Genomic DNA, 144179 nt, shown 5'->3' with positions numbered 1-144179 from the left:
AAGATGGATAGAGGAGAAGATAGGTGGAGAGGAGATAGACAAGTTAAAGGGGTGGGATGGAGCCAGTAGAGGTGAGTGTAGGTGGGGAGGTAGCGAGAGGATAGATCAGTCCAGGGAGGATGGACACGTCAAGGGGGCAGGATGAGGTTAGTAGGTACGAAATGGAGGTGCGGCTTGAGGTGGGAGGACGGGATAGGCAAGGGGAAGAACAGGTTAGGGAGGCGGGGCGAGCTGTGCTGGTTTTGGGATGCAGTGGGGAGAGGGGAGATTTTGAAGCTTGTGAAATCCACATCGATACCATTGGGCTGCAGCGTTCCCAAGCGGAATATGAGTTGCTGTTCCTGCAACCTTCGGGTGGCATCGTTGTGGCACAGCAGGAGGCCCAGGATGAATATATCGAGTAAGGAATGGGAGGGGGAGTTGAAATGGTTCACGACTGGGAGGTGCAGTTGTTCACTGTGAACCGTGCATAGATGTTCTGTAAAGTGGTCTCCAAGCCTCCACTTGGTTTCCCCGTTGTAGAGGAAGCCACAATGGGTACAGTGGATGCAGTACCCCACATTGGCAGATGTGTAGGTGAAATCTGCTTGATGTGGAAAGTCTTCTTGGGGCCTGGGTTAGGGGTGAGGGAGGAGGTGTGGGGGCAGGTGTAGCACTTCCTGCAGTTGCAGGGGAAAGTGCCGGGTGTGGTGCAGCTGGAAGGGAGTGTGGAGCAGATAAGGGAGTCACGGCAAGAGTGGTCCCTCCGGAAAGCAGACAAGGGTGGGGAGGGGAAAATGTCTTTGGTGGTGGGGTTGGATTGCAGATGGCGGAAGTGTTGCAGGATGATGTTGCAGGATCTGGAGGTTGGTGGGGTGGTATGTGAGGACAAGGGGGATTCTCTTTTGGCGGTTATTGCGGGGACGGGGTGTGAGGGATGAGTTGCGAGAAACGCGGGAGACATGGTCAAGGGCGTTCTCGACCACTATGGGGGTGGGAGTGGGAGAAAGTTGCTGTCCTTGAAAAACGAGAACATCTGAGATGTACGGGAGTGGAATGCCTCATCCTGGGAGCAGATGTGAAAGGTCTCGGCCTGAAATGTCAGCTTTCCTGCTCCTCTAATGCTGCTTGGCCTGCTGTATTCATGCAGCTCTACACCTTGTAATCTTAAATAGATCAATTTTTGTTTAGCAAAGGGAGTAAAAGTTTATCAGAGGTAGTGAGGTGCTGATTTGAGATTATGACCAAATTAGCCATGATTTTATTGAATGATGGAGTAGACTAAATGATCCACTCATGTTTCTTGTTCAAATGTTCATATCATTGTAACATTTTTCAAAAAAACTGGGAACCAAGTTCTTTGTACCATGGCAGTACTTTTAACCAGTCCAACTTGACATTTGCTCAATTCCATGAATTCTAACCAACTTAATAAGTGATAATGGGAACTGCAGATGCTGGAGAATCCAAGATAATAAAGTGTGAGGCTGGATGAACACAGCAGGTCAAGCAGCATCTCAGGAGCACAAAAGCTGGCGTTTTGGGCTTGGACCCTTCATCAGAGAGGTTTCTAATTCTAACCAACTGCTCCCCATAGGGTCAGTGGGCCTGACTCCATCCACTCTTGTAAACTCCTGCCCCCACACCTCCAGGGCAGAAACACCATGTATCATTACAATTACTACTACGGTGGGTCCAATTTCCCTGCTGTAATAGCCAACATTCAATTCCAAGTCGGAGGGATGAAAACATTTTCTGACAAGGGTCGTATAAGATTGGAGTAATTTTACAGGCCTCAAGTCCTCATGACATCATCACAGTGGGTGGTGATTATGACATTCAGTCAAGTCTAAACTATTGCAGACCCTCCAAAATCCACAAAATCCCCCCATAAACTTTTATTATTGTTGCTATTATACATTTGTTTGCTTTTCCAATCATTCATGGGACATGAATGTTGCTCGTTGGGCCAGATTTTATTGCCCATTTCTAAATGCCCTGGAAAAGCTGATGGTGAACTGTCTTCTTGAACTGCTGCTGTGCTTGGAGTGCAGAGACACCCAGAGTGCTGTTAGGAAAGGAAGTTTCAGGATTTTGACTCAGTGATAGTAAAGGAATAGTGACACAGTTACAAATGAGGATAATATGTGACTTGGAGTGGAAGATGCAAAGTACCATCGAATCATAGAATTCCTACACTTGGAACGAGTCCATGCAGCTCATAATTTCACACCAACCGTGTGAAGAGCAATCCGTCCAAACCCACCCTTCTATGCTTTCCCTGTAATCCTACATTTCCAATGGCTAATCCACACAGCCTACATATTTCTAGCCACTATGGGCAATTTAGTATGGCCAATCCACCTAGCCTACACATCTTTAGAATATCGGAGGAAATTGGAGTATCCAGAGGAAACCCACAAAGACACAAGGAGAATGTGCAATGTCCAGACAGACAGCTGTCCAAGGGTGGAATTGAACTTGAGTCCTTTACGCTGTGAGTGGCAGTGTTCCCAACATCTTCTTCCTTCTTTTGCCCTTCCAGGTGGTAAAAGTTTCAGCTTTGAAAGAACTTGTTGAAGGAGCCTTGGTGAGTTACTGCAGTACATCTTCTAAATGGTATGCACTGTGGCCACTATACATTAGTGTTTGAGGAAATTAGTATGAAAGTGGTTAATGTAGTGACAGTCAAGTGGGCTACTTTGACCTGGATAGTGTCAAGATTCTTCAGTGCTGTTGGACCAGTACTCATCTGAGCAAGAGGTTACAGTTGGTGGCTGTTCTCCTGTTGCTGATGGCCCACAGTACCTCATGAGTGTTCAATTTGAAATTGGTAGATCTGATCAAAGTTTAACAGCAATGTTACATAACACAATATAGACTCAGGACTTTGTAGATCTTATGGTTTTGTGGAATCCTTCACCACCTTTCACAGACCCAGTCTAGCAGTTCTGCACTTTCGGACTTGGTCAGGTTGGTAGTAGTGTTGCTACTTAGGTTCCCTTAATGATAGGCATTTACAAGCCACCGCTACCCTTTCCCACCACCAATCCATTCTCTACCCTTGCCATCCTCAGTGACATTCAACATGGTAGTGCACTCACGTATCGGCTCAGGGGTATGGTGGGTGAATATCAACAAGAGATTTCCTTGGCCACGTTTAACCTGTTGCCATGAGGCTCCCCGAGGCTGAGAATTAATGTTGAGGGCTCCTAGCACAACTCCCTCCTGACAGTTTACCACTGGATGCTACCTCCGCAGGGTTAGTCCTGACAGAGAAACAAGGCACATAGAGGGAAGGTGGTGGTGATGTTTGTGTCCATGAATTAGGATTCCATAATAATGACATTGCCAGGCTGTTGCTTGACTAATGAATAATAGCAATTACTATTGCTCCATCTCTTAGCAGACTTTGACTTTAAAAGTTTAGAGATGTTGGAGATTTTTCTATACTTCTTGAGCTAGGCTTCTTTAGACTTCGAGAAGTTGCAGTCTGTTGAGTAGATGGTAGTTGTCTTGTACTTTTGATGGTCTGAGCTCCAAGATTCTACGGTATTGCTAGGTTCGCCTTTAAGTTTATCCCAATCGATAATCCAAGGACAGTTCAACCATAATGGGGTGAGCATTCTGTGATTCCTTCTTACGGCCTTACTGGAAGTGCGAGTGAGGTACAATTGCCATTTGTTTGCATCTCTGTCAAGGATTGTTCTACTTAAATCCCTGATGGATACTGTATCTCCATTCATAGCTCATAGCAAGCCAAGTCGGTACAGTGGTAAAGAAGGCATGTGGGATACTTTCCTTCATTGGGTGAGGTTGCAAATACAGGATCAGGAATATAATACTGGAAATATATATGATACTGCCTCTAATGCACAGAGGTGTGCTCTTCTGGTCACAACATTACAGGAAGAACATAGATTTCTAGAGAGAGGATAGAGGATATTTGCATGTGTGTTGCTAGAGAGCTTGAGGTGAGCGGGGGGTTGGATAGTCTTTGGTGACTTAGAACAGAGGATGTTGAGGGATGGAGTACAAGTGATGTGCTAAATAAATAGGCAGTCAGACAAAGTGTACAGGTTTCCCCTGACACAGAGATCAGTAACAGGGGGCACAGAATTAAAGGGATTGTTTGAAGAATTGGAGGGGATTGAGGAAGTATGTTTTCACCCAGAGGTGGGTTTAAGGTTGATAGGGAAAACAACAAATCAGTTAAAAGGAACTTGGATCTGCAACTGAAGTGCTCTCACCTCTCACCTGTGGTAGTGGAGTCTGATGCATTAGGGACATTTAAGCAACTCTTGGATATGCACATGGATGATAGTAAAATGTACGGTATGCAGGGTAGTTTGATCTTAGGGTAGTATAATAGATTGGCAAAATATCGTGTGCCAAAGGGCTTGTGCTCTGCTGTACTGTTCTATGTTCTATGTTCTACGTTCTATGCAAGGCTATGTACCAGATGCTGAAAAGTGAAATTAGAATGAACAACTAATTTATATAGCTAGCAGGACTGATGGGCTGAATGGCCATTTTCTGTACTGTAACTTTTCTGTTGCTCTATGGGTCTAAATCTTGCGCTTTGAAGAATTTTCTTAGAATCACAGAATTACAGTACCAGAGGCAGCTATTCAGCCCATCATGCAATGCCCAGCTTCTATTACCTAGTGTCAAATCTCTTTTCTTTTTTTCTATTATTCATTTTAAAATATTATTAATTCTGAGGTTGAAATAATTGTCTACAACTTTTAGCACCTCTTAGAATAGGTCTGTTAACTTCTTTACCTGTTGGCAAGCAATAAAGCCATACTCCAAATTATGTGAGTGATAATGGGAACTGCAGATGCTGGAGAATCCAAGATAACAAACTGTGAGGCTGGATGAACACAGCAGGCCAAGCAGCATCTCAGGAGCATAAAAGCTGAAGTTTCGGGCCGAGACCCTTCATGGACAGGGGGTTGGGGAGAGGGAACTGGAATAAATAGGGAGAGAGGGGGAGTTGGACCAAAGATGGAGAGAAAAGAAGATAGGTGGAGAGGAGAGTATGGGTGGGGAGCTAGGGAGGGGATAGGTCAGTCCAGGGAAGACGGACAGGACAAGGAGGCGGGATGAGGTGGTAGGTAGGAAATGGAGGTGCAGCTTGAGGTGGGAGGAAGGGATGGGTGAGAGGAAGAACCGGTCAGGGAAGCGGAGACAGGCTGGGCTGGTTTTGTGATGCAGTGGGGGGAGGGGTCGAGCTGGGCTGGTTTTGTGATGTAGTACTTCCGCCATCTACAATCCGACCCCACCCCCCCCCAAGCGGTTTTTCCATCCCCACCCTTGTCTGCCTTCCGGAGAGACCACTCTCTCCGCGACTCCCTTGTCTGCTCCACACTCCCCTCCAACCCCACCAAACCCGGCACCTTCCCCTGCAACCGCAGGAAGTGCTACACTTTCCCCCACACCACATCCCTCACCCCTATCCCAGGCCCAAAGATGACCTTCCATATCAAGCAGATGTTCACCCGTACACCTGCCAATGTGGTATATTGTATCCATTGTACCCGATGTGGCTTCCCATATTTCCAGTACTTTATTCCTGATCCTGTATTTGCAACCTCACCCAATGAAGGAAAATATCCCACACGCCTTCTTTACACTGTACCGACTTGACTTGCTATGAGCTATGAATGGAGATACAGTATCCATCAGGGATTTAAATGGAACATGGCTCTACATTGTGGAAACCAAGCGGAGGCTTGGGGACCACTTTGCAGAACACCTCCGCTCAGTTCGCAACAAATAACTGCACCTCCCAGTCGCGAACCATTTTAACTCCCCCTCCCATTCCTCAGACGACATGTCCATCATAGGCCTTCTGCAGTGCCACAATGATGCCACCCGAAGGTTGCAGGAACAGCAACTCATATTCTGCTTGGGAGCCCTGCAGCCCAATGGTATCAATGTGGACTTCACAAGCTTCAAAATCTCCCCTTCCCCCACCGCATCCCAAAACCAGCCCAGTTCTTCCTCTCCCCCCACTGCATCACAAAGCCAGCCCAACCTGTCTCCGCTTCCCGAATCTGTTCTTCCTCTCACCCATCCCTTCTTCCCACCTCAAGCCACACCTCCATTTCCTACCTACCACCTCATCCCGCCTCCTTGACCTGTCCATCTTCCCTGGACTGACCTATCCCCTCCCTACCTCCTCACCTATACTCTCCTCTCCACCTATCTTCTTTTCTCTCCATCTTCGGTCCGCCTCCCCCTCTCTCCCTATTTATTCCAGTTCCCTCTCCCCAGCCCCCTCTCTGATGAAGGGTCTAGGCCCGAAACGTCAGCTTTTGTGCTCCTGAGATGCTGCTTTGTCTGCTGTGTTCATCCAGCTCCACACTTTGGTATCTTGGATACTCCAAATTATGTACAGCTTTTAACTTAGTATCTAGTTTAGAAACTACTCTGTACCTCAAGAATAGTTTTTCCCAAGTGTTGCATTCTGTTGCATTCAACTCATAAATTAAATTTTCCTTGCAATGTTGTTTTTGATGCCATGACTGCTTAATATGATTAGTTATTTTATATTCTTGAAAAATCCTTATTATACAGAAATTATTGTATTCTCTTGCAGTGCTGCTGTTTAGCAGGGTTTTCCCTGTCTCTGCTGTTTTATTGACAGATGCATGCTCTTTTTATGACTTCAATGCTAGTGTTCCTGCCTATCAGAGTGTAAGGGAGGTTTTCTGCCTTTTGAGGGATAAAATGTTTCCACATTAAAAACACTTCATAGAATCCCCACAGGGTAGAAGCAGACCATTCAGTCCATCAAATCCACACTGATCCTCTGAAAGGCATCCCACCAAGTTCCACTGCTTCACTGTAGCCCTACATTACCCATGGTTAACCCACCTACCCTTCACATTCCTGGACACCTTGTGGCAATTTAGCATGACCAATCCACCTAACCTGAACATCTTTGGACTGTGGGAGGAAACTAGAGCACCTGGACGAAGCCCACACAGACACAGGGAGAATGTGTAAACTGCACACAGGCAGCTGCCTGAGGGTGGAATCAAACCCAGGCCCCTAGTGCTGTGAGGCAGCAGTGCTGACTGCTAACCACTCATCCTCTACGCCACTGTCCTTTAAATTGCCCATTGGATATCTGGTCTAAGTGGCTGGATTCTTGATATTTTCAGCTTTTTTTCCACATGGATTATATGGTTTTGTCCTGACCCTGTTATTTCTGTAAATCTTTTCAAATGTGCCTCTTGTTATTCACAGACCACAGCAGCAACACCCAAGCTAAGCCGCTACTTCTTTTTAAAGTCTTGTCTGTTCAGGCTGAATTACTGCACCTTTGTTTCTCCCTTATACCAGGGATTAGTTTCAATGCGCACATTCTGTCTTATTTGTTTGCTTGTTAGCTGAGCTCAGACTTGACACTGGTCCCACAGAGCACTCCTTCATGATGCAGCCTGTACTGCTGCCTCGAAGCTTCTGATTTCTGCTTATCCAGCTTTGTCTCTTATCAAGTCTGAAATTCTTACTGTTGTTCTTTGAGGTATTCTTCAGAGTTGAGTATTACCACAAGGTCTTTTTCTTGAGGTCTGCCATTCTCAGCAACCAGCAGTATCTGTTTTCCTTGAAATCCTCTGAGTTTCCAGCATAATTGCCTCCTTGAAGCCAGTGCTGCTACATTAAATATTTAGATTCCGCACTGATCAGTCATGATCATATTAAATTTTATCAAGGCTGCTCCTAAATGGCCTGTTTGCATATATAGCAACATGATTTGTGTGTGCTGGTTCTGTATTTTCTCAATGTATAGGTTTTGATGGTTTATCTATAATTGTCAAGTATGTGAGGATAGCCATCCTCTCATTTAATGAAAAGAGTTTTGTAGTATTGTTTATTGTATCTCTGCAAGTATTTGGAGGTTATAATAGGCTGAACATTCTGGCATACTGGAGGAACTAGCATTAGATCTGCCTCCCATGAGATCTTGCTTTACTCTCTGCTAAGTTGTCATGAAATCATCATTTATTAAACCTTTCAAACCTTTACAGCTCATTAACAACAATGTTTAACTGGGATTTGATTCCTATTGAAACCGGATGGCTAAGATGAACAGTGATAATGGGAACTGCAGATGCTGGAGAATCCAAGATAACAAAGTGCGGAGTTGGATGAACACAGCAGGCCAAGCAGCATCTTTGGGCACAAAAGCTGATGTTTCGGGCCCAGACCCTTCATCGTCAGCTTTTGTGCTCCTGAGATGCTGCTTGGCCTGCTGTGTTCATCCAGCTCCACACTTTGTTATCTTGGCTAAGATGAACATTTCTGTTCTCCTTCACAGCAGAGCTCACACACAAATTCATTTTAATTATGGCCTTACTCATCAATTTTTGTTAATCTTTTGTAGGATATGGGCATTGCTGCTGGCCAGCATTGATTGCTGACCCCCAGTTGCCCCTTGGGAAGGTGTTGGTGAGTTACTTCTTGACCTGCTGCGGTCCATGCGCTGTAGGTTAACCCACAACACTGTCAAGGAGGGAAATCCAGGATTTTTATGCAGTCACAGCGAAGAAACATCAATATATTTCTATGTCAGAACGCTGAGGGGCTTAGAGGGAAGCTTGCAGGTGGCGGTGTTCCCATATATCTGTTGCATTGGGCCTTCCAGTTGGATGTAATGATGTTTTTAAAGGGTGCTGTCTAAGGAACTTTGGCAAATATGTTCAGTTCATCTTGTGCATCGTACACATTGCTGCAACAGAGTATTGGTGGTGGAGGGAGTGGATGTTGTGCAAATCACGTGGGCTGCTCTGCCCTAGATAGTGTCAAGCTTCTTGAATGCTGTTGGAGCTGCACCCATCCAGGCACGTGGGGAGCGTTCCATCACACTCCTGACTTGTACATAGTAGATGATGGATGGGACTTGGGGAGTTGGAGGTGAGTCACTCATCACGGCATTTCCAGTCTCTGACCTGCTCTTGTAGCCACTAAGCTTATATGGTGTATCCAGTTGAGTTCCTGATCAACTATAACACCCAGGATATAGGTAGTGGGATATGGCAACACTATTAAATGCCAAGGAGAGGTGGTTAGATTGCCTCTTCTTGGAGATGGTCATTGAATGGCATTTGCATGGCACTAATATTCTTCGCCACTTGACAATCCGAGCCTAAATATCGTCCAGATGCTTTAGTTCAGATTGATTCAGATTGAAAGAAGTTAACAAAATAATTTGACAATCTCATTGTGCACATATTATGTAAATCTTCATTCTATTTTTAAAGAACGAACTGAGTTTTTTGTACTTCTGTCGCAGATAGACTCTATAAATAGAGTTTAACCAAAGAACGGCTCCAGGCAACTGCCAAGATATGATACATTAAGTGCAACATCGCAATATTTATTTTTTTTGTATTATCTCTAACAATTTCTACAGTGCTATCACCATGGTGACTGCTACTTTTCTGGAATGGTCTATATCTGTGCCCACAACTTCTGCAAGATTTCTCAAGTGGAAAGTTAATGAAGCCTTCAGAGAAATGATACAGATGGATTAAGACAATCCTTCTCCTAAGGATTCTGTTCAATCTCATTTGAGGTTACAGTGGGAGATCAGAAACAGAAAAAATCCTTCAGAGGCTAGTGTTTTTTTTAAGCTATTGTTTTAATTCATTAAACAAAAGCCGTTCCTAGCATTGATGAAGAATCCTAGATTTCTCTAAAGGATTTGTCAATGACCTGATGTTATAATGACAAATTGTTTCTGAACTTAACTGTATCATTCTAAATATCATGTTTTTCTATGAATTTTAACCATGCTCAGTACAAAAAAAACCTCTAGTTTTACTAATCTTCTCTGAATTTACCCTGGCTTTTCAATCCCAGTATTTCCTCACTGATTTCATCCTATTTATTCGATGTTCAAAACATGACAAGAAAAACAAAAACCTTTCACCTTCTCCTGAAGCTGATATTAGTTGAGGTAACTTACACAGTGATTGCATAAATTGTAGTGCAATAATCCCTCCATTGTCAACTTTGATCTGAATTGCTCATCTTCAAAGATGCTAATGATATATGGAATGGTTAATTCCTCAGCCAAAATATAAGCAGTGAGTCTTTGCAGAAAATATTTAGAAAGAGATATGCATAGTGGGGTCAGCAAATAGTTTGGAGCAAATAGCTGGAGAATCCGAGATAACAAAGTGTGGGGCTGGATAAACACAGCAGGCCACGCAGCATCTTAGGAGCATAAAAGCTGATGTTTCAGGCCGAGACCCTTCATCAGAGACTTTGAGGAGGACTGAAATCAAGTCTCACAACTTTCAAGATTCTACTCCCATATTCATATGGTATTGTCGCAGTGAGTGATGCTTATGGTATTCAGTGTTACTTTTGTAGACTCAGAGATAACAGACACATTAGGAGTGGAGACCTGTGCAGTCTGTTGGCACAAGGGAACATGCAATCATCGAAAGAGAAGACAAAAATGCAACATTTATGACTTGATGAGATGTGGCGTTGATTCAATCTTTGGAGAGCATGATCTGGATCCTAAGACTAGAAAGTTGCTTTTCAATTTCGAAGGTCTAGATCTTAACCAAAAGGTTTACACAGGAACATACAATGTCAGTGGATGTAAAATAATGGATCTGAAGCTGGGGAAAAAGTTGAAGAAAAAAAATTGGACAGCAACCTATGGAGAAGCTCCCAAAGGCACTTCCATGATGAGAATTGAAAGCAGTTGGGTGTAATACAATGGAGCTTTGGGCTGCCTCCAGTTTAACCCTCAGGCGCACAGGGAGAACCATTTTAGCGTGGGTGTTAACACAAGTCAACAAACCCATACTTTCACTTTATATGTCACCTGGGGAAGTTTGCTTGGCTTATGCTTTCACTGGTTTCTGTGGTTTGAAAGATGTCATTTGAGGGTATCACTCAGATCGCCATGAGATCACAGATTAAGTGGGGTCTGGGAAGAAAGCATGGAACTGGGGTTGGTCCACAGAATTATTGCAGGAGTAGGGTCTGTGAGGTGGAGTGATGGGAACAATGGAGCCCCTGCCTTCAGATATTTGGCTATCAATGGGATTATCCAAATAAGTGAGTTGGCTTGTAAATTTGATTTTGGTAGTTCAAACTCAGAATGGGAGATACAGGCCTGGGAGTCACTCCGTTAAAATGAATGAATTAATATGGTTTGTGAGACCATGCTAGTCTGTCAGTTACTACAAGAACTAGGTTAGTGTTGCTGATCTCCCTCCAATGTGTAAGCACCATGTTTCTCCAGAGTATCCACTATGTCCTCTTCCTCTTCCACTTCCCAACTTCTTGTGTGGAAGAGTAAAATATCATTCCCCTGTGTTCTCCCAGCTCCAGGCCTCTTTAAGTAGCCATGTGGCGTATGTTGCACAAGACAATAATATGGAACGCCCTGGTTATCTTATATTGGAGGTACCACTTCACAGTTGAGGCAAACTGAAGTTCGGCTTTCACATGCTGGAGTCCTGTTCATTGCAAGCTCAAGATGATCTAATCATAATGCCTTTCATTGTAGTGGCCTGTATCATTGGTTTCTAGTGGGAGCTGGACCTCAAAGAATCTTTATCTATTGAGGAATGTGGTATGTTCATCCACTGGTGCTCTGCTCCTCATGTGAGCACCATCGATAATCCCTATATCGTGTGAAATCTGTTAGTTGCAGCAAGGCCTTTTGTGCCTGTGCCTTTGTGTCAAAATAGGCATATTCTCCAGCCCTCTGAAATAGACCCTCATGATCTGTCTGATGCTCTGCCAGCTGTTTAATGTTACCCTTATCTGTGGTTGGGCGCTGAAACTACGCAGTTGCATGGAATTCATGTGGACACCTTCAGGCATGGGAATGCAATTGAGGCTTTGAGGTATCAGGTCACTGTGCACCATAACAGAGATACTTGGTAACAATCTCCTTCAGCATCGGCACTTGGTCATTTGCTAATTGCTTGGTCTTAGCACAATCAATATTACGAGCAGTGCCTTCTTTCTCTTGTAAAGACACAAAGATAGGTGGAGGGACAGATTGTGTTGTCGAAGCAAAGGTCTTGCGCAGGCTAGGAGAGTGAGCAAAGAAGGGGCAAATGGATATACTATGGGAAAGTGGAAGATCATGCACTTGGTAGGAAAAATAAAGGCCTGGATTCTATTCTAAATGGGAAAAGGCTTCAGGAATCTGAAGTACAAAGGGACTAAAGAGTTTTAGTTTAAGATTCTCCCAAGGTTAACGTGGAGTTTCACTAGGCAGCTAGGAAAGCAAATGTAATGTTCGCATTCATTTTAAAAGGGCCAGATTATAAGAGCAGAGATGGAACAATTGAATCCCTACAATGTGGAAACAGGCCCTTTAGCCCAACAAGTCCACACTGACCCTCAGAGCATCCCACTCAGACCCTCTATAACCTACTTCATCCCTGAACACTATGGGCAATCTAGCATGGCCAATCCACCTAGTCTGAACATCTTTTGACTGTGGGAGGAAACCAGAGCACCCGAGGGAAACCCACACAGACATGGGGAAAACACGCAAACCCCACACAGACAGCTGCCCGAGGGTGGAATCGAATCTGGGTTCCTGGTGCAGGCAGCAGTGCTAACCACTGAGCCACCATACTGCCTGTAATGCTGTGCCTATAGAAGGCTTGAGTCGGGCAGTGTTTGACATGTTGTGAGTCAGTTTTGGGCCTCCTGTCAAAGGAAGGATGTGCTGACGTTGGAAAAGTTCCAGAGGAGGTTCATTAGAACGGTCTCAGCTTTTCATATGTGGAGCAATGAGGAGTGCCATGGATAGGGTAAATGACCATGCCTTTTCCCCAGGGTCCGGACATCCAAAACTAGAGGGTATAGGTGAGAGGGGAAAGGTTTAAAAGGGACCTAAGGTGCAACATTTTCATGCAGTACATCTCTATGACTATGACTTTGCGTCTGTACTCTATCAGCTTTGAAAGGATGAGGGGGGAGTCTCATTGAAACTTACAAAATATAGACGCCTCGATAGAGTAGATGTGGAGAAGGTATTTCCACTAATAGGGGAGATTGGGACCTCAGGGCATAACCTCTGGAGAAGAGAAACAGGCAATAGCAAATCAAAGCAGCTGTTTAAACAGCAAAACATAATTGTCTAACATTTATAGGAGTTGGCTAATGACTCAATCAAACCTCATGACTCACTGTTGTGTAGTTTTGCCAGGTTCTTCCTGATGTCTTCCAGACACCATGTGCTTAGCAAGGGAAAAGCTCAAATTGGCCAAGTGAGGTTATCTCATTGGTTACACAAGTTACTTTACAGGCCTTTTAGTTGGTCACCCTGAAACATGGAGACATTGACACCATTGACTGGGTGGAGAAAGCTGCTGATTGAATAGCATGGCATCTCCTGATCTGTCAAGGTGGAAGCCTCTTCTTAGCTCAGTGTCTCAACGTACAAGCTGGAAGAGTGACAGCGGAAGAAGGAGATAAAAGCTAAAGTGTGGCAGTGAATTCCATTTCCCCCCAGATTGTAACATTCCCCACTTCAGGAAAATGTACGGATTCAAGATTCAAAAGTCATCCGAGAACTCATCAAGCCTGATAGCCTCAATTTTTATGGACCACTGACAGCAAACATCCCTTTCCTCCCGTTAAAAATGGCATCGCATTCCAGAAGGTTCTGTGCCTCTTTCAGAGAATGTGATTTTTTAAGGATTCTCCAACAATCATTTAAAAATCGCTGGCAAAGGAAAACTAGTTCCTTGATGTGTAAAATCACTGAAGCTAGTCACCTCAACAGTATTGGTATTTGTTCGCTGTGACATTACCTAGGATAGCTGCGTTGGCCATAATGTAAAATCAGCTATTTATCAAGTCACAAGGAAGACATAGTGACATTTCTCACCTCAAAATGTCCCTACTCGTTTTTGGTACACTCAGCACTCGTCATCGGATTTGATTTGATTTGACTTGCTATTGTTACATGTGCCAAAGTACATGGGCAGCATGGTGGCTCACAGCACCAGGCACCCGGGTTTGATTCCACCCTTGGGCAACTGTCTGTGTGGAGTTTGCACATTCTCCCCGTGTCTGCGTGGGTTTCTTCTGGAATGCTCCAGGTTTCTCCCACAGTCAAAAGATGTTCAATTTGGGTGCATTGACCGTGCTAAATTACCCATTGCATTCAGGAATGTGTAGGTTGGGTGCATTAACCATGGGAAATGGAGGGATAGGGCAGGGGTCTGGGTAGGATGCTCTTTGGAGGGTCAGTGTGGGCTCTTTGGGCTGATCGGCTTATTTCCACACTCCAAGGATTCTTTTCTGCAAACAACGAAAAATTATGTTTGGATGCAGTGCAGCAAATCATAAAATGCAAACTTACAAAGATCACAAGGTGATTAAACAGAGTGAGAAATACAGAACTAAGGCTGCAAAGATATTGTACAAAAAGTGAAATGCAAATTAGATTTGAAACTTGAGAGGTCCATTCAGAAGCTTAATAACTGCAGGGAATAAACTGTTCCTGAGCCTGTTGGTACATGTGTTTAAGCTTTAGCCTTTGTGTTATATTCAAGGGTCCACATGAGAAGTTGACTTCAGCGGCAACTTCAGAACAAGGAGGTATCACTACCTGGATTAAAACAACAAATTGTTTTCCTACTTGTTACAGAGTAAGCATAGATACACTGCTCATGAAAAATCTTTCAACATTCTCAACATTCATTAGGGATAGAATGAACCTCACAGGATCTTCGCCCCTGTTAAAAATCCGTTCAGCTGCTTCTGCTTCCAATGCCCAACTCACCACAATAAATTGGCACTCTGCCTTTATAATGGTGCAGAAGGGAAAAAAGAAATTACATCACATTTTTTTAATGATCCCAAATTCTGGCAGGCAATGCAAACTTTCACAATTAGACTTGCCAAGGCCAATAGCAGACAATTTGAACAGCAGAGCCTGATGAAACCCCTAACCTTGAAAACAATAATTAAAATTAGAAGTAAAAATAAAATCTCAAAATCACCTCAGCAACCCTTCCCCCTTTCAATGAATCACAGTACAATAAGTCCAGACGTACAGAAGTCAAAATAAACACAATTCCAGTTACTGTGTATCTTAAGATAATGTCTGTGCAAGAAGAGATTTCAATGCATAACTGTTATTTATTGTAGTGACGTATTTCTAAATTTGACTTCTCCATTGATTCTAGCACAGCCTCCCACATTCCAATCTCTGTAAACTTGAGGATGTCTCAAACTTTGCTGCCTACCTCTACTTATACCAAATTCCATTCACCATTACCCTTTTCTTGTTGACCTACATTAACTTCTTTCAACTATGCACCATTTTATTGTAATTACTCCACATGCTTGCATCACCACACCTCTGCCCTGTAACCTCTGTATTCATCTCTATTCCAAAACCACGCAAGATATTTGTGCTCATCTAATTCTGAATTCTTGAGTATCACCGATTTAGATTGACCCACGATTCGTGGCCATGCCTTCAGCTGCCTAGGCCCTCAGACCTGAAATTCCCCTCTTAAACTTAATTCCTCTTTTTAAAAGCTCCTTGAAACTTATCTTTATGACCAAGCTTCAGCTTTAATACCCCCTTAAGGGCTTCATCACCACTGTTGTTTCATAATGCTCCTGTGAAGTCATGGACTCACAGAGTTGGTCCAATCAGTCTGTGCTGACCATAATCCCAAGCTAAACTAGTCCCACTTGTCTGCACTTGGCCCATATCCCACCCAAACATTTCTTATTCATGCATTCATCCAAATATCTTTTAAACACCATCACTGTACCTGCATTCAAAAGGTAGCCCATCACGTCCTTTGTAAATCTTTTTCCTCTCATCTTAAAAATATGTCCCCCTAGTTTTGAAATCCCCCAATGTAGGGAAAGGACACCAGCTATTCACCTCACCTATACCTGTCATGATTTTATGAACCACTGTCATGTCACCTCTCAACCTCCTACACTACCCTGATATGACCTAGCAAGCCATTCATTACCAGCGTAATTAGGGATATACTATACTGCTTACATCCCATTAAAGAATAAAGTGAAAAACAAACTGTGGGAGCAATGATGAGTTGAGTTTAAAGATAGATGCTATCCATGCAGGTGTAGCATCCAATTACAATGCTAATTATGAATTTAGGACAGTTACTTTTTCTGTTATATTAGTGAACAGCAACACCCATTATGCAGACAGCCAAATGTAGAAATCACAGAATATAAAGCTTGTGGAATAGCTCCTCCAGCTGTTAGTTTCATTAACAGTTTTAACAAAAGCCACAATATTGAAACACCAGCAATGGGATAGATGAAAAAATAGCACTAACTTACAAGATACAGATATTTCTGAATATTATACAGTGCTTAGTTTATTTGCCAATTCACCATATGCATTTTTGCTTTAAAAATGTTTCGAACAATTTAATTGAAATCTGCATCAAACTGTGTTCAATATAGGAGAGCAAGCACCTACCTGCTGCCAGATCAATTCAATGGGCATACTGGAGGAAAATTGTGCCCAAGGCTTTACATTAATTACACAGTCCCTGCTGTCATTATCATGGAACATATGCCCAATTTCCTAAGTGATGTTGATGACAAATATGTTTTCAAATTCTGCATGTTTTAAGGCAACTATAAATCAACTTCATCCAGCTGTGAAATGGGAATGATGCATCCAGCTCCCCCAAAGCTATCGCATTGAATCTCTGGGCAATGCTTATGCTGGCACAAAGCAAAATTGTACATGACGTCCAGCTACATGCATCCCTCATTCATAGGCACTGGCTTCCGAAATTTGTCAACCTCTCGTGAACATCAAGGTCCCTCTCTGATTCCGATTCGCTTGCAAGCTGCGAAGGAAGCACAGACTTACATTTCAGGCTGCACTGTGTCTAACACTGAAAGGCTCGTCCAAGGACAATTTGAGCAGAGGTGCAGTCCCCTAGTTTGTGGATTGGTATAGATGGCATCTCAGGCCTTTCCTGCAGGTTTGCAACATCCCTGCATTACCTTGCCAATTCAAGCTGTTGTACAACCAGGCAGCTAGCTTTGCTGGTCAGCAGTCCATAGTCAAGGGGACAGACGCTTTGCTGTCTGGCAGTGTGCTGCATCAATCACACACTAGCACCAGTGGCATCCTCAGCAAACACATTACGTGAACAGCACACAGGCAGCTGTGTCTGAAAGGCTAAGGGAAGTGGTCCTCACTGAAGACCATGGGTGCACTCAACAGTCAGGGGTCCCGGCACAATACGTCAAGGAGACCTGCAGATGCCAGTCCAAAGGACTGGCCATAGTCAGGATGTGTTTGATCAGGGGGTCCATGCCGCTGCAGTTCATGAAATGAGTAACAGTCAGCCCTTTTGCTCCACTGCAGCCAGTCGAGAGACTGGGGCTGATATGGTCAGGGAGTTGTACAGAAGTCATTCAGGGATCTCGCCCAGAGCTGAACGTTTAGGTCACTGGAGTGGGTAGGCCACAGTGAGTCAACTGGGTCTATCCACAACAAATTATACCAAAGAAAGGTGGGGAGGTGAAGGAACATTGGGGCTGGTGAGGCAGGTGGAAGACCCGGCAACTAGGGATTTGCAGTGACAGGCTAGAAGGGAATGGGAAATGACAATTGGGAAAAGGGAAGGGGGAAGTTAGCATGGAGAGGTAAGGGCATGGGTTAATGGATGGGGACCAGTAGGTTTATATGTACTAATACTAAGTTGATGGGACTGCAAGGGACAATAAAGAATGGACAGAGGCATAGAATTTGTCCCAAGGGGTGTTGGTTCCCATCAGGAATGTGTGGGAAGGTAAAGGGATCTGAGGGCTTCACACTCTAATTCCTTTAATGTTTTTATTATAAGTGGGACAAAAGTCAGCCTTTGAAAGAGCCACCTTGACACCTGCCTTCCCTTATGGCTGTCCCCTCAGTTTTCCTGGGGTCAGCTGGTCTGATGGTGACACCAACCCCTCGCACAATAAAAAGCATGCCTCTGGAGCTGTCTTTTCCTCAGATTAACCTGAATGCAGTGAAGTTGGTTGTCTAATTGCCAGAGCTGGGTATGGTTTGAGGTTACACCTTGGTCAAGCAAGTTGGGTCCAGCAGGCAGCTGGAACAGTGTTCAAGCCTTGATCCTTATCCTTGGTAGCTGTTGGGTCACTCAGAGCTGAAAGCTCAACCATTTTTCAGGGTTAAAATTCCTTCCTTTATATTTGTTAACTCTTGATATAGAGGTAGAAATCATCGAGCATAATACTCCGTTAAGTTGAATCCATTCTTTATCTCTAAAGAATGTGGTGCACCTAGTCTACGTAAACCTGAAATAGTGGTTTGCTTGCATAGTAAAGTCTGAGTACCATCAGCTTCACTGCTACGGTGTTTATCACTGTATATAGTCAAATCTTTTGCATTTGGTCATCAGAGAAACAGCTAGCCCTCAATAATTTCACTGTGGGTTCTGAACCGCTTGTAAAACTCTGTGGAATGTAATCTTTATGCTTGCGCATGCATGAGATCATTCCAAGTGATGCTAAGTACTAGCTGAGACCCCAGTGACCACTTTGTTGGCTCTTCTAAAATCTCAAGTGTTAGAAACAGGAATCTTTCCATTTGTCTGTGAGCAGATTTGATGCACTTAGAGACAACACAGAGAATATACTCAGCACATAAATACATATTTCAGACACCAAGCTGTCATGCTACATAAAAGCATATAGTTGCAGACAGTGGTGTGAAGCCTAAATACTAGAGTTAACTCCTCTAAGGATATATCTGTCACTTGAGAGGAGGTAGATTAAAAGAGTGTATCATCAAAAGCACAGTCACAATTAGGAATCCTTTGATAAATTACAACTAACAAGGCAGCATGTGCAGCATTGCAAGAGGTTGAATCATGAAATCTTTATGAGTCTGTAATGGCAGTCAGATGGAATCATTTCCACTAGAAAAGAAGAGGTGTTTTATTCTATCATGCCCTGCTGAAATACTGAGTGATGACATGCTGTTCTGAGGAGAGGCATGAGATAACATTGTAAACGTGGGGCAGGGGAGGCCCTCGTTCCTATTAGTGCTTTAAAGTTGAAGCAAATATGTTATAAACCAAAGGGAAACCTCCACCTGAAGGAGCACAGAGCTAAGATTTCCTCCTTCTCCCTGGTTTTCACAGTACAAGAAACATTGAAAATCATTACTTTCCACATAATACAAAACCTGATCAATGAACTGAATGTTTGAGAAGAAGACATGTGAAACATTTTCATATGTTGACTAATTTCATACAAGTGAGAAGATGCTCAGTAATATAAACTTGTTTGCCTCATTCTCCCCTTGTTGTTACCTTTGTCAGTGCATTTTTGATTTTCTTCTAGTTTTGTAGCTTTACAGCAGCATTGAATGTAAGAATATGTCATTTGCCTGACATGTTTGTTTGCAGTTAGGTCAGCAGTGAATAATCAAAATGGAAACATATTGTTTTCCCTTTGAGATGCTGGCACATACTATTTCCTGTCTATTCTTCATCGCTATGAGAACAAAAAGAGCAAACTACATTTTCTGACTGGAATTATGTGCAGGAAAGAAAAGCAGTCCCTGTGAAGAAAATTAGTGACTCTGTTGTTTTATTTACAACAATTTGGCGCTGTCCATCTTTCATTTCGGTGCCAGGCAACAAATCAATGATTTTACAGCATTGTAAGGCAAGATTTTACTCTGTGACCTCCATGTGGCTGACATATCCCCCCATCATCAACTCTAGATTACCGTACAATAAAAAAGGACAGACACCAAATAACACAGCAGCAAGCTGCCAAAACTATCTCACTGAGACATTATTCATTTGCACCTCGTCTCCAAAAAGCAAGAATGTCTAAGCATTTTCCCCTCTGGTCTCCGCAGTGGTATAGACCCCAGGATTGAAGCTGACATTTTCACAAGAACATTTTCACCATTCACAAAATTTAAAGGTATTGCTCTTTCATAAAGCAGTAAATTCAATTATTTTTTGAAGATTTCATTGCATTAAATCTTCAGTCTTTATTTCAATCTCTTGCCTCCCAAGGCAGGCCAGTTCTGAACATTTGATTTGACTATTATTTCTATTGCAATGCTGTTCCATTAACAAGAAATGAAATGAGTTGAATTGAACAAGGCTGTCAGGCTACAATTTATTTTTTTCTGCTACTCTTTTGATGAATCTCGTAGCTCATCTTTTCAATCTATCCTTTGCTGCTGTTTATGCCTTCTATTTTTTTGCTACCTCTCATATCAGGAGCAATACTATTGCCATCTTTGACACACTGCTGTTGGATGTACCCATTAACCTCTGTATATGATCACAAGAAGAAAAGGAGAGGAGTCTTCATTGAATCCCTGTAGTGTGGAAGCAGGCCATTCAGCCTATTGAGTCCACACCAATCCACTGAAGAGCATCCCACCCGGACCTGTAAACTGCATTTCCTGTGGCTAACCCACCTAGCCACGGACACTATGGGCAATTTAGCATGGCCAATCCACCTAACCTGCACATCTTTGGACAGTGGGAGGAAACCAGAGCACCCGGAGGAAACTCACACAGACACTGGAAGATTGTGCAAACTCCACACAGTCACCTGTGGGTAGAATCAAACACGGGTCCCTGGTGCTGCATGGCAACAGTGTGCCATCCTTTCATGGATTCCTTAACTGGACATGGTGGTATTTTGAGTATTTTTTGTTAATCTAGTAATGCAACGTTATGCCAAGTTCAAATCTTACCATATCTAGAAGATATGCAGCTGATAAAATTTAATGCAGAGAAATGTCAAGTGATTCATTGAGATAGACAGCAAAAGGAAAGAAAATGTTAAACAAAAGGACAGTTTTAAAGTGGATGCAGGAGTTCAAAGCGTATACATATACAAATCATTAACAATGGCAACTCTTCAGAAAAGTGTTAATAAATCAGCTGATATTTATAAGTTGGGATACAAAGCACAAAAGCATGAAACATGTGAAGTGCATTTATAAAGTATTGGTTTAACCACAGCAGGAGAGTGTGCTCAGTTCTGGGGACCACACTTTGGAAAAGATCTGAAGGTATTACACACAATGCAGAAAACAGTCATAAAATATCTCTCTGGGTGAGGAACCTCAGTTACATTGTCGGGTTAAAAAATATGCAAATATTCCTCTTGGAATACAGAATGTAGAGAGGAGAATTGAGAGGAGTCTTCAAAGTCATCAGATGTCTCTATACTGTGGCTCGGGAGAAACTGTTGCAAAACACATAACATCAACTGAAGATGATTGGCAAGAAAAGCAATGATGACACAAACATAGAATTTCTACAGGGTGGAAGCAGTCCATACTGACCCTTGAAGGGCATTCCACTGAAACCCATCCTTTCCTACAGTTAATCCACCTAGCCCCTACATCCCAGGTAACTCAGCATGGCCAATCCACATAACCTGCACATCGTTGGACTGTGGGAGGAAACTGGAGCATGCAGAGGAAACTCACACTGATGTGTAGACTCAAAGCAGACAGTTGCCAAAGAGTGGAATTGAATCTAGGTGCACAGTACTGTGAAGTAAAGTGCTAACCACTGAGTCAGCCTTCCATCCCAGGCAATGCACTTTACACAACAAATGGTTAAGATCTCAAATTCACTGCCAGAAACTGCTGTTAACGCAGATTAAACTGTGAACTCAAAGTGAATTAGTTAATTATTTGAGGAGGCAATGCTCCAAAACAATCACTCTGCTTCTCTCTCCACAGATGCTTTCAGACTGAATATCTCCAGCATTCTCTGTGCTTGATTCGGATTTCTAGCATGTACAGAATTTTGCTATCATAACTCTTAGATATCTTGTTTCTCTCACAAAATGATTCCTGTAAAAACTTTCAGTGGAATCTTTAATATGTACAGAATATTTCCTCTACATTTCTATTTTGCAACTTGCAATGATTTTTTAAAAATTCTTTTTTATTCTTTATATCTCATGTTGATCTACAGTCCAATGCTCTCCACTTTTATGCAGGCCTTTTCTTTTAGGTTTACGCTGTCCCTGATTCATTTATTTAATAAAGTAATTTTGGCTGAGAAAGGGGCTTGCTCTTCAGAAGACTGTACAGATCACTGTACTGTCTGCTACACTGATTACGTCTTATTGTTCATCTGTAGTTTTATACATTAACTAATTCAATGCGATCAATTTCTATTTTCATCCAGTTTAAAACTTGGATTGAGACTCACTTTTCGCCTTCTCAAATCTAATAGTTAATTCTAACATATGAAAGTCACTTGTTACCTTGATACTTGATACTTCACTGAAACTAGCTCAGATGGGCCAGTGAGGAATTAAAAAAAAGTTTTCATCCAGTGGTGTTCCAGAACCCATTACCTGAGGGTGGTAGAGGCAGAAAGCATCATCACATTAACATCGTTGTTGTAACCTATTAATATATGGAACAAGAACTGGAAAGTAGAGTAAGACAGGATAGATTTTTTTTGGCTGGCCTGTACACAAAGCTTTCTAATTTTATCATAAATTATGACAAATCCATGACCCTCTTACGTTCTTGTCCATTTTTATTTAATGCTTCCTTTACTGCACGGCTGTATCCTGGATTTTAGGTCTCAAAAGCTGAGCCTTCATTCTCAGCATTTGCTCTACTATACTGTCCAGCTCTGCTGTCAAACGGGTTTGTTGATGAGGTCAACTCTGTCTTCCCTAAACTAGAAATACAACAATGCCTTCATACAAGCTCTTGCTGCTATCATGCAGTGGCCAGGGCTACCTTTTCTTGGGAAACCATTCCACTCTCTTAACATAGGGACAAACATTAACCAGTCATGCTCCAGTAACAATGAACACTTTTCTAGTCTACTTGACTGTTCAATATGTATTAGACTAGATTAGATTCCCTACAGTGTGGAAACAGGCCCTTCGGCCCAACAAGTCCATACCACTTGAGGAATCCCACCTAGACCCATCCCCCTATAACCCACTCACCCCTGAACACTATGGTCAATTTAGCATGGCCATGTGGGAGGAAACCGGAGCACCTGAAGGAAACCCACGCAGACACAGGGAGAATGTGCAAACTCCGCACAGACTGCCGCCCGAGGCTGGAATTGAACCCAGGTCCCTGGCACTGTGAGGCTGCAGTGCTAACCACTGAACCACCGTGCTGCCCCGAATGGTCAGTGAATATCAATAACCTCTGCAATACTTTATAGAGATAAAGCAATCTTCTTTGAACTTTTTCTGTATCATTTCTTCAGTTTTCAATGGTTTATGACTCAGTTTCTTGGTTTAAATATCAGGGCAATTTTATACAGCCACAAAATGCAATAGTGCAGGAGAAGGAAAATCATCCTATTGCTGGTGCCACTCCTCTCAAACAGGCTTCTTCATTTAGCTTCATTCTTGAGGTTTTCCCTTTGTGCTGTTAAATGTCATTTTACTAAACTCGGGTCAATTTCCTTTTACACAGTCACTGAATTGTTACGATATTGAGGGAGCCCATTGTATCTGTCCCATAGAATATTGTAACCTAGTGCCACCCTCTTGCTCTTCCCTGCACTCCTGTATATTGTTTCTGTTCAAATAATTACCAATACTGGATGCATCTACTGAGACAGCCCCCACTACACTTCCAGCCAGTGCATTCCAGCCTCTAACCATATATCTCCAACCCCACTCCATCTCAGGCGGCGACATTAGAAGATGAGCAAGGATACACCTGCCAGATGCTCGACTGGGAACTAGGCCCCCTCAGTTAATGTCCTGCATTGCAGGAGGTGGGGTGACCCGCGCAGTGTGAATGTCTCCAGCTCTGAGATGGCAGGCACAGAAGCTACAGTGCCAGTGACAATGGGAACGGGCAGATTGCCAGGACCCCAGGGATAATGTCAGAAGGCGGTAACTGCAGGAGCAGAGAGGGTGAAGTCTATGGAGAAAGAAAGGTGAACTTTTGAAGCTGTTTCATTTCAGTCATATCAATTTAGTAATAACATTAATTATTCTACCATTTCTACACTTAATTCAATAATGTTTTTGCAATCCAAGATGGCGCTGGAGCATGGTGACATTATCCACTTTTCACGATATTGAGGTATGAAATGACAATAAAATATATAAATAAACTTATTGAACTGTGCTTTTTTCTTCCCTCACATTGTATTTGTTTCCTTTGCCAATTGTTTTAAATCTATTCCCTTTCATCCTCAAACCTTGTACAAGGGGGAGCTGTTTGTCCCCATTTAATTTTTCTAGCCCTCATGATTTAAAAAAAATTCTATCAAGTCTCCTTCACTGTGCTCCAAGGAAAGCTGTCCCAAACTCTTCGATCAATCTTCACAACTAACATTTCTCATCCTGGGACAATCTTATCAATTTCTTCATCCCGAGGTATTCACATTCATACCTATCATGATTTCAGGTCACAGCTCCCAGGTACAGCAAATGTTTCATGTCAGGGCCTGACCACTATAGTTTGCACCTCTGTCACTCATGAAAAACAGTCAACAGCAATAATGTAAGACGATCCATCAAAGATAAATATGAGTGTGTCCACTCCTTCTCAATGATTAATGGTGAAAATTGTGAGGACCGGTACACCCCCACCCCTGCCACTGCTCAGGCCTTTGAATAGTGTAAGCTTTATTGTCAACTCTGAAGTCCTCAGTCTCCTTCTGAAATTCCTGGCAACCACACATGCCCTGGTTCTGTATTTGCCATCACAGGCCTTCCTGGTATATCTTGTCCAGAATACCGTGCCACAATGAAGCTGCATGGCTAATCTTTTATCAAACACCAGAAAGTTGTCTACGGTTATGAAATGCTCTCACCAGTTAAAAAAAAAGCCTCCAATGGCCCATAGGGCCTTTGGTCTGATCCACCTTAGAAGCAATACCAATGAATGGCAACACATTCTCAGTCCGTCTGTGCTCCTGCCATATTTGATAGAGTGTCCGGCCACGATATCACAGTGGTCTGGTAAATAATTCATTATTGTCAACAAATTTCACACCATTCATTGCAAGGCAGTTAACTCTGGTACTGGAGAGCACATCCGCTACTGTTTGCAGTTTGCCCTGCACATTTTTCATCTGTTAGGGAAATGCCGTCAGGCAGATTTAGAACCTTTTGCATCCATAGAGACAATATTGGAGACACTTCCTCATCTAATAGGCATCATTATAGTGTTTCCAGGCCAAGGAATGGGTTTTAAATTCATTTACATGACAAAAGAGTGAGAGAGCCTCACCTTTATAACTGCAATGTGTTTTTGTGTCCAACAATGATCTGGAGGACTAAAGAATTGGTTTCCGACACCTATTTGGCCTCTCCATAGAACACTGCATCAATGTCTTAAGCTGAAGCTGTGAAAGTGAGAAGGGATAAATTGTAGTAATTCGGTGGATATCTGCACATTCTTAATCATTTGGAAGGCACCCTGCTTATGTGAGCTCCAGCACCATCTTTTGTGTCTTCTTGAGGAGAAGCTTCAACAGTTCAGTTGTTGTTGCCCAGTGAGGAAAACACCTCACTAACTGGTTAGAAATCCGCAGGCCATGAACCATTTTCAGCGTGGAAAACTTCTAAGTAATTTTCATTATCTGTTGGTCTGGCACTAGTCCATCTTTACTGATAATGTGTCCCTATAAATAAATACATTCTTTGGAAGGTTTATAGTTGTCATTGAGGAAATTTGAGTTGAGATTTGAAAGTTGAAGCCTATTAGTGTTTTAAAGCTGCATGGATCCTCTTGTTGTATTCTTCCCCCCATATACCATCACCTCAACCCGAATCATCCATGTGACATATGACAACTTCCAGGGACAGGAGGGCCTGTTCAATCCACAGAATTTCAGTAAAGGGAACTTTCTTTTCCAACCAAGCCTTGCAGTCAGGAATGAGGTTCAAAGATTGGCCAGCTGGACCACATCTGCGATTGAAGACAATGGTAAGGTTTTCAAGAGGCTAATCAGCTGTGAACACGTAATCAAAGGTCTACTTAATCAGTAACTGTTGATACCTCAGAGCTTGCAACACAAGAATATTGACTGATAATCCCACTGAGAGCTGTGAGAAAGAAGTGTCAAAATTCTAAACTTTAGAAACTATTGGACGTAGTCCATTGAAATATCTCTGAAGTCCGCTGAATTGAAATCTTTCATGCTGGAGTTATGAATGTCATAAGCAGTCCTAATTGCTCGATTATGCTTAGTTGCCAGAACCTAACCGGAGCAATGAGTTAATTGAAAGTCGATGTTGGGATGATCTGGATGAATATTCATCTCCTCCGGTCCTCACTACCCCATTGTTGGCTTAACACATATTTTGATGGAGTCATAGGGTTTGGATACAATAAACAAGACTGAGCAATATTCTGGTGTGCCTTCAAGAAAATGATACCCATTCTGTTCTTCTAAACTAGTTTCTTTGAAACTTGCATCATTGGAGATTGTGGCATCTTCCAGAGTGTGGGAAAAAGTAATAGCTTAACATGCCTCTTAATCATGCTGTTTGTTTGGGATTGAAGGTCCCTAACTCTGTCAAACATTCAGGACAGGCCTTCTCAAAAGATTTTTTTTATTCCTGTGTTGTTCAATGTCTTCAATCTTTCAAAGAATATTTCAGGCAAAACGTGCATTAATTCTAACACCCATTATGTTGCATAGTTGGATTTTTTTAACTACCTTTAGTTGTGCCCCTGTGGACCACACAATATCATCTCTGTTGGCTGCAACTTCTGCTTCTTCAGTTCTGGTATTCAATCAGATAAAACCATAGCATTTACCCTTGCATCAAGCTTAAAATTAATGAGTTGACCATTAACATAAATAAGTTTTGTCAAACTTGAGACAGATAGATCACCAACTTTCCCAGTGATTTTTTTAGGTATATTTTCTGACACTGTGGCTTTATTGCATTGTCATCTTTGTATGAATGACCATTTGACTTTTTGCTGATCTGAAAATGCCTCTTGTTCTGAACATTTTCTATGCACAGCATACATAGGAACATAGGAACTAGAGAAAGACATTCAGCACCTTAAACATGTTCTGCCATTCAATGGGATCCAGATTAATCTGTGGCCGAACACCATATATTCCCTTTAGTTCACATCCCTTAATGTATTTGTTTAACAATATTTATCTATCTCTGACATAAAATTAACAACTGATCTCGCATTCTCGGGCATTTGTGGAAGAACATTCCAAACATCTACCTTCCTTTCCATGTAGAAGTGCTTCCTCACATCTCTCCTGAATGGTCTGGCTCAAATTCTCAGACTATACCTCCTCGTTCTAAAATCCCCAACCAGTGGAAATTGTTTATCTATCCTGCCTTTTCCTATTAATATCTTGAAGACTTAAAACAGACCACCCCTTAATCTTTTACATTGTAAGGAAAACAGACCTAATTTGTGTAATCTCTTCTCATAGCTGAACCCCTGAAATTCACGTATCATTCTTCTACATTGCATTTCATCTAAGGGTAACATAATCATTCCAAAGTGTTCTCCATGTCTTAGGATTTGTACGTGAGTCATATTAATTACAGCTTCCAGCACAATCTGAAGAACTTTCTATAAATTCAGACCATCTTTAGAATGTGATGTCCAGATAGGCGCACAGTAATCCAAGTGGGGTCTAATCAGAGTTTTGTGGACCTGTAGCAAGAACTTCTGCATCCTTTTACTCCTGTTCTCTAGATCTAAAGGCAAGCATGCCTTTAGCTCTCTTGACTATTTTCTGTACCTGATTTTGACATTATGAAAAGATCTATGCACCAGAACCCCAAGTCTCTTTGGACTGCCTTTGCATTTAACTTAATACAATCTAGAAAGTACTCTCATATATCCTTTAATCATAGCTTCAGTCAGAGCAGATCACTTGTTGTGCCTGAGAGACTTAGTTTCATTTTGCACCGACACTGACGCTTCGCATCTGCTATTTGAGCCATCTCTTTATTATGGCTTTCATGTGTGTCATTTGAATGTCGTTATCTCAGATTGTACATCAAATATAAATAAAAACATTAAAGGTGGATAAATTATGTTATTATCATACAACATATTATCTAGCAATTTCTGATTTTATATAAAATTATTTTCCATGTCTTCAGATTTGTACATGAGGCATATTAATTACAGCTTCCAGCACAATCTGAAGAGCTTTCTATAAATTCAGATCTTCTTTAGAATGTGATAAATCTGAGAAACCTGCATCTGAAGAAATGTTTTCTTCAGGATGTCCCCACCAGTGTTCTATTTTGTCAATAATAAATTTTGCTATTATTTCTACTGCTATATCTTCCTCATGTGATTATTTATTATTCTGATTTTAACAGCATTTAATGTTTTTAGGATTTCAATGCTGAATTTTCTTTCTTTTAAGAGTTTTCCCTCTGAAAATGGTGATGCTGTTTCTTTTTTGCTGTTGTTTTAAGGATTGTAATGCGTTCAAGATAACAACACTCATGTATTTTCCTTCCCATAAAGCTATTAATACTGTTAAATATTAATCTGACATAACTGAACTGTTTACTTGGGGTGAGGCGTTTTGCTGTCAATAAAAAGATTTTTCATCTTCTGCATTAAAATGGGTATTCCACCTACGTGTATGAACCTGAAATTATTTGCCACTTTTCAAACACGACCTTTCTTCCACTTTACAAATAAAGCCTCTGCTTGTGAGCTTAATATGCCGATTTAAATCATACTTTGTGCTGTCGTTTCCTGCTTTTATCACTGCCTCCATAAATTGCCAACTATCTTCTTCTGTTAGATTCTGCCTGCTGGCGATTGTTAAATTGTCCTGTTTGGCACCTTCATTTTGCTTCACAATATTTTGGGTAAGGTGGCGGCAGAGTACAATGTCCCATCCAGAGCTCCTCCGCTCGGCCTGTTCTTATTGTTTCTTTTTCTCCTCTATTTTTAGGGGTCCCAGTGCAGGGGTTCGGGGGGAGCCCCGAGCACCAATGCAATGGGAGGGCAGAGCCCCGAGTCCCAGGGCGGGGGGGGGGGGGGGGGGGTGGTGGGAGCCCCGAGTCCCAATGCAGGGGGAGGGCGGAGCCCCGAGCCCCAGTGCAGGGGGGAGGGGGGAGCTCTGCGTCCCAGTGCAGGGGGTGGGGGGGAGCCCCAAGTCCCAGTACAGGGTGAGGGGGGAACCCCGAGTCCCAGTGCAGGGGTAGGGCAGAGCCCCGAGTCCCAGTACAGGGGGAGGGGGGAACCCCGAGTCCCAGTGCAGGGGTAGGGCAGAGCCCCGAGTCCCAGTACAGCGGGGGGTGGGAGCCCCGAGTCCCAATGCAGGGGGAGGGCGGAGCCCCGAGCCCCAGTGCAGGGGGGAGGGGGGAGCTCTGCGTCCCAGTGCAGGGGGTGGGGGGGAGCCCCGAGTCCCAGTGCAGGGGGAGGGCGGAGCCCTGAGTCCCAGTACAGGGGGTGGGGGGAACCCCGAGTCCCAGTGCAGGGGCAGGGCAGAGCCCCGAGTCCCAGTGCAGGAGGAGGGAATGTGATCTCTGGAGCAGCACAACTTACCTTGGTCCAGCTGAGTGCCGGTACTGAGTGGACTGGAGGTTCGGAGTGGAGCAAGACATTTGTGGAACTGAGTTCTGGTGCAGGCAGTCAGATCATGTGCTGAGCTGCTCCTCTTTAAAATTATTTACCAGGCTGTATGGTCATCCTTTAACTATGGTATATCTATCTCATGTCTAACACAATTTTTAGACACTAACTAATGTTATCACTTTTTCTTTTATTTCTCTTTTGTATCAAAGATTTATACATTGGTATGTGTACCTTGGAAGGCACCATTAAAGGCAGCCATTGTAAAAACTTCTCACTGGGCTGGAGCGTATCTGGCAATAACATAACCCTATTCTATTCATTTGTAGTTCAAAAAGGATGTAAAGGATCTCTTAGGTCCTTCATTTTCTTACTGTTGCTATGCCTTCCGGTGACTTCTCATTACGATGATGGTCCTCATGAATTCATTCTGAGGCCCTGGACTTTGTAGACCTGGCCAGCAATTATTATCAACCCCATAATTGCTCTTGCAAAGGTTGTGGCAAGCTGTCTTCTTGAATTGTTGCAGTCCATTTGGCGCAGTCTACAGTATCATAATGGAAAGTTTTCAAGGATTTTGACACAGCAACATCGATGTTTGTGGATGTGGTGCCAATCAAGTGGACTACTTGTTCTGGGTGCTTATCAAGCTTCTTGAGTGTTGTTGGAGCTACACTCATCCAGGCAAGTAGGGAGCTTTCCATCTCACTCCTGACCTGTGTTTTTTAGATGGTGAATAGGTTTTAGGAGTGAGGAAGTGAGTTAATTGATGCAGAATTCCTAATCTAAGATCTGCTGATCTGGCTGTAGAATTTATATGGGTGGTTCAGTTCAGTTTTTCGTTAATTATAACTACCAGGATATTGACAGTGGGGTTTTTCAGTTTTAGTATTGAGAATCAACGGGTCATGGTTAGAATCCCTCTTGTTAGAAATCATCATTGCCTGGACCTCATACTTCTTGCCACTTGTCAGCATAAGATGAGGAAAATGTCTAGGCTTCTTGCGTGTGCACATGGACTGCTTCAGTACCGGAATAGTCCTGAAAGGTGGAGAGCATTGTACAGTTATCATTGAACATCCTCACTTTTGACATAATCAAGAAAATTTATTGATGAAGCATCTTAAGAAGGGATACAGCACTAAAGAACTCCTGCAGAGATGCCTTGGAGCTGAGCTCACTGACATTGAACAAACTCAATGATCTTCTGATATATTAGATGTAACTCGTGAAGGTGGATATTTTCCCCTGAATCACATTTGCTGCAATTTTGACTGGATTCCTTAATACCACATTTAGTGAAATGCAGTCCTGATGTCATGAACCATCACTCCCACCTCACCTCTGGAATTCACCTCTTTTGTCTGTGTTCAAACCAAAGCTGTAATGAGGCCAGGAGCTGAGTGGCCCTGATGGAGCCCAAATGAGGTGTCACTGAGCAGGTTATCGCTGACAGCACTATTGATGACACCCTCCAATACTTTACTGATAACCGAGCATAGACTGACGGTGTGGTTATTGGCTGAAATGGATGTGTCCTGCTATTTTGTGGTCAGGACATATTTGTGCAATTTACTCCATTTTTGGGCAGATGCCAGTGTTACAACTGTGCAGGAGCTGCTTTCTTAGGAATATGGCAAATTCTGGAGCACAGTCTTCAGTGCTATTGCTGGAATTTTGTCAGGGTCCACAGTCATTACACTGTCAACAATTTTCAGTCGTTTCTCGATATCCTGTAGAATTGGCTGAAGTCTGGTATCTGTGTTAGTGGGAACCACTGGAGGAGGCTGGAATAGATCATCCACTTGGCACTTCTGGCTAAAGGTTGTTGCAGTTACTTCAGCTTTAACTTATGCACTGATCTGCTGTGCTACCCTGCTATTATGGAGAATGACTATGGAGACTCCTCTTTCAGTGAGTTGTTTCATTGTTCAGCACCAATTCTTGTCTGCATGTAGCAGAACTGCAGAGCTAAGATCTAGTCTATTGGTTGTGGAATGGCTTAGCTCTGCCTATCACTCACTTCTTATTCTGCTTGTAACAGTAGTTGCCCTGTGTTGCAATATCTTTGGACTGATAACTTACTTCATAGGGACATCTGTGCTGTTCCTGGCATGCCCTCCTGCACTTTACATTGAACGAAGTTTGGCACCTGGATTGATTGTAATGGGGAGTCAGGGAATATGCTAGGCCAAAAAAACTGCAAGTTGCAACGGAATATGATTCTGTGGCTGCTGATGGACCCACAGCATGCCATGGATACTTAGCCTTGAGATATTAGATCTAGCCCATTCCATTTATGATGATAGTAGAACCACACAGCTTGATAGATGGTATTCTCAGCATGAAGGTGGGACTTTGTCTCTCCAAGGATTGTCCAGTGGTCATTCTTACTGACCAATGGTATGGGCAGCTGTGCCCCAGCTGGCAGGTTGACGAAGATGAGGTCGAGTATGTTTTTCACCCATGTTGGTTCTGTCACCATCTATTGCAGACCCAGTTTACCAGCAATTTCCCTCACTAGTTGACCAGCTCAATCAGTCACACTGCTGCCAAGCCACTGTTGGTCTTTGATGCCTCCCACCAGAATACATCGTGCCCCTTTGACATCCTCAGTGTTATCTCCAAGTCTCATTTAACATGGAGGCGTACTGATTCAACAGTTGAGTGGTGGGTGGTATGTGGCTATTAGCAGTTTTTTCCCAGAATAAGGCTTGATCTAATTCCAAAAGAACTCTTGGCGTCCTGAGGTAATGTTGAGGACTCAAGAGTGACTCCTTCCCACTGTATTCTATTGTGGCTTCAACTCCACTGGTTCTCTTTGGCCAGTGGGGCAGCACATTCCCAGGGATAGTAATTGTGCTGTGACGGATACAGTCTGTAAGTTACAATTCTTTACATATATCATGTCAGACTGTTGTCTGACTAGACTGTAAGGCAGATCTCCCACATTTGGCCCAGTCATTGATTTTAGTCGGGACCACTTGACAGGGTTGACAGAGCTGTGTTTGGTGTTATCATTTCTTTTGCCCGGGTTCGATGCCAGGCAGTCAACGAGGTTTCACTCCTCAGGGACTTTTTAATGGTTTGTTACAACTGAGTGGCTTGCAAAGCCATTTCAGTGGGCAGTTAGGAATCAACCTTATTGCTGTGTTTAGAGAACTCTAAGTACCCTTTTTTTTGATCTACCATTCTCAGCCTGTTTTCTCATGTCATTAACAAACCAGGTACATTTAAGAAAGATTTTGATTATGTTTTTAGGTATTAATGAGTTTCAGTAAGTTTCAGTCATTGATCAGTAAGCTTGGCATGGTCAGGAGCATGAAAGGGAAGTCTTAAATAGTCTACTCCAGGCTCCTTTCTTCAATATTTCTAACTTTACTGATGGAGCCACAATACATTACTTCGCAAACTATATCTCTAATTAGGAAAACTCTCCCAGGAGCATTTAAGGGGCTTTTAAATAAGCACATGAATATGCAAGGAATGGAGGGATATGGACCAAGGGCTGACAGAAGGGATTAGTTTTATTTGGTATCGTGTTCAGCACAACATTGTGGACCGAAGGGCCTGTTTCTGTGTTGTACAGCACTGTTCTATGTTCTGTATTAGATCTTTGCTCCTTGTTGCTTCATGTCTGGTAGGTCTAGTCTTTAAGTTCTTTCTACCCCACTTTGAAACTCCTTTATTCAAGGTTTTTGTCTGGAGTGCTTGTTCTCCTGACTTGATCTTTCAATGAGCTCTTCCCCATTTCTTGTTTGTTCATACACTTGTGGATGCTGACTGCCTATGCAAATGGTTCTTGCATTCTTAAGACCCTGAAGCTACAAACGCCCTTCTGTAAATTCTGTTTCTTGCATCAAACGTGGTCTTTTTACCATTCTATCTTGCAACAATAAGCAATAATGCCAACTGCTGACCACTATGTGGTATTTCCGAGTAGAAGGAATTTACTCCTAATCCTCTTTAACTGGGTCCAAGAGCTGAATTGATTTACAGTGGTAAAGGATCAACCACTACTGAGTCTTAATACTAAGAGGGTCTTGTTTGAACTAGTTGTAATTTAATACATCAAACCAATCAGGCACAAGATACATCCACTCATGAGGAGTTGTTAATAAGTTCATAAGGATACCTGTGGATATAAATCTTCACTCCATGACATCCTGAGATATTCTGTCTTACCCCCACTCAAACTGCATGATGCCATGACATTAGATGGATTCTAATACAGTTCCAACCTTAACACTTCCAGAACAATTTTCTTACTGAACAGAATTGAACTTCTCAGCTCAAAATAAGGAAAAATTTGATTGAAGTAATCAAAGTCAAGAGCAGTTGAATTAGTGTCAATTAGGCAAAATTGTTTCCACTGTTAAAAAGGTCAGTAGCTGCGGGGCACAGACTCAACAATATTGGGCAATAAACCAGAGGTATGACAAATAGAATTTACTTTCCCTTTATCTGTGACATTTATATATGACCTGAGGTGCAGTATTAAAATGGTGTGGAAGCAGATTCAATAATAGATTTCAAAAATAAATAATTCACAGGGCTGTGGTAGAATTTGTCAGTTTATGGTGAAAGGGCAGGAAATGGGATAGATTGGACGGTGTTTTTGTGTGTAAGTTGGAGTGACTGACTTTTTTCTGCAATGGATCATTGTGTGATTCGATGATAAAATTTCAGCCACGAGGAGAAAATGCAGAACTTAAAACTTCACATTTCTGCTATCTTAGTGAATTGCTTCAGCAGCCTTTAGATTGCTTAAATCCTTCCTGAGTTCAGAAGCACAAAATTGGACAATAGTCCCACTACAGCCTAGCCAGAGATATGTATAGACTGAGCAAATACAATTTGCATGTCATCTCTCTGCTCCAATTTATGAATTTTAGAATCTAAATATTTCATGTTTGATAAAGAACATTTTTATCAACTTTGAGTTCTTCACCTTAATTGCTGATGGCTATCCTACATTTCTCGCCAAAAACCTTTTTCTTAAAACTGGCTCGTGGGTTTTGAGTATTGCTTCAATCTTTTATAATAATTAGGTCAGCCACTCTCCAACTGTACAAGATATCAAAGACCTCTTAAGCAAACTGATTGCTAATATTGATCCATGTTATCTGTCTTCAATATAAGTAGTGTTCTATCAAACAAACAAAGAATTAAATGCAGGAGTTGACTCTTGAGTCTGCTTCTCCATTCAGTAAGACTATTGCTGAACTGATTATACGATATCCCCACTTTTATGTAAAAATGTTTCACTTTCTTTCTCATCAAAACCCATCTACTTCGCTTAAACATATTCCAAGTCTCTGTTTTGCACCCAATCTGCCTCTTAAACTCCATTAGTTGCAAGCCAGGGGCTGTTCCAGGTTTCTTTATAACACAACCCTCTCATTCCAGGTAATAGATTGATAAACTTTCTAGAGTATTTACATCTTTCCCTACTTAAGGAAATCAATATTATGCATAATTCTTTACACATGATTTCAACAGTGCACTTGATAATTCCCTGCTAAATCTTCTTACTTTTACATTTCATTCCCCTCATAATACATTAGGATATTCCCTTAACCTTCCTAATTACTTGCTGGATGTGAATTCTGACTTTTATGACTCATACAATAGGACATAGTTTCTTCTGTATCTCAGATTTCTGTGATATCTCCCCATTTAGATATTATGCTTTTTTTATTCTTTTAACCAGAATGGACAGTTTCAATTTTTCCCACACCGTACTCCATTTATCAAATCTTTGCCTGTTCACTTTAGCTATCAGTATTATTCCTTCAGAACTTACTTTCCAATATATACCTAGGTCATCAGCTAGATCAGTCATAACTTTGGATCCTTCATCCAACTCAGTTTCTTAAACAGGAAAGTGTTGAGGCATTGACCCGAAGCCACGTTCCTCTTTATATCTTGTTAATCCAAAAAAGACTGATTTATACCTGTTTATCTCGCATTCACAGCCAAACTTGTAACAATGTTAAGATGTTACCACGTGAGCTTTTATTTTCTGCAGTAACATTTAGTGTGGCACCTCATCAAATATCTTCTAATAATCTAAGTACAGTGCACCCACAAGTTCCCCTTTATGCTCAGCACAGGTTATTTCTCCAAAGACCTGCTGTAAATTGGTTAAACACAGCTTTTGTTTCACAAAACCATGTTGACTTTGCACGATTGTCTTGAATTTATCTAAGAGCCCTGCTATTAAACCTTTGGTAATACATTCTAACATTTTCTTTATGTCACATATTAAGATAATTGGCCTGTAGTTTTCTGCTTTCTGTCTCTCTTCCTTTTTTAATAAAGGAGTAACCTCAGCTGTTTTCCATTCCACTGTAATCTTAGTCAATCTTCACAATTTTCAAAAGTGACCAACTGTCCCCTTCTTTTTCAGAACCAAGAAAGAAGTCCACCAGAACCCAAGGATATGTCAGCTTAAGCCTTAGCCCTTTGCTCTGTACCACTCCCCTTGCGATTGTAATTTGTTTCAGTTTCTTTCACCCTTCTATTTTCTGATTTACAGCTGTTTCTAGGACATTACGTATCTCCTCTAAAGTGAAGATTGATGCAAAACACCCATTCAATCCATCTTCTTTTTGTTGTCTGTTATCAAATCCCCAGACTCACTTTCTCTCAGACCAAAGCTCACTTTGTTAGCTCTTTGCTTTTGAAAATATCTACAGAAACTTCTATAAATTTTGACATTGTTAGCTAATTTCCTCTCGTGCTGTAAAATATTTGCATCTCATTAAAATGTTAGCTTTTTTTTCCCATCTGATCTTCTGACCTGGCACAATTCGCTGTCTTTTCTTTAAGTTTAATACTGTCTTTAACTTTTCTCATTAACCACAGATGATGGGCCCTCCTCTTAGGACTTTTCTTTCCTTTTTCAAATGTGTACATTGTGTGTATTTTGTAACATCCCGTTAAATATCTGCCACTTTTGACCATTTATGTCTTAAGATAATTTTCGAGCTGACTTTGACAAGCTTCGTTTCCATGACCTTATGATGGCCTTTAGTTAAGGTTATGATGCTCATCTTGGGTGCTACTTTGAGGTACGTGCATTAAGAGGCCCTTAATTAATCCTCTGTTGTACAATATCAGGTCTAGAAAAGGGGGCAGCACAGTGGCTCATGGTGGCAGCACGGTGGCTCAGTGGTTATCACTGTTGTCTCACAGTGTCAGGGACCCAGGTTCAATTCCACCCTTGCATCACTGTCCATGTGAAGTTTACACACTCTCCCCATGCCTGTGTGGGTTTCCTCCCACAGGCCAAAGATGAGCTGGATGGGTGGATTGGCCATGCTAAATTGGTCCATGGTGTCCAGGGATATGTTGGCTCAGTGAATTAGCCATAACAAATGCAGGGTTACAGGGATTAGGTAAGGCATGTGTCTGGATGGTCTGCACTTCAGAAGATTGGTGCGGGCTCAATGGGCCAAATGGCCTGCTTCCACACCATAGGGATTGTTTGAATTTTGGTATAGTCTGTTCTCTGGTTGACTCCAGAATATGCCATTCTAAGAAGCTGTTTTGAAATGTTTTTGTGTGAGCTTCTTGCCTATAACTCTTTACCAATCTGATTTTTCCATTCTGTGTGTAAATTAAAATTCTCCTTGATTGTTGCCATAACTTTCTGACAAGCTTTGTGGGTTTTTACCATCCAATTAGGTGTTCACTGTTAGAGGCCTGTACACCAATTCGACAGGAATCTCTTTCCATTAACATGACTCTTCTCAACCCAAACAACTTCTCCACCTTGATTTCGTGAACACAGCTCATCATTCTTTGTGGTGCTCATACCATCATTTGTTAATAGAATAACCCCTCCACCTTTCCAGAGATTTCTGCCCTTCCTAAATGTCATGTTCTCCTCACTAATCAAGTATAAGTCAATCTCATTCTGCAGCTATGTGTCTAAAATGGCAACCTGTTTGTATATATTTATTCTTGTTTGCACTACCAGTTTGTCTGTTTTGTTTCAATTTCTATTTGCATTCAGAAATATAACTTTTAGTATGCCCTTTCCAAAATAATCTCACAGAGACTGGTATCCTGTCACCAAGTCACTCTTTATTTTCACGTGCAATGTCCTTGGCATTGATCCAGCTCCCTCAGAGGCAACACTCAGAGTGTCAGGATGTCTAACATCCCTGTTTTTAATCTGTCAGCCAGGGGTCCCTGACCAGACCAGATTAACAGCTCCAGTCAGGGAACTCATATTTCATGAGGTCCACCTGGCTGATCTAGTTACAATCACTACATGTTCATTATTTTTGACATCTTTATCTTTATTTACTGTGTCTTTCAGATTTGTCCATGCTGCTCCTTCCTGGCATGCTCTGCCCTTCAATTCTTACATTAACATCTTTCTCTCTAGACTTGTCTCTACTCTTTGGCTTACCCGAACTAGAGTTCACGTTCCATTCTAGTTTCTCTGGAAGTTACTGCAGCTGCGGGAATCTGTGCTGAAAACAAAAAAACATTCTGGAGATGACAGCAGGTCATGCAGCATTCATGGAAAGAGAACACGCTAACATTTCGAGTCTAGATGACTTTTCATCATCTAGACTCAAAACATTAGCTTGCTCTCTCTCCATGGACGATGCCTGGCCTGCTGTGATCTCCAGCATTTGTTTGTTTTCAACACTGAATTCTAGACACTTCTCCCTTCTTTACTCTGGATAAAAACTATCTGTAAGTTTTGTAGATGAACATGTGATGTGAACTATCCTGTAGCAAATTGTAGTGTCAGTACATTCTTAAAGAATTAAGAATGCAAGTGAATGAAGTAACTGTCTGCATCTGAGTCTAAAGTGACTCTTCAAATTCTAATCTATTACTGTCATGTCAGACAGGCATCACAATATATTGGTTTACTTTTAACTATCAGATAAAAGTTTTGATCAGAAATTAATTAGAATTAGATGATCTGACAGTAACAACCAGCTTTATCTCTGATTGAATGTGAAATGATTTCCATTGTCAGTTTTCAAATTGTACTGATGAGATGTATCACAGCTGCAGGTCTATTTAATCTGACATTAATGAATGGTTCCATTTGAAAACATCTCCAGTTTTGATTATTCCTCATCATTTGGAACAGCTTCACGACTCCAAAAACAACATTCAGGAATACGAGATAAGATGGCATTTACTGCAAGTTCCTGTAAATTATCAGCTGTACAATGAGCTACTAATCACGAACGACAATGCTGCTTTTTTTAATGGAAATGTAATCAATATTTCTGGCTGGGTCAATAAAGTACTGGATATCCTTGAGCAGCATTTGACCAATGGTGACATCATGAGCCCTAGTAAAATTGGAATGGGTAGAAATCAGGGGAAACTGACAACTGCTTAGTGTTATACTCATCCAAAATGAGAAAAGGTTATAATTATTGGAGCTCATTCATTCCAGTCACAGGATATCCCTTCAGGAGAGCCTGAAACTTCATAAGATAAGAAGCGTGGATGTTTGCTGATAATTGCACAATGTTTAGTACTGTCCCTGACCCCTCAGATACTGAACCAGTCTGTGCACAAATGCAGCACGACCTACACACTATTTAAGCCTGAATAGATACATTCACAACATTTATCACATCCAAATAGGAGGCAATGACTACCTCCAACAAGAGAGAATCTAACCATTGTCAATATCCGGGGGATCACCACTATCCCAAAGTTTCAGTTAACCAGCCAGATATGGACTGTGGCTCTACAGCAGGTCACCTGCTGGGTATTCTGCAGCAGATTACTCCCATCTTAGGCTCCCAGAGCTTCCCTCCCATATAGAAGAAATAAATCAGGGCTAAGGTGGAATGGTCTCCTGACTGAGCATAACTTCAATAACACGCAAAAATCTCAACACAATCTTCGTCATGGAAACCCATTTGATTGGCATCTCATCCACTGCCTTTAATGTGTATTCCTTCTCCACCAATGCACAGTATTAAGTAACTCTTCAAGACTCCTTCAACAGAATCCTACCCATTTCCAGCCTCTACCACCTAGAATGATAATGGTCACAAGTGTGTGGGAATACCATCATCTCTAAGTTATCCTCAAAACCACAAACAATCCTGGCCTGAAACTAAGATAGTTTCTCTCAGGATCAACATCTCAACATCTCAGGATGCTGCTTGGCCTGCTGTGTTCATCCAGCTTCACACTTTGTTATGTTGGATTCTCCAGCATCTGCAGTTCCCATTATCTCTGGCCTGAAACTATCTTGTTGTTATTTCATTGTTGCTAAATCCAAATTCCAGCATTCACTTCCTAAAAGCAAGGTGGCTATAACTACAACAGATAGAGCCATAGAATCATACAGTATGGAAACAGACCATTTGCTCCAAATCATGCATGCTGACCAAGTTTCCCAAACTTAACCGTTCCATTTGTCTGCATTTGGTCTATATCCCTGTAAACCCTTGCTATTTATGTAGCAATCCAACTTTTTAAAAATATTGCAACTGTACCTGGATCTACCACTTCCTCTGGCAGTTCATTTTACATATGAACCACCCTCTGTGTGAAAAAGTTGCCCCTCAGGTTCCTTTTAAGCCTTTCTCCTTTCACCTTAAACATATGCCGTCTAGTTTAGAAATCCTCTACGCTAGGGAAAAGGCCTTTGTTATTCACCTTATCTGTGCCCTTCATGATTTTATAAACCTCTACAAGGTCATCCCTCAACATCCTACGCTCCAGTGAAAAAAGGCCTCTCCCTAAAACTCAAATGTTCCAGGCCTGGTGACATCCTAGCAAATCTCTTCTGAACTCTGTCCAATTGTTGTAAAGCAGGGTGACCAGAACTGTACACGTCATTCCAAAATTGGCTTCACTGATGTCTTGTTCCAACCTCAACTGGCTTCTCAATTCCTTTGCTCAATGATCTGAGCAATGAACGCAAGTGTGCCAAATGCCTTCTTCACCACCTTGTCTACCTATGAAGCAAGTTTCAAAGAACTATGCACCTGAACCCCTAGGTCTGTCTGTTCAACACCACTCCCCTACCATTAACAAGTGTAAGTGTTGCTCTTGGTTGCATTACCAAATTTCAACACATCACACTCATCCAAATTAAACTCCAACTGCAACTCCTTGGCCCATTGGCCCAATTAATCAAGATCCCTTTGCAATCTTAGATAACGTGCTTCACTATCCGCTATCCAACCAATTTTGGCGTTATCTGCAAACATGCAAATGACGCTTCCTAAATTTTCATCCGAATTGTTTATATAAATGACAAACAACAGTGGACCCAGCACCGATCACTGAGGAACACTGTTGGTCACAGGTCTCCAGACTGAAAAACAACCCTCCACCACTAATCACTGTCTCCTTCTATCAAGCCAGCTTCTTAAGGGCAATAAATGATTGGCACCAAGTATTGTCCCTGTCAGCAATGTTCACATCCCCTGAAACAATAACTTTTTCGAAAATGTTAAATCTTTGTGGATGGTAGACTGATTTTATGTTACCCTGTGTCATGATGGACTTTCAGTATCTCACTACTCACACACACAAATTAAAGCTAGATTTATTTTTCAAGTAGTGGATAACACTAAAGCAGTTATTTCTTTTTTTTGAAGTTTAAGTATCAGTGCTAAGATCAGGTGTTATTATCCATCTGAGTCACTATTAACACGCATTGGCAGAACCGTCTCTTGAATGGCTACAGTACTTCTGTGTGAAGACTCAGTTCTGTTGGTTGGGACTTTCAGCATCTTGTCCCTATGACAATAAAGGAACAACAATATATCATGAAGTTGTGAATAGAAAGGGTCAGGCAGGCATATACTAAGTTTAACCAAAAAAAAATATTTTCTGCATACTTTACAGGAATGGTTGATCAAAATATAATCTCCTTCTCTCACTTTCTCTCCTTTTCTGACACTGAAACCCTGGTTAGACAGTCTCTTTCTGTGTCATAAATCAATCAAATACATATACTTTCCAGCAGAGGTAACTGGGTAGTGATCGGGATTCAGGGCCAATATATATTATGGCCTCCTTCCTAAGGGAGATTCAGACACTGCACATAAACTTTTGGATTTGTCAGTTTCACCTAAACTATTGTAAATTGGCAGCTGAACCCAAGGCCTATTTTAGCAGTGTGAACATATGAGGCCCTAGATGGAGCTTTTACTGAGGCATTAGGACACCAGCAATGCACATTTATTTAGAATTGTTTCCAAGCTCTTTTGCTGTGATAGGCTAACCTCAGCTAACAGCTGCTTTACACCATGTCAAGAGTCAGGAGATGGTAGATTCACCTGTGGAAATAAATCAATTAACCAACTACAAGTACCCTAATTGTTTCGACAGAATCAGATTGATTTTCATTTTGCTTGGTACAAAAGTTTTCCCTACTCTCCACCCCCTTCAAACTTTCAATGTCAGATTGTTCAGATTGTAACTGGAGAAAAGCCTGCAAAAGACATTGAAGAGTAAAGTAATTCATTGACAATATAACTAAATGGCTGGGATAAATCCACTTCCTTTGTGTTTCCCTTCCTGAAAGGGCAATGCAGAACAGTAGACTAATTACAGTTTAAACACAAAAGAAGCCGATTGACTTTCTATCCTTATTCACTTGAAGTATTAGAAATGGCAATTGCCTCAGCGGCTTACATTGTTGCAGACTATAAAATTCATTACAAGAAGATCAAATTAAGCTCACTCCTTTGAACTGTGCTCCTGCTTGTTTTGTATACCTGGTCTGATAGATCAATAAATCAGGGGGGAGCTCATGAGAGACATTTCTGCCTAGAGCGTGGTTAGAAACTGGAACTCACAAAGAAAGGGAATATTTTAAACAAATAACAGGTGTAGCTGAGTATATTTATCTTCAGCTTTTAAAAGGCGATGCAAATCCAGTTATTTGTTAAAGTGATGACCCAAGATTATGGAACATACATCATAGAATAGTACAGCATAGCAGGTATTGATGCCATTCTAAATTAACCCCATCTGCCTGCACGTGCCTATATCCCTCTAGTCCTTTTTTAATGAAGGGTCTCAGCCCAAAACGTCAGCTGCTGTGCTCCTAAGATGCTGCTCGGCCTGCTATGTTCATCCAGCCCCACACTTTGTTATCCCTCTATTCCTTGCTGGTTCAAGTTTCTTTCTAAATGCTTCTTAAACCTTCCTAACAGAGCTGCATCTTGGTCTGATCTCCCTTAAGACGATAAGACATAGGAGTGGAAGTAAGGCCATTCGGCCCATCAAGTGCACTCCGCCGTTTAAATCATGGCTGATGGACATTTCAACTCCACTTCCCTGCACTCTCCCCATAGCCCTTGATTGCTTGTGAGATCAAGAATTTGTTGATCTCTGCCTTGAAGGCATCTAACGCCCTGGCCTCCACTGCACTCCATGGCAATGAATTCCACAAGCCCACCGCTCTCTGGCTGAAGAAATGTCTCCTCATTTCCGTTTTAAATTTACCCACTCTAATTCTAAGGCTGTGCTCACGGGTCCTAGTCTCCCCGCCTAACGGAAACAACTTCCCAGCATCCACCCTTTCTAAACAATGCATTATCTTGTAAGTTTCTATTAGATCGCCTCAACCTTCTAAACTCCAATGATTACAATTCCTTGGCCAGATAAGATTTTATTATCCATCCATTTCCATGTCTCACCTTAAATCTGTATCCCTTAGTATTTGACATTCCCATCCTGGGGGGAAAAAAAATCTCAGATTCTCCATCCTGTCTATGCTTCTCGTGATTTCATATATTTCTATCAGGTCGCCCTCTCAGCCCCTGATGCGCTAGCAAAAACAATCCAAGTTTGTCCAAAATCTCCTAAAAGCACTTCAATCCAGGGAACATCCTGATAAACCTCTTTTGCACCTTCTCCAAAGTCTTCACATCCTTCCTGTAGTGTGGCAACTAGAACTGCACGTAACATTTCAATGTGGCCTAACTAAAGCCTTCTACAGCTGCACTAAGCTTGCCAACTTTTATACTCTATGTGCTGACCAATGCAAGCAAACATGCTGTATGAGATAACAAGGTATAGAGCTGGATGAACACAGCAGGCCAGGTAGCATCAGAGGAGCGGAAGGCTGACATTTCAGGCCTTGACCCTTCTGCAGAAAAAAAAGAAAAAAAAGAAAAAGAAAGAAGAAAAAAAGAAAAAGAAGAAAAAAAAATAAAAGAAAAGAATAAAAGAAAAAAAGCATGCTGTATGCTTTCTTTACCAACTTATCCTCTTGTGTTGCTACTTCCAGGGAGCTATGGACTTGCACCCTGAAATCCCTCTGTATACCAATGCTCCTTCAGGGCCTACTGGGTAATGAGCCTGGCCAGGTGTTAGATTTGGAAGTAGGTGAGCACTTTGGTGATAGCGATCACAATTCTGTTATGTTTAATTTAGTGATGGAAAGGGATAGGTGTATACCACTGGGCAAGAGTTAGAGCTGGAAGAAAGGCAATTACAATGAGATTAGGCAAGATTTAAGGAGCATAGGATGGGGAAGGAAACTGCAGGGGACGGGCACATTAGAAATGTGGAGCTTAATCAAGGAAAAGCTCCTGTGTGGCCTAGATAAGTATGTACCTGTCAGGCAGGGAGGAAGCTGCAGAGTTTACGAAGGAGGTGGAATCTCTGGTCAAGAGGAAGAAGAAGGCTTATGTTAGGATGAGATGTGAAGGCTCAGTTAGGGCACTTGAGGGCTACGAGGTAGCCAGGAAAGACCTAAAGAGAGAGCTCAGAAGAGCCAGGAGGAGACATGAGAAGTTGTTGGTGGATAGGATCAGGGTAAACCCTAAGGCTTTCTATAGGTATTTAAGGAATAAAAGAATGACAAAAGTAGGATTAGGCCCAATCAAGGATAGTAGTGGTAAGTATGTGGAGTCAGATGAGATGGGGAAGTGCTAAATGAATATTTTTCAACAGTATTCACTCTAGAAAACAACAATGTTGTTGAGGAGATACAGGCTAATAGACGAGGTGGGATTAAGGTTCACAAGGAAGACGTATTAGAAATCCTTCAGAGGGTGAAGATAGATAAGTCCCCTGGGCCGGATTGGATTTATCCTCGAATCCTCTAGGAAGCCAGGGAGGAGATGGCCGAGCCTTTGGCAATGATCTTTAACTCATCATTGTCTACAGGAATAGTGCCAGATGACTGGAGAATAGGAAATGTGGTTCCCCTGTTCAAGAAGGGGAGTAGAGGCAGCCCTGGTAATTATAGACCTGTGAGCCTTACCTCAGTTGTTGGTAAAGTGTTAGAAAAGGTTATAAGGGATAGGATGTATAATCATCTAGAAAAGAATAAATTGATTAGGGATAGTCAGCACGGTTTTGTGAAGGGAAGGCCGTGCCTCACAAACCTTATTGAGTTCTTTGAGAAGGTGACCAAACAGGTAGATGAGAGTAAACCGGTTGATGTGGTGTATATGGATTTCATCAAGGTTTTCGATAAGGTTCCCCACAACAGGCTATTGTACAAAATGCGGAGGAATGGGATTGTGGAAGATATAGCAGTTTGGATCGGAAATTGGCTTGCTGAAAGAAGACAGAGGGTGGTAGTTGATGGGAAATGTTCATCCTGGAGAGCAGTTACTAGTGGTGTACCGCAAGGGTCGGTGTTGGGTCCACTGCTGTTTGTCATTTTTATAAATGACCTGGATGAGGGCGTAGAAGGATGGGTTAGTAAATTTGCAGATGGCACTAAGGTCGGTGGAGTTGTGGATAGTGACGAAGGATGCTGTAGGTTACAGAGAGACATAGATAAACTGCAGAGCTGGGCTGAGAGATGGCAAATGGAGTTTAATGCAGACAAGTGTGAGGTGATGCACTTTGGTAGGAGTAACCGGAATGCAAAGTACTGGGCTAATGGTAAGATTCTTAGTAGTGTAGATGAGCAGAGAGATCTCGGTGCCCATGTACACAGATCCTTGAAAGTTGCCACCCAGGTTGACAGGGCTGTTAAGAAGGCATCCAAGTGTTTTAGCTTTTATTAATAGAGGGATCGAGTTCCGGAACCAAGAGATTATGGTGAAGCTGTACAAAACTCTGGTGCGGCCGCACTTGGAGTATTGTGTACAGTTCTGGTCACCGCATTATAAGAAGGATGTGGAAGCTTTGGAAAGGGTGCAGAGGAGATTTACTAGGATATTGCCTGGTATGGAGGGAAGGTCCTATGAGGAAAGGCTGAGGGACTTTAGGCAGTTTTCATTAGAGAGAAGAAGGTTGAGAGGTGACTTAATTGAAACATGTAAAATAATCAGAGGGTTAGATAGGGTGGATAGGGAGAGCCTTTTTCCTAGGATGGCGATGGCGAGCACAAGGGGGCATAGCTTTAAATTGAGGGGTGAAAGATATAGGACAGATGTCAGAGGTAGTTTCTTTACTCAGAGAGTAGTAAGGGAATGGAACGCTTTGCCTGCAAAGGTAGTAGATTCGCCAGCTTTAGGTACATTTAAGGCATCATTGGATAAGCATATGGACGTACATGAAATAGTGTAGGTTAGATGGGCTTGAGATCGGTATGACAGGCCAGCACAACATCGAGGGCTAAAGGGCCTGTACTGTGCTGTAATGTTCTATGTTCTATGTTCTATTTAGTGCATATTTTCCTCTTGGACTTGATGTCTGGAAATATATCAACGCACACTTATCTAGATTAAACTCTATCTCCACCTAACTTTTCAACTGACCTATATCCTGCTGTATCCTTTGATAACCTTTCTCGCATCCAGAATTCCATCAACTTTCATTTCATTTGCACACTTACTAATCGCAACACCCACATTTTCATCCAAAGTCATTTATATATATTGCAAACAACAAAGATCCCAACACTGATCCTTGCAGAACATCATCATTCACAGACCTCCAGTCAGATAAATCATTGCTCTGCAATGGCTATGACCAAGCTAATATTGTATCCAATTTGCTGACAATATTATGGATCCCATTCGATTTAATTTTTGAACCAGCCTGTCTTGAGGGACCTTGTCAAATGCTTGAGTAAAGTCTGTGTAGACAACATTCACAGTCCTAACTTCATCAGTCATCACTTCCTCAAAAAAACTCAAACAAGTGAGACAAGGCCTCTCCCACCCCCAAAGCCATGCTGACTGTCCCTAATAAGTCAAATATCCCTGTTGTCTTTCTTAAACAAAGAAACAACTTCGTCTGTTCTCCAGTCTCCTAGAACCTCATCTGAAGCTAAAGAGAATATAAAGATCACTTTCAAGGTCACAGCAGTCTCTTTCCTTGCTATTCCAGCATGCTGGAATGGATCCTATCAGACTTTAGGGACTTATCTACCATGATAACAAAGTGTGAAGCTCTATGAACACAGCAGGCCAAGCAACATCTGTGTTCATCCAGCTTCACGCTTTGTTATCTTGGATTCTCTAGCATCTGCAGTTCCCATTATCTCGGACTTATCCACCATAATATTTTTCAAGACATCCAGAACCTCCTCATTCTTAGTGTAGACATGGCCCAGGGTATCAACATGCCCCTCTCTAAACTTACCATCATCATGTCTTTCCCCTATTCTGAATACCCATGCAAAGTACTCATTTAAGGACCTCATATACTTCCCCTGGCTTCATGCATAAATTCCCTCCTTTGTTCTTATGTGGACCTACCCTTGTCATAGTTACCTTCTTACTCCTAATATATGTATAACATGCCTTGGCATTGTCTAAAGTCTTTACTTGCCAAGGACATGTCATGGCCCCTTCTCATCCTCCAAATTCCTTGTTTAAGTTCATTTCTGCTTCCTTTACACTCTTTAAGACCATTGTTTGATATGTGTTTCCTAAACCTTACATGTGTTTCCTTTTACTTTTTGACTAAGCTTTCAACATCCCTTGTTTCTGAATTTTGAAATCCTTACCTTTCATCCCCACAGGAGCATTTTAGTCCTGAATTCCAATCAACTGGCCTTTTAAAGACTCCCACATGAGATGTGGATTGACCCTACAAAAGCCACTCCAATCTAATTTCTCCAGCTACTACATAATATTGTCGAACTTCCACCTGAAGACAGACTTATCTTTATCCATTCCTGTCTTCAAACTGATGATGACTATTGATCACGGTTTCCAAAATGCTCCTCTATTGAAACTTCCATCATTTGGCCTGGCTCATTCCCCAATGCAGGGCCTAATATGACACTTTCCCAGTTGGACTATCCACATATTGTTTCAAGAAATCCTCCTGGCTCATCTAAGTCCCTGGTGCTAAGGGAGCCCAAGCCAATATTGGAGAAGTTAAAAGCACCCACTATCACAAGCCTGTTGTTTTTACATCTTTTCATGATCTGCTTACATATTTATTAATCCATCTCCCACTGGCTACTGGGTGGTCTGAAGTGCAACCCCATCATTGTGATTGCACCTTTCTTATCTCTAAATTCTACTCATATGGAATCGCTGGATGAGCCTTCCTAGATATCCTTTCTTCATAGAACTGAGGCATTCTCCTTAATCAATAATGCAACTTCCCTACCCCTTTTACATCCTCCTCTACCTTGCCCAAAACATCTAGACCCTGGAAACTTGAGTGGCTAGCCCTGTTGTTTTCTCAGTCTAATGTCTGTAATTGGTACCACATTGTAATCTCATTGACTAATCCAGGTTCTAAACTCATCTGCTTTACCAGTTATACTCCAACAATCAAAATAAATACACTTCATCTCACTACTCCTGCTATGTTCATTAACTGACCCTTTCTGTTCTTCTTAGTCGACTTACCTGACTTAACCTTGAACTTCTTCTTACTCACTTCACATGCTGCCTTAGTGGACTGGATCCCAAAATAATTCAGGCGTTAAAAACTCATGCAGGAACTTTGTTTAACTGGGACCTTATTGACTGATACTCTTCATAAACCAGTGAAAATTACGAACGTCAAACACTACAAAGTTCACAGTATTATTCTGTACAATTGTTACAGATTTTAACTGATGTACCTCAATGTAAATAGATTTGTTGTTTAACTGAATGGCCAGTTATGTTATCAACAGTTGATTCAATTTTGAGTCAATTTTTCCCCAAACACTATGATTGAGTGTGATACCTGAGCCATGAGTTGACGATGTGAGTGACAAGGTCTCTGCCAGTAAGTGGTGTGCATCCCAGGCCACAAGAAGACCTTCCAAATCAAGAGTTTCCCCAGCACATCTGCCAATGTAGCATACTGTATCCGCTGTTCCTGTTGTGGCCTCCTCCACATTGGGAAAACCAAACAGAGGCTTAGGGACCGCTTTGCAGAACACCTACGCTCGGTTCACAATAAACAACTGCGCCTCCCAGTCACGAACCACTTCAACTCCCCCTCCATTCCTTAGACGACATGTCCATCCTGGGCCTCCTGCTGTGCCACAACGATGCCACCCGAAGGTTGCAGGAACAGCAACTCATATTCCAAGTTTCAAAATCTACCCTCCCCCCACTGCATACCAAAACCAGCCCAGCTCATCCTCACCTCCCTAACCTGTTCTTCCTCTCACCTATCCCCTCCTCCCACCTCAAGCTGCACCCCCATTTCCTACCTACGAACCTCATTCCGCCCCCTTGACCTGTTCATCCTCCCTGGACTGACCTATATCCTTCCTACCTCCCCACCTACCCTGACCTTTACTGGCTCCATCCCTGCCTCTTTAACTTGTCTGTCTCCTCTCCACCTATCTTCTCCTCTATCCATCTTCGATCCACCTCCCCCCTCTCCCTATTTATTTCAGAACCCTCTCCCCATCCCCCTTTTCTGATGAAGTGTCTAGGCCCGAAACATCAGTTTTTGTGCTCCTAAGATGCTGTTTGGCCTGCTGTGTTCATCCGGCTCCACACTTTGTTACCTCTGCCAGTAAGATTTGTTTAATGCAAAGTTATTATTTAAATGATTTATACTGTAAATAAAGTATAACAGTATTGTGTGCACCCTCTGTATTAAATTTCCATTACTTCGTATATGTTTTTACATTGATTGTGTGGACCTCTTGAGCAACTGGAATATTTGATCAATTGGCAGACTCCTGGTCCATAGGTCCTGGTTAAAAACAAGTTTATTGTACTATAATAAATGAAATTCAAAAAAAAAGCCACAGAAGAAGGGCCTTGACCCAAAACATCAACTTTCCTGCTCCTCTGCTGCCTAGCCTGCTGTGTTCCTCTAGCTCCATACTGTGTTATCACAGACTAAACACTATTTTCTTTTTTGTTGGAAAATGTATTTTTAACACAGAAGGTGATGTTTTCCTTAAACTGAAGGATCATTTTCTGTGCTGTAGACCTCTATGACTCTTTGACCCCATGTCGCTGTGACTTATTATCTATTGTACCCTCACAGGAATTACAGCCCATTTCGTAAATAGCCCACCTTCCTTTACACCTTCCAATGACTTCATATATCCCTGTTTCATGAGTAATATTTTCAATTAATTCTCTCCAGACTTGTTCCTCAGGTTTTAAAGAATTTCTAAAATTTACCATCCGCAGCTGTTCTGGTGATTCTTCTCCCTCTGGTCATGCTAATGTGAATGCCCTGGCTGCTAGGTGTGTCTTCTTATTGCACTAGGTATGCCAAATCACAAATTCTAGAGCTTTTTCCCTCTGCTGACCAGATAGAATTAGTGCCGCCTATCTGCATCATTCGTTGATTTGTAGGCAAGCTGCAACTGATTTCAAAAATGGTTCGATCATGACAGCACGTAACATACTAACTTTGAAATGACATAAAATTGCTAACTAACTGTTTTGATCCCCGCTTCCTTTAACTTTAGAAATACATGGACAGCAGAAAACTATTTATTAGCTTGAAACAGTTTACAATTCAAAGGGCTCAACCTAAATGCTTCTGCAAATTATGAATCCATGGGTCACGCTATAGTCATGCCTGATTGTATATTTGTGACAATTACATTTCTGTCTGTTCTGAAGAAGAGTGATACCGGACTCGAAATGCTGCTTCTCTCTCAACAGATGCTGCCAGACCTACCGAGTTTTTCCAGTATTCACTGCAGTAGTTTCTGATTTCCACAATTCTCAGAATTTTGCCTTTATATTAATGTCCAATCAGCTGTCGTACTTCTAAAACATCCTTACATCCAAGTTAGAGGTGAAGCCATGTTGAGAAGATACAGAGGTGGAATGGAAGAGGTAGGAACGGGAGGTAATTCAGGTATTGCTCCATCAAACTCCCCCCCCTCCACAAAAAAATCCAGAACTTGCAACTATATTGTGACAAACCACACATCAAAATTTATTGGGAAGATTCAACAGTTTACAGGAAAAAAATGTTAACTGAAGAGAGTAACCAAAGTTAAAAACAACGGAAAACAAATGCTAAGAAGATGGGATTGTTGCAGTGTGAGGATTTTAGATTATATTTAGAGAAAAGTAGACAGGAATAACAGTAGGTGTATTTTCCCTAGGGTACGGCATTTCGAGTTTGGGGGACATACTTTTAAGGTGAGAGGAGAGAGATTTAAAAAAGACATGAAGAGCACATTTGTTACACAGAGAGTTAGCTCATGTGTGGAATGAGCTTCCTGAGGATATGCTGGATGTGAGCACAGTTGCAAAGTTTAAAAGACATTTAGATAAATACCTGAATAGGAAAGGTTTGGAGGGTCATGGACCAGTAGCAGGCAGGTGGGACAAGCTTAGTTTGAGATTATGTTTGACAAGGACTGGTTGGACCAAGGGTCTGTTTCCATGCTGTATGACTCAATGAATTTATAACAAAAACACTGACAAAATAAAACTTAAAGCCCCATGCATTTCCTATAACAGAGCAATTAAAATGACCAGCACAAGAGGAGGACTTTTAAACCATCATGTCTGGACTGGACATTTGGTCGGTTATGCTTTGATTTCTAGTTTCCCTGGTCCATTAGGTTTACTGTAGATATAGAATCCCTACAATGTGGAAGCAGGCTATTCAACCCATCAAGTCCACACTGATCCTCTGAACAGCATTCCACCCAAACCCACCTCCATTTACCCTATCCCTGTAACCATGCATTTCCGATGGCTAATCCAATTAACTGACACATCCCTGGACACTACAGGCAATTTATCATGGCCAGTCCATCAAACCTGCACATCTTTGGACTGTGGGAGGAAACCAGAAGAAACCCAGTGAGACACAGTGAGAATGTGCATCTCCACACAGACATTCACCTGAGGGTGGAATCAAACCGGAGTCCCTGGTATGGTAAGGCAGCAGCGCTAAGCCACCGAGCCACCGTGCTGCTCAATAACACAAGGCAGTTCTAACTATGGTACAAACCCAATGTTCTTTATTAAAGCTGAGTATGCTAGAAAAAATATTGCACTTACAATCATGAGTTTGTTTTTCACATGGACTTGTCCAAAAATAAGACCAGAACATAGCTTTCATCAACCTGCTCAATCCCAAACTCCAGTTGGTGATTGACTGAGTCCTGTTCAAGAGCTGGATAGCTACCTTGAGGCGAGCTTTCCTTATTCTCTGTTACTGCAAAGAAGCTGTGTATTCAAGCAGGTACATTGTCCATTGTTCACTACTTTTTAGTCAACGAATCATGCGTACAATATTTACATAGCACAATTCAGTGAAAATTATAAATTCAGCTGATAAATACTCTATATTGTCACTTAGGATTCATGATGTTTGTTTTCAAACAAAACTCTAGTAGTTCTCATAGTTACTAAGATGATTAGTCTAGTCCTGCTGAATTACAGCCTTCAGTTTAAACACATGCACATTCTTTTAACCAAATGCAGAAAAAAACATTAGAGAGCTGTCTAAATCATTATGTCATCACAGGTTTTGTATGTTTTTATCCTTTTTTTGTCATTTAACTTCATTTCAGCTAACCCAGCATATTTAGGTTAACAACAGAAACAAAAGCAGAAGTTGCTGGAAAAGCTCAGCAGGTCTGGCAGCATCTGTTGAAGAGATCAGAGTTAATGTTTAGAGTCGAGTGACCCTTCCTCAGAACATATTTAGATTAATATCTACCATAGAGATAACCAATCAATTTCACCACTCTTCCATTTCCCAAAACTCGCTGCATTTTACCCTCTTTCAGTTCTCTCCTAATAGAAGCTATGATGAGGATGAGGAACGAAATGTAAGTGTATCACCCACTCCTGAAAACGAACTTACACTGTTAATATTATTAAGTACCATATGCTTGGCTGACATAACTCAATTCTGTTCAATGAAGAAAACTATGGATTTACATGGCATAAGTTGACATCAAGTGGAAGAATCTTTATTGGTCAAGTACATGTAATCTTAATGATTACAGTTAACAAGATCAGAAGGATGGAACTAAACATAAAACTACCTTTCACAAAGTATCAATTTTGTTTTGAATATTTCTAAACTCCCTGAGATATTGTGGTTGAGGAGGAAGCAATAGATATTATAAATCTTTCTAATAACTCCAGGCTCTCTTTGAAGTCAGACACTCTGTCTCAAGTGGGGGAACAAACATAATGAAAGACTTGAGACCTCCACTATTAAGATCCCCATGAGAGTTGGGAAAGAGCCTTAAGGAGGGGTCACCTAATAATGTTAAATATGGAGAATGAACAGCGGTAGATAATGAAGGAGCAAATAACTGCAAATGCTGTAGATGAATCTGCACTGAAAACAAAAACAAAAAAATGCATGTCCTCAGTAGATAGTGGCATGCTCATGAGTACTGAGGCAGGCTATTTCATTAACGTGCTTAAATTGTGAGCTCACAGCAGCCATCAGCATATATACAAGGCAGTTAGTACCTGAAAGGGTTGATTGACATTATGAGATAAACTCCACCTATCAGGATATAAAAGGACTGTTTTGGGAGGACCTAACCAGTGTGCTAACTGGAAAAGTGGTTCAATTCTTTATAAGTTGCATACCAGAATGTTGTGGCAGCAGCAGTATATGCTGTTTTTAACTTGAACCTGATGTTGCACAAAAGGCAATCATGTAACTCTAATGTATTGTCACTAGCTGTTAATAATATGTAGTAAGCCTACGCTGTAAAGCAAGACTGAGCCTATCTTTTGTAAGTATCTGTCCTCTCATGGCACCCAGGAACTTAGAGTAATACAAAAAAAAATGATTGGCGCTAGGAAGCCTACCCAACAGATCCCAGATGGTTCAGGTGAATGATGTCAATATTATAAGATGATGAAAATACAGGTATTTCAGTTGTAACGTATGGTTCCTTAACACAAATTGGTTATAATTCTATTGATGAGTAGTGGACGCTGTTTGGATAATGCAAACTTTCTACTGTACAAAGCCTTGGGAAAGATCTGTAGCTCAGTCTGTGGGTGAGGTTGTTGGCTTGCTCACCGAGCTGGCTTGTTCTCTGTGTTTAGGTTAGGTGGGTGAGACATAAGGAAATGCATGGATAGGGGAATGGGTCTGGGTGGGATGACCTTCCGAGGGGCAGTGTGGGCCTATTCAGCCAAATGGCCTGTTTCCACACTGTAGAGTTTCTATGATTGTGTGAAATCCAAAAATAATGCAGATGATTCTGGAAATAATCATCAGACCTGACTGGATCTATGCAGAGTTAACATTTTAGGTTAGATAATGTTACAAAGGACCATTCACCTAAAATGTTAAGCAATTAAAGCCTAATTAGTCAGTCATCTATTTGCTATTTGGGAATTCTTGCTATGTCAGAATTAATTATGCTATTTGTGTGACCAATAACAGAAATTATTGAAATGACTGAACTAGTTGTCAAATATTTGAAATGCCCTGAAGGCTTAAGAAAGTACTGCATAAAGTAATTTAATGTGAATATTCTTCATAAAATACATAATAATATGAAAAGAATAATATTCCATTTAATATCAAATATATCCCTTTGAAACACAATTAATCTTTTAATAAAAGAATTCAGATTTTCTTTAATTATTCTGCAGTGATTTATGTTTATGAAAGAAAGGGAGGAGAAATGACATTTTACTGTGGTTGATGACAATGTAGAAAGAAAGTATTTAATGGAGGAGAATAAACTCCACATGGTGGCAGTTGTTCAATCACCTCCAACATCCCATTAGTCTGTGTTATAAAGACTACTGCCAGAATCCACAACAAGCTCTACTTCTCTGAATCTCTGCTATCAGATACCAATGCCAACTCCTCTACAAACATGTCAGCTTCTTACCACTTCAGTTTTAGGCTGCATGCTCCAATTTTCTCCATATCCATCATCAACTCAACTTCAGATGAAGTAGAAAAGCAAACCAGAAAGTTAATAGACAATGGCTCAATTTCAATTTTTTTGACATTTTCTTTGATAATGATTTACCAATATGCTGATACAGAGAATTGTATGTCAGGTTGGCTGATCACTGAGCTTTATTTGAAAGTTCCTTTTCAATTTATCAATTCGTAGAAAACAAATCAACACAATGACTAGCATAGACTTTCCCTCACTTCCTCCTCAAGTTAGATATTATATACATACCAGATTGTGACACAATGGCAATAAATGCCTGGTCACCATTTAATCGCCGTTCACAGAGCGAGAACAATATTCACTTTAAAAACGCAGTGCCTGTTTTATTTCTGAAATATTCTCTTCTTTATGTGCCGAAATAAATCAGAGAGAAGGTAGCATGCAGTTGCTTACTTCCACCGAGGTCTATTTGGTGTTCAATTCACAAAACACAAGTGCAATACATAGTGTTCCCTCAGCAAACATTTGATTGATACTGTTAACAGTAGCCAATCTCGAGTGAAGGTTGGGCATCCTACAAAGTAGTTTTCCTTCAAACATTATATTATGCTCAAGACCCATTGAAATTAAACCATGTTTAGTGTCTTCTCACAAAACAGTTTGCAACGAGGAACAATTTAAGACAATATGGGAATGTGGAAATTGATGGATGAGAAAAACACAATGACCGTCCAGTTAGCCTTTCCCAACCCTGGTATTTGTGTAATACAGTGTTAATATAATTGTTCACAAGCCACGACAATCAAACTCTACTAATCTGCGACAGCAGCAGGCATGTTGAGAGGGAAAACTCCATTGGTGGAAAGATTTGGAAAACATAGTTTCAAGTTCAAGTTCACCTTCTTAGCACACTGCACTAACTGTGTCTCACCTCAGTTACTTCTATATTCCAACCAGAAAATGTGATTTTCTGATGGTAATCTATGTAATTTGCATGTGAAAAAATGAACACTGTAGCTTCCACTGTCTCTGTGGGAAGCCCATTCCACCCATATACCACTCATTCTTTGAAATAATGTTTCTGCAGATTTGCCGTGATTTTACCCCCTGTAGACAAATTCCATTTCGTCACGTGCAGTGCCACTGTGTGAATGACTCCCTCAAGTTAAAATATCAAAATCCTGTGCTGTATATGATTGCCTCTGCAAGGTCTCAGAACAGAATCACATTTCTTCTTTCCTTAAATGGTTCCAAATGAGATTGTGCTGTTACATAGAAAGTTTCCTTTTCTGAGATGAGCTGCCCGATTGTATAATGCTTTAATGGCTTTAGTTAAACATCAGCTGCAGGGGAAATATTTTGGGAGCAAATCCCATTCTGAGCCCTTCAACTTGCATCAAAATGTAACAGCATAACGAGAGGTAAAGGCATAATTTATCCTTAGGTGAATAAATTCAATTTCCAGTTAGTCACACAATTCAAATCTGTTGCTAGCTTGTAGCAGGCTTGCAGGTAACAGACTAATGTGATTGACATTCTTAAAAGATGCCAATATTTTTGATGCTGACAGGCTACCTTGTTTCTCAGCATTGAGGTACAATATGTAATTCTCCAGAGTTTCATCCTTGTGTGTCAGCAAGTGCCCTGGTTAATGTACATAACAAAAATTGTCTTGCTGCTGTCAATGCACAGCAATGTGAGTTTGTGCGCGTGAGTGTGTCCGTGTGTGTGTGTGTGTGTGTGTGTGTGTGTGTGTGTGTGTGTGCAATCTTGTAACCTTGATCCATGGACTGCATACCTAAGGGCAATGTCTTCTGTCAAAAATGTTGACAGAGTTAAAAGCAGCAAGTTGCCGTGTCTAAGGAAGAGACAGGATAACTGATGTGTACTTTAATGCAGGACCTGCCGAATTTCAAAACCAAATCCAAACACTCAAATCACAAATTCACTTGAACTTGCATCAAAGCAATGGAAAAGCGCTGGCCACAATAGCAAGAAAATGATGCAGGCATGTTTAACTTATATATCTCTTCACATCCCGCCAGGCATGCATTTCCAAAATTTTGCAATATGTGTCACAAGTAATGTTTTTTTTTCAGTTTATTGCAGATTGTGCATTTTCTTTTCCAAAAGTGGCCTCACTAGTTGGAACAGATGACTAGCAATTTGGTTTAATGGGACTGTTGGCAGTTTCATACCTGTGATTTTTGTTTGGCTGTATGGTTCGTTTCCAATTAGATTGGGTAAAATTGACGCATGTTGTCATTTTTCCACATCTGACACGTGCAGCATTGAAAGATTCAGTGTCTCAGTCTTCCATATCAGACATATTCCTTTAATAGTGCTGTGATCACTAGTATCTTGTTCTTTGAAGCTGAAACTTGGAGGCTGACGCATATTTGTGCAATATGAAAATTTCTAATGCAAGTTGTCTCATCGAGTGTGCTTGCTGACAGTGTGGCTACACTGAGTGCCCCTGTCAGAACAAGTGTAGGTAGCACAGCTGTGTTTGAAGGACCAACATTGTAGATTGAGGCTTCTGATATAATTGCACAAGTTTCTTCAGTTTCAGTATGGCTCTCTTGGAAGAAAACAAGGGCAACAGACTGTTGTTTGACATGGCATTCAATGAGGTTTCAAATCGTCCCTTGGTCATCAGCAGTAAGATTGTGGGATGATGTCTTTTTGCCATGAAGTCAGAGGGTTGCTCAATGTTGAGACTTTGGGCTCCGGATGGTCTGGGATTCTTCAGTGAGGTTCATTTAGAGTTCAACCATATTTTGCTTGGAATTCAGTCTGCTGGTAAGATCACTTGTTTGCCTGGGGTTCCTGGATACCGGCTGGTGTAAGAGAAAGCGAAAGCATGAATACTATTATATTGTTCCACAGAACTTTAGTGACAAACATAAACATCAGGAATGCATTCAGCCAATTGAATGGTTTATTGCTGTTCCACGTTCAAGCCCAAGTCCTGCCAAAATCCAAGATCAAACTTTAGTGAGATTCATAATCATTTCTTTCAACAGATTACCATGCTAGATATAATGTTAAAATGGCATCAGCTGTCAATGGTTCGCTGGCTTTACCTCTTGACAGGGTAAAACTACCCAGTCAAATGTATCGGCAGACAAAAACCTCAATTAAGAATTTTCATATCATTAAAAAACATGTGCTTTACCACATCAAGACTAAATCCTATAATAAAATAATTTTATCGTAAGTTCCCTCTTAAAAATATGAAACATTTTAAAGAGGTAAAAGCATTCCCTGAATTAATTATAAATGGCCTGCCGTGCAGAACTTTTTTCCATGCTTGGTGCTGCAAGGGTTTCTAATACAAGCTAAACATTTCATTTTAGTTAATTTTTCTTAACAATGTCTTTGAATGCAGGATAGTATTACAGGGTGATAGATGTTGCATTCTGTGAGCTGGTTTTTGAATGAGGTAAACTCTTATTAATTTAACAGCAAATCCCAACCTAAGTAAACAGTAACTGGTATGAACGAACAAGACCTCATTGTCTGTAACCACCTAAATTCTAAAATATAAATATTTGAAGGTTTTTAACCTCCCATTAGACTCACATTGATTCTGCAAGAGATAAGAAAGTTCAAATTCACATTTTAAACAAAAGAGAATCCAAAGCATACCGAATTGCATCTTCCATAAATGAACCTAGTGTGTAAGTTCTGCTACCACTGTGTTTCTTCCAAGGCCCCCAAGAGTTAGGCCACTGAAAAGATTCCACCAAAAATACCAGTGAAAACAGACTACACTGCAAACTGTAGAATTTGTGTCAACCTGTAAAACATCTTCTGGCCATGTACATATGAGAAGTTACAGTCGAGAAAGAGGTCAGCTGGACCATCAAGTTTTTAACAACTCTTCAAAGAGCATATCAGCCCCCGATGTAGTTTTTAACCATGGATAACCCACTGAACTTGCACATCTTTGGACTGAGGGTTAATTTGATCCAATTTATTGTAGTCACATGTATCTGAGTACAGTGAACATCTTTGCTTGTAACCAGTAGATACGCACACACAGAAACAGGGAGAATGTGCAAACTCCACTCTGATAGTCATCCGAGGCTGGAATCGAAATCAGGCCCCCGGCACTATGAGGCAACCATGCTAGCTATGGTGTCACTATGCCACCCTGCTGCACTGATCCTCTGAAGACTATACCACACAGACCCACCCCACCCCTGCAACCCCACATTTACCATAACTAATCCACCAAAAACTGAAAGCAAGCAATCCGGGCTCATCCTTATCAGCCTAGGTTGAATCGACAGCACTCTCACTCTGGAGTCCATTTCCACCTTGAGTGTAATACTCAAAAGTTTGATATTCCAGTGCAACAATGAGAGTACATTGCATTTCAATGATAAGTAGAAGAGTTATCTCCAATATCTTGGACAATACTGTTCCTGCAATCAATATCACAGAAAGAGTTATTTTTGTTCCCATATGGAATGCGAGTTTTCCTGACTGGGTCAACATTTATTGTCGTCTAGAATTGTGCTTTTCGGGAGCAAGCTCTGGGAGTTTGACTCAGTGACATTGCAAGAAAGGTAACATATTTTCAAGTCAGGATAGTGTGTAGCTTGCAGGAGAATTTGAGCATGATAGTGTTTCCATGTATCCACTGCCCTTATCCTTCTAAATGCTAGTTGTTGTGGGTTTGGAAGGTGCTGTCTGGAGACCCTGGAGAATTTCTTCAGTACATCAGGCCATTATAATACCTTTCTGAGATCTGTGTAACAATAAAAAATGTATAAATTTGTTGATGACACAAACAGAAGTGATTTTATAAATAGTGAAGATGGAAGCATAACATGACTGGGTTGTTGATAACTGACTGAGTGAATAAACAAAATGATGGCAAATTGACTTTAATATGGGCAATCATGAAGTCTAGACTTAAAAACCTAACTTTAGATGGTTAACGTGTGATTTGAGTAAGTTTTCAACATGCTATGGATAGGAGTTAAGGTCAGGAAAATCTATTTCTGCTGGTTGGGGAGTCTAGCACTTTGAGGTATTGTTTAAAAATTAGAGTCAGTTTGTTCAGGAGTGGAAATAGGAAATACTTGACATGCAAAAGATTGTAGAGGTTCCAGACACTTCTCCTCAAATGACAATTTATCTTGGATGAATTATTAATTGCTTTTATTGAGATTGACATATTTGACAACCAAAGATGTGAGGCAAATTTGGGTGTCTGGAGTTGGATCACAAATTAGCTATGATTTTGTTGAGCAAATTAGAATCAGTTCAAGGTGCTGAATAGCCATGTTTCTCGGTCTGCATAATAAAAAAAAGAATTATAAGTACTTTAATATTGTGTGGAGCGCATCAAACAATATTCACATTCTTTGCAGAGCTTGCAAGCACAGCTGAGAATTAAAGTAAAAGGTTGTGTTACTTCAAGGTCTCCATGGTTTGACTTTAATAAAATCTTTCTATTTAATAAACATTATGAGCTGAAAATTAGTCACCTGACAATCCAAACGGAGGAAATAAATGAGGTCTTGAAAGTGTTTACTTATGCAAGTACTGTTTGCTAGTCACGTTGATAGCCCTTATTAATGTCTTTCTATTACTCAGGGGCTCCAGTATCCTTAATTAGCAATACCCAATGGTTTCATTTCCTTACAATTTTGTGTAGGTCTTAATTAGCACTAATTATTCCTAATTAGAAGAATCCATTTACATTGGGTCACAGAAATTTGCTTTTCACATCTGCTTGCTGTTTCATTCAAATGGGCGCGAAAAATAACTCACAACTTGCTTCCCTGCAAAATAGGCAGAGACAAAGGTAGCATAATTCATTCTGGATTTGAAAAATAAAACACGGTATGAAAACTAATATTAGCCTGGAGTCACCATTCTAAAAAGCATTTAACCAGTAGGCCATTCAGCCCTATTGAAATAGATCTTGGTTGATTTCTTCCTGCCATAGCTTTATATTCCTTGACACCTTTATCTTACAAAAACCTGTTGCCTTTTCTAATTACCCCTGTACACCTAGCCCTTTGGGAGAGTCAATTCCAGTTTTTCACTCCCTGTTGTGTGGAAAGAAGTACTTTTAGATATTGTTTCTTAATGGTTTCACCTTAATTGTAGGATTGCTTGCCCTCATTATGGATTCCCTCAAAGGAAATCATATCTTCATAACTACTCTAACATGTTCTTTCAGCAATTATACCAATGAGACATTTGTTGCTGGATGAACCTCACTTTGTGCCCGTCCCCTGTCTGTGAGGAGTCTCCCATACTGTTTTATCTACAAGTCACTTCGCTAACTCTGCAAACTACTTTTATGGAAGATAAAATTTCACTTTCAGGTGTTCACCTTTTAAATGTTCTAATTGTTGAATGTTTATCTGCCCATTCTTTTCATTTCCACTTGTGATTTTATTTTCTAATTGCTATTATGTCACCTTATGTGCTCCTTCCTGGCTTGTTTCTGATAACAAGTTACAGTTTAATATGTGGATACATAAAATTGACAATATCACATCCATTTTCAATTCAGCCTGTCTCATTGTCAGTAAAGGATTGGGACAAGGAAAGGAATCAGTCCACCCTCTTAACTTTTTAAATGTAGAGAGACGTTCAAATCATGGAAACTTTATGTCCGATGTGCTTTCTGTTATGAGATCCTCTTTATAAATAATTCATTGAAGGCTAAATCCAAAAGATAAGATGTGAGAGTCTTTTTATAAGCAGTAGAGATTCAAAATCATTAAAAGACCATGTTCTTTAGAGTTGGAATAACTGTAGTCCCATAGGATACAAGGAAATCAGTGGTTATAGGAACTCAACATATCTTCCTTACTGCTGGAGATGGTAGGAACTGCAGATACTGGAAAATCTGAGATAATAAGGTGTAGAACGGCCGAGACCCAAAACACAGCTTTCCTGCTCCTCTGTTGTTGCTTGGCCTGCTGTGTTCATCCAGCTCTACACCTTGCTTTCTTACTGCTGGTGTGTTTTACTGTCTTTGTGAGAGAAAAGGTGGCCATTTATAGCTCTATAATCTTTTAAGATTTATTATTACAATACTCCAAGGTAATCAAGTAATAATTGGTATTTGTTGCAAAATGCTGCATGTTGGAAATAAATTTTTAATGTTACATAACATTAGTAAAGGCTACTACACCTTTCAGAAAATATTGAATAGAGTTGGTCATTTTGTGGCTTTTAGACTCTGCCCAGTAACTTCTCCATATTCCTTGGACGTTTTACAAAGTACGAAAGTATCTGCCCTGAGAATGCTGGTGACTATTTATTATTGGCTAAGATTGGGACAGGTGCAAGTGCCTGTGAGCTCTAAGAAAAAAGAAGTATCTACAGTCATGGAAAGCATTGAAATCACTGCTGGACCTGCAGTTACTTGTATATCAATACATCATGGCCTGCACTGGTCACAATCCAATGGAATGTCAGACATTAGGAACTGCTGCACAATATTCAAACAATACTTACAAAACTGAATTTCAAAGAAGAATGAAACTCTTTCCTGAGCCAAAGCCTCAGCTTTCTGTTGTGAAGAGAAAAGTGGATGAAATGGCTGAACAATTTGTGCAGAATAGACCCAAACTTGAAAATGCCATCGCTGAGATGATTAAAAACTTTCGAAGATACCTCCATGCAGTTCATGAAGAGTAGAATTGGAAGAGAAATAAATGATGTACGATGAACTAAAAGCTTTTTTTAAAAGTCTAATCTTAATGCTCTTTTTCAGGAAAATCTGGAGAACGTGAACATAAAACTAATCATGCTCAGCATAAACAGCTACATAAACGTCAGCTTGAACTCAAGCCAATGCTGAAGAAAATGGCAGAGTTATAAAAGCAGGTTGGGTTGCACAATGCATACTACGAAAGCAACAAATTACTCAGGACAATTTTCTTTCAGAAATAAAAGCCATTAATGTTCTAGTATTAGAACTCAAACAAGATAAAAAAAACAAATAATCATTGTGGCGGTAAGAGAAAGTTTTCCAAGGAATGTAAAAGAAAAAAGAAAATGTTGAACAGACTGAACAGATATTTGATCAGTTTAGGAGGGAAAATCATGTGTTTGACCAAGAGAGTTAAAAAAAAAGATAGATTTAGAAGAATCCCAGTGTGGGAAACCACAATCTTTAAAATACATTGGAAGTACTTAAAGATGAGAAACATTATATGCCAAGATGATTTGAAACATTCAAACAGCTTGAAAAATAAGATTAGCCATTAGCTTATCTTGAACAAAACATGGCTGTAGTGCATCAGAATAAATAAATTCTAGGAGAGAATTCCAATCCATGGAAGAAAAGCTTGACAACAGAAACAGGAATGACAAGGTATATCACTGCTGACTGGAAGTCAACAACATTTAAGGCAATATCCACATCATGAGATTAAGGTGCATCAGCAAATCACCATAAATTGCAGTCTTACAGGCTCACCTGTTATTGAAAATAATTAAATTTTCTTTTTGAAAGACAAGAGATATTGTAATGTGTACCTTGCCTTTAAGAGTGTTCAACTTTAACTGTTCCATGCATTCTGTGTATGCAATGTTGTAACTTGTGAGCGGGACTGTTCTCTCTCTCAGATGGAGTATGTGGCCCTCAGAAGTTCTATGCTGGAAAGTCAAACAGAGATCAGCCTCAAAGAAGTTAAATTTTCTTTTGAAAGCCATCCCTTGCTCAGATTGTACAGTGGATGCCATTTTAAAAGGAAGGGGAAGAGATACTGCAAGTCAATTAACTCTATGAAATTCACAATTTGTGATGGTATGCCCAGCAAATAAGGACAGGACTGTACCAAGGATATGTCTGAAGTGGTATATTCACTCATTTAACTCATATGAATGATCCAGTTTTCTACTGACCCTGAATATTCCAATGGGAGAACTCTGGCTCGTTCTTTCCTGTATACTTCAAGACAACTGCCAGGATCACAACTTGAGTATAGAGCAGGCCAAGCAGCATCTCAGGAGCACAAAAGCTGACGTTTCGGGCCTAGACCCTTCATCAGAAGCTCTCTTTGGCTCTCTGATGAAGGGTCTAGGCCCGAAACGTCAGCTTTTGTGCTCCTGAGATGCTGCTTGGCCTGCTGTGTTCATCCAGCCTCACATTTTATTATCTTGGAATCTCCAGCATCTGCAGTTCCCATTATCTCTCACAACTTGAGTATCATGCTTTATGCTACAGACATGTGCAGAGATGAAACTTTGCAAATTATATGTCCAGAAATGAGTTTTATGCAATGCTTTAAACATCTACTCCCATGCTTACAGATGTTTATCCTTAGTTGGGTCTCTCATGTCCACTCGCCACACTAAGTGATCACACACAGTCAAAGACACACACATAATCAAACACCAAACAACTGAACAAGTGGTCACTTGACAAAAGTTTTTGTGGATCCATGATGAGAAAGCACAGTTCAGTGATTCCCTCTCCCATCCGCATAACATTTCAGCATAAAAAGAGTTTATGAAAAAGTGGAACAAAAACAGAAGTTGCTGGAAAAGCTCAGCATGTCTGGCAGCATCTGTGGAAAGAATTCAGAGTTAATGTGACCCTTCCTCAGAACCAAAAGCAGAACTGCAGATTTGGATGAGGAACAGATTTTTCATTCATCTGAGCTCATCCCTTATCAAAGTATTGAGATATAGCATCCAGCTGTCACTTAAGTAAGTCCTGATTTTCAGATATCGACTCAGTGCTACTTGCTCTTTAAAGTAGAAGAACCTTGTGAACTTATTCTTAATCCTCCAGCAGTTGGATTTATGCTCCATTCCATTTTTGTATCAGTCTTCAGGTGGAGTACTGAAATCACATGTTTATCTTTCCTGCTGTTTTATATGTCAGAAGAGTGCACAAAAGTTTACTTTGAAACAGTCTGATCAAAGGCAGGTGAGTGGAAATGTTAACTGTGTTTCTCTTTTCACAATTGCTAACTGACCTACTGAGTGTTCTCATTTTTTAAAATGCTTTTATTCTTTTACAATTAACGCTTTTCAGATTGTTCTAATAAATGACATATTGTTTTACACTATACTTGCTTACAATATAGCACAAAACCCAAGAAATACTATCTGACCTTAAAAGCAGTGAACGCAAACACACACAAAAAAAGAGCAGTTTAAAAATGTCAGATATTAAAATGTTTAAGGTATTTATAAAGACTCTTGTCTTATATCTCTTTGCACCTTTTGGGTTAATAAAGCACACATTTTAGAAATTGTTTTGAAGGAAACTATACAGGATTTGTTTACATTCTAACATTTTTAAATGAACCTGTGAAGTTTCTTTCCACTTCCAAGAAAGATTTTGGAGAAAAAGAAAACAGATGTAGCTGGAATAGCTCAGCAGGACTGGTAGCATCTGCGAAGAAAAATCAGAGTTAACGTCTTGGGTCTGGGTCTGGACCCGAAAAGTTAACTCTGATATTTTCCTCACTGGCACTACCAGACCTGCTGAGCTTTCCAGCAACTTCTGTTTTTGTTCCTGATTTACAGCATCTGTAGTTCTTTCAGTTTTTATTCAAGATTTGGGAGAGTTTCCTGTGCAGGTGTGTTTACGGCCAATGTAAAAATCTGATCAAGTGTACAATGTAGGATTAAGGAGGGACAGAATATGGCAACTCAAGAAGATTAAACGCTGGCAATGAATTGCAGTAGATTCTTATGGTTCAGCAGGTAATTGCCTCCTGATCCTGAGTAAGAGCAAATCCATTGAAGGCACTTTCTAAATCCTATGAGTGTTAAACGTTGCTGCATCAGGACACTTTTTATCTTCCTTAAAACCAGTTCACTGCCTGGTAGCAATCTGTCAAAGGTTGTATCTGGATCGCTTGGGGTATTTCATTGCTTCCTTCCATGAATGGCACACAATATAACACTCCATGTCCCATTTTAAGTTCCAAAAGAATTGTAAGATTGCAAGATTAATTTGGGGCTGAAAGTAACTCTGCCTACTTGTCAGCAAGGTCCCAGGATTGCGTTTGACACCGGATTTGTTTTTGTCGCATTATAACTTGATTTGGATTGAGGGAAAAGTTGAATAGAAGGCAAATCATTTTCCAGGTTCTTGTATGAGTCATGTCGGTTAAAAGGGCTTTCATTCTTTTGCATTGGTGTTCGTAGAGGCATGGATTTAGGAATATTCCGAGAATGTTCTCTGAACTATTCATTTGTTTCATACTGAGATTTCTGAAGGACATTTGTTAGAATTAGAAGAGGGTGAATTGATCCCACACGAACGGATCAGTTCTAAGCTCTGCAGTCCTGCTGGATGTAATTGTGAATGGTCAGAGATTCATAAGTTTATTTTACAACATCAAAAGAGGCCCGTTGTCCCATCATATCCACACAGGGCATCAAATATCCATCTATTGTGATCCCATTTTCCAGCATTTGACCTGTAGCCTTGAATGTTATGGCATGTAATGTCTAGAAGGTGAACACCTTTGTGACACTTATTGGCAGATATTCCCAATCTTCTAAGTGAATAAATGTTTTTTGTAATACCCTTGAAATCTAGATCATAGCCTCCTTGTTTATCATACTCAATACCTTGTTTGATAAAGAAAAGTATTCCATATGCCTGTTTAATGACTGCATCTACCTGTTCTTGGCAGTGCACACCAAGAACCCTCCGAACTTATGTAATCTTTGGGTCCTTTGATTCAAACTGTACTTCCTCGCTTTGTTATTTCTCTCAAAATGCATCTTCTCACACTTTTCAGAATTCCATTTGCCACTGTTCAGTCCATCTGACCAGTCTGTTGATATTGTCCGGTTGTTGAAGGCTTTCCTCCTCATTACTTGCCACATTGTCAGGTTTTCCGTTTTCTGTGAACTTATTGTTGATACCTTCTACAGTCCTATCTAGATCATTAATGTACACAACAAATAACAAGAGACCCAGCACCAAACCCTATGGGACACCACTGGACATAGACTTCCAGTCACAAAAATACCCTTCGACCATCACTTACCATTTCCTGCCACTAAGCCAATGTTGGCTCCAACTTGACAAATTGCCCTGGATCCCAATGAGCTCTTAGTTTCTTAAACAGTCTGCTCCATGGTACCTTGTCAACAGATTTATAGAAATCCATGTAGACTACATCAACTACACTACCTATATCACAACAAGCTGTCTCCCTCCTGTGGCTAGAAAGGATTTGAAAGTTAATGTCAGAATCTCTGCAATGTTTCCTTCAGAAGTTTTGAAGGAGAGTCATGTCCAACTTGAAAAATGAACTCTCTTTTGCTCTCCACAAATGCTGCCAGATCTGCTTGAGTTTCTCCAACATTTTCAGTGTTTGTTTCAGATTTCCAGCAAGAGGTCGGAATCTCACTCACATTCCCAAACTGAGCTGATGTCACAAAAATGCATGAAGATCCATTTGTATGGTTACTGCAAGGGCAATTATGGTCCAAGACAACTTTCTTTTTCTGTTGAAGGCAGGGCTTGCAGTCTTAACCAATACGGTGCCATATAAATGTAAATTGTTGTTGACTGTTAAATATCATTCTGAGTAAAGTTTCAAAATCAGTTCAATTTTAGAAATGCCAAAACTCTGTCTTGTGACAGGTGTTTCTCTTCCTGAATCCTCCACCAGTTATGTCAGAGTTTAGTGACCTCCAAAGAATTCTGGATCAGAATTACTGGAATGATACAGAATCGCTGGATCAGTGTGGAAACAGGCCATTTGGCCCAACTAGTCCACACTAATACTCCAGAGAGCATCCCACCCAAACTCACACCAAATCCCTGTACCCCTATATATCTCACAGCTAGTCTGCGTAGCCTACACATCCCGAGACACTGTGGGCAATTTAGCGTGGCCAATCTACCTAACCCACATATCCTTGGACTGTGGGAGGAAACCGGAGCACCCATGGGGGAAGCCCATGCAGACACGGGGAGAACGCGCAAACTCCACGCAGATGGGTGTCCAAGGCTGGAATGAAACGCGGCTTCCTGGTGCTGTGAGGCAGCAGTGCTAACCGCTGAGCAAATGTGGTGCCACTTTTAGCCATTTGCTTGAACTTCCTCCCCACCCAATAAACTTCCATCTCTCTTCAAAAGGAAAACAAAGAAACTCACGTTAAAGCCCATTTTTTAGGCAAAGTGACGTTGTTAAACTTAAAAGTGATCAGAAAAGGACGTTGTCAGCATTGGAGGGCATGAGCCGCATGAAGAGGCTGAAAAGGCTTGGGCTGTTTTCCCTCGAGTGTCGGAGGCTCAGAGGTGATCTTATAGAGGTTTATAAAATCATGAGAGAAATGGATAGGGTGAATAGCCTAGGTCTTTTTTTCCCCAGGGTAGGGGAGTCTATAAACTGGAAAGCATAGGTTTAAGGTGAGAGAGGAAAAATATAAAAGGGGCTTAATGGGAATGCTTTTCATGCGGAAGGTGGTATGTGGTATGAGCTCATTGAGGAAGTGGCAGAGGTGGATACTATTATATCTAAAAAGCACCTGGATGGATATATGAATAGGAAGTGTTTAGAGGGATTCAGGCCAAATGTTTGCAGATGGGACTAAATTCATTTAGGATATCTGGTCAGCAAAGATGAATTGGACCAAATAGTCTGTTTCCATGCTGTACATCTGCATGACTCTATTTCATTCGCCCCAATTCTCCCACCGTGACTTGGTGTTGGAATGTTTCTGCATGTGTAATTGTCAATCATAATAATTGGATATATGAGAAAAACTGTTTGTATTTTTATGCCAGCATTGAGCAACCAATGTTTCCATCTGGGCAGTAATTTTGCCTTAAAATATCCCTCCATTTTATTTGCCAAAGGGAATTCAATGAGTTGCAAAACATCACATGAAAGGATATAAGTGCCCCACTGGATTAGGATCCAGGGTTCAGAATCCACAAGCAGTTTCTTTCATAGCAGCCCTCACGCCTTGATTTGGGAGGCTGCAGAACTGAGTCTCACTGAACCCTGAACCAGAGGTGAGCCTGTACTCGAGTGCAGCACTGAGGGAGATCTGCACTGTCTTTCTAATGAGACGCCAAACCAAGACCTCTCAGCTTAGCACAAAAGACCCTGTGGAGGGAAAGCTTTCGTGCATTCTGATGTCATGAAAGGTGCAATCTCAATGCAAATTTCTTCTTCATTTACTTTTGACAAACCAATTCATGACTCTCATCACATCCCACAAACATTTCCATCTCCAGAGCTAAATGCTGTTGCCAATTCAATATTTTTACAATATCTGCTTCAATGACCTTCCCCAACAACTTTTCTACAATTCTTGTATAATATCCTTCAATATAAAAGCTTCTTATGAGTCCCCATTTCATTCCTGGCTTTTTCATAGCTGCATTAAGTTGCCCAATGGGATCAGAAACTCACCTAAGGGCTATTTTTTTCTCTCAGTTCTCCATAGATGCAGGTATATGTGGGAAGAGCAAGGTTTGTTTTGGATTTTGAATTCCCTGTATCTTCCTGGACCATTTTCACACCGCCACTTCACAGCTCAAGAACAGCTTGGATCATAGCCCTGTGAGCACATCCTCTGACATTGGGCGGACTTCAATGACAATCCCACAGGAAATTTATATTTTCAGCTCCAAAGATTTTATGGACAGATTTTGGAAGGTTCCTAAAATCCTGCCTTGTTTTCAGTTCATGACGTTTTCGGAAGACTGCTGAGGAGGCTGGAATCTTCTGACAGGTAAGTGTTAAACAATGTTTTGCAGCTTCAGATTTCATTCTTTGGTGGAGATAGTAAGAACTGCCAATGCTGGAGTCAGAGATAACACAGTGTGGAGCTGGAGGAACACAGCGGGCAACACAGCAGAAGAGAGCAGAAAAGTTGATGTTTCGGGTCAGGACCTTCTTCAGACGAAGAGTTCTGACATGATACGTCAACTTTCCCACTCTTCCGACACTGCCTGGCCTGCTGTGTTCTTTCTGCTCCACACTGTGTTATCTCTCATTCTTTGTTTGCTTTTTTGAAAAAAATCATTCATGGGATGCGGATTGCTGACTGGTCCAGCATTTATTGCCCATCCCTAGTTGCCCTTGAGAAGATGTTGGCAAGCTGCCTTCTTAAACGGCTGCTGTCCTCCTGCTGTAGGTTGACCCACAATGGTATTAGGGAGGGAATTCCAGGAGTTTGACCCAGCGACAGTAAAAGAACGTCAATATATGTTCAACTGAGGATAAAGAGTGGCTTGGAGGGGAACTTGAAGATGGTGGTGCTCCTACTTATCTGCTGCCATTATCCTTGTAGGTAGAAGTAGCTGTGGTTTAGAAGGTGCAATTTAAGAAGCCTCAGAGAATTTCTTCAGTGCACCTTGCAGACAATACTCAAGCTGCTACTGAGCGTTGGTGGTGGAGGGAGTAAATGTTGTGGCCTGTGGTACCAACCTAATGGGCTGATTTGTTCTGGTGTCAAGCTTCTTAAATGTTGCTGGAGCTGTGCCCATCCAGGCAAGTGGGGAGCATTCCATCAGACTGCTGACTTGCACCTAATAGCTGGTGGGCAGATTTGGAGAGTCAGGAGCTGAGTTATTTGCTGTGAGAGTCCTGGCCTCTTTGCTCTTGGAGCCACTGTACTTTTATGTTCAATTTTTGGTCAGTGGTAGCCCCCAGAATGCTGAAAATGGAGGCCTCATTGATAGCAATGAAATTGAATGTCAAAGGATGATGACTAAATTCTCTGCTGTTAGAGATTGTCATTGTCTGGCACTTCTATAGTGCAAATGTGACTTACCACTTGTCAGCCCAAAGCTGGATTTTGTCCAGGCCTTGCTGCATTGGAAGTATTTTCTCTGTGTCTAGATTCATCATTGTGAAGCCACCCACTGAGTGACTCCTCAGCCTTCTGTTTTCCATAGTGAAGCTCAAAACTGTTCTGAATTCCGGGTGATATACATCCAGATTGACAGTGTATTTGTGTAAATATTTTTGCATGTTTCCTAATGTCACTAAATTCTTACCAAACTATGGAAGCCAGAGCTGTGTATAATGCCCTAAGTGTTCTCTAACCATGGCTCTATGCATATTTAACGTGATTTCTCTGCTTTGTAAATCTGGCCCTGCAGAAATAAACTCCAGTTCTGGTTCCTTTTCTTATGGCCTTATTAAGCGATGTTATTACTTTTACTGCTTTGTGAATCTGTGCTCCAAAACCTGTCCTTCCTTTATTACATTTGGAATCTTTAGGCCCAGAATTCAACATACCTGATTTGTCAGGAACATCTGGGTGCAACAGGGAGAAGAATTGTGAAAGCCAGGATTCCACTCCAAGCTGTGGAATTCCAACTTTACAGTATGCACATGTTAAGTGATGGATTCTCCAGGTGGATGCTGGAGAAGGCTTCTGGTTAGAAGGGGCAATTTACTCTTACTTTGTGTAGGCTCTGGCTCAATCCCAATTATCTTGGTGGGTGTTAGGGAGGGTATATCTGGAAAAGGCAGCAGTATTGAGTAGGAAGGGAAGGGGATTGACAGGATAGCATGGGATCGCTTATTATCCACTGATGAGATGAAGGTGTCTCCGGTAGGCCAGCATTTATTGCCCAGAGTGCAGTTAAGAGTCAACCGGGTCTAAAATTGTATGTAGGCCAGACCACGTAAGGATGGCAGATTTCCTTCCCTAATCGGCATGAGTGAGCCAAATAGATTTTTTCAACAATCAACAATGGATTCAAGGTCATTATTATGTTCTGAATTCCAGATTCTTTTTTGCATTGAATTCAAATTCGATCATCTGCCATGGTAGGATTTGAACACAGGTCTCTAGAACATTGAGATAACAAGTTGTAGAGCTGGATGAACACAACAGGCCAAACAGCATCTTAGGAACAGGAAAGCTGACGTTTTGGGCCTAGACACTTCATCAGAAATCGGGGAGGGAAAGGGGGTTCTGAAATAAATAGGGAGAGGGGGGAGGCAAATCGAAGATGGATAGAGGAGAAAATAGGTGGAGAGGAGACAGACAAGTCAAAGAGGTGTGGACGGAGCCAGTACAGGTGAGTGTGGGTGGGGAGGTAGGGAGGAGATAGGCCAGTCCAGGGAGGATGGACAGGTCAAGGAGGCGGGATGAGATTAGTAGGTAGGAAATGGGGGTGTGGCTTGAGGTGGGATGAGGGGATAGGTGAGAGGAAGAGCAGGTTAGAGAGGCGGGGATGAGCTGGGCTCTTTTTGGGATGCGGTAGGGGGAGGCGAGATTTTGAAGCTTGTAAAATCCACATTGATACCATTGGGCTGCAGGGTTCCCAAGCGGAATATAAGTTGCTGTTCCTGCAAACTTCAGGTGGCACCATTGTGGCACTGCAGGAGGACCAGGGTGGACATGCCATCTGAGGAATGCAGGGGGAGTTGAAATGGTTCGCGACTGGGAGGTGCAGTTGTTTATTGCGAACCGGACGCTGTACCCGTTGTGGCCTCCTCAACACTGGGGAAACCTAATAGAGGCTTGGAGACTGCTTTGCAGAACACTTACGCTCAGTTCGCAACAAACAGACGCGAACCATTTCAACTCCCCATTCCATTCCTCAGCTGACATGCCCACCCTGGGTCTCCTGCTGTGCCACAACGACACCACCCAAAGATTGCATATTTCGCTTGGGAATCCGACAGCCCAATGCTTTCAATGCGGATTTCACAAGCTTCAAAATCTCCCCTCCCCCCACCGCATCCCAAAACCAGCCCAGCTCGTCCCCGCCTCCCTAATCTGCTCCTTCTCTCACCCATCCCCTCCTCCTCCCACCTCAAGCCACACCCCCATTTCCTACCCACTAACCTCATCCTGCTCCCTTGACTTGTCCGTCCTCCCTGGACTGACTTATCTCTTCCCTACCTCCTCACCAACACTTACTTTTACTAGCTCCACCCCGCCTCTTTGGCTTGTCTGTCTCCTCTCTACCTACCTTCTCCTATATCCATCTTTGATCTGCCTCCCCCTCTCTCCTTATTTATTTCAGAACCCCCTTCCACTCCCCCATTTCTGATAAAGTGCCTAGGCCCAAAACATCAACTTTCAAGCTCCTAAGATGCTGCTTGGCCAGTTGTGTTCGTCTAGCTCTTCACCTTGTTTTCTCGAATTTTCCAGCATCTGCAGTTCCTATTATCTCCAGAACATTAGTTGATTTTCCGGATTGATAGTCCAGTGTTAATACCAGTAGGCCATTGCCTTCTCATCTCTTTGGATCATGGCTGGTTTCAGGCTTCTTTGGACCGTGGAGATGAAAGGTGGGGGTTTGGGGGACAATTCCATTGTTTAGAAAGTCTTTCACAGAGGATGGGAGAGAAGGCCTCACTTAGGTTGGCTGTGGGAAGGAGTAGAATGGGGCATCTACTTCCAAATCAAAAACGTATTTTATGAATGAAAGAAACATTTAAAATAGCATAAAAACTAAACAACATTATCAACCTGCATCTCTCTTGGGTGTAGGTCTCAGGTTTCTCAATGGTCTAAGAAATTGGGGCAACCATGACTGGGCATAAAAAAATTGAATAATAAGGAGGCTCGCTGTTTCATTATAATATTCAAAATGCCAATCTGTGTCCTTGGCTTGGATTGGTCATCTTTCTCAGTTAAATCTGGGTCTTTTGGTCAGCACTCTGTTTTCCAAAACTTTACCCTCGCCCATCTAACTCAAACCCACTGATTTTTGAATGAAAACCCAACCGCCTGAGTTTCCAAGTAAAGTGTGGCTCCTTTATTTTTCCCTTTAGAATGCAACACATCATGCATCTTCATTCTGAAATTCGTTTACTACTTAAACTTACTTATCGTTTGTAAGTTTAAGAACATTTTCCTAAATTATTCCAAATGCTCCACTTGAATTAACCATCACTCTAATTCAGAGTCTTCCACAAATTTAGAGGTTGCACTTTCTGAAATCCAAGTCTTAAATATGAATTGCAAACAGAGATCCTAGCACTAATCCCTGCAGAACTGCCTACCCTTTTGCCAGGCACTTTTAACCCCTGGCTTTCTGTTTTTATTCAGCAGCTGTTTGCTCGCCTTTTCGCTCTTTGGCCAATGGCACTCCATGTTCTGGCCTAAACCATTCATTTACCATGCTGTATCTCATAGATGTATAATCACTTGTTGAACTGTGGAGGCCTTTGAAAGTGAAGAGAACATTCAAACTAAAGTAATCAGCCAGGGATTCTAGAGTGGCCTGACAGAGCGAGAACCTATTCATTACTCACTTAATATGCTCTTAACAAGGTGAGCATAGTTACTTCACTCATCTGACAGACAAACAGATTTACTGCTACTCACATAACGTGGTTGGCCTGTTTATATTTGACTCAAGATATAATAACTGGGGTTTCATGATTGAATTCTAGCTCCTCATTTTTGACTTGATTCCTTTTTTTCAATTCACAACTTGATGACTGGTGCAGCCTGTACTAACTTAAGGCTTCAGATTGGTTTAAAACATTACTCTGATATCTCTTTCTAGTTCCTCGTGGACAACCCAAGAGGTTGGCAACCCTTGTACGTTCCCAATTTATCAAGAACCTTTTTGTCTCGTTTGTAATGCTCAGGTTCAGTCATTGCTACTTGCAGTAGCTGTTACCAATTCAATGACATTCTGGAATCACAAAGAACAGCTTCTCATGAACCAGTACACATTCTACGGATTATCATTTGATTATCTTCGAATCTACAGTTTTCCTCCATAAAACAAAATGAAAAGCTATTGCAAATAAGGATTAAGTTACAATGAAGTGTAATGCACTGAAGGTTGGGGAACTATTAATATTCATTCCCCATCCGCACCCACTACAAAAACTCACAGCCTGCATAGTTATGCTTTTCTCAGCAGGATACCAGCAGTAAGCAAGTTATTCCCAAAGCTGAGCTTTATTTGAAGCATCAATTCATCGGCACAACAGCAGGTGGTCAGCTTAAAGCTGTTGAATCCCAACCACAAAATCACTGAAGTATGCATGCTGCAAGATGAAAGATGGAAGAATGTGAAGTCCCTACTAAAATCATGGTTATTTTGAGGTGAAGATGCCTTCCAATTTTCTATGCTGAACCTTGCTTCGGATCCAAAATGGAAAACTGTCCAATTTTGGCCCTAAAGTGACAAAATTGCTTGGCTATGTCCCATCCAAGTAAAAGTAGGACAAATGCAATTTGACCAATTACTGACTTATCAGACTGCTCTTGATTGTCAGTAAAGGAAGGAACTGTTAACAGAGCTATCAAGTGACACTTCCTCAGTGATAACATACACACCACTGCTCATTTGTTTGAGGATCTGCTAGGAGCATCCAACTCAATTAGCACCTTGGTACCAATCAACATGAAAGACCTAAATTGTAAAGATAAGGGAAGAATGACTACCCTTGATATCAAGGCAAATTTGGCCTTAACTGAAATGAAAGAATCAAATAAGATTGATGCATTGAAAGCAGTCAACTAGTTAGAGTCATACCGAGCACAAAGAAAGATGATTGTGTTTGCTGGAAGCCAATCGATATCTCAGGTCTCTTGGCTCAGAGACAGGGACATTGCTGCTGTGCCACAAGGCCCTCAGTTTTTCAGTGTGATGCTCGAGGCACAAACATCTTCAGCTGTTTTATCAATGACCTTCCACCCACCCACCATAAAGTCAGATGTTTGTTCACAATGACAGAATATTTAGTACCTACTTTTCAGATACTGAAGCAATGTGAACTTTCATACATGACGGTGACATTCACAGTACACAAGTTCAAAGCAATTGTCATCTCCAACAAAAGAGAATCTAACAATCTTGATATTCCCATCATGGAATCTTCTACCATCAACAACCTGGCCATGACCTATAAACAGAACTGGACTCCCATTTGAATCTATAGCTACAAAAGCAGGTCAGAGGCTGAGAATTCTGTAATGAGGTATTCACCTCAAATTTACCACAGAACTAAGAATCGATTGACGACCATGAAATCATCGTTGATTGTTGGAAAAGCCCACTTGGCTGACCAATGTCCTTTAGGGAAGGAAATCTGCCATCATCACCTGGTCTGGCCTGCATGTGACTCCAGACCCACGGCAATGTGGTTGACTGTCAACTGCCCTCTGAAATAGACAGGCAAGCTACTCAGTTGTACCAATCACTGCAATGTCTCAAGACAAAAATGAAACTGAACTGATTCCATGGCATTAGCCTAGACACTGGGAAAACAACAGCAGAAACAGCCCTGTTAACCCTGCAAAGTCCTCTTTACTAACATTTGAGAGCTAGTGCCAAAATTAGGAGCGCTGTCTCATAGGCTGGGCAAGATGAGATCCAAGCAAGATGAGATCCAAGCTTTGCAGACCCGTGTGGAGACAGTTCAACAGATGTTCTTAGATCTTAAAGTCCAGCTCTGTGCAAGGTTAAGTTACAACATTAGCCTTGAAGCTGATGACAACTGGGCTGATTATTCTCACCAGAGATGTTTTCCTCAATTGGATGATTTAACGTCTAATGCAGACTGTGTTAGGAAACAGTGATTTTGTTGTAAAAAAATGAGTTAGCACTTTGTTTATGACTTTTGAATGGAATTTTCAGGATTTTGCCCTGCATCTCTAATTATTTGTTGAAAACATTTTGACAAATTGACTTATTCATACTCAAGGAATCATGCCTTACAATGTCTCACAAACCACCATCACTAATTTTGGGTATGTGCCATCCAACCAGCAGAGGGAGCTGCACAGTGATATACAGTCGGAAGGGAAGTGCCCTGGAAGATCTCAACATTGACTCCTGATCCAATGAAGTCTCACAGCTTCAGGTTAAACACAGGCATGGAAACCTCCTGCTAATTACCATATACCATCCTCCCTCAGCTGATGAATTAGTACTTTTCCATGTTGAGCAACACTTTGAGGAAGCACTGAGGATGGCAAGGACACAAAATGTTCTTGGTGAGGGATTTCAATGTTTACCACCAAGAGTGGCTCGGCAGCAGCACTACTGATAGAACTGGTCAGGTGCTAAACAACGTAGCTGCTAGATAACAAAGCGTGGAGCTGGATGAACACAGCAGGCCAAGCAGCATCTCAGGAGCACAAAGCTGACGTTTCGGGCCTAGACCCTTCATCAGAGAGGGGGATGGGGTGAGGGTTCTGGAATAAATAGCGAGAGAGGGGGAGGCGGACCGAAGATGGAGACAAAACAAGATAGGTAGAGAGGAGAGTATAGGTGGGGAGGTAGGGAGGGGATAGGTCAGTCCAGGGAAGACGGACAGGTCAAGGAGGTCGGATGAGGTGGTAGGTAGGAAATGGAGGTGCGGCTTGAGGTGGGAGGAAGGGATGCTGAGAGGAAGAACAGGTTAGGGAAGCAGAGACAAGCTGGGCTGGTTTTGGGATGCAGTGGGGGGAGGGGAAGAACTGAACTGGTTTTGGGATGCAGTAGGGGAAGGGGAGATTTTGAAGCTTGTGAAGTCCATGTTGATACCATTGGGCTGCAGGGTTCCCAAGCGGAATATGAGTTGCTGTTCCTGCAACAATGATGCCACCCGAAGGTTGCAGGAACAGCAACTCATATTCCGCTTGGGAATCCTGCAGCCCAATGGTATCACTATGGACTTCACAAGCTTCAAAATCTCCCCTTCCCCCACTGCATCCCAAAACCAGCCCAGCCTGTCTCTGCTTCTCTAACCTGTTCTTCCTCTCACCCATCCCTTCCTCCCACCCCAAGCCGCACCTCCATTTCCTACCTACCACCTCATCCCATCTTCTTGACCTGTCCATCTTCCTTGGACTGACCTATCCCCTCCCTACCTCCCCACCTATACTCTCCTCTCCACCTATCTTGTTTGCTCTCCATCTTCGGTCCGCCTCCCCCTCCTTCCCTATTCTCTCACCCCATCCCCCTCTGTGATGAAGGATCTAGTCCCGAAACGTCAGCTTTTGTGCTCCTGAGATGCTGCTTGGCCTGCTGAGTTCATCCAGCTTCACACTTTGTTATCTTGGATTCTCCAGGATCTGCAGTTCCCATTATCAACGTAGCTGCTAGTCTGGGTCTGTGCAGGTGATGAGGGAACCAACAAAAGGGAAAACATACTTAACCTCATCCTTACCAATTTGCCAGCTGCAGATGCACCTGTTCATAATAGCATCAGTAAGAGTGACCACCACACAGTCCTTGTGGAGACGATGTCCCACATAACATTAATAATAACCATTTTCAAGTTGTGAGGCACTATCACCATGCTAAGCAGGACTGCTTTCAAACAGATTTAGCAATTCAAGACTGAGCATCGATGAGGCACTCTGGGCCAGAATTGTGTTCCAGCACTGTCATCAACCTCATAGCCCACTATATCACCCACTCAACCATCAATTGAGGACATCAACCCTGGTCCAACAGAGAGTGCAGGAGGGCATGCCAGGAGCAGCACCAGGCATACCTGAAGATGAGGTGTCAACCTGGTGAAGCCACCAAACAGGACTACTTTCACACCAAACAGTGAAAGCAGCAAGTGATAGATGGAACTAAATGATCCTACCACCAATGGATCAGATCTAAATCTGCTGACCTGACACATCCAGTCGTGAATGTTGGTGGATAATTAAACAACTCACTAGAGGAGGAGGGTCCACAAATAGCCCCATCCTCAATGATGGAAGTGCCCAGCACATCATTGCAAAAGATAAGGCTACTACATTTGCAGCAGTCTCCACTCAGAAGTGTCAAGTGGATGATCCATTTCAGGACGCCTTCAGTGGTACCCAGCATTATGGGTACCAGTCTTCAGCCAATTCAATTCACTCCACTCCATATCATGAAATGATTGGAAGCACAAAATTGTGCAAAATCAGTGGGTGACAACATTCCAGCAATGCTGAAGACTTGTGTGCCACACCCCTAGCCAAAATCTTGTAGTGCAGCAACAACACTGGCATCTACGTGACAGTGTAAAAACATGGCCAAGGTATGTCCAGTCCACAAAAAGAAAGACAAATCCAATACCTCTCATTCACTCTATTCTTGGTCATCAGTGCATTGTCATCAATGGTGCTATCAAGCTCAGCAATACACTGCTCAGTGATGCCCAGTTTGTGTTCCTCCAGGGCCACTCAGCTCGTGACCTCATTATAGCCTTGGCTCAAACATGGACAAAAGAGATGAATTGCAAAGGGAGGATGAGAGTAACTTTTCTTGACATCAAGGCTGCATTCGACTGAATGTGGCATCAGGGAGCCCTGGCAGAACTGTTAATGGGTATCAGGGAACAAACACTATTGGCTAGTGTTATGCAAGGCACAAAGGAAGATGGTTGTGGTTATTGGAGGTCAGTGGTCACAGTTCCAAGAGTTTCTCAGGGTGGTGACCCAACCATCTTTAATTGCTTCACCTTTCCTCCATAATAAGTTCAGAAGTGGTAACATTCACCATGATTGCACAATGTTCAACATCTTACCTGATTCCTCTGATACTAAAGCAGTCCATGTACAAATGCAGCAAAATCTGCACAATATTCAGACTTGGCTTGACAACTGGCAACATTTTTACAATGCAAATGCCACACCATGACCATTTTCATTCAGACAATCCAACCATGCCCTTTGACATTCAATGCTGTTACCATCACTGTCAACATCACAGTCGCCATTGACCAGAGACTCAGCTGGACTTACCACATGAACGCAGAGGCTACAAGAGCAGGCCAGAGGCTTGGAATACTGTAGCAAGTAACTCACCTCCTGACTCCCAAAGCCTATACGTTATTGACAAGACATAAGTCAGGAGGATAATGGAATACTCTCCACTTGCCTGGATTGTTGTAGCTTCAAAAACACTCAAGAAGTCTGACACCATTTAAGACAAAACAGCTCTTTTGATTGGCACCACATCAACAAGCATCCAGTCCCTCCACCATTGACAATCAGTAGCAGCAGTGTGTACTGTACTATCTCCAAGATGCACTGCAAATGATCACCTCAAAGATCATCAGACAGCTACTTCCAAACCCAAGGATACTTTCATCTAAAAGACCAAACACAACAGATACATGGGAACACCATCATTTGCAAGTTCCCTTCTAAGCTACTCACCATCCCGACTTGGAAATAGATCACCATTCCTTCAGTGTCACTGGATCAAAATCGTGGAATTCTCTCCCTTTGTGGGTCTACCTCCAGCACATAGACTGCAGCAGTTCAGGAAAGCAGCTCACCATCACATTTTCAACAGCAACTTGGAATAGGAAATAAATGCTGGTCCAGCAGGTAACAAAAATAGAAATTGTTGGAAAAGCCCAGCAGGCCTGGCATCATTTGTTCAGAGAAATCAGAGGTAATTTTTCAGGTTGAGTGACTCTGCCTCTGAACAGCTGGTGATGCATCCATTCCAGGAATAAATGACAGATAAAGCATCATCTATGAGTCAGTCGCTTGGATGAGTATAGCTTTAACAACATTCAAAAAATCCAATGCTAGTCGGGACAAAGCAACCTGTTTGATTGACACTCCATCCATCACCTTCAACATCCACCGTAGACACATTGTGGTGGTGCTGTGTGCTTTCTATGAGATGCACTGCAGCAACTGGCTATGGTGTCTGAGATCGGGCTTTTCCCAACTGGAAGGACATCGGCAACAGATACACAGGACCACCAGGTGCAAGTTGTCCATTAAGAAAGACAGCCTTCTGACTTGAAATTACATTGCTGTTCCTTCAGTATTGCTTGATCAAAATCCTGGATCTCCTTTATTAACAGCACAGCGAATATACCTACGCCTCATGTACTACAGTGTATCAAGGATGTGGCCCAGTCTAAGACCAATTAGGGACGTACAATGAATGTTGACTTTGCCAGAAATGCTCACATCTATGAATGATTTCGAAAAATATAAATCTAATCAGAACTACCTTTTTCCCACTGCCAGGAATATTAGCATGCAACGCGCTCTCAAAAATAATTACCGTTCTGACTTGTGCTTGTCTGCTGATCCCAGTATGAATAAAAGTTAAAATCCCTAAGAATACACCTCTGCCTTTTGCTATCCTCTCCCAATCTCTGCATCTATACAGTCTCTATTTTATTGCTTTCACAACAGGAGGGGATCTATTCACAACTCACACTTTAGTTTTACTTATTGCCTATTTATGTTTTTCTAATTATGAAATAATCATTCCTTGCTACCCTTTATTTTGTGAAAACCCATTCACCGTCTTGCTTTCCTGTCAGTAAAGACCCATTAAGTCTCCTGCTATACTGTGAATTGAGATCCCATTGCTATCGTCAGTCAGATGAAAGTCCTTTCACAGGCCTGGTCTCATTTCACGTTATATCTGTCTTGATCCCCCTGCTGGATAAAATTTGGTGTTCAAACTCCTTGGTGTGAAAATAGCCTAATTTTGAAGAACTGGTGAAATGGCAAAGATAGTAGGGGACTTGTTTCAATCAAATCTCACTTACTACTTGTATCATTATCCCTGGTGTATGACTACATTTTACTTTAGTGGAAATTGAGGCAATGAATGCTTCTGTGTGCTGTGCTTAAATTTTCTATTCGCACTGGAACTTTGTTCAAATTTCCCCAGTTGACAAAGAATATATTCAGACAGAAATATGTGTGGAGCATGAGGATCAGTGTAATGTGAAGAGACAAACATTTCTTTAGTTTTCCTCCAACGTTCCTTTGTTGCCTTTCTTATACTATTGAGCAAATCCGACTTCATGGCACCATAATAAAATTCCCCAACTTCAGACTGGTTTTATTCGACAAGCATTGCCAGCAGAGTTGTGATATTGTGCCTGGAGTTTCATCCAGCTTGCAGTCTTTAAAATGCACCCTTTAAGTATCCTACACAATTTTGTGACAAGTTATAATTTACAGCAATCCCATTATCTGGAACTGCAGCAACAGAAGTTCGTTCAAAAGGAATGCATGAAACCAAATGCAAAAGATTTTGCACTTCTCACCAAAATATCAGTCACATGTAAACTTAAAGGGATTGACTGAAATCTAAATAGATCATCTCAAATTGACTGCTGAAGGCAGCCTACTGGATGCATTGGCCATGTTGAAAACATCTTATTCAGCAAACTGTCTAAAATATTAAAAGTTGTATGCTGGTAACTCTTGGGAGTCTGTCAGAAAGAGGCTGTTAGAATCATTAAATGCTGTGGTATCAGAATCATTGAAAGTGGAGGATGTACCAGTGCTCGGAGCATAAAATTGACCATTTTTGAACATTTGAGGAGATACGCTAGAGACAATTGGGAACTATCCTTGGATTCTTTACTGCAGAGAGTTGTCAAGGGTACTAATCAAGTATTTCCTAGATATGGAGATGCTGATGTTGGACCGGTGTGGACAAGGTCAGAAATCACACGACACCAGGTTAAAGTCCAGCAGGTGTATTGAAAACACAAGTTTTCAGAGCTTCGGTCCTTTTTCAGGTGTTTTCAAATAAACCTGTTGGACTAAAACTGGGTGTGAAGTATATTTAAAGCTGAGATAGGCAGATTTTTATTCTGTGATGAGTCAAGGGTTATGGGGTTAGGGTGGGAAACTGGAAGTCGAGGTTTATCAAATCAACCAGGATCCCATTAAATGGCAGAATAGACAGAGTAGGTTGAATTGTTTATCTCTGCTCTCACCTTGTAAAGCTGAATTGTACCTTCCTTATAAGGATACCAAAGAAGCCCTTACTTGCCAGCAGTGGGGCCAGCTCAGTAACTTGTATCTCAGGAAGGGGTAGGCATTAAATGCAGCTTCCACCCATTGGATCAAAACTTGATGTCAGAAAGCCCCAACCTGAAAGTCAGAGCAGGTATCTGGCAGCTCCAGTTCAACACTCGCCCCTCTAGACCCATAGCTTTGTCACCAGTTACCAGCATCTCAGGCCAAACTTCATGGGTAAGAATTGCACAAAACCTAAGTCCACAGATGTCTCTCTGCAACATTTGTCAGCCTCACTTCAACATCATGGTACATCTCCTCTCCACTTACAGTCCAGTTTTGAACTTCAAAGACACCCTTGTTTGGAATACTGCTGCATAGCCATTGCAGAACAGGGCAGGGTGCCCAGCTCATTGATTGGGCTGAGGGGGCTGAATCTCAGGGATCATCACTTGATTTCTTAGAGCTCAGTGGCTTTGAGCCCGATTGAATGCTTTGCTTTGTGTTGCCCTTTCACACTTTACCCCTTCAGCCAGACCTAACAAGCTCACAGTACTCCTGTCTTGCCTTGCCTTTTTGCACAGATACAAAACCAGGCGACTCACCATGGCTTTCAGTCAAGAGGGCACATAGAATCATCATAGATCATAGAATCCTTATAGTATGGAAGCAGGCCATTTGGCCCATTGAGCCCACACTGACCCTCTGAAGAACACTGCACCCAGCCCCCTGTGGCCCTGCATTTCCCATGGCTAACCCGTCTAACTTGCATATGGGACTATGGGAGGAAAATAGAGCACCCGGAGGAAACCTACCCGAAGGCTGGAGGAATAGTACCTTTCCTGCTCCTCTGATGCTGCCTGGCCTGCTGTGTTCTTCCAGATCAACACTATGTTCTCTCAGACTCCGGCATCGGCAGTTCTTACTCTCTCTGTGTAATTGCCACGCCTGATCTGGGAGAGGGAGAGCCTTTTCAACAATAAGTTACTGCTGAAACAGTTTCCCCACAGGCTCCGGGTCCAACAGACAGCTTCAGAACCCGAAACCACAGAGACTGAACAGAGGAACTGAAACAGGACGCCAAACCAAAAGCATCATTGCAACAAGGGATATCCAAGAGTGGGGAGACCAACCAAGTGTTATCAGAACAAGATCTTCAGGACACAGGCCTGTTTCAAGCCAAGAGGACCGACAGCAAGAACTTCAGCAACCAGATGCATTTTAAAACTGGACTTTCCTCAGTGGTGAGAGGTAAATTCTGAGAACGCCCCAAAGTTCCGACCTAGCTAGTGGGGAGGGAACACAAACATAGAACATAGAACTTAGAATCCCTACAGTGTGGAAACAGGCCCTTCGGTCCAACAAGTCCACACTGACCCTTGGAGCATCCCACCCAGACAATAGGAAGGCAATAGTGCTTGGGTCCCCAAGGGTATGAAGCCTGATTAACGTTTCTGTGATTATAACTGGAGTTTAAGTTCTAATAGTGTTTAATTTGCCTCTAATTGACAGTGTTAATTTTATTGTTTTCTGCATTTACCTTTATTTTCCTTTTCTTTTTTGTATTTGAATAAATGCAGAGATTCTTTTGCTCTGAAACATTTGTCTACCGCCTTTTTCATTTTATATTCCCTAAATAAGCCCAGTGTCTAGAACGAGGCATCTGGGGTGATTTGAGCCATCTAAAGGTTAGCAAATCGCTGACCACAAACCAAAGCCCTGCACTGGATTTATATTTGCTTGCAGAGGCAATTGAAGATTCGTCATGTTCAGGAGCTCCAGAGCTGAATACTTTTTCTTTGGCCTGCTCTCAATTCCCTAGTTTCCATTCTATCCCAGCCACATCAAGGAAACTGATTTTGCGTGATGTTTAATTACACTTGCACTGCAATCAGGAAACCCGTCATTGGAAATGCCACTTACCAATCTCAATCCTTTCAGGTTTTGTTTTCATTTTGAAGTAAGTATTGAATGGGGCATCACCTGCAGAGAAATAAATCAACAAGCAGAGTTTTGAAGGTGAAACAGATCGATAGACAATTATTCCACAAATTGCAGAGGCTTGGGCGTTGCTTTGTTGATCACCCACGTTTGGTTCATCACAAACAACAACACCTCTCAGTCGCGATCGACTTCAACTCCCCCTCCCACTCCTTGGACGACATGTCCATCCTGGGCCTCCTCCAGTGTCACGACGATTCTGCCTGAAGGCTGGAGGAACATATTCTACTTAGGAACACTGCAGCCCAATGGTCTCAATGTGGACTTTACAAGCTTCAAAATCTCCCCACCCGACCTCAACCCAAGACCAGCCCAACTCGTCCCCACCTCCTTGACTTGTCTGTCTTTTCTTGCACCTATCCACTACTCCCACCTCACTGACTAACCCCCACCCCCACTTCCTACCTATTAGTCTCATCCCCCTCTCCTTGACCTGTCCATCTTCCCTCCAACCTACTTGCCCCTCCCCTCCAACTGACCAACCCCCATCCCAACTCCCGATCTACACTGACCTGGACTGGCTCCATCCCCACCTCCTTGACCTAAATGTCTTGTCTCCACATATCTGCTCCCCTATCCACCTTCTATCATTGCCTCCCCTTCTCTCTATTTATTTCAGAGCCCTATTTCTGAAGAAGGGTCCAGGCCAGCAACGTCAGCTTTCCTGCTCCTCTGATGCTGCCTGGCCTGTTGTGTTCATTCAGCTTCACATCTTGTTATCTTATATTCCACAAATTTGTCTTGATTCAGCTATTCCAAGGAAGGTAATGCAATCTTTGCAGTGGAGTTGGCCTAATCCTTTGAACTTTATTTTGCTAAATTTGCACTCAAAATATAATCCGACATTACACACAATGTACATATACTGGGTGAAAAGAAGATGTAGTAATACTGATAACTTTTGACCTATTTTCGTACAATTTGATAATCTTTAAGTATCACAGCTTATGTGAGGGCAAGGCAAGTCAGGAACACACAATACAATTGAAAAAGATTAAGGATCGGTTACATCAGGAAAGATGGGTAATGCATCTCCAAGACAGAGTGCAGAGTGAACACTCACACGCTAGGATGGTGTGTCCATCATTTGAAATAGACAATAAAAAAAGGCAATCTGTTAGTGGCATGCGGAGGTTCTCTCTTAATTTTCCTTTCTGTGCTTTCCTCAATGGGCGATTAATCAAGAAATCAGATGATCTGAGTATTTCCATATTATTGTTTGTTGGACTTATTCTGCAAAGAAAAAGCCTCATTTTAAAAATATGGATAAGTACATTGCAAAATATTTCAAATAGGCACCGCAGAAAGCACAATACAATCCTAATATATTAATTGAGCATTTTGCAAGTTTGGGTGCCTCAATCAAGTTGCAAGATGGAACATTAAGTAAATATGACAAGAACTGTATATATTTTGTCATACAGTCTGTGAGGTTTTATAAGTGATCATCTGAACAGAATTCGAACACTTAATTTAAGTAATTTCTTTTTATTACTTTTGTAGCTCAAAATGGCAAAGATTGTGATGACAAAGCACTTTTTATTGGATCTTCAGGATATGTGTGATAATAAAAACTTTCATTCATTCATCTATCCCTTCAGAACATTATGGCTGAAAGGCCTCAGATAGTGCCCCTCCCCCTGCGTCTTTATGGCAGCTGTTCCCCAAGTTTTAATGCAGTCTTCACTCCTGCAGGCTACTTGATGGCCTTTTCTTCTCCCATTCCCGCTTTCAACACTTTAATATGTTTTAGGAACTCAACCACCCTCCGAGCTCAATGATCTTGCTGCCAACACATTTACTAGGCTGCAGAATTCCTCCTGTGCCAGGGTTCACTAATTTAGCTTGGCAAAGAACAATTTCCCCGATTCAAACATGATCCAGTTCCCAGCCTCTACTTCAAATTTTGGTCTGCTTGTTAGCCTCAAAACTTAGCAAAATAACTCATTCTTCATTGAAGAAGATCAAGAGAAAAATTATCATGGCTTGATACAACAGCAAAAAGATATGGGTTCCAACACTGTGCTCAAGAAAATGAAAATGAAAAACATACTAAAGTTATTTAAAATAGATTGACGGACTGCTCCTGTAATCTATGGGAAAGGTTGACAACATTTCCACACGGCCCAATTTCTGAAATTGAGACACAGAAGAGGCTGGGGACACAAAACAGGAAAGTAAGCATTTGAGGAAACTGGATCTTCGTTGAAAGAAAATTGAGGAAAAAAGACAGGCTGTTAGTTTAATGCAATATGTCTTCTTAAAGAAGGATGTTGAGAGAAAAAAGTATCAATTTGTAACAGTTTCCATCTTTCTGAAGAAGGGTCCCAAGCCAAAATGCCTGCTTTCCTGCTCCTCTGATGCTGCCTCGCCTGCTGTGTTCATCCAGCTCCATATTGTGTTGACTCTGACTCCAGCATCTGGAATTCTTGCTATCTCCAATGACCCTCAATGATGTTTAATTCCAGCTTGGTGAATTCTATTTACTTTTACTTGAATAAATTAACTATTACTCCAGCTTCTACAGGTGTTGTCAGACTTAAAGTGTCAATGTTCTTCCTTTCTTACCTGCTGTGCTCTTCTTTGTCAGAAATCCTGCTGGGAGTTTACCCAAAATGGGGTTCTGACCACAAGTAGAGTCATAGAGATATGCAGCAGGGAAACAGAATCTTTGGTCCAACTCATCCATGCCGGCTAGATATCCCAAATTAAAGTAGTCCCATTTGCCAGCATTTGGCCCATACCCCTCTAAACCCACACTAAACGTTTACCCATCCAGAAACCTTTTAAATGTTGTAACTTTACCTGCCTCCACAACTTCCTTCATCATCTTTGTCTATACATGGACCACCCTCTGCATGAAAGAGTTGCCCCTTAAGTCCCTTTTAGATCTTTTCCCTCTCACTTTAAACCCATGTCTTCTAGGTTTAGACTCCTCTACGTTGCAGAAAAGACCTTGGCTATTCACTCTATCCTGGTCCCTTACAATTTTAGAAACCTCTATAATGTCACCTCTCAGCCTCTAATGCTCCGGGAAAATAGCCCCAGCCTTTTCAGCCTCTCCCTATAACTCAAACCCTCCAACCCTGGCAACATCCTTATAAATCTTTTCCGAGCCCTTTCAAGTTTCACCACATCTTTCCTATAGCATGCAGACCAGAATCGCTCAACATTCCAAAAGTGGCCTAACTAATGTCCTATACAGACGTAGCATGATATCACACCTCCTATACTCACTACACTGATCATTAAAGGCAAGTATACAAAGCGCTTTCTTTACCGCCTGGTCTACCTGCAAATCTACCTTCAAGGCAGTGTGAACCTGCACGCCAAGGTCTCTTTGTTCAGCAACACTCCCTGGGACCCTACCACTAAAGCCCTACCCTGATTTGCCTTTCCAAAATGCATGACACCAGAGTTTGAGCTAGAAGACAAGGTAACAATGAAATATGAGCCCAGGCTGTTGGGTTTTTATAACTAGGACTGAAGTTGAACTCTAAGTACTAGGTTCAGTTTAGCATTTCTGAGTGATATTAGTTATACTGAGTTTCACAAAGTGAATGCATTTTGCCACCGACACGATGGCAGAAATAAAAGCAAAAGCTTTTGCTTTTGATTGGATGAATGGAGAGAGCTTTAATTATCAGGTGAGAAATTTGCATTATTGCTGCAACCTGGGCAGGAGCACAGGTTCTGCCTTATTGTTTGGTGAATTATAAAAAAAAGTTCAACATTCTCAGAAGTTTCAGGAGATTTACCCAGGAACTATTAAATGCCATCTAGCATCAGGCTGAATTTATAATACTTCTGCAAGGTCAGACTTTGATCGCGTAATGTAGATGTGTACTGTCCCACATAATGCTGAACTTGTTTTGTCTCGGAGAGCAACTTTCCCCTGGCTTCTCAATGTCACATCATGTGCACATAAGCATAGGGTGCAAAACAGAGCTTCTCCTAAGTAATCAGAGATAATGGGAACTGCAGATGCTGGAGAGCCCATAAGTAATGATCCCTAAGATGAGGACCACAAGAAAATTGCATTTCCTTGTATTGGTATGAGTTTGTAACCCTAAAAATAAGCAGCTCCTTGGAGAGTTTCCAACAATTTGGCTAAGCCAGCTGAAGAGTCTGGAGTATTTTGAAATATTGGTGTAAAATGTTTTGACGCCTTCAAAATGATTACTTGACATTACATTGAGTTGTATATGTGCTTTTAATGGATTGATTCATCATCGGATTTAGTCCTACAAAGGTAAGGTAACCTTTGCATTGACTATTATTGTGTAACTGCTGAAATATATTACAGTTATTTTGCCATTGTCAAAAATGTTGACACAGATTTAAAATATTAAAGAAAACAAAATGTCCTGTCATTCTCTGGTGCCATATTTAACAATGTAATTCAAAGTAACTGAAAGCTCCTGCTGCCTAGCTTTGAAAGTTGAAGGAATTTCTGCACCTGTGTCCATCGATTAAGAGATAGGCACTTTGCCTGAAAGTAAAAATAAGACGCCATTCTATTCTGTCAATTTCAGGCAATTCATCTGGAGGTTTTTAGCATGAATCTGCAGTCATTCCAAATGCTTGGCTGTGTTTCAAAAATAAGTTCAACAGATGGTCTATGCATCCAAGAACAACTAAACTTGATAAGAGGCTGCAGTAACAGGGTAAGCATTTGATGTGTTTCCATAATTATTTATAACCTAACAGACATTCAATGAATTACTTTTTTTTTCTGAACTGGAGTAGCTTTCTCTTCTGAGATAACAAGATTTCCTTCTTTCATTTCTGATGACAGGTCTATGCCTGAAACGTCAGCCTTCCTGCTCCTCTGATGCTGCTTGGCCTGCTGTGTTCATCCCGCTGTACACCTTGTTATCTCAGATTCTCCAGCATCTACGGTTCCTACTGTCTCTAGTTTACATTTCTGTTCAGTATCAATGATAGTGGAATGGATTGTCGTGACTAAGGGTAGTTTAAATTGGTAAATTTCCTAACTAGGCAGCTCCATCTTGATATAAAGGGAGCCATTACATGTAACATTTGGCCTGGAGTTACGTGCATGATTGCAACATTTGGTACAGCTCTCATCCATGCACAACTGGCTCTGAAAAATACTCTTATTCAAGAAACCCATTCAAACTTTATAAATTCTCTCATGTAGACACACTGTTATAACGGCACGCATATTTATATTTCAAATCACATCCACAAATTAAAACATTTAGTAGCCTCTTAAACCTGTCAATCAAATGGACACCCATTACCACCAATACCCCACCCTCCCTCGACCGATGTCCATGCTAAGATAAATGGTTTGGGCTTTGGGACCTTTTAAAACTCAGTAGAGCATTCATAAGTGACTTGGTTGTAATTAAACCCCTCAGGGAATATCAATATTGAGATCAATTGAAACTGCAGGATCACATGATAATATTTTTGTTTTCAAAGCTACAGCTAATGGCTTGTTAATCATACACTCAATGTGAGCATTTTCTTTTATCCTGATAACTGCAGCTCAGTTTATTCTTCATTTTTAGTAACTTAAATAGCTTTAGATCATCATACTTAAATGAATTTAATGAGTCCTCGAAAAGTGTTTACAGCTCAATTTGTGACTTCCACATTGTACATTAAGGTCCTTGGGAGAGAAATAATGAGTTCCATTGTTACTGAGCACTGATTTAAAATAGATCAGTTGAAATTGAGTTCTTTTCTAATTCATAGATAATGGGGACTACAGAAGGGTCCAAAGGATGAAGGGTATAGGCCCGAAATGTCAGCTTTTGTGCTCCTGAGATGCTGCTTGGCCTGCTGTGTTCATCCAGCTTCACACTTTGTTATCTTCCTTTCTAATTCATGCCCTGCCCCTTTACACTGATGCAACAAATTGGATTAACAAGAAATGTGGCAGACATTTTCAGAAGCCTCCAGAGTCAGCTGCACTCCACACAAAAACAAATGTCCAGTGTGTTTGAATTCAGAGCTCGAGTAAATTGTCAGAAGTTTTGTTTTACCCAATCATTTTGTAACAATCTCAGTTGCTATTGTATGATCTAACACATAGGCCTATGCACAGTGTGTATTTCATGAGTGGCTATAGAGAATGCACGTGAGGCATTGGGTTGCATGGGCACGGCGTGTGGAATTTGAGGGGTGCATGGGCTGAATTGGGCTTCCCTGGGGCATGGAAAATCAAAGGGAAAATACTGAGGCAAAAGAAATCTGAGGGGGTTCGCAGGATGGCATGATGTAAGCAGAGAGGGATGCAAGTTGGTAAACTATCATGTTGAGTAGCTTTAGCTGATGTTGAGAGCTGGGCTGCTGTATTCAAAAACTGAGCTGGAACTTCGAACTGTACACCCTCTCACCCCTGTTGCCGCTGACATCCATATTTCTCATGCAGTCCACCATTGTTCACAAAGTGAATTTTGAACCAGACCCCTGAGTGAAAAGACAAACGTTTCAATCAAACTCACAAGTGGATTCTGAGTACTTTTTATTGATACATAGATGAGCAGATTGAGTTTTCCCAAGCCCTTCTGAAAATCTAGGCCCTGGTGTGTATTTGAAGCATTCTGAGGCAACAATTGAATACAAGATTATACTTAACAGTTTAAAACTGTCAGGAATGAAAGTTGGTCTTTCATTTCCATATACATTGGCATGGACTGGCACAAGGTACAGCTCATGGCTTTCTCTTTTAATTCATCCATCACCTGTATTTGAGATTATCACTTTCATAAATACGTAAGGATCATTTAGAACAAGTTAAAGATATGAGGAAATCTTTAGAATTTAGAAGTGAGAGCTGAAAATTCTCCGTTAAGCAATTTTTCCATGTAATTATGGTAAATTATAGCTTGAAATCATTATAATGGTGAAAAAATTGATTTGATCTGCTAAAAAGGAAAGACATTACAAATGAGACTTCATCAATTTTTATTCTGAAGCTCCAGAGCCAGCAATTTTTCTGCACATTGTGGCTTAATGTTCATCAGATTGATTGAAATCATGGAGCAGACTCGCAGAGCAATAGCACTTTGCCTTCAGGCAAAACTGATTGAAAAATTGAGCAGAGAGCTTATGGCGTTGGTTCTATTTGGTTGTACTCAAATTGTAGACTAACGCAGAAAACACTCACTAACTCTTAAGTGAACGTAAATGATACCAGAATGATGTTATGATATGGAATGTGTAATCTGATATCATTTCCCCCTGATTAGCACTGCCTCTAGTTCAAGCCCATTAAAAAATGTAATTTCACATGCCTGATGCTTAACAGTATAGATGATATTGTAATAAAACCATGGTTTTAATAAGTGTATTTTGTCCTTTTTTTGGAAGCGAGGTTTTAAGAAAGAAGTACCAAGCTGTCTTTGCAAATCCAACTAAGTAAAAAGCATGTAAGGGTTTTATTTTTTTAAAAGTTGGAACAATAGAAGCAGCATGAATCGATGGAGTCAGGCTCCCACAGAAACAGGGTTTTAGTTTAACTTTCAATAGTAGTTGGGGTTTTGAAGTGGAAACTTTCTCTCTGCTGGAATGAAAAGCTTGAGTTCTCTCTGTTGTTGGTTTAGGGTTTTGTCTTTTCCTTTCTCCTGGACTGGACAATATCACAAGTGAGAGAAACTTGTTTTGTCGAACTTTCCTTTGGCAAGAGTTTATTTATGGAAAGTTGCTCCCTTGACACAGTTAATAAGTAGTGGTTAAATAATGTTAGTTTGTTAAGTATTTTGATAGAGTTAAAGTTATGTCAATTCTTCTTTTCTTTGTATATTAACTGTGGTCTAAGAAGAAAGTATTTTGCTTTAAGCCTAGTAGTTGACCAATCAAATCACATTTGCCTTGAACTATGATAAAAGTTAAGATCCAGGCTACCTTGTTGATACTTCTTGAGTGTTTGGTTGGGCCTATCCTTTCTATTGTTCCAATTTTTAAAAAAATCCAAGGCCTCACAAGATGCTTACTTCATTGGCTTTGAATACACAGCTTGTTCTTGCTGCCTTAAAATCTCTCTTCTAAAACACAGGTCAAATACACATTTTAAAGCCATAGCATTGTCACAATAAACAGCCCAAAAGATAAGTTCCAAGGAAGAATCACTTTGGAATCAGTGCCATTGACATTCTGTCTCTCCGCAGGTTCTGCCAGATCTGTTGAGCTTCTTAAGGGATTTCTGCTTCATTTCCAATAAATGTAGACAAAATACAGGATCAGTACTCTTTTTTTGTTATTTCATTACATTTTTTAACTCATGCCATGTTTTTGGTGTTGCTACTGTTCACTGCTATCTTAAAGTGCCTAAATGGATTTTTCCTCCACAATTTCACTTCTTGCCATACTTTTCCTGGATGAAGATGACTATTGGAGTGATTGAAAAATGTTAGGTAAGGCCAGCACTACTCTACCTATAACCAACAGTTCCATCATGTCATAATCCTAGACTTGTACAATCTTACAGCAAAAAAGCGTGGAATGGTAGCACCGTGGTTTGCTCTAAGACGTAACAGCACCAGGGAACTAGGTTTGATTGCGATCTCAGGCACCTGTCTGTGTGGAGTTTGCTCATTTTCCCTGTATCTCAATCAATGTCCTCCCACAGTCTACAGATGTATCATTACATGGATTGGCCATTGGAAATGCTGGGTAGGGTGAATCTGGATGGGATACTGTTCAGAGGGGCAGAGTGGACTTGTAGGGCTGAATGGCCTGATTCCACACTTATGGGGCTTCTATGAAAGAAACCAGTCAGCCTGTCGTAATGGAGCTTGCCTTTTTGGAAAAGTAAAAAGCCCACCTTCAGCTCATGAGCTTTCGAGTACGTAGACTTTGATTGAGGAAGTGATTCCTTTTAAAACTCGTTTTCCTGAAGAAGCAATTTCCCTCGTTCCTCACTGACAGCCAGCAACCACAAACAGAGAAGGCCTTGTGATGTGGGGGATCAGAGAATCCGACTGCTTCGGCGTATACCTGTATGTTCTAAATGTGCTCAATGTGCCTTTCAATATGATTGCGTTAAGCAGATCAATACTACCTGTATGTTGTTCTTTGTATTTCCTGAGGTGAGTTTGCTTCAAGTTGTCCACTTTCATGTATTAGTAGAAGAGTGCCTCTTAGCTTTCTGGCATTGAATCAATATTGGTGGTGGGGACGGTGTAGATATATTGAAAAATTGATGGACTGCCCAATTATCCATGTTTCACTGAAATGTAATAGAATTGTTATGCACTCCCTCCTCATATCCATTAATTCTTTTCTTTCTTGAATCATTCAGGGGATGAGGGCATCGCTAGGCAGGCAGCATTTATTGCCCATCGGGCAGTTAAGAGTCAACCACATTGCTGTGGATCTGGAGTCACATGTAGGCCAGACCAGATAGGGGTGGCAGTTTCCTTCCCTCAAGGGTGAACCAGATGGTTTTTCCCTGACAATTGATTCATGGTCATAATTTGAATTTTAATTCCAGATTTTTTTTATTGAATTCAAATTCCACCACCTGCCAAGGTGGGATTCACACCTCGGTCTCCACAAACATTATCTGGGTCTTTAGGTGAACAGTCAGGCAATAATACCACCAGGGCATTGCCTCCCCTTGCTTATCAAAGAGTGGCAGGTATCTTAATAAGATTGTCACTGGACCAGTTATCTAGAGGCCAAGGTGTTTACTCTTGGGATATGAATTTGCATTGCGCTAGGGCAGATGGAGAAATTTGAATCAATTAAAATTGGAATAAAAAGCTTGCCGAATCATCAGAATGTAACTGTTGATGATTGTTGGAAGAAAAAACATCTATTTCACGAATGTCTTTTAGAGAAGTGTAGTGATTGGAATAAGGCCAGGTTGGCTCCTTGGACGACAAGGCCCTTGATTGATGTTATTAACCTGGGCTGATCAGGGGTTCTGGGTGATAGATATACACAGGAGAAAGTCAGAGAGTTTCCTCATTCTAGAAACTGGCTCTGAGCTGGCTGTTCAGAGCCCATGTACAGTGCACATGTAAATTAAGAGTGATTTGGTGACAGGATGTTGGCCTTGGTGCAACTATTTCAAGAAGGAAATCTATTATCTCTACCTGTATGGTCTACATGTGAAGCCAGACCCACAGTAGTATGAAATAACAAAGTGTGGGGCTGGATGAACACAGCAGGCCAAGCAGCATCTTAGGAGCACAAAAGCTGACATTTTGGGCCTAGACCCTTTATCAGAAAAGGGGAATGGGGAGAGGATTCTGAAATAAATAGGGAGAGAGGGGGAGGCGGACCAAAGATGGATGGAGGAGAAGATAGGTGGAGAGGAGAGTATAGGTGGGGAGGTCGGGAGGGATAGGTCAGCCTGGGAAGGATGGACAGGTCAAGGGGGCGGGATAAGGTTAGTAGGTGGGAAATGGAGGTGCGGCTTGAGGTGGGAGGAGGGTATAGGTGAGAGGAAGAACAGGTTAGAGAGGCGGGGACAAGCTGGGCTGGTTTTCGGATACAGTGGAGGGGGGGAGATTTTGAAGTTGGTGAAATCCACATTGATACCATTGGGCTGCAGGGTTCCCAAGTGGAATATGAGTTGCTGCTCCTGCAACCTACGGCTGGCATCATTATGGCACTGCAGAAAGCCCAGGATGGACATGTCGTCTAAGGAATGGGAGGGTGAGTTGAAATGGTTGGCAACTGGGAGGTGCAGTTGTTTGTTGCGAACTGAGCGGAGGTGTTCTGCAAAGTGGCCCCCCAAGCCTCCGCTTGGTTTCCCCAATGTAGATGAAGCCACAACGGGTACAGTGGATGCAGTATACTACATTGGCAGATGTGCAGGTGAACACCTGCTTAATATGGAAAGTCATCTTGGGGCCTGGGTTAGGGGTAAGGGAGGAGGTGTGGGAGCAAGTGTAGGACTTCCTGCGGTTGCAAGGGAAAGTGCCAGGTGTGGTGGGGTTGGAGGGGAGTGTGGAGCGGACAAGGGAGTCATGGAGAGTGTGGTCTCTCTGGAAGGCAGACAAGGGTGGGGATGGAATAATGTCTTGGGTGGTGGGGTCGGATAGTAAATGGTGGAAGTTGGAGGATGGTGCGTTGTATCTGGAGGTTGGTGAGGTGATATGTGAGGACTAGAGGGATTCTCTTTTGGCGGTTATTGCAGGGGCAGGGTGTGAGGGATGAGTTGCGGGAAATGTAGGAGACACGGTCGTGGGCGTTCTCAACCACTGCAGGGGGCATGTTGCAGTCCTTGAAGAACGAGGACACCTGGGATGTGCGGGAGTGGAATGCCTCATCCTGGGAGCAAATGCGGCAGAGGCAAAGGAATTGGGAATAAGGGATGGAATTTTTGCAGGAAGGTGAGTGGGAGAAGGTATATTCCAGGTAGCTGTGGGACTTGGTGGGCTTGAAATGGACATCGGTTTCTAGGTGGTTGCCCGAGATGGTGACAGAGAGGTCCAGGAAGGTGAGAGATGTGTTGGGGATAGTCCAGGTGAATTTAAGGTTGGGGTGGAAGGTGATGGTGAAGTGGACGAACCCCCTTTTCTGATATATGGTCTCAGCCCGAAACGCCAGCTTTTGTGCTCCTAAGATGTTGCTTGGCCTGCTGTGTTCATCCAGCTTCACACCTTGTTATCTTGGATTCTCCAGCATCTGCAGTTCCCATTATCTCTCCTGCAGTAACATGACTGACTTTGAACTGTTCTCTGAAATTGTCCTCATGAGCTTCACAGTTCAGGTAATAATGAGGGATGGGAAATAAATGCTGATCTAGCCATCAACTCCACACCCGTGAGAATTAATAATGAAAAATGATTGAGGAGGAGTTGAGACCTAATGGGATCATTGTTTTCAGTATCCACTGGCCCTCAATATTTTTTCACAAGACTGCTGAAGCTGGGAGAGGTCACTTTCCACTTTGGAGTCTCAGAACTCCATAGAATTAATCTGAAAATCCATTAGCAATTCTTTATTGAGCATAACTTCTTGACTGAGGTGAGATAAGGTGTTACACAACTACAAATACTACTTGCTCTCAGTGCCTTTACAGTCCATTGCAATTATCACTGAAATTGCTGAACATCTCATGTAACTGGAACATGAAATGTCATGCATGGTGGTGAACATTCATAATCCGAATGATCTTTTACAGCAGTCTGCTTGTTTTAATCCCAGTGCCTCAATATCATTCAATGTTCATGAAGTATCATTAATATCAAAACAGATTCAACAGATTCAAACCTAGCCTCACAAGCTGCTACAGCAAACTTAGTGGCTCCTCCTCCTATCAGCATCTCCAATTTGCACATACATTTGTCCCAATTTTAATTGGGCATGCCTGGTAGGAATGGGTGAATTTCATTCTGATGTCTGCCTTCATTCCCTGGCTGAATATTGCATATCCCAGCTGGGTGAGCTTCCGTCAATGAGTGTATATAATGTAGATTAAGTGTCTAATTTCCCAAAGCACAATTGACCCCATTATTACTGTGCCCATGCCAGAAAAGAGTTGAACTGAGCGGGTGGACAAGACTGGGCATTTTTTTTTTAACTGCTTAAAATGGCTAGAATGAGGGTTTTTGTTAATGCCATGTTAATTCTAGCCTAATAATGTTCAATCACTAGTCAGGTGCTGAATAACTTTGTGGGATCTTTAACTTAAAACAGTAAAACGCACTACAAGTTATGAAGCAGACATGACTAAGCCAATTGAATTCTGCATGTGTCGTTTGTAGATACACAGCATGCAGAGTTACAACATTGTATTCACAGTTCATGTGGAGACTTTAAAAGTGAACTCTCTTCAAGGCAAGATACGTATATGATGATGAAGGGTCCAGGCCTGAAACATCAGCTTTTGTGCTCCTGAGATGCTGCTTGGCCTGTTGTGTTCATCCAGCTTCATACTTTGTTATCTTGGATTCTCCAGCATCTGCAGTTCCTATTATCTCTGATACATATATAGCAGGATTGTCTTTGAGCAGCGAGCCCTTTGCCCACCCTTAAGATGATAATATGCCTTAACATCTTGCCTATCTGCAACAAAACACACACATACAACAAAACCCATTCCCAACTCCCCTCATTCCCTTTTCTGATGTGCCAAAATAACACTCTTGCACAAAGTCCCCTGACAAACCTCCCCTTGCAATGCAGTGGACCTGCTTCTTGGGCCTGCCTGCAGTCACGATAATGGCCATTGTGGAGCGTTGGTGTTTCTGGGACTGCTGGCCAATCAGATTGTTCAGCAGCTACGGATTTCTTCCAGGTGACGGGCAGAGCTCCCACTATCTATCAATTGTGGCCCTTCAGCAGTGTTCTGGATACAGGTGGGTATATTTCCAATCCTGTCAACCAGAATCTATTTGCCTTCCAGGAGTGGAGGTGAGAGGCATGCCCAGAATGGTATGAGCTCAGACATCAGAAAGCAATCTTTGCAACACCAACAACAGACTGCATTTATTTAGCATCTGTACAAGACATTATTAGTAAACTGGTAAAAGCACTGTGGGATGTCATTGGTGCTCACTAGACTAAGTGACGAGACTTTTCACTTTGAATGGCAAACGAGCATTGTATTGTAGAAGATTGAACAGAAAGTTAATGTCATTAAGTTATTTCATAATTCAGTTTGTTCTTTGTTCATGACTTGGAGGGGATCTTGGAGGTTGTGGTGTTCCCATATATTTGCCACTCTTGGCCTTTTAGCTTATGGAGATCATAGGTTTGGATTGTGCTATCAGAGAAAGATTGTTGAGTTGGTGAGTTGACAGTTTTTGACATTTTCTTCTTTTGCGTACTTTTAAATGTAATTCCACTGCATTCTTATCATCCAGAGTTGTTGCACTTGTTTTTTTTTGTTTATCACCTCTCTAGGCACAGCCAGACCACCTGCAACAAAAGTAGAGCCTGAAAGTTGGTCACCCAGGCAGAATAGGTACAAGGATCACCCTGAGTAACCGGGCATGAAGGCCACCCTGGGGGAAAAGGTCATCCTGAAGAAATAGACACAAGCAGCACCAGAGAATGATCATAAGGAAGCACAGTACACCAGGTGAAATGGAAGGAATGTCAGAAGCTAGTGGGGCAGAATTCAATGAACATTTCCAGTTAGATTTTAGATGTTTTTATTTACATAATAATCTGTAAGCAATTGCATTTGATGACAATGTCCCTTCATATACACATTTAGCAAGCTGTGATCACCTTTGGACAGTTCACTGATTGAGCACAATCATCTGTGATCAGGACTCCTTCCAGACAATATTGCGTGATGTCCATTGATACCTGCAGCATTTCTGAGTGTTTTGCAATATGATCGAATGCTTCAGGTTGTGCAAAGGTCAAGATGAAGTAGAGGATCAATGGCAGAGCATGTTTGAAAGACCGACTCCATTTTAAAAGTTTTCAGTTAATTCCCCCTACTTTATGGCTTACCGACATCAAGGCATACCGAGTTAAATGAAACAGGATAAATTCCCCATTGCACAGATTCTGTGGAATTAACAGGTAGAAAGCCACATGCGATTCCTGAACAATCTTTATGAGTGAGGAAGGCAATGTTCCAGGAGCATGAGTTGAAAGCATTGACCCTTCAATTAAAGCACGCAGCCAAGAAATTATTATTGATGTCGGATTGATTGTCTTTGTCTGATAATACTAATCTATAATTGCAGCTTTTCTCTCATCATTTTTCTATCCTATAGCATCCAGCAAACTCTGTTCTCTATATAGCTGAAGTGTTGATGATCAGTTGGAGAAACTGTGACATCTGTCTTTTTCAAAAATAAGTCCAGTCTCGAAATCCTCCTAAGGATTAACTAAACAGTCAGGAACTTTTCCTTCCAAGGGCTTGGCAAAGATTTTTTTTAAATTACATCGATAAGATTTGCCTGACAGTTTTGAGTTACAACTTGCACTGTCCAATAATGAGAATATTGTTTTCTATATGGTTCTGTGTATTGTTTTGATTTATTACAGTGTTGAAAATCTCATTAAATAAACTGTAAAATTAGTTTCTATTAATTTTGCAGCCAGAAAAATAAGAAAATGTCATAGCAAAATTAAAAATATTGGCAACAGCTGAATTCTTTAGTGAATTTTGCCATCATTCTTTTCTTATTCATTCAATGTAGCAGATTAATTTTTTAGTCACCAAATGTAAGCCATATTTGGGATCACCAGTTTTTAACACTCAGGAAGCCCACATCTTGTAAACTGACAAATTAACTGAAGGTATTATTTTGGAAAACCTCATAAAGTAAGTGAGGGAATATTCTGCGAATCACTCACTATCTAAAATGAACATGGGCTTTTTAACAATCATTATTAAGACTAAATTTATCTGCATTCTTCACCTAATGTAATACTTTCTTGAACACATGAATAGTTTAAAGTTGTTTAAATTTTAATCAGTGTTTGGATCTGCACTTTATTAGTCCCTTAGTTCCAGAGCCCAGAGCCACTAGAGTGAAATTTTTGCCTTTACCGAAAGATTTAAGTTTTGAGTGCTCTTAAGATGTTGACCTTGAATCAGGTGTTTGGTCTTTGCATTTGCTTTACGAGTCACACTTTGTTGCTCTTTTTACAGCTCTAAGAAAGTTAAAGAAACTAAGAGTTCTAACTATTTGTTCATGCCCTATCAAAGATAAAATGTGGCATTTGTATAGTGCAATGCCTCACCAGACTATCCTTTCACAAATAACAAAGATAAACCAACAGATTTAGCAAGGAATGACGTGCGGGTGCTGCAAGAGAAATAGATGAAACAATGTAATCTGTGCAACAGTAATAGCCATGTCAAGAATTAAAACATGTTTACATGGAAAACAGAAAATAATTCAGATGCAATTATTTTTGTGTTTTGTTTAGTCTAGCTTTGGAGAGATTTCTAAGCCATTGGCACATTCAAACAAAAACTTGCTTATTATTACATATTAATGAATTTATTACAGCCATGGCCAGTCTACCTGTAATGTTTATTCATTTGGGGGATGTAGATGTTGCTGGTCATTTATTGCCCATTGCTCGTTGTCCTTAGATGTAACTGAATGATTTGCCATGCCATTTGAGAGTTAACTCTACTGTTGTGGGTCTGGAATAATCTACAGGTAGATTTCTTCCCTGCCAGGATATTTGGGAGTCAGATTGGATTTTTTCCAAAACTTAACAATGGTTTTATGGTCGTTGTTAGAATTTCATTCCAGCTTTATTTAGTCATGTCAACTTCTACAATCAGCTATGATGGGCTTTGAACCTGCATCACTAGTGTGGTATCAAGGCAATCAAGCTATCATCTAGCCAAATATGTCATTTGGTTGTATGTTTTCCTATATCTTCATTAGAGGAATCTGAGACATTATGGGAAATATAAAAGGGTTGACGTATTATAAACCGAAAACCATGCTCCATGTATAAATAAATTACAGAATTCCAAAAATTTACTGTGAGTGAATATAATTCAAGTAAGATTGGATTAATTTTGAACCAAATAAGTCTTACAAAATTACTGATTAAGTAACCTTACTTTAATATTTGATGAGCATCCTTTCCTTTTTATTTTTTATCTCTGTAACATTTAAAGTTGAAATGTCAGATTGTGTACGAGACATAAGAACTAAATATCTTTTCCTTTCTTGAGATTTGGTTAGTTTCACGGTTTGTAACTTTCCTGTGAACACTGCTTTGCGTGTTCCATGTATAATAAACTTTTTGTTAGTTTTAACGTTTACATTGTCCACATTGTATTATACGGACACAACTCTTTAATTCCTTTTCTGAGGCATTTCAGGTGGAAACTATGTTAATTCAGCAGAGTAGTTAGGTGCTCTTAGGTTCTGAGTTTCATTTTCTCTGACTGAGGGAGTTAAGCAGAATAACCCAAGAAAACTGAGGAGGATTGCAATGCATAACATTGCTACCTTCCAGAGAAAGTTAATTATTCCTGACAGCACACAGTAAGTTAGAAAAACTGGCTCCAAAAGTTCAGTTGTTTCAAAAGGAGAGAGTTAAGGCTGGATTATTCAGATCTGGAGTTTTGTGCCGCTGAGTTGATTCCTGTTTGGCTGTTGGATGAAGTGGGTGGCAGGGTTACACGCCTGAATGTGTCAGATAGACAGTGGGGAACTTTGGTTGGAATTTTCCAATCAGCTCCCAGCACAGTAGAAGGGCAGCTGCCTCAAGCTGGTATCGAGGCATTAGACTGAATTGGGGTTGTAATATTTTCAGGATTACTTAGAGAGCCTCCTTGCCTGACTGCAGCAACAGACTACACCCATCAAAGATTCCCTTCCATAATGGTGACCTGACAGCTGATAGGGCTTTATAAAAATTTGAAATCGTGAAAGAATGTACACCTCCATCCCAGTGTGCTCTCTGCCTCACTTGTATCGAAAGGTCAGCTTCTGCTCCTTCTAAGGTGGAGAGCCTCCCATTGACAATCTAACTTTGAGACCCTGTTCATTATTGTTCATTTACAAGCCAAACTTCAACCAATCATCGGATAATTCAGGGAAAAACACAGATGGCCAACCGTCCCTAATCAATGAACTATTGAGACTAAAATTTATGCCAGTTGCTGCAGGAGGTTTACGTTAAATAAAGCAGTATATAATCTGGGAGAAAATCTGAAGGAAGACAGAATTGACAAAATCCTTACCATCCTTCAGTTCAACAGTTCACAACAAAAGCACGTGCTGAATTCTCTATGGTCTTGCTCAGGCTGATGTTGAATCCTCCACAAGCCTTTGCTCCCAGCTAGTCATTCATGCTACACATTGCAAAGGAAGTCTTTCTGAATGTTTTGCTCTTGCCAACATCTTTATGACTAAACTGTCAACTGAAAAATACTTTTTTGAAAAGATATCTCCCTGATAAAACCCTTGTCATGTCTTTCGTGTGTACCAAGAAAGTTTTTTCAATCAGCTTCGGCATAGATCATACTGGATAAATAACCTTTCAGCATTTTTTTTTCTCTCCCAGTGAACCAAATTGCTACCTTTCAAGATCAGAGCTTTCTTGAACACTATAATTGCAAACTGGATCTTAGTGTGATTCTGAAAGATGGTGAGACAGTCAGCTCAAACACTGTCTTCCATCCCCCACCCCACCCTACATAACATTTAATTCAGTGTCGAATAAACTTTCAATTTGCTTTCTTCGGCATTTAAAACCTAACTACAATCACTGCCTCAATCTTCTTAAGTCTTTACTGTCAAAATTTTGCCTCACCAAATCCTGAGAAGCATCTTGTTTACTTTGTTAAAGATGCTATCAAAATGCGCCCTGTTATTATTGATGCTGTTATTGTTGTAGATTGGCTTATTTTCATTCTGCTTTGAGCTTGTCAACTGATCTAATTATAGTCGTTTTTACTTTGAAGACATGCAGAAGTGACCTCCACCAGATTCTATGTGTGAACTGGAACTTTATTACAGTGTTCTTCAAATGGCTGTGGTGTCATGCTTAGCAATTGCTTTCAGCCTCTTGAAAACACATCCTGAACCTTGTCTAACAGTGAACAGGCAAATCAAAATCAAAACTATTGTGAACAATATCTTTTCTACGTTCTAACAGGGGCTGCAGAGAACTACATATTTGAGGTTCTGATTCAGTGTTGTCGCATTGATGAGGCAGATTCTCAGTTGGAGAAGAAATATATCCTCAATAATGATTGTCCTTTACATGTCTCCCTCTATGTTCCGAGATCCTGTAAGCTAACTTTTTTTTTGTTGGGCAAACTTGTGTACTGGCTTCTAGAATTCATTTTGCATTCTCCTCAGTATTGTAGCTATTCTCCCAACCTATGCAATTTCCCTGTGGATTTCTCCATTAGCTTTTTGGCTAAGCAATGTTTCAACCATTTTTATAAGCTCTCAAAGCCTTGGACTCCTCAGTTTGAATTTACCACAGGCCATTTCTGCCTCAAGTTAACTGCCTTTCTCCATGTGGATTGTGACTTAATCTCAGTCTCATGACAAGTTAAGCAAATCGTCCAGCTTCTTTGACCTTTGTGAACTCTAAGTGAGCTGCAGCCTAGAGGAGACCACTTCTGCTGTTGCCTTCCATGAATATCATCCAGCTAACTATTCTCCTAACTCTCACAACACATCTTCATGTCAATCTTGCATGTTTGGGGTGTTTGAATCAGAAATGCAAACTAATTATTAACCCCTTTGACTCTGTAAAACATAGGAGCAAATTAGAGCTCTGGCAAAGTTCATGGCCCTTTTTGAGATATGCTGATTACATTAAGGAACACCCTTGCTTTCAAGTTGCTCTTCTGCCTGGGAACCACAAATAATTTACATTTCTTATAATAATGATAGAGGACATGGTTCCTCCAAGTGGTCTGAAGATGCTTCATCGCTTGCTTAAATCTTTCTAGTTTCAACTCTGGCCTTGTAAGATAAATGAGGTTGTTTTAACTGCAATTAACTGAGGATTGATCCATTTGCATTTAAATTAAGATTGTTCATCAATTCCTTAATCAGTTCTTTTTTCCATTTAACCACAGTAAAATAATGTGAATGTCTGACACGAGAGCTTATACTCAGCTATGTGAATAATATGAAGGATAACATATGAATGATGGAGTTGGATCATAACAGCAAAGAAAAGAAACTGTTGTATGCACATGTTAATGTGTGTAACAGCAGAATCTCCAAGCCTGAAAACAAATGCAAAAAACAGGTTTACCTCCCCAAACTGATTCTGTCATCAACTATGTAGCATGTGAACTTATATAGTATAACATTTCCATAGTGCTCTTTAAATTTTTACCTTCCAAAATTGACAATAATCAAGTAACTGTACATCTGTCACTGGAGTGAGAGAAAGTTTTGAAAAGTAACAATGCTAAATAGGATCTGAACCATTTGCTCACCATTTAAGTTTGATGCTGGTACATGTTGCATCCTGAGAGATACTAACTATCCTGATCAGATCATTTCTCACTTAGTACCACATAAAGACTTGAACTGGTCTAAGTCTGCACATATAGTACATGCTATTGTTCTAGCTGGCACACAGCCAGCTCCTAGATTGTACATAACTGTCAGCCAGGGATCCTTGATTGGGCCAGGTTAACAGCCTCAATCAGTGAACTCATATTCAATGACATCCGTCAATTGACATTATTCCAATTACTGCAATTCCCAGAAATCCCACGATTTTGATTTGCTTTTAAGATTGAGCAATTCAATCCCAGCCTTCAATTTCACTGTTCTTGATAAACCATGCCATTGTATTCCAAAGCATCCTGAGTAAGTTAACCTCACATTTTTCAAATTCAATCCTGGCCAATTTTTTTACTAAGCCAGCAAACTGTAATGGTTAAGCAGGTCTTCTGATGATTTTACATGTTTTTTCCCGTTGTTACTTATATTGTGATATAATCTCACTAAACATTTTAATTGGAAACTCATTCAAAGGTCTTTGAAACATAGCTGTGGCATTTTAAAACCTGAACAGTGAGATGTGAGGATGATATAAATTGTTTTGGTGGTAATATTACTTGCCTATACCATGACAATATATCAATTCTGGAAAGGAGCAAGACACTGCCAATCTTACCATTGCAATCTTCTAACTGAGAAATTGAGTGTGAACCTGTTTTCTATGTGCATTTCTGTAATCAACAGAGAGTTTTTGTTGATCTATCTGATTTAGGGACAGTACTAATGAATTTCAGTTGTTTTGGCTAGGCTTAATTGGGTGATAATCTAACATAAATTGAATCTTTGTTTCCACCTTCAGTGCTGAGTGCCCTATACCCACATCATTTTCAACTATCATTGTACATCTTGCTGTATCTCTTCAGAGTTCCCTGAATTTTCTAAGTAATCTCATTAGACCTTCCCATTGTCTTTTCTCTAAATATAAGATACATTGTCAAACTCTTCCAGCATTTCAGCCTAGTTGAATTGCTGAAGGTTCATTTTTTTCTGACCATATACTATCCATCTACCTCATTCTCATTGTCAGTCACCCTCTAACACTCTAGCCATATAACACTTATGGCAATGGTCCTATACACCCACATTTACCAATGGTTCTTCAGATATCTGGTATGGGCATTACAGGTATCATTTAATTTACTTGTAAGGTTTTCCCACTACCTGGTATGTATGGCATATTTTACTGAAATATACAACAGCTTGCGTATGAAATAGAGTCACAGTCATAGAGTCACACAGCATGGAAACAAACTCTTCAGTCCACTAGCCCATGCCGAACATAATCACAAACCAAACCAGTCTCACCTGCCAGATCCTGGCTCATATCCCATCAAACCTTCCTACTTGTGTGCTTATCCAAATATCCTTATAGTCTTAAATCAGCTAAAATACATGTTTATCGATGTTTAATTTTTTGCTTTCCCATCTGCCTTGCCACAGGAAGTTTATGTACTATTTACAATATTTCCTGACAATATCTGGGCAGTACCACACTTTGATGACCAATTGTCCATTCCTCATCTGCAGGTCCACTTGCCCATTAGAACTCCACTTTAAATACAATAATACTCTCAATCACTTATAATCCCAGTTTCAGTGTAAGGTGGCTGTATTAACTTGTTTAAAAGAATGAGGGGGAATCTCAGAGAAACCTATAAAATTCTAATGGCGCTAAACTGTGCAAAACAGAAAGGTGCTCCCAGTGACCAGGGAGTCCCAAACGTGGGGTCACAGCCGTACAGCAATGAAGTTATACAGCACAGAAATAGACCCCTTTGTCCAACAAATCCATGCCAACATAATGCCAAGCTAAACTAGTCCCACCTGCCTGCTCCTGGCCCATATCCCTCCAACCTTTCTTATTCATGTACTTATCCAAATGTCTTTTCAAAGTTGTAATCGTACCCACAATCAGCACTTCCTGAGGAAGTTCATTCCACACGCAAACTATCCTCTGTGTAAAAAAACTTTACCCCCTTTAAAAATCTTTCTCCCCTCACCTTGAAGGTTTTCCCCTGAGGTCTTGAAATGCCCCATCCTACGGAGAAGACAACTGCCATCAAATCTATCCATGCCCCTCATTATTTTTTAAGCTCCTATCAGGTCATCTCTCAAGGTCCGAAGCTCCAGTGAGAAAAGTCTCAGCATCTCCAACATTCCCTTATAACTCAAACCTTCCAAACCTGACGACATCCTCTGAATCCTTCCCAACTTAATAATGTTCTTCCTATATGTTAGTGAGCAGAACTGGAGACAGTATTCCAGAAGCAGCCTTATCAATGTCATGTACAACTTCAATATGACTTCCCAACTCCTATATTCTAGGGACTGAGCAATGAAAACAAACGTGCTAAATGCCTTTTTAACCACCCTGTCTACATGTGATGTAAATGTCAAAGAATTATGTACTTGCACCCCTAGGTCCCTTTGTTTTACCCAATGCCCTACTATTAATTGTATAGGCCTACCCTTGTTTGTTGTACCAAAATGCAGTACTCGCATTTATCCAGATTGAATCCCATCAAAGGATACACAGCCACTCATTTAAGACTGAGATGAGGAGACATTTCTTCACTTCGAGAGTGGTGGGCCTGTGCAGAAGGTTTCATTCACAGAAAATGGTTAGGGTCAAAATATCGAATATTTTCAAAAAGTAGTTAGAGGTAGTTCTTAAGGCTAAAGGAATGAAAGGCTATGGACAGAAAGCAGGAACAGGATCATGTTGAACGATGGAGCAGACTCATAGGGCTGAATGGCCTACCTCCATCCCTATTTTCTATGATTCCAGGTGTCTATGCTCCTTTGTTCTGAGCTTTCTGGCTTTCTGAGTCTCAATTAGCAATAACATATTAAACACTTCTTTTGAACCATCCCCACTCTTAAAGAAAGTTTCAGCCACTCTGACAACTGGTTGCGGCATTACTTTGGTCTCTGGTAATAAACTTTGCTTAGTCCATTGCTTGAGTTACCATGCACAATGGGAAAATGCCTGGCACTTTTTCATGTAACCGTTCTGTCGATTTAACCTCACTCCAGCATTCAGTGATTTTGTTCGAAGCTTTAGCTTTCACTCAATTACCCAGGAAAAAGTCAATTCTATCTACGGGTAATTTCTTCACAACTTTAAATGCCACTATTCCAAACAGCAAGTCACACTCTAATTGCAGTTTGTGCTATTGAACCAGGATATGTTGTCCACTTATCCTATTTATTAAATTGTTCATTTTCATTGCACTCTCGAAAGGGAAAGCTATGACCTTCTTCAGGAAAAAGGGTCTGAATAACTCCTGGGTTTATTAATATAATGGCTGCATCATTTGAAGAAACAGGGTTTCTCTTTGCTTTTGCAAAAAAGCCCTTACATCTCTCAGCTACTTTATTCATCTCACTCAACTCACATTAACATTTACCTGCAGTTACCTGATTATAGTTACAGCCATAATTTGATCCAAGTTATTTTCTTTGTGAGTTCTTTTCTCAGATTTACCTGTGTGTACCACAGCAACTCCCATGCGATTCCTTTGCAACTTACAGCATTTTGAATGAAGATGTGCCAATTTATTACACTGGAGAAATTCAGACCTTTGATTCTCACCTCCAACCTCAGCACCTTACGTTCTGTTCAGATCTTAGGGTGTTCCCAGTTCTTCCTTCGCTATTGGGATTACTTCCTTTCCTGGCACTCTCCAATCCTCCATCATAAAATCCTTTCAGTGTGGGAGCAGGCAATTTGGCCCGTTGAGTCCACACTGTCCCTCCAAAGAACATCCCACCCAGACCATTATCCCTGTAACCCTGAATTTTTTCTCCATGGTTAATCCACCTAGTTCCACCTAGAAATTTAGCATGGCCAATCCACCCTAACCAGCACATCTTTGGAGTGAGGGAGGAAACTGAAGCACCCAGAGGAAACCCACGCAGAAACGGGGAGAATGTGCAAACTTCACACGGACAGTTGCCTGAGGCTGGATTCGAACCCGGGTCCCTCGATCTGTGAGGCAGCAGTGCAAACTATTAAGCCACCATGCTGCTCCTTTCTCCATTTTATGAGAATGATAATTAAAGCATAAATGGCAGGGCAAAAGAATAAAAGAACATGAGACATGACTTTCCCCATACAAAACCATGCTGCCTGTCACTAATTCGTCCATTTTCTTCCAAATATGTACAAATCCTGTCCCTCAGTATCTTCTCCAACAGCTTCCCCATCACAGATGTTGGATTCACTGGACTATAATGTCCTGGATTATCCCTGCTTCCTTTCTTAAACAAGGAAAAAACATTGGCTAATCTCCAGTATTCTAGAACCTTGCCTATGGTCAAGGAGGATGTGAAGATATCTGCAAATGCCCTAGGTATTTCCTTCCCTTACCTCGAACAGACACCTGGGATAGATCTCATCTGGCCCTGGGGACTTGTCGACCTTAATGCAATTTGGGATACCCAAAACCTCCTCTTTAAAATATTGACATTCTCTGGAGTATTCACACACTCATCCCTGACCAATATCAATCATATCCTTCTCCATGGTGAATATCAATGCAAAGTACTTACTAAGGATATCTTTCACTTCCTGTGGTCCACAGATAACTTCCCTCTTATTCCCTTGAGGGAATCTATTCTTTCCCTTGCTGCCCTCTTTCTTCTAATATGTGCATAAAAAACCTTGGGATTCTCCTTGACGTTGTTTGCTAAAGACATTTCATGGTCCCTTTTAATCCTCGTAATTCCATGTTTAAGTTGCTTCCTAATTTCTCTATACACCTCAAGGGCTTTGTCAGTTTGTAGCTGCCTAGACCTATCAAATACGCCCTTTTGCCTTTTGACTATGCTTGACCAAGGAGCGTTAAGAACATTGATACACAGAGGGATCTTGCATTACAAGTCCATAGCTGCCTGAAAATTGCAACACAAGTGGACAAGGTGGTAAAGAATGAATATGACATGCTTGCCTTCATTGGTCAAGGCATTCAACATAAAAGTTAGCAGTCATATTGGACAAGATTTCAGTGAGGCCACATTTTGAGCACTATGTGTGTATATAGCATTCATAAACACTAATCTTGTCAGTATTTTAAAAAAATTAAGGCCTTCAGTTACAATGCAAATACATTAGTTTCATAGGAGTTTGTTGACTGAATCATATATGTTAATATTTCATAAGTAAATGACCCTCTCGTCCTCACATGAAAAGGGAAGGATGTAGCATAGCTTTGAACTGCTGAGATCAGTAGCAAGACAATATGTTTCTTTGCACTTGTGGATGTTGGAAGTGAAAAATCAAAATTAGATGAAGACACAGGAAAACCGATCTCATGTGAGTTTGCTCGCTGAGCTGGAAGGTTAGTTTTCAGACGTTTCGTCACCATTCTAGGTAACATCATTAGTGAGCCTCCGACGAAGCGCTGGTGTCATGTCCCGCTTTCTATTTATCTGTTTAGGTTTCCTTGGGTTGGTGATGTCATTTCCTGCATTGGTGATGTCATTTCCTGTTCTTTTTCTCAGAGGATGGTAGATTGGCTCCAAATCAATGTGTTTGTTGATGGAGTCCCGGTTGGAATGCCATGCTTCCAGGAATTCTCATGCGTGTCTCTGTTTGGCTTGTCCTAGGATGGATGTGTTGTCCCAGTCAAAGTGGTATCCTTCCTCATCTGTATGTAAGGATACTAGTGATAGTGGGTCATGTCGTTTTGTGGCTAGTTGATGTTCATGTATCCTGGTGGCTAGCTTTCTGCCTGTTTGTCCAATGTAGTGTTTGTCGAGACACAAAGGTGTTACAGAAAATCAACTTCTATTATTGTTGTGGGGTACCTTCGTAAAGTTTCCAACCTAGTCCACTGCAAAATCATAGGTTGTGAACAGTTAGGATGGATGCTCAGATGCTGGTTACACCTATCAACAGAGGGTTATTTCAAAAAGAATGAAAAACACTAAATGCTAAAGCAATGCAAGTTGTTGCTGATGGGGAAACGTCCCCAAAAACCCCTAAACCCTCTCTGTTAACAGTTGGGATAATATCCCAAATACTGATTACTGCCATCAACCTGGATTTAATTCAAAAAGATTAAAAAAATTAAGCACTAAAGAAATGCAAGATGTTGTTATTGTTGTTGGGGAGCTTTCTGAGAAACCCATCAATGCTTCCCATTTAATAGCTGAGACAGCACAACTGCTCCCCTAATGTTGGTTACTCCTACAATATCTGCAATTAAATGAAAATGAGTGACAGAGAAAACACTAGGTGCAAAGGTACTACACAAATGCAAGTTTGGTTTGACTCATTATTGTGATATGTCCCGAGATATAGTGAAAAGTGTTGTTTTGCATACTAGCCAGGCAAATCATAACTCGCCTCAGTACATTGTGGAAATAGAACATGATGTAAGCTGTTTCAGCAGTTCAAATGGACAAGACCGAAAAATGACATGCTGAAGAAGTTTGTTGAAGAAAGATTAGTTACTTAGCTTGTCGGCTTGTCTGCGTGAAAGAGAGAAGTATATCTAGTGAGTGTGCAAAATTGCATCAAAAGGAAATGCTTATGACCTCAAACAATTGAGTAAGAAATTTTAATATGAAAATAGGATGCATGCTTCACTGGGGTTGAGTGTGTATAAAGAATATTGCTGGGGGAAAAAGGTAAAGCCTTTCTATTTTGCTGTAAAGGATTAAACCTCTCAAGATCATCACTTATGATTTTTTTTTTCTGTTTTCATGCAGACACGTTTACTTGTTAAAATAAAATATGTTTTGACTTTTGTGACTGACTGCTATCATAAACAAATTGCAAAAAGTAACATTTATACTATTAAAGATAATGGGAACTGCAGATGCTGGAGAATCCAAGACAACAAAATGTGAGGCTGGATGAACACAGCAGGCCAAGCAGCATCTCAGGAGCACAAAAGCCGACGTTTCGGGCCTAGACCCTTCATCAGAGAGGGGGATGGGGTGAGGGTTCTGGAATAAATAGGGAGAGATGGGGAGGCGGACCAAAGATGGAGAGAAAAGAAGATGGGTGGAGAAAGTATAGGTGGGGAGGTAGGGAGGGGATAGGTCAGTCCAGGGAAGACGGACAGGTCAAGGAGGTGGGATGAGGTTAGTAGGTAGATGGGGTTGCGGCTTGGGGTGGGACGAAGGGATGGGTGAGAGGAAGAACAGGTTAGGGAGGCAGAGACAGGTTGGACTGGTTTTGGGATACAGTGGGTGGAGGGGAAGAGCTGGGCTGGTTGTGTGGTGCAGTGGGGGGAGGGGACGAACTGGGCTGGTTTAGGGATGCAGTTGGGGAAGGGGAGGTTTTGAAACTGGTGAAGTCCACATTGATACCATTAGGCTGCAGGGTTCCCAGGCGGAATATGAGTTGCTGTTCCTGCAACCTTCGGGTGGCATCATTGTGGCAGTGCAGGAGGCCCATGATGGGCATGTCATCTAAAGAATGGGAGGGGGAGTGGAAATGGTTTGCGACTGGGAGGTGCAGTAGTTTATTGAGAACTGAGCGGAGGTGTTCTGCAAAGCGGTCTCCAAGCCTCCGCTTGGTTTCCCCAATGTCGAGGAAGCCACACCGGGTACAGTGGATGCGGTATACCACATTGGCAGATGTGCAGGTGAACGTCTGCTTAATGTGGAATGTCATCTTGGGGCCTGGGATAGGGGTGAGGGGGGAGGTGTGGGTGCAAGCGTAGCATTTCCTGCGGTTGCAGGGGAAGGTGCCGGGTGTGATGGGGTTGGAGGGCAGTGTGGCGCGAACAAGGGAGTCACGGATAATTTATACTATTAAGCCAGGTTTCACTTTGGAATCTGAGTCCCCACTATTATCACCTCCTGAACCAAATCAGATTCAACAGAATAGTGTCTAATTCAATAGACTTCCTTTGGCCCTTTCCACCTTTTCTATTTATCTCAGCCTTAAGTGTGCACAAGGACTCAGCCGACACAACTCTCTGTGGCAAGGAGTTCCAAAGACCCACAACCCTCTGATAGAGACAATTCATCCTCAGTTCAATCTTAAATTCACGCCCTTTAATTCTGAGACCATGCCCCCGATCATAGACACTTCCATGAGGGAGCATCCTCTCAGCTTTTACCCATCAAGCTCTTCAGAAATCCAAAATGTTTCAGCAGGATCACCTCTCATTCTTCCGAATTCCTTTGAGTAGAGTTTCAACCTGCTTAGACTTTGCTCATAAGCCAATTGCTTCATATTGGGAATCATTCTAGAGAACCTTCTTTGACTACCTCCAATGAAATAATATATTTCCTTGAATAAGATGATGATAACTGTTCACAGTACTCTAGATGTGGCCTCACCAGCATTGTGTGCAGTTGTAGTATGACTTTCCTACTCTTTATATTCTAATCCCCTTGCAATATGGGCCAACATGCCATTACCCTTCCTGGTTACTTGCCGCTGTCAGTGCTGTCTGTGTTTTTTGAACAAGAACCACTAAGTCCCTTTGTGATGTTGCTTTCTGAATTTTTTTCTCAATTAAATGGTGTTCTAGCCTTTGTTCTCCCTTCTTCTATTTGCCAAAATTTTATCCACTTACTTAACCTATCAACATTTCTGTTAACTGTTTGCAGCCCTTTCACAACCTGCCTTCCCACCTATTTTATGGTTGGGTGAAAATTTGGCGACAGTAAATTTATTTCATTCCTCTAAGTTATATATGTATATATTAATATATGTTGTAAAAACATGTGATCCCAGTGGAATCCCTTAACCCTCCTTGTGGTTTCTTGTTCATGAGCTAATTCTCTATCCATGCCAATATACTACCTCCAACACTGTGGTCTTTTATCTTATGACTTAATCTTTGATAGGTATCTTATTGGCTACCTTCCTGTAGTCTAAATACAACACATCTACTGGTTCCACTCTATCCACTCTGTTTGAGATTTCCTCAACAACGTTAATAGATCAGTCAGTCACGATTTTCCTTTTACGCAGCCAATGCTGACACCACTTGATTAGATTATGACATTCCAAATGTTTTGCTATTACCTCCTGAGTAATTAATTCAAATATTTTTCCTCCACCAGATATTAGGCTAATTGACCAAGCATTACCCAATTTTTGACTCCCTCTCTTCTTGAATGTCACATTGGCATTTTTCCCATCCTAGGGTATTTTTCTGGAATCCAGTGATTTTTGAAAACTTAAAAACCAAGTACCGACAGTCTCTGTAGCTACCTCTCCTAGGATCCTGGGATGTAGGCCATCATGGCCAGGGCACTTATCTTCCTTTACGCTATTAGTTTGTCGAATATTACTTCAGCACTGATGAATGGAATGTTTGAAATATCTTCCAGGCTGTTGCAAAATATATGTTTTTAGCCTTCCTTTGCTGGATTTGGAATGTATCCCAGTCTTCAAAGCTATCACTGATTTGGCTCCTTATATGTTTTTTCATTCAACATTATACTCACCTTAACTTCCTTTGTTAGCCATGACTCTTAGAATCGTCCTTGCTTATGGGATAAAATTCCCAACTGGAAACGGTAGAGCATAAAATGTAAGGTGATGCTCCAATCAAGTGTCAATGCAGTCCACTGAGAGGTGCTATCTTTCAAATCAGATGTTGAGCTTGTCAGGCCTCTCAGCTGAGCATTAAACATCTCAACGGAATTATTTTAAAGAGCACAGAATTTCCCTTGACAAATACTCATACAGCACTCAAAACTTAAAAACAAAGGGTTTGGCCATTATTCTTTCCAGTTTCTGGGAACCTGGGATATACAATTTCATAGAATTCCTACAGTTTGGAAGCAGGCCATTGGACCCATTGAGTCCATGCCAACCCTCTGAAGAAGAAACCAACCAGACCTACTCCCCCGCCCTTTCACTGTAACCCTGTATTTCTTATAGCTAACCCACCTAGCCTGTACATCCCTGGACACTGTGGGCCATTTAGCACAGCCAATTCAACTAACCTGCATATCTTTAGACTGTGGGAAGAAATCAGAGCACATGAAGGAAACCCACGCTGACACTGAGACAAAGTAAAAACTCCTCAGAGTCACCCAAGGATGGAATCAAACCTGGGTCTCTGATGCTTTGACGCAGTAGTGCTGATCACTGAGCCAACTTGCTGCCCTACCTGTCATGTTTCCTACAGCACTAGCTACATTTTGAAAGTACGTCTTTGGCTTTCAGATCACGAAAAGCCCCACATAAGTGTAAGTTTATCCTTTCCATTGTTACTCAAAACCAGAGCAGGTTAACAATGCGGAATCCAACAGTAACAATTTTACTTCACATCATTGCAAAAGGTATAAACAAGAGCCAATTTAAATAACATGCAAAACATTGCAATAATAACATTTGGGCTAAATTCTCTGTTGTTTTCATGGTAAATTGGTTATGCAATACTCCTTTAAATAAGGAGAGCAGTAAAAAGCCATTCTGGCTCAGTACGATATTGGAATTACAACTTTGATTATTCCTGACACAAACATAGAATATTGGTTGTTACTGCAGCAATATAATGAAGGAATACAGGCTTGGCAGTGACTCCTGGTTTTGGGGTGATAAACTAAACCCATGCTCAGACTGCCTGCTTCAGTGTAAAATACAGAATGGCATTGTTTCAGGGAGAGCAGGGTGGTATTCTGGCCAAAATTTCTCTCATAAACAACACCTCCAGTATCAAAATCTGTTGGAGGTGGCTCATTTTGGAAATTGCTGTGTGCTCGCCATTACTGCCAAGGATAATTATTATTTAAATAATCCACTTATTGGAAAATCTTCGGTGCATTCCAGGTCATGAGAGAGACATTTGCAAAATTCTTCCCTTCAAGATATTCTTTTCAAAATTGCCAAGGTTGACTGAGTGTTGACAAAGCAGATTCAGCTCAAATTTTGTGACAAATTTTTTCATCAAAACCACTCCATAATGCCTCCTAGCCCTAATTGACCCACATAACCCCTTATACCTTACATCACAGCTTATTAGCCTCAACTCACCCTCATATCCACATAGCTCCAATGCTGGTTTAGTGCCAACGCATGCCAGCCCATGATTCCATTCATACCCATACCTCCGATTAGACGTTATGCCAACTTAGTGTAAAACTGTGTTCCCAGTCTGCCAGTCTTTTCCTGTAAACTGTCCATGCCAACTTGCCCATTATCTGTCATGGTGAGACCTTGTGTACCATGCTGAGGTGGAATAAAATAAAGTTCTAAGTTTGTTTGACAGAATTCACTAATTAATATGGAAGGGGCACATTTAGATCCTAAACTTATAAAGAAAAGAAACATTGAAATTCAGAGTGTAACATCAAAGTTTCCCCCTGAAGTGTGCCTGCCTCATTTATGATTTAGGAGATTGGGCTAAAGCCTAAGGTGGGCAGAAGGGCTCAGGGACGACATGAAGAATGGGAGTGGACGTGCGACTAATTGGCTCCTTCAGCACGCGTCACCATTCAACAAAATCATGGCTGAATTCTGTCTTTGTGTTTCCTGGAACCACCTGTCACTCACCGGAGATCCTAGAATGGACTGGTATTTATGGCATTGGCGCCATGTTCGAAAGTTGTTGTACATCAGGACAAGTATCATGAACGTGGGGCTGCCCTTGACATTTGCCCTGGGCATGGCAGACAGGGAGAACTCAGCCCCTCGCTTTGCAGGCCTTTGTCCTGGACCTCCTACTGGATGGGGTGGTGTAGAGGTGGGACTCCCTCCTGCCCCAGGACTAACAATCGAGAGCAAGACACCAGCCCATGCCAGCCTGGTCTGGTGTCATTACTTGGGTTTATGCAGCCTCGGCCATGTGAACAAATGCTCATGCACTGTAAAGAGAAGGTCAACAAACTTCTCCTTCCCAACTGTATAAGTGGCACAATTTTTCTCCAATGCCTCACATTCACTTTATCTCTGGTATTGTGCCCACCTCCTACCAAGGTTCCTATTTTACCATTCCCAGTGATGATGCATCACTTTCCCCACTCATTCTTACTCACCCAACCTTCAACTCACCTCACCCCCAGCATGCCCTTTGCACTGCCTATTCACTCACTCACAACACATCTTCACCTGCACTGACAATATCAGCTGTGCCACTCGCTTTTGTCTGCGGTAATTCCTGTCTCTCTCTCTCATTCCAAGAACAATCCAGCCTAAAATATGGCAGGGAAAGTCAAGATGAATGGTGTGCACTATCATTTGGTTCCTCAGCTCTTCTGGGCAGACGATCAAGAAGTTGATGAGGCTGCCCTTTCCTTACTTTGCTGGGACCACCTGAGTAAAGACTAACCTCTTGAATGGACTGAGGTTTGCTGAAGGCCATGGCAAACCTCCTGGCTTTGTGACTACACTAAACTACACAGTGCAACAGGACTAATATGACCCAGTTATCTCTGGCTGAGGAGGTAAAGTGCCAAAAAACAAGACAAGGCAGGGTTACTGTGAGCATCCAGGCAGGCTCGGGCTCAGTCAGCACTCTGATAATGAACAAATATATTGAGATGCAGTCTGGTCCAGCCCATGTACTTGAGTCCACAAATTCATTTCTGCAGTGTTACAACGGTAGTTTCCAGTGAAGCTTAAAATATAGCACTGAATTGCAGGAGCAGCCTGTGTACAGATTGGGCATGTGCCATAACAGCTCATTGAGGCTGACACATGCCAGGTGCCAATGCCCACAGACTTGAGTGTCATGTGGCCAGTGCCCATGGAGCATGCCTGAGACATTGCTGCCTGGGCATGCAACACAAACACCTTTAAGAGCAAGGGGCAAATTGAAACTGCCAATAAACCACTTTGGATTCCATGTTGAGTTATCCCAGTGACGAGGTTGTATGGTGAGTTTGCTAACATCACCATCTGTGATGAATTTGGCTGTCATCAAGCCACATAATAAACAATGCAAGATATTAAATGGGAAGTCACTACTTTTTGATGAGAATCTTGAGCTGAGTAGGGAAATTGTGACAAGATGAGTTTAATCTCCAGATGGCCATTTGCCTGAATCTAACATTCATCTCACTGTAGCCCATGTGACTCAGAATTGGTAGCTTTCCACTCGATGTCCAGAAATAGAGACAGTAAAGTTGGAAATGGGCCATGTGAAGAAGAGAATATGTTGGATGTTTGAGGCAAAGTTGACAAAAGTTTCTAATCCGGAATGACAAAGGGAAATAGGACTGATAAAGCCATCGAAAAAATGTCAAACAAGATGATTGCGAGGACCTGAATCAGATTGGAAATGTTTCCAGTGCTTTTGTGCTCCTGAGATGCTGCTTGGCCTGCTGTGTTCATCCAGCTCCACACTTTGTTATCTGGGATTCTCCAGCACCTGCAGTTCCCATTATCACTGGAAATGTTTCACATTTTCTCACATAGTCTGGTATATCATAGAACCCGTATAGTACAGATACCAGCTATTTGGTCCCTTGAGTCTGCACCAGCCTTCTGAAAGCCAGCCCAGCCAAACCACCCTCATAACCTTTGCATTTTCCATGGCTAATTAATGTCGATTGCACATCCCTGGACACTTTGGGGAAATTTAGCAACACCAAATCACCCAGCCTGTACATCTTTGCACTGTGGGAGGAAACTAGAGCACAGAGCACCTAGATGAAACTCACTTAGACACAATTTGAATCTGGGCGTTTGGCGCTATGAGGTAGCACTGCTAACCATTGTGCTGCATCCCCCCAACTCTGTTTCCTGCGCCATTTTGCTACAAGATAAATATGGGTTTCCATAGCGAAGTATTTTTACTTAGGGTAATAGAGTCAAGGTTGAGGAGATGCTGTCACTGTGGAACAGGTTTAGGCAAGTGGGAGCGTTGCGTTGGGCAATGGGCTTTCAAGAGGAAATCATACCATTGTTATTGTGACTGGAGGTGTAACGACATTGCACATCTGTGGTGACAAAGGTTAGGGGTCAGGAAACTGCTCAGCTGGATCAGAGTCACAAGTGAACAAGAAAAAAAAAACATCCTTTTTGGTGAAGGTCTTTACAATATTGTGGACTTCACATTGAAGCCAACAAATCCAAATTATAAAGTAGATGCATGCTTTTTTTTGGTGAACAACAAAGGCTGGTGCTCATTCCGCTTTTAATATGTGCACTGTCTCTGGGGCATGTATTTCATTTGTTGCCTGAGCTGTTATCATCACTTTAATTCCTCGCACAATCATCATTTTATTTCAATTCATCTCTCCCTCCTTCATCGCAAACCTTTCCTTTGTTCCTCATCACCCCTACCCACATTTGGTTGGGTCCGGCACTGGTGGCGGTGGAAGGAAGTCACAGTGACATCATCAAACTGGGCCCAGTGGTGAGGGACGCGGCTGTCACTTTGGCGCTGGCAGCTGCGAGGTGTTGGTGGAGGATCTGACCCCAATTGTGAAAGATGCTGCCAGAAGAGTGGCACACTTCAATGTTGGTCAGGTCTGGTGTAGATAGCAACAACGTAGTGGAGGAGGGTTGGCACTACAGGCATTGTTGGTGATGAGCTGGCTCAGAACTGATGGATTTCTTTAATCAATATCTTTTGTTTTGATTCTTAAAATTATTCAAAATGACGCCCAATCGTGGTGATAGTGGAAACACTCTACACTGCATGTTTTTCTCTCTGTAAAACACGGTGGCTCAGTGGTTAGCACTGCAGCCTCACAGCGCCAGGGACCCAGGTTCAATTCCACCCTTGGGTGACTGTCTGTGTGGAGATTGCACATTCTCCCCGTGTCTGCTTGGGTTTCCTCCGGGTGCTCCGGTTTCCTCCCACAGTCCAAAGATGTGCAGGCTCGATGGATTGGCCATGCTAAATTGCCCGTAGTGTTCAGGGGTGTGTGGGTTATAGGGGGATGGGTCGGGGTGGGATGCTTCAAGGGGCGGTGTGGACTGGTTGGGCTGAAGGGCCTGTTTCCACACTGTAGGGAATCTAATCTGATCTAATCTAATCTAAAATACATGCAGTAATAAAATCATAAATCATCAGCAAATCAGACAAAAAGTCATTGGCCTGAAATATTTACTGTGTTTCTGCCTCCACAGGTATTGAGACTGAAGGGTTTGAGTCATAAGGAGAGGCAGCACAGGCTGGGACCTTTTTTTCCCTGGAGCACAGGAGTTTGAGGATGACCCTATAGATGTTTATAAATCATGAAGTGCAGAAATCAGGTGAATTGCAAAGGCCTTTTTCCCCAGGGGTAGGGGAGTATAAAACTGGACGACATAGGTTTAAGGTGAGATGGTAATAACTAAAAGAGACCTGAGGAACAAATTTTTTCACACAGAGAGTGGTACATATAGAGGAAGTGGTGGATGTAGATATAGTTATAACATTTAAAAGACAATTGGACAGATACATGAATAAGAAAGGCTTTGTAGGGTTTTGGTTTGACACTGATTTTAGGGCCCTCATATTTGCTCTAAGCCCGTGTTTCATATTGTGTTTCTAGTCTTTGGTCTGAAGCTAATTCCACTCCATTGACCTCTGAATCCAACACATCATCCCGCCCCCACCACTTCCACGACCTACAATCCAACCCCACGGCCAAAGATATATTTTTCTTCCCACCCGTAACTGCTTTCCATAGGGATCGCTGTCTCCGCGACTCCCTCATCCGCTTTGTACTGCCCACCAACCTCACTACACTGGGGACCTTTCTCTACAACTGCAGGACGTGCTACACCTGCCCCCATACCTTCCCTCTCACCTCTGTCCAAGGTTCCAAACAATCTTTCCAACTCCCACACGTCCTCCAACCTGTTCATAAACTGGAGGAACAACACCTCATACTCTGCCTCAGGAGCCTACAGCCTGAACATAGAATTCATCAGTTTCAAATTCACCCCATCCCCAGTCCAACCCTCCTTCTCATTCTTGCCTCTTTGACCTGACACAACCTGTCCATTTTCTTTCTCCCTTATCTGCCTCACACTTCCCATGACCAATTTCCTCAAACCCCTACCTGCATCCACCTATCACCATCCCACCAACAATCCCCCAGCCTCAGGCACCTTCCTCCATTTATTTCTGAGCTGGCTTCTCCCTCCCCGTCCTGATGAAGGGTGTAAACCTGAAATATCGACTTTCCTGCTCCTCTGATGTTGCCTGCCATGCTGTGATCTTCCAGCTCCATGCTGTATTGACTTGGGCTGGAGCCTGTTGGTTTGATTTGATCTTGTGGAGGGGCGATGTAAACTGGGATTTCTGGCTGAACAATAGTCCCAGATAGCAATCTGCATTTCCAGGCCTCATGGCTGTGTATTTCCTATAGACTCATCCCAGCTTTCAATTACCTCATAAAAATTTTGAAAAGTCCAAGGTTTTGTCCAATATTTTAGATATTGGAAAAATGTCTAAGGTTTAAAATTTTAGCAAAGATTTGTAGTTTGTGTTGTGGTTGAGGTTGTTGACTTGCTCCGAGTGTCTGTTGCGTTCCTCCTCTTCTGAGCAGATCCTATGTATGCACAGGTCTTGTCCATAAGGGGTGGCTTCTTGCATAAGTTTAGCTTGGAAACTAGAGAAATGCAGCATCATGAAGTTATCCATGGGTTTGGAGTAGAGTGAGGAACTGAAGTGTCCATCCTTCATGGAGATGCATGTGTCCAAGAATGAGACTGTTCCTAAAGAGTAGTCTATGATAAGTCTGACAGTGGGATGCAACTTATTGATATTGCTATGTAGTTGTCTCCTCACCATGGGTCCAAAGGAAGAAAATGTCTTCAATGTATCTGGTGTATAACATTGGCCGGAGGTCCTGTGCAACAAAGAAGTCTTACTGGAACTTGTGCATGTAAACATTGGCATATTGTGGAGCATGTTTGGACCCCATGGCCGTTCTGCATGTCTGGATGAAGAACTGGTTTTCAAAGGTGAAGATGCTGTGGTTGAGGATGAAGCAGATGAGTTGTAGGATGGTGTCTGGAAATTGGCAGCTATCACCAGATGGGAATGTTCCCTCCCAGTTGGGGAACACTTCAGCTGTCAAAGACATTAAGCCTCTGATCTTCATGGAAGCATCCTCGAAGGTTGACTTTGAGATACACAACCATGCAGAATCACTGAGCAGAAGCTGATAGCCAAGTTCTGCACCCATACAGATGGCTTCAAACATGATTTTGGATTCATGTTGAGCTACATGTGATGCCACCATTCTGTTCTGTATCTGTAAAATCTTCTGTTTTGACACAATCACCTTGATAAAAATGTTAATGATTTCTCTACCTTAATTAGTTTGTACAGTTTTGAATTACTCATTACCTTGGTTAGACCCTCGGCATGTGGCTTTTATACTTATCATGTTATTCCAGTCATTTAGTTTGCCTCCAGTAACACCTTATTTTAATTTATTGTTGTAATTATCCCTTTGCCTCATTTAATTGGATTATAGGGTATCTCTTTACTGATTACTCAGCTGCTGACACTTTCCTAACTATTGAAAATTCCTGGTCACCTGCCGAGACTTACAACCTGACATTCCACTCACACCAATTGTGCGATCTTTTGATCTATCTGCCCTTGATCTCCCTGTCTATAAATTCTGGGCCTGTGTGCTCTTCTCTCTCACTGCACCTAAACGAAGGGGCTATGCTTCGAAAGCTTGTGTTTCAAATGAACCTGCTGGATTATAATCTGGTGCCTTTTGACTTCGGACTTTGACCACCTCAGCCCAACACTAGCACCTCCGTGTCAGACATTGCTGGCTGTTTACCTAGTATTCCTCCTACTTTCAACTGCCTGCCCAATTCCTGATGCTTTGCAGCCCACAGCATCTTTAAGACACTGCTCCCTTGCTTCCCCCTGTGTGCTAGTTAACTGTTATTGGGTTGATCGGGACAGGCTTGTTAACCAGCATATACAAGGTGGGAGTGTGCGTATTTTATCACAGCTTGTACAGCGAGTTGATTCGGAGATGCAATACCCTGGGGAGATGCCTTTGTTTGCACCAGCTGGCCTACCTAGTTGTAAAGGGAAATGGGCCACTAAAGAAAACGGGAAGAAGATTTAACTCCCAATTAAAGCCTAGCCTGCGCGATAAGAGCAACGTCACCCCAGAGAGTCGTAAAGCTATGGAGACCGTGAAGCAGAAAAAGGTCATGTGAGAATTAGTGAGCATTAAAAACAAGCTTAGGTGGAAATTGACAGATTGAACGTGGAGAGCAACAAGAATGAGATCAGTGGGATTTTTAACCCTGCTAGCTACAGTCTAAGGGAAGGAATTGAATAAACAGAGCACGTGGAAATTATTAATTATTCCCATTTTAAATCATTACAATTTGATAATACCATGGATGAAGGAAAGGGCCCCACTCCATTCATTCCCATTACAGTTTACTCTCTAGCTTTGATAATGGATGCCCAGTTGTTACTGAATATATATTTATGAAATTTTTAAATTTATAAATAATTCAAGGGTCTAGGAATTGGAACATACTCATCACTGAGCAAGTCTATCCTTGAATATCACAGAAAAGAAATAATGTCTGTTTCCTTACTTTTTTCCCAGTGCAATGGCTATCAGGTAAGCTGATTCACTGAAGTTAAATGATACAAGGGAATAACTTCTCCAACAGACCTCATTTTCAGGAAAAATAAACCGACAAATTTCCAGTTCAAAAAGTGAATTTTCTGTCCTGGTAGAGAGAATAACGAGAGGGAGAGGAAAAGGAAGGGTCAAAAGAGTGACTGTTGACAGTGGAAGAGAAGAAGTCGCTCAGGGAGATTATCTATCTGGCAGGTCGGAGTAATATATGAAGTTGTTAAGGTTGTAGTCAGAAACCTGGGGTTTGAATTCTGCCAATTAGTGTAATGATAGTTTTACAGCAGCTAAGGGTTGGATGGATGGCTATTGGTGTGATGAGGGGAAAGAAGGGATTGGAGTGTCAAATAGCATCGACAAACGCCTGGAAGAATTTTGATGATGAAAAACCCAGAGCCCAAATCGTCACTTAGAACACCCCACTCTCCAATATTTTTTGAATAATCATTGCTCTTAGCCTGAGCCTGATTTGAGCAAGTAAAAATTTAAAGGCCCATGAAAATGAAGGATTGAAAACAAGAGCTGGCATTTTTAAATTGAATACATCCCAAGCATCATTCAAACTGAGAAAGGGAGTTGTCTGACATTTAAGTCAAACTGGTAGTACAAGTTGAAATCTAAGGAGCTAGTCTGTCTACAGACCTAATCAATGTTTTCTACATCTTCCCTATGCATTGCAAGTGCACTAAATTCACTGAGGTTGTTGACTTGCTTGCCATGCTGGCTTGTTTTTGTTCAAACATTTCATCACTGTGCTAGGTAACACCACCAGCGAAGCCTCCAGGTGGAGTAGAACAACATTACTTCATCGGAGGCCTCACTGATGATGTTACCTATCTTGATGATGAACGCTTGAATGAGAACAAGCCAGCTTGGTGAGCAAATCAACAACCTCACCCACAGCCTGACAGACATTTTGCTCAAAACGTAAAGCACTAAATTCACTGCTTGTGAGCTATGATGGAAGGTGTTTGATTTAGAATACATAAATATCAAGTTGTGAGTTTGGATTTTAAAATAGTGGCATAATGCTTGTTGATTACTTGTTGATGAGGGGGATGTGATGGCCTGGTGGTATTATCACTGGACTGTTAAATCAGAGACCCAGCTAATGTTCTGGGGACCTGGGTTCAAATCCTGCCATGGTAGATGGTGCAATTTGAGTTCAATAAATATCTGGAATTAAGAATCTAACGATTGCCATGAGTCAATTATCAGGAAAAAGCCCAATTGGTTCACTCCTGTCCTTTTGGGAAAGATACTGACCTACAAGTGACCCCAGTCCTTCAGCAATGTGTTTGACTCTTAATTGCCCTCTAATTAGGGATAGGCAATAAATGCTGCCTACCCAGCGATGTCCTCATCCCATTAATGAATAAAGGGGATTTTTTGACGACTTTCTTTTGAGATGAGATAGTGCCTCAAGAACAGAGACCTAACCTATTATTTTTGTTCAGGAAGCTGGAACTACTGGAGTGTTAATGGAAAATTACTTATACTTTTGGTCGTTCATTACAGGTAGAGTAAATATTGAAGACCACTAGTTTGTTTTTGGTTCAGAGTAGTCAAATGTTTTTGGTTTGGGATCATCAAGAACTGATTTTAACTCTGGAAACTGAGAGATTAAAAACTTTTTAAAAAGGCATATTTGAGGAGACTCAGGATCAGGAACAAGTAGAGAAAGATCTTTTTTGAGGACAGTTCAGGAAAAATATTATAACAGTAGAAATGTTCAGTTCCTGCAATATCCTGATTGTGAGTGCTTGGTAAGAAAGCTATAGATGATTAGAAACTGAGAAAGTTTAAACTCTCAGTTTTATGAGCGCTTATGTAAGAAGACACCAAAGTTCACAGGGGAAAAACAAAACTGCAGAAAGTCAGTTAAGTCAAACTTAAATATTTGATTTCCATGCATAATTTCTCTAGATTTGAATTACTGTAAAATGATGGTGTTGGATATCAGGTTAAGGCTTTCATTTTGTGGGTATTTTAAGGCTTTTCAAACTGTGTTACATATCACAATGGTTCAATTATTTTTGTAATCATTTTTTGTACAATATACCTTTTTTTTAAATTAAGAAAAACTTTGCAGCCTCAAGTGACTATGTTTCAGTAAGTGACCACCAGGTTAACTAAAATGAAAAAAAATCTGTCAGCCAGATTTCATTCTGACGTGTCAGTATTTCCGGGATCATAAGAGAGTGAAACAGCCTTTCACGCCAATCAATCGGACCGATTCCTCTCTCATAAAGTCTGGTGTGCTTAGAGCAAGAAAAAATGCCAATAATCATAACAGCTTTTCTTTTCATATTTCGCCTTTAATACAGCACAATAGTCCAGACCTCATTAACTTTGCTTGCTTTACAGTTTTTTTTTCTTTCTATGCTTTTTTAAATGCTTCTATTTATTATGGTACCTTGCCCTCTTTTAATAGCTTCTGTGGAAGTTGTCTTCTCCTGGCTGAGGCCCAATAACAAGGTAGTTTCCAAAACTTGGAATGATGTTAAAGGCCTGGCACCGTGTAGGGTGATCTCCCGGTGTGGCAGCTTTGTCCTGGAGGGGTTGTCCCCACCTGCGGGGTGACATTCTGGTCCTGGGGTGCAGGCCCACACCCATTGTGGAGTTCTTCTTCGGCAGCATCCGGACATTCCGGCAGACCACTGGGAAAATCTAGTCCAAGCGCGGAAGTCTCGCCTTGGCGTGGAAGTCTCATCCTTGCTTCAGAGGAAAATTCCGGGATCTTCCAAATTTCCAGCTCCATCTCAACATGGAGGTCTTATCTAGGTGTGGCAGGTTGGAAGGTCACGGCCCAGCCTTACGTGGTGGCTTCGGCCTGGTTTTCCAGCATGCCCTGAACATAGGAGGTATTATTTGGATTGTGATGAATTTTCACTAACTTTTTTTCCTTTCTAATTTATGACTTCTGTCATTATTTTAGGTGCTTTGGTATGGTGACATATTAAACTTCTCACTGTTTTTGCAAAAATACTCATGACAATAAGCTGTTATGCTAAGATTGCATTTCGCTGGGGCACAACGTGAGAAAATATAACATTGAACCATTAGAGCAATATTAGGGAAAGCTATAGAAAACTTGGCCCAAAAGATAAGGTTTGAATCCATCTTTAAAGGGGAAAAGTGAGATAGACAGACGCAGAGTTTTAGAAAGGGCACTCAAATAGTTGGACAGTCATAGTTGAAGGCACAGCTACCCAGTATAAAATCATTAAACTCAAAGATGCCCAAGCTGAGAGCAGTTAAACTGGAGGAGTTTGCAGACAAAAAATGTGACAAGACCATAGCGGGATTTGAGAACGAGGGTGAGAACTTTAAAATTGCAATGCTTCTTAACTGGTACTTATTATTAGTCAGTTAGAGTTGGTCATGAATTATGCGTGAAACTTGTTGTGAGTTAGGAGACAAGCAGCAGAGTTTTGGATGATATCAAATTTAGAGGCTAAAATGTAGAATGTTAGCTAGGAATAGAACGCAATAATGATATCTGGACAGATGAGGGTGTCAGCGGATTTCTGCCCCAAAATTTCATGATTTTCCTTGTTCAAATTTAACCCCCCTGTTTAGTTGTATTCTACTGATAAGGGGTTTTTAGTCTGCTCCCAACGGTGTCTTCTTCTCTTTTTTATTTCTCCCTTTACCAATGGAAAAAGGCAGTGTAGATAAAGGTAAACTATTTCCGCTGTTTGGGTGTGAGACATAGTCTGAGAATTAGGGGCAGACCATTCAGAAAAATTTTAGGAAACACTTCTACACATAAGGAGTGGTAGATGTTTGGAACTGTCTTCCAAACTGGCAGTGGATGCTGGTTCAGTTTTTAATGTTAAGTAGATAAAGTTTTGTTAAGTAAAGGTATTAAGCGATATGGGCCAAAGGCAGGTATGTGGATTTCGGCCATAATCTCATTGAGTAGCAAAACAGGCTTGAGGGATTGAATGATCTACTCATGATGTTATGATCCTATATTCCTATGACTCTGCAATTTCCCATCCAAGATTATTTCTTGCTATAATAATTAATGCTTCTTGTACAAACAAAACTAACCCGCCACCTTTTTACTCCTGCTTGCCCTTTAGAAAAATCACATATTCCTCAATATTTGGTTACAAACTTTCATCTATGTGTAACCATGACTCTGTAATTAGAAGAGAAACCATTAATTGCAATTCTTTTACTCTGACTAGATAAATAAGAGTGAAACCAGACAAAAGCAGTCTTCACTTGTTTGATGATACTGGAGAAGTGTTTGAAGATGATGAGGTGATCCCTCATATCCGAGGCTGAAGAAAGGTGAAGAATGTTGAAAGGATAGTTTGACTTTGGGTTTTCAAATAAAGATGGAAGCTTGCAAGGAAAACTGCCTAAGATTTATTTTATTCTCCACTTTTGCAACATGCTTCCTAGTGATACAAATGTGCGCTATCTCCTGAGGAACTTGAAATCTGGAATTACCCATTTAGCTACACTGTGAGTGTACCTCCAACACAAGGTCAGCAACAATTCAAGAAGGCAGCTCACCACCACCTTCACAGAGGGAATAAATGCTGGCCCAGTCAGTGACACCCGTTTCATGTGAGCGAATTCAAAAATATAATCGGTGTGATTTACAGAAATGATACAACTTGAAAGGAGATGGTTTCTGAAGAAGAGTCTAGGCCCGAAATGTCAGCCTTCCTGCTCCTCTGATGCCACTTGGTCTGTTGTGTTCATCCAGCTCCACACCTTGTGGCCTCTGAACGTAATGTGCAGACCTTTTAAGGTTCAGTCTTTCAATGCTAGATATTGCATAATTGTCTCATTACCATTTTCTGACTGAAGAACAACATGAAATAGTTACATCGTACAGCACAAACATTTAAGGAGCAGCTATGTCAACTCATGTTGGAAATAAAATTAGAAAGCTAGGTTGATGGGTTTAGATAACGATGTGTGGGAAGATGTTCATTCAAAACACCAGCGTCTGCTTTGTCTAATGGTCAAATGGCCTCTCGCTCTGTGTGTACCATGTAATATTTTGTAATGTATACCGTCTTTACTTTCCATGAGCTAGTGAGGAGGGATAGAATATGACCTTTTACATAAAGGAGTCTGAAACTGTTGACATTAGAATAGACTAAATTCAATTTTTAGAAGTTTCAGAACAGCAACAGGTCAAAGAATGGGGATCTCAATTTTTCTTAAACAAGGATAATAACAATCATTTTGGAATGATATTGAAAATGTTGCAGTTATTCAATGTGGTTGATGGGGGCTATATTTTGCTCCAAAGATTTGCATCATTTGTCTGGTTTCTATCCATGGCAGGCAACATATCATAGAATTATGTTATGGTTACAGCACAGAGGAAGGATAATCAACACATTGTTTCTTCACAAGCTCAATGCAGGAGCACTCCACATCATGCCTTTGTCCCACAGCCCAGCACTTTCTTCCTTTTCTGATAACATTCCAATTTCCTCCTAATTGAACCTTCCTCCAACACACTGTCACCCAGCCCAATCCATTCTATGTAAAGCATATGTTAAGATCTAATTGTATGGCTTACTCCTGCTTCTATGTCTTCGGTATTAACATTCTAAGTTAGAAGGAGGAGAATTAAAGTGTATATGCAATGTGATCTGAACAGCGGGACTGAATTACAGCCTTGATCTGCATTGTAGCTTGACTAAAATAAAAAACAAACTAATTTAAGGCCGGAACCCTTATCCACTAATTTAAACATATGTCAGCAATAGATATGACTTAAGTTAAGAAGATAAGAAACGAGAGCAGATATATACAGAAAACTAAAACTGCTGACAAGGCCCTGCCTTTAATATGATATTTCTTCCTCTCCAGTATCAAATCCATTTTTTATCAGTTCCTACGTATTTTGATTTCCTCAAGAACCTAAAATCTATGTATCTTCGCCTTAAACATAATAATAATGTATCAACTACCTGTTGTAGACATTCCAAAGTTTCACAGCACGACATGTTTCCTCATCCCAACCCTATATAATTGATTCCTTATCGTGAGACAACATTCTCATGTACTTGATTTAGCAAAGTAACCTCTTAGTGCCTACCTTCAGAATCTTGAATGTTTCAATGAGATTGGCTCATATTCTTCTGAACATCAGGAAGTATAGCCCCAGCTTCACTCCACTGGGAAACCTCAACTAGTTCTACCGCCGAAATGAATTACATCACATTTGTTTGCGTTATACTCTGTCTGTCCATTGTTGCCCATTTAGTTAAACTCTTTACATCTTGTTTCAACCTCCAAGAGGCACATTTACAACTTACATTCCCTCAGGTCTTTGCATTGTCAATGAGCGTGGACACATGACATGAATATAGATTATAAGGCGTTGAAGGCACAGCATAAATATTCGTGGAAGTCCAAGAGTTAAGGCAAACAACATCAAAATGTTCCATTCATCTATACTCTCTGCTGTCTGTAAATGATCCGCCATTCATGCTGACGTAAAACCCCAACTCCACTATCCCTAAGCTTGCACATCAAACTTTTCTGTGGCATCTTATTGAATGTTTTTTGGACAAGTAATAAATGCAAATTTACTCGCTCCCCTTTGTCTATCATGCTAATTATATCCTCACAACGCTCCAATAAATTTGGCAAATATGATTTCCCTTTCATAAAACCAAGTTGACTCTATATAACTGTATTCTAATTTTCTAAATGCATTGTTAAAATATCCTTATCACCAGATTCCAGAATTTTCCCAATGACTGATATCAGGTCAACTACCCTGCACTTCCCATTCTTCCTCTTTTCTCTTGAACAGCAGTGTTACCTTCATTAACATCCAATCAACTGGGGCCATTCTAATTCCAAGAGAATTATGGGAAATTATAATCAGTACAATTTATATCTCTGCAAATATTTACTTTAGAATGTGAGGGCATAGTCGTCAGGTTCTGTAGCATTGTCAGTTTTTGGCTCATTAAATCTCTCCAATAATATTCACTTCTCATATTATTTGGCTTACATTTGTTGCTCACATTAGCCGACTAGTTATCAATTATTTCCGGTATGTAATTTTCAACTTTGCTGTGAAGAAGACCCAAATAATTAGGCCAGTTTCACTGTCACTTCCTGTAGTATTGCACTGACAGTATTTTACAAGCTCCATTTTTTATATTCTTCATTAGTTTACTCTCATTCTATTTTTCTCCTTTTCAATCACCAATTTTTCGGTGTTATTTATTGATTCCTAAAATTTCACGTTTCCTCAAGTTTACTCCAAATCTTTGCATGACTAAAAAGCCCATTTTAAAGTATTGTGAAATAGTACTAAATCAATGCAGGTAAATTGAAATTCTACGTGTTAGACATTTGTGTCATGGGAGCAGGAAATCCAATTATGGTGGGCCTGTAATTATTTGGAGCTCTGACTGGAACTCCAAATTAGCTGAACTCGAACAATCTTGTCTTGTGCTGGAAAACAGTAGGAGACACAGTTGTACTGGAGCATACACCCAGGTCCACTGCACATTGCGGGGAGGAGAAAGAGCGGAAGAGTGATTGAGATAGAAGGCTCAACTGTGAAAGATAGGCAATTCTGCAACCACAGATGTGACTCCAGGATGATATGCAGCCTCTCCTAGGGTCAATGATAACATTGAACAGCTGCAGGGCATCCTGAAGAGAGAAGATAGTAACAGGTTATGGTTCATATTATAAAGAGAGATAAGGCCCTGCAACAAACTTTCAGGATACTAAGATTCATACGCAAGAGTTCAAAGTCTGGAATCTTTAGTTTACTCCCAGCATTGTGTGCTAGTGAGTGTAGAAATAGATGAATGGAGTGGATGAATATCTGTCTGAAGATTTGGTGAGAAAAGGAGGGCTTTAGAATCCTGGATTATTGATTCCAATTCTGGGTAAGGTGGGACAAACACAGGTCCACTGTATTGCGCTTGAAATGGATTGGAATCAACGTGCTTGCAGGAAATTTGCTAGATCTATTAGTGGAGCAGTTTAAACTAATTTTCCAGGAGAAAGTTCCCAGGCAGGAATACTTCAGCTATGAAGAGAGATTACATTGGTCGGATTCGAGATCAGAGATAATAGGAACAGCAGATTCTGGAGAATTCAAGATAACAAAGTGTGGAGCTGAATGAACACAGCAGGCCAAGCAGCATCTCAGGAGCACAAAAGCTGACGTTTCGGGCCCAGACCCTTCATTGGAGACGATGGTAGGATTGTTTTCTTTGGAGCAGAGAAGGGTGAGGGGGTCTGACTGAGGTGTACAGAATCATTAAGGGCATAAGTAATTTGGATAAGAATAAACCTTCCCCATAAGGCATATAGGGCGGCACAGTGGCTCAATGGTTAGCATCGCTGCCTCACAGCCCCAGGGACCCAGGTTCGATTCTGCCCTTTTCAGCAACAGTCTGTGTGGAGTTTGCACATTCTCCCTGTGTCTGTGTGGGTTTCCTCCCACAGTCCAAGGATGTGCAGGCTAAGTGGATTGGCCATGCTAAATTGCCTGTAGTGTTCAGGGCTATGTAGATTCGATGGGTTGTAGTGGGCTGGGATGCTTTGAGGCTTTGTGTGGACTTGTTGGACCAAAGGGCCTGTCCCCACACTGTAGGGATTCTATGACAAGGAGAGGGGTCCATTATTACGGAGCATTGATTTATGGTAAGGGAAAGGAAGTTTAGGTGGGATATAAGAACTATTCTTTTAATCCAGAATATGTTGGGTACCTGGAACTCGTGAATGGATGGTGGAGTGATGAATCATTACAGCATTTAAGAAGTATTTAGATGAATGCTTCAAATGCCATAGCTTTCAAAGCTATGGGCCAAATGCAGGTTATAGGATTTAGGTAGATAGGTGTTTCATGATGGATACGGACAAAATGCTTAAATGGCCTTTTTCTGTGTTTTAATACTGTGTGATTGAACCAACCAAAGCAGAGTTAGACTGAATCAGAGCACAAAATTAAAGAACTGCAGGCATGTTATCATTTGGCACCAAGATCTTTTTGAGAAAACATACAAGTGACATTAAACTTGTGAGAAAGTTTAAAGTGCTGTCGACTGGAGACAAAATGAAGTTGATGCAATGAGTGCCAAACAAAACAATATAGACATTGCCAAAGAAACTTCAGATTTGTCAACCATTCTGTAGCAGAAAACAAGCATCTTGGAACAGTCAGACCAGCAGGCATTCTGTTCAGAATGTCATCTATCACAATGTCTAAGGGATAACTGTTTCAAGACAGCTCAAGCAGAGAACAGTCCTACCTCCAGTCCAATCTCGCCAGAAAGTGAAATTGTTGTAGCAAATAGGTTGGGCCACTAAATATTCAGTTGGACAAGGAATAACATCATCTTCTAACCCTAACCTTAGCCCAGTAATCAACAACAGAAGCAATGACAACAGATTGGCTGCAACATGCTCTCACTCAGGTGATCAGCCCAAATGCACTAGGAGACATTTTTAACAAGGATGAAAACAAACTGTTTTACTGTGTTTTTTTTTGACAGATTGCTCTTTGATGTTTAATGCTGGAAAGTGTAATGACAAGCTTTACGTTTTTGGCTAAGTGTCAACTTCTTTGAAATCCATGGAGGGATTCTCTCCTTGACGCCTCATGAGTTTTCTGGTACAATTGTCCCAAACTCATGTCATTAACTATTCACCTTGGAAAATGAGTTGCAATGACTTAGGGAGGGTGGTGAGATGGGATGTGGCTAAAGACAAGGTAGGCCGTTGGACCTTGTGGAGCCCCTGTCATCTGTTGGATTCTCCCATTTACTGTAGCTGAAAGAATTTGCCAGGGCCTGAGCATCCCAGGACATATCAATATTTCTAATGTCAATGCCTTGTTTTAAGACTAGTGGAAGAAGAGATGGCATTGTGAGGTTACCCATCACTGTCAGCTCCCACAGGCCAATGTATTTCATGCCATATAGCTTGCACAGAGCCACTTCCACATACACAGGCATTTACTTTTTTTTACCTTAGTTATTAGTTAAACACCAGGACCCACTGTTTAACTGTCCTTAACCTATATCTCATGTTACTTCCATCTCAAAGTCACTGCAACCCAATGTAGCCCAGCATTTTATCATTGCTCAGTGGGGATCATCATATGCAGGAAAGCCTTAAAACAGATTCAGAAATTATATTTTAATTATAAACTCCAAAAGCAAACAGCAATAAAGAAAACACAAGTTGCATTTTGTTCCCATGACGCAAGAAAATCTTGAACAAGTTGACCAGCCCCTATTTTCAATCAAAGATTGCTTGCTACAAGTATCCACAAAACTAATTGCTCATCATGTTTAGCCTGTATTGCAGAGGCTCCTCCTCCTTCTCAGTGTTCATATCTTTCTCCTCCATAAACCACTTCTGCTCTCCCAGTTCCTCAGCATTCAACACAATCCCTGGTGGACTCGTCCAGTTACAAAGGTCACACCATGCTAGGATGTTGTGACACACACATGTCAGTTATCATCATCAGTCATGGTTGCAAGCCCTTGTGACCAGCATTGTATGGCACCTGGACCCTCAAGTACAGCAGGGTGATGGGAGTTCTCCAGGAAACAGGGGTCTTGGCAGTTGCCAGGGTATAAGGCTAACATACAAAGAGGAACCAGTGATCACAGACTGCTTGCAAATTGCTGGGATGGAAAGTTGCGTAATAAATCCACAACATTGTGAGCCAGCCCTCTCCGCATGACGTGTACAATCAATGGCACTCTGCAACTGTAGGATGCCAGTTTCCAAATCCTATGGGCAGGGTTGACCATGTCCTGAGGGAATAAAATGATCTGGTCTGATCTTATATAAATAGCATTGATCACCCTCTTGGTGCAGTTGTGGATAGGGGACTGAGAGATCCCATGCACAGGCAGCTCCATGGAAGGAGAATGTCATATAGAGTTCAGTATAATTGCCCCATTCACAGCCCCTGAGATAGAATGGCCTCACAGGTACCAATTCAGCTGTTGGCATGATTCAGTCACTGGGACATAGGGAGCCAGTGTCAACACTATGCCTCACACATTTGGAAGAAATGGCTTTGAGGCTGAAATACACTGAACCTCCTGTGCCCCCATGAATCCTGAAGGGCTCTGCATCTGTAACCTCTTCCTGTGCAGGAGGCCCATCGCTTCTGTACCAGGTTGCTGCTGCTCCCAGGTTTGCTGGCACATCCGCATATTTTCCATCTCACCAAGAAGGTGAGTTCTTTGCAAGGCAATCACTGCAGCTCTCACACTGCATGCAGCTGGATCCCCATCTTGCAATGAACCTGTGTTGGGAACATAAGAATCAGAACACTATTATCTATGAGAGGAGATGGTGCTCACATGCTGTACTGATGTTGGCTGAACACTCTCCTCCATACAAGAAGACATGGATCATACCCTCAAGGTAGCGAGGTGTTGAACTGGATAGGAACTCACTTTTACTATTGGTCTAAGGGTCATGTGGCACCAATCTAGTGGAAGTGTCTCATGCATACTAAGCCAATCCCTCCCCCATCTCTGCATAACCCACAAAAGTTATTCATGTATTTCAGATAATATATGCATAAAACATAATACCTGGATTTCAGGGAGAAAGGGATTCAGGTTCATTTCCCACTGCTGCCTTGGATTTCTCACAAGAACTGAGTTTGTTGTGTCCCACAGGTGGCTCTTTAAATGTCAGCTATGATTGTTTCAGCTTTATGGAAATATCTCATACGTGGTTTGCAAGCAGTATCAACATTTGCACATCATGTATGTGTCTATTGCATGCTTTTCAGATACAAGGGAATCATTGCAAATGATGGTAAAATTCCATTCTGTAAGTGCAAGACTGCTGGGCCAGGAGAACATAGGAATGTAAGAAATAAGAGCAGGAGTAGAACATATGACCCTTCAAGCCAGATCGCCTTTCAATAAGATCATAGCTGATCTTCTCATGGAGCCAGCTCCACTTACCTACCCGATCTCCATAGCCTTTAATTTCTTTACCGTTCAAAAATCTATATATTTTTGCCTTAAAAACATTCAAAGTGATATCCTCAACTGCTTCATTGGGCAGGGAATTCCACAGATTCACAGGTGATGACATTTCTCCTCAACTGTGTCCTCATTCTACTCCCCCTTATTTTGAGACTTCACCCATACTTCTAGTTACACCTGCCAGTGGAAACAACCTCTCTGCTTCAATCTCACTTATTCCCTTCATAATTTTATCTGTTTCTGTGAGATCTCCCCGCATTCTTCTAAATTCCAATGAATATACTCCCAGTCTACTCAATCTCTCCCCATAAGCCAACCCCCTCAACTCTGAAACAACCTAGTGAAGCTCCTCTGCACTCTGTCCAGTGCGAGTATACCCTTTCTCAAGAGTTGATGGCTTAATGGTGTCATTGCTAGACCATTAATTCAGGGACCCAGGTAATAGGTTCATGTCCTGCCAGATTATTTGAATTCAGTATAAATAAATCTGGAATAAAGAGTCTAATAATAGCCATGAAATGATTGTCGGGAAGAAAAGCATCAGGTTCAACAATGTCCTTTAGGGAAGGAAACTGCTGTTCCTAACTGGTCTGACTGACATCTGACTCCAGACCCACAGCAATACAGTTGACTCTCAATTACTCTCTGGGTGATTAGGGTTAGGTAATAAATGCTGACCTCAACAATAACACCTACAGCACATGAATGAATCAAACTTCAATGCAGTTCTATCAAGCAGAAGTGAAGCCTGTGCTTTTGCCCATCAAGCTGAAACTGATTTTGTCCACCTTGGGTATTTTTCCAGTTGCAGGTCACTTCAAGCAATTGGAAAGTCATGACATGGAACAGCCTCAGAATGGGGCTTGGCCTGGTCAGCATGTACCTCCCCAGAGCCTCTACGTCCTGTTCCATTTCCTGCCTCTGGACAGTCTATCTCCCTTAAACCTCAATATGTCATCACCCACCACATTAAAGAATACCCCAACATTTCTCCTTGCCCATATGCCCTGGCACTGTAGTTTGGTAAAATCTACCATTATGCTTCATTGTACCCCCACTGACTCCCCCACCCCACCCCATGTAGGTCAAAGTGGTGGTGATGATTGATAACATCCCCAGTTCCATCATTTCCCATGCCCTCTCATTTACTGCCAACTCCCTCCTTTATATCTTGAGCTTCGCTCCATCACAATTCCTGATGCCTCCTCAACCAGTTTTCTGCTCCTTTTCCCCAGCATTGAATAAACCCCCCAATTCTGCATCACCACAATGTATTCATTTCACCAACAAAGCCAACCTGGACATTTAATTTTCTTAGTCTTGTGTTTTAAATTTAATATGGAGTTCAATTTTACTGTGACAACATTTTCCCAAGAGTATATGCGATGAGGATAGTGGTTAAACCTGCCTCATTTCACAGATCAAGATCTAAAGTAATTTTACCATTTCTGGTTCTGCAAATTCATCCTCCTGACTGTCTTCAGTGATTTGTTTTGAGCAGCCTATATGAAGTCCACCACGATTAATACATTGCCTTTGTTTTACACACTGTAATTATGCGTTACTTCCTTAGAAGGATGTTGCATGAGGAGACGATGTTCATTTCAGATGTTAAATGGTCCTTGAATTATATTGAGCGTCTTTAAAGCTGTCTTTAAGATTGATTATCTAGCATTGCAGAAGCCTTAAGCAGCATGATGAACAGTGCAGTAGAAAGGGTTAATTTAAGAGGAGGGGACGGTAACAGAAAGAGGAAGGGGCAATAGAAAAATAAATACAGCTTTAGAGGCAATCAAAATGAAAAGTAACACCATGGAGGAATGTTGAAGTGAAGCATGTCGCTGAACAGTTTGAGAAAAGGAACAGCAAAAGAGTAGGCCCTCCGCTTCTTCCTGTCCCGCAGGCCCGACCAGTCCCCCTCCACCGACACTCTCATCCGCCTAGCTGAACTCGTCCTCACACTCAACAACTTCTCTTTTGACTCCTCCCACTTCCTACAGACTAAGTGGGTGGCCATGGGCACCCGCATGGGCCCCAGCTATGCCTGCCTCTTTGTAGGTTACGTGGAACAGTCCCTCTTCCGCACCTACACAGGCCCCAAACCCCACCTCTTCCTCCGGTACATTGATGACTGTATCGGCGCCGCCTCTTGCTCCCCAGAGGAGCTCGAACAGTTCATCCACTTCACCAACACCTTCCACCCCAACCTTCAGTTCACCTGGGCCATCTCCAGCACATCCCTCACCTTCCTGGACCTCTCAGTCTCCATCTCAGGCAACCAGCTTGTAACTGATGTCCATTTCAGGCCCACCGACTCCCACAGCTACCTAGAATACACCTCCTCCCACCCACCCTCCTGCAAAAATTCCATCCCCTATTCCCAATTCCTCCGCCTCCACCGCATCTGCTCCCACGATAAGACATTCCACTCCCGCACATCCCAGATGTCCAAGTTCTTCAAGGACCGCAACTTTCCCCCACAGTGATCGAGAACGCCCTTGACCGCGTCTCCCGTATTTCCCGCAACACATCCCTCACACACCGCCCGCGCCACAACCGCCCTAAGAGGATCCCCCTCGTTCTCACACACCACCCTACCAACCTCCGGATACAACACATCATCCTCCGACACTAACGCCATTTACAATCTGACCCCACCACCCAAGACATTTTTCCATCCCCACCCCTGTCTGCTTTCCGGAGAGACCACTCTCTCCGTGACTCCCTTGTTCGCTCCACACTGTCCTCCAACCCCACCACACCCGGCACCTTCCCCTGCAACCGCAGGAAATGCTACACTTGCCCCCACACCTCCTCCCTCACCCCTATCCCAGGCCCCAAGATGACATTCCACATTAAGCAGACGTTCACCTGTACATCTGCCAATGTGGTATACTGCATCCACTGTACCTGGTGTGGCTTCCTCTACATTGGGGAAACCAAGCGGAAGCTTGGAGACCTCTTTGCAGAACACCTCCGCTCAGTTCGCAACAAACAACTGCACCTCCCAGTCGCAAACCATTTCCACTCCCCCTCCCATTCTTTAGATGACATGTCCATCATGGGCCTCCTGCACTGCCACAATGATGCCACCCGAAGGTTGCAGGAACAGCAACTCATATTCCGCCTGGGAACCCTGCAGCCATATGGTATCAATGTGGACTTCACCAGTTTCAATATCTCCCCTTCCCCAACTGCATCCCTAAATCAGCCCAGTTCATCCTCTCCCCCCCACCACTGCACCACACAACCAGCCCATCTCTTCCCCTCCACCCACTGCATCCCAAAACCAGTCCAACCTGTCTCTGCCTCCCTAACCTGTTCTTCCTCTCACCCATCCCTTCCTCCCACCCTAAGCTGCACCCCCATCTACCTACTAACCTCATCCCACCTCCTTGACCTGTCCGTCTTCCCTGGACTGACCTATCCCCTCCCTACCTCCCCACCTATACTCTCTCCACCTATCTTCTTTACTCTCCATCTTCGGTCCGCCTCCCCCTCTCTCCCTATTTATTCCAGTTCCCTCTCCCCATCCCCCTCTCTGATGAAGGGTCTAGGCCCGAAACGTCAGCTTTTGTGCTCCTGAGATGCTGCTTGGCCTGCTGTGTTCATCCAGCCTCACATTTTATTATCTAGCAAAAGAGTAGGTTTGGCATCTGAATTACAACAGAATGCAACATGATCTGCAGAATTACTCAGCAAGGCAGCAGGGAGGGTGCACTACGCAAGAATGCTTTTAATCAATGATCCGCAATGTTTGGAATCATTTTTAAAATTAATGTAACTTTTATTTTTAAAAATGTATTCTGAGATATTAAGAACTGCGTGGTCCAATGAAAGTTTTTAATTAAAATGTGATTAGCAGTTTGGTCAGCCAATTATACAAATGGTTGAAATATCGTACAATTTGACGTTCAATGTTCAGAGTTAAACTGCTGCAGAACTGTTTAATTCATTTGCCATTTCCCCAACATATACAGGAAGCTTCATTAAACAGATGTCCAGAGCCTTCAGCTAGAACTGGTATGGTGCTCCTGAATAATGTAAGCATTAGTTCATAACTTTAACATAATGAGTTAAAAATAAAGTTGTTAGCCATATAAGGATAGAATGCAGAATCTTTCATTGCCTAAGCACAACACATACCATTGAGATGCAATCAGGAAAGTGAGAAAGAAGCACATTTTATATAATGTCTTTCACATCTTCAGGATGTTCTAAAATGCCTCAAAGTCACTGAGCAACATTGTGAAGCACAGTAACTGATGGAATATAAGAAAACCAACAGCCATTTTCCATTCAACTCACTCCCAAAGACAGCAATACTATAATGATTGGCTCATCTCTTTCAGTGAAGTTACTTGGGGATAAATATTCTTCAAAACATTGGGGATAAATTTCTTTCTCTTCAATTTGAATACATAGGCTCTTGTTCTTTGCAGACAGAAATAAAACTTTCACCTGCTTCAACTTTCTGATTTACCTTGACCTGAGAGATTGGATAGAACTATGGTCGTCTCACCTGAAAGACAACACTCCCAAAGATCACGCCTATCTCTCAGTGCTGCATTGCAATTATTCGTCTCAATTTTAAAAGGTACATTAAATGACACAATCATAGCTTAATATATGGAGAAAACAGTGTCAATTTTTGAAGTCTTAAAATGTCAATCAATAACTACATTTGAAATGGAGTTTGCCGCAAACTACCAACATATTTGAAAATGGTGTGGCATGTAATTTACATTTAATTGGATAGCAAGCTTGCTGTTTTCCCATCTGCTCCCAACATTTTTGCCCTACTGGCTGGGCAATGTAGTATTTTGTCTCATGGTCAGTAAGCCGGTGTACCTTTAAGCCACATGCTTACAATGTCATCAGCGTATTATAATATGTCACCTAAAGGTATAAAGGTCTCATAGAAACAAAGATTCAAAGAAAATAAAAACAGGAGCAGGCCATTCAGCCCTTTGGGCTTGCTCCACACTTCAATACAATCATGGCAGCTCAGTTATCTCAGTCCCCTGTTTCCACTTTTGACCCATTCCCTTTGATTGTTTTAGTTCGAATAACCATATCCAACTCCTTCTTGAAAGCTTTCAATGTTTGGCCTCAACCACTTTCCATGGCAGAGAATACCCTAGCCTCACACTCTCTGGGTGAAGAAATTTCTCCTCATCTCAATCCCAAATAGCCTACCTTGTACCCTTAAACTGCTAGCCTCTAGTTCATGACCTCCTGTTCATCAGGAACATCCTCCCTGCAATAATCCTGTCTAGTCTTGTGACAATTCCATAAATTTCAATGACATGTCCCTCCATCCCCCTCTCATACTCCATTTTGCGTAATACCACTTGAGATGTGACATTCTACCAGAACCGTGTTTCACCATGTAACCTCACAACTTAACGTTAACCCAAGAGATTTACGTACCTGAGAAATTGAATGTTTGTATATAATAGCTGCAAAAAAAATTTATTGGAATTTTTAATGCTACACCTAGATCCTGCATGACAGGACGAACATAAGCATTGCCTATTAGGCAAATCAACCTAAAGGAAGCTTCTCGGGAAAGTGCCAGACAGAAAATGACCCCATCTCCAACCTTCAGAGCTTTGGAAGCCCCCAAGTGGACAGCTTTTTTTAAAGGCCTTGTCCTATCTCCATTAACATTTTCTGGTCTGTTGAAAAGGGTGGAACGAAAAAAGGATCGACCATCAACTTTTACTGCATGGGCTGACTGGCAGGCAGGGATCAGGGAAAGTGAATGTCCCATGGTCAATACTCCCTTCCCCCTCACAGAAGTGAAGTCAAATGTCTTGTCCCCTCCTCCCTCCGGACCAATCTTAGGGGATCTCTCTCCCACTGCAACTCTCTTGTCGTCTCTTCTTCCTCTCACCTATCCCCTCCTCCCGCCTCAAGCCGCACCTCCACTTCCTACCTACCAACCTCATCCCGCCCCCTTGACCTGTCCGTCCTCCCTGGACTGACCTATCCCCTCCCTACCTCCCCACCCATACTCACCTCTCCACCTATCTTCTCCTCTATCCATCTTCGGTCCGCCTCCCCCTCTCTCCCTATTTATTCCAGTTCCCTCTCCCCATCCCCCTCTCTGATGAAGGGTCTAGGCCCGAAACGTCAGCTTTTATGCTCCTGAGATGCTGCTAGGCCTGCTGTGTTCATCCAGCTCCACACTTTGTCATCTCAGATCCTCCGGCATCTGCAGTTCCCGTTATCTCTGATCACTAAGTTATAATCCAACAGGTTTGTTTAAAATCGCAAGCTGTCTAAGCGCTGCTCCTTCGTCAGGTGAAGTCACTCCTAAAGCTTGTAATTTCAAAGAAACTTGTTGGACTATAACCTGGTGTCATGTGACTTCTGACTTTGTCTACCCCAGACCAACACCAGGACCTCCACATCATGACTCATCAAGGTGAATATCTAAGTTGTTCCCCTGAACCCCACCCCCACTCCCCCGTGTTGAGTTCTCAAATCTAACACCTTCCCCTTGATTCTCCAAAACATACATGACCCTTACTTGAAATCAGGGAGATGCCTTTATTTCTGAGGACTAGTTGTAGGCCCAGCAATCATCACTATTGTCTTCTGGCACTGTTGAGGATACAGAGCAGCAGCCAATTTGAATGGCAGGGCATGTCTTTAGCGTGGAACATCCTTTGTTCGAGTACTATAGATGGGTCAGTTTTTGTCCAGTGGGTGGAGTAGGGCTTCCTGACACAGTATGTAGACAGGCCAACAAGGGGCAAAGCCACATTAGATTTGGTACTGGGCAATGAACCTGGCCAGGTGTTAGATTTGGAAGTAGGTGAGCACTTTGGTGATAGCGATCACAGTTCTGTTATGTTTACTTTAGTGATGGAAAGGGATAGATGTATACCACTGGGCAAGAGTTATAGCTGGGGGAAAGGCAATTACGATGAGATTAGGCAAGATTTAGGGAGCATAGGATGGGGAAGGAAACTGCAGTGGATGGGCACATTAGAAATGTGGAGCTTAATCAAGGAAAAGCTCCTGTATGTCCGAGATAAGGATGTACCTGTCGGGCAGCGAGGAAGTTGTAGAGTGCGGGAGCCGTGGTTTATGAAGGAGGTGGAAGCTCTAGTCAAGAGAAAGAAGAAGGCTTATGTTAGGATGAGATATGAAGGCTCAGTTAGGGCACTTGAGGGCTACGAGGTAGCCAGGAAAGACCTAAAGAGAGAACTCAGAAGACCCAGGAGGAGACATGAGAAGTTGTTGGTGGACAGGATCAGGGTAAACCCTAAGGCGTTCTATAGGTATTTAAGGAATAAAAGAATGACAAAAGTAAGATTAGGCCCAATCAAGGATAGTAGTAGTAAGTTGTGTGTGGAGTCAGATGAGATAGGGGAAGCACTAAATGAATATTTTTCAACAGTATTCACTCTAGAAAATGACAATGTTGTCGAGGTGAATACTGAGATACAGGCTACTAGACTAGGTGGGATTGAGGCTCACAAGGAAGAGGTATTAGAAATCCTTCAGAGGGTGAAGATAGATAAGTCCTCTGGGCCGGATGGGATTTATCCTCCGATCCTCTGGGAAATCAGGGAGGAGATTGCCGAGCCTTTGCCACTTAACTCGTCATTGTCTACAGGAATAGTGCCAGATGACTGGAGGATAGCAAACGTGGTTCCCCTGTTCAAGAAGGGGAGTAGAGACAACCCTGGTAATAATAGACCAGTGAGCCTTACCTCAGTTGTTGGTAAAGTGTTGGAAAAGGTTATAAGGGATAGGATTTATAATCATCTAGAAAAGAATAAATTGATTAGGGATAGTCAACACGGTTTTGTAAAGGGAAGGTCGTGCCTCACAAACCTTATTGAGTTCTTTGAGAAGGTGACCAAACAGGTATATGAGAGTAAACCGGTTGATGTGGATTTCAGCAAGGCGTTCAATAAGGTTCCCCACAATAGGCTATTGTACAAAATGCGGAGGAATGGAATTGTGGGAGATATGGCAGTTTGGATCGAAAATTGGCTTGCTGAAAGAAGACAGAGGGTGGTAGTTGATGGGAAATGTTCATCCTGGGGACCAGTTACTAGTGGTGTGCCACAAGGGTCAGTGTTGGGTCCACTGCTGTTTGTCATTTTTATAAATGACCTGGATGAGTGCGTAGAAGGATGGGTTAGTAAATTTGCAGACGACACTAAGGTCGGTGGAGTTGTGGATAGTGACGAAGGATGCTGTAGGTTGCAGAGAGACATAGATAAGCTGCAGAGCTGGGCTGAGAGGTGGCAAATGGAGTTTAATGCAGACAAGTGTGAGGTGATGCACTTTGGTAGGAGTAACCAGAAGGCAAAGTACAGGGCTAATGGTAAGATTCTTGGTAGTGTAGATGAGCAGAGAGATCTTGGTGTCCATGTACACAGATCCTTGAAAGTTGCCACCCACGTTGACAGGGCTATTAAGAAGGCATACAGTGTTTTAGCTTTTATTAATAGAGGGATCAAGTTCCAGAACCAAGAGGTTATGTTGAAGCTGTACAAAACTCTGGTGCGGCCGCACTTGGAGTATTGCATACAGTTCTGGTCACTGCATTGTAAGCAGGATGTGGAAGCTTTGGAAAGGGTGCAGAGGAGATTTACTAGGATGTTGCCTGGTATGGAGGGAAGGTCTTATGAGGAAAGGCTGAGGGACTTGAGGCTGTTTTCATTAGAGAGAAGAAGGTTGAGAGGCGACTTAATTGATACATATAAAATAATCAGAGGGTTAGATAGGGTGGATAGGGAGAGCCTTTTTCCTAGGATGGTGACGGCGAGCACGAGGGGGCATAGCTTTAAATTGAGGGGTGAAAGATATAGGACAGATGTCAGAGGTAGTTTCTTTACTCAGAGAGTAGTAAGGGTATGGAACGCTTTGCCTGCAACGGTAGTAGATTCGCCAACTTTAGGTACATTTAAGTCGTCATTGGATAAGCATATGGACGAACATGGAATAGTGTAGGTTAGATGGGCTTGAGATTGGTATGACAGGTCGGCACAACATCGAGGGCTGAAGGGCCTGTACTGTGCTGTAATGTTCTATGTTCTATGAAAAAGTCCCACTCTGATCCAATTAAGGCCTGAATGTATTATGCGTGTGGGTCAGCCTGGTTGCAGATCAGTTCAGTGCTGATGGATTAACCAACAACGCTCAAGAATCTAAATATCATTCAGGACATAGCTACCCATGTGGTTGACATTGCATTGGCCATTTTTAACACTATCTCTTTTTACTGTTGGTACTGTCTCCAACCATCACTGCAGCAACCTAAACAAAAACCCTTTGATGCCACCTTTCAGGCCTCAGGTGAACAAGGTTAGTCGTCACATTGGGCCCCCATCATCTCCAATTTCCCCTCCAACACATTCAGCATTCTGACTTGGAATTATATC

The sequence above is a fragment of the Stegostoma tigrinum genome, chromosome 29 (genome assembly GCF_030684315.1).
Source record: "Stegostoma tigrinum isolate sSteTig4 chromosome 29, sSteTig4.hap1, whole genome shotgun sequence".
Lineage (NCBI taxonomy): Eukaryota > Metazoa > Chordata > Chondrichthyes > Orectolobiformes > Stegostomatidae > Stegostoma > Stegostoma tigrinum.
This window is presented reverse-complemented; position numbering follows the sequence as displayed.